Source organism: Xiphias gladius, chromosome 11 (genome assembly GCF_016859285.1).
Source record: "Xiphias gladius isolate SHS-SW01 ecotype Sanya breed wild chromosome 11, ASM1685928v1, whole genome shotgun sequence".
NCBI classification, from domain to species: domain Eukaryota; kingdom Metazoa; phylum Chordata; class Actinopteri; order Istiophoriformes; family Xiphiidae; genus Xiphias; species Xiphias gladius.
The window spans coordinates 25723112-25858057 of NC_053410.1; the positions used below are offsets into that span (position 1 = coordinate 25723112).

The 134946-nt window shown below is 39.8% G+C and overlaps 8 protein-coding genes across 20 annotated transcripts in view; 6 read left to right on the plus strand and 2 right to left on the minus strand.

Annotated features, from left to right (window-relative positions):
• Positions 1–9589, plus strand: part of ndst2a (N-deacetylase/N-sulfotransferase (heparan glucosaminyl) 2a) — a 51515-nt gene extending 41926 nt beyond the window's left edge. The window contains exons 8-15 of the mRNA XM_040138907.1: positions 2181–2363; positions 2835–2931; positions 3020–3143; positions 4012–4186; positions 4331–4501; positions 5813–5922; positions 6021–6123; positions 7267–9589. Of these exons, the coding sequence (XP_039994841.1) occupies positions 2181–2363; positions 2835–2931; positions 3020–3143; positions 4012–4186; positions 4331–4501; positions 5813–5922; positions 6021–6123; positions 7267–7392 (1089 nt within the window). The 3' untranslated portion in view covers positions 7393–9589. The remainder of the gene's footprint in view (positions 1–2180; positions 2364–2834; positions 2932–3019; positions 3144–4011; positions 4187–4330; positions 4502–5812; positions 5923–6020; positions 6124–7266) is intronic.
• Positions 9590–27880: 18291 nt separating this feature from the next.
• polr1c (RNA polymerase I and III subunit C) lies at positions 27881–37997 on the plus strand. 2 transcript variants are annotated; one of them, XM_040139982.1, is made up of 9 exons: positions 27881–28008; positions 28432–28503; positions 29343–29450; positions 29965–30097; positions 33710–33841; positions 34070–34222; positions 34662–34811; positions 35967–36083; positions 36551–37997. In XM_040139982.1, the coding sequence occupies exons 1-9, from the start codon at positions 27937–27939 to the stop codon at positions 36667–36669; spliced, it is 1056 nt and encodes a 351-aa protein (XP_039995916.1). In that variant the 5' UTR covers positions 27881–27936; the 3' UTR covers positions 36670–37997. The 2 variants fall into 2 exon arrangements, with proteins under 2 accessions (XP_039995916.1, XP_039995917.1); XM_040139983.1 differs by lacking the exon at positions 27881–28008 and adding an exon at positions 28041–28190.
• Positions 37998–40172: 2175 nt separating this feature from the next.
• On the plus strand, positions 40173–51159 carry fbxo28 (F-box protein 28). The gene is made up of 5 exons (XM_040139618.1): positions 40173–40454; positions 42578–42687; positions 44043–44181; positions 46462–46657; positions 48132–51159. The coding sequence occupies exons 1-5, from the start codon at positions 40266–40268 to the stop codon at positions 48641–48643; spliced, it is 1146 nt and encodes a 381-aa protein (XP_039995552.1). The 5' UTR covers positions 40173–40265; the 3' UTR covers positions 48644–51159.
• Positions 51160–57009: 5850 nt separating this feature from the next.
• On the plus strand, positions 57010–70258 carry degs1 (delta(4)-desaturase, sphingolipid 1). Its single transcript, XM_040139082.1, has 3 exons — positions 57010–57408; positions 64384–65126; positions 66883–70258. The coding sequence occupies exons 1-3, from the start codon at positions 57327–57329 to the stop codon at positions 67027–67029; spliced, it is 972 nt and encodes a 323-aa protein (XP_039995016.1). The 5' UTR covers positions 57010–57326; the 3' UTR covers positions 67030–70258.
• Positions 70259–74939: 4681 nt separating this feature from the next.
• Positions 74940–107865, minus strand: nvl (nuclear VCP like). 3 transcript variants are annotated; one of them, XM_040138890.1, is made up of 25 exons: positions 107761–107852; positions 106575–106599; positions 106390–106458; positions 104914–104984; positions 103575–103627; positions 103115–103205; positions 102922–102982; positions 101842–102087; positions 92614–92719; positions 92222–92298; positions 91884–92018; positions 91291–91392; positions 90945–91062; positions 90013–90157; positions 86591–86903; positions 84907–85128; positions 84174–84278; positions 83186–83248; positions 80758–80877; positions 79951–80050; positions 78811–78917; positions 77468–77544; positions 77131–77222; positions 76764–76861; positions 74940–75304 (listed from the first exon to the last, which is right to left on the minus strand). In XM_040138890.1, exons 3-25 carry the CDS (start codon positions 106444–106446, stop codon positions 75260–75262), a joined length of 2604 nt encoding a protein of 867 aa, XP_039994824.1. In that variant the 5' UTR covers positions 106447–106458; positions 106575–106599; positions 107761–107852; the 3' UTR covers positions 74940–75259. The 3 variants fall into 3 exon arrangements, with proteins under 3 accessions (XP_039994824.1, XP_039994823.1, XP_039994825.1); XM_040138889.1 differs by lacking the exon at positions 107761–107852 and adding an exon at positions 106938–107085; XM_040138891.1 differs by lacking the exon at positions 106575–106599 and having other exon boundaries at positions 107761–107865.
• Positions 107348–121295, plus strand: LOC120796267. Of its 2 annotated transcripts, XM_040138892.1 has the most exons (6): positions 107399–108021; positions 112843–112952; positions 113483–113609; positions 114207–114332; positions 117402–117978; positions 119895–121294. In XM_040138892.1, the coding sequence occupies exons 1-6, from the start codon at positions 107683–107685 to the stop codon at positions 120392–120394; spliced, it is 1779 nt and encodes a 592-aa protein (XP_039994826.1). In that variant the 5' UTR covers positions 107399–107682; the 3' UTR covers positions 120395–121294. The 2 variants fall into 2 exon arrangements, with proteins under 2 accessions (XP_039994828.1, XP_039994826.1); XM_040138894.1 differs by lacking the exon at positions 114207–114332 and having other exon boundaries at positions 107348–108021; positions 119895–121295.
• A 1786-nt stretch (positions 121296–123081) lies between these two features.
• Positions 123082–130863, minus strand: tk2 (thymidine kinase 2). Of its 9 annotated transcripts, none has more exons than XM_040139582.1 (10): positions 130525–130789; positions 128120–128157; positions 127781–127855; positions 127370–127423; positions 126806–126895; positions 126560–126633; positions 125842–125930; positions 124772–124851; positions 124528–124608; positions 123082–124321 (listed from the first exon to the last, which is right to left on the minus strand). In XM_040139582.1, exons 1-10 carry the CDS (start codon positions 130706–130708, stop codon positions 124235–124237), a joined length of 852 nt encoding a protein of 283 aa, XP_039995516.1. In that variant the 5' UTR covers positions 130709–130789; the 3' UTR covers positions 123082–124234. The 9 variants fall into 9 exon arrangements, with proteins under 9 accessions (XP_039995516.1, XP_039995520.1, XP_039995518.1 ...); XM_040139586.1 differs by having other exon boundaries at positions 123083–124321; positions 128120–128152; positions 130739–130831; XM_040139584.1 differs by having other exon boundaries at positions 123083–124321; positions 128120–128230; positions 130739–130831.
• A 1258-nt stretch (positions 130864–132121) lies between these two features.
• Positions 132122–134946, plus strand: part of aprt (adenine phosphoribosyltransferase) — an 8667-nt gene continuing 5842 nt past the window's right edge. Inside the window, exon 1 of the mRNA XM_040139424.1 lies at positions 132122–132324. Coding sequence (XP_039995358.1) covers positions 132236–132324 — 89 coding nt within the window. The 5' untranslated portion in view covers positions 132122–132235. The remainder of the gene's footprint in view (positions 132325–134946) is intronic.

Sequence of the window (134946 nt, forward strand, 5' to 3'; positions counted from 1 at the left end):
TCCCTGGATAATAAGTTAGATGGACTGACTGCATGGAAACAACAGGGCAACATTAGAAACTGCTGTGTCTTTGCATTCACTGAGACATGGCTGGATTTGGCAGCACCGGACCCTGCCGTTACCACAGGTGGATTCTCCATTTACAGCTGGGACAGAACAGAGCATTCAGGCAAGTCTGTTTTATGGTTAACACCTTGTGGAACATGGTTGTAACTGTTCCCATATATATGGAGCTGTTGACCACTAGAGTCAGACCCCTCTAACTCCTGCTTGACTTCAGCTCAGTCATCCTTACAACTGTCTACATACTGCCACAGGCAGATAAGACCTGAGCCCAAGCTGTATGGAGTTGAGTTATTAATGGACTCAAGAATTCATATCCCAAGTCGGCTTTCGTTGTGTAGGGGACTTCTATCAACACATCACTTGTCCTACCAAGAAAAATCTGATCTGATCATCATCTTTGCACTGCATTCGAGAACAGCTACAAACCCCGCCCAGTAATGAGCCAGGTGCAACCTCCAGAAGTCCAGCTGGGTTGTTAATAATCTACTTGACGTGAGGCTACATGGGAACACAAGGGGTTTCACAATAACTCTATTTAAAGCTTATGTGAGGTGTTCATTCAAAAGGGTCAATTCCCGCAAAGCCCTACGGCCAGATGGTAGCACAGGTTGTTGTGTCCTCAGGATATGTGCTCACCAGCTAGTGGAGGTCTTCACCAGCTTGAACATGTCTCTTAGCCAGTGTCCCAAACTGTTTCAAGTGGGCCGTCATTGTCCCTATCCCCAATAAACCTGACATCACTTGCCGGAATGACTACTACCCTGTTGCACTTACATTTGCAATCAGGTAATCATCATCAGTGCTGTGCATTCAACACCATTGTGCCCTCTGAGCTTGTCTGACCTTAGACTGTACCCCTCCATCTGCAACTGGATCCATGCCTTCCTGAAGTGGGTACCCCATGTAGCGAGAATAGGCAGTCTCATTTCCTTGTCATTGACACTCCACACAGGTACACCTCAGTGCTGTGTACTCAGCCCCCTCCTGTACATAGCATGGACTCTACAACCTCACAAACTAGATGGCAGCTGCTTCACCCAAGACTACAAGGCTCTCCACACAGTCCTGAAGACAGCAGAGGTCATCCCTGGTAGTAAATTCCCTGCCATAAAGGACATGTACCGTCGGCATTGCCTTGGTAAGGCACGTAGGATCACCAAGGACTGTAGCCATAAAAAGCACAAACTGTTCCGGGTCTGCAGGAGCAGATGAGCATACTCCAGACTCAGACAGTTTCTTTGACGAGGCTATCAGCCTACTAAACTATAACACCTAAATATGCAACCCACTACAGTCGTCACTTTAAATGACCATGCCTCTGCTGGAGAGAAACAGTCATACCTCTTCTTGCCCTTGCACTCATGCTCTGCACTATTTGCATTACTGCTTCCATCTCTGTATACTCTATACTCAAAACATCTAATAACTCTACTTTATCTACCCCCTACCATTTAAAGTATTTATACACTGGTTCCTTTTATATTCCTTATCTACTGTACTTTTACTTTCTTTATCTTTATTGCTTGTCTTATTGGTATTGTCTATAACTACTTTTGTCTGCAGTCCTGTCCCAAGTCTCAGATAGTTTTTATTAATGTAAAGTATGTGTTAACAATTCCAATTCCTCATATTAATACATATTTTATATTATTATAAAATATAAATAAAAATATTTCTAGATCTGGATTTATTTATTTTTAACTATAGCTCTATTTTACCACACTGTCATTCATTAGCTGTTTATTCACCATCCTTGACTTATGGGTGGCCCCAGGAGGAGTTATAGTTTACAAATACCTTAATAAACATTTGAATCTGCTTAAAACTACATTATAATGTTTATATTAAATGTTAATATCCTGCTTATTAATGCTAAATAAAGGAACTTAAGTGTTATTAAATGTGTTTTGATGTATTGTTCTGCATGCATGGATATGTATGTCGCTATATTTTCTTGTTTGTGTGAATTAAATAGTGATCATTATTCTTCTAAATTTCTTAATCAGATCTTGATATTTTCTCAGATGTAGCTAACTGCTGGTTTGAGCCCTAGAACAACAGTTCCAGTAAATTTTAAACTAACTTGTAAAATACACTGTGTCCCCTCAATCCAGATCAGTATCTTCATGACCCATCTGTCTAATTATGGCAATGACCGGCTGGGTCTGTACACCTTTGAGTCTTTGGTGAAGTTTGTCCAGTGTTGGACTAACCTCAGGCTGCAGACATTGCCCCCCGTCCGTCTTGCTGAAAAATACTTCCAGATTTTCCCTGAGGAGAGAGACCCACTCTGGCAGGTTAGTATATAGATTTTGTTTTTGAAGACTTACAGATCATATCTTGCAGACAGTTGTTTGAGATTAATTTGAACTTTCTTTGGAGGGGAGGAAAAGACTTTCTTTGGACATTCTACTATTTTAATGTATTTTTGATAGGAATAGCTATGTAGTCCTTGTATTAATCTCCTTTGGACTGTTCTTAATATACATCATAGCCAATCAGTAAATCATTGTCAATCATTAAATCAAGCAAAAGTTTTAATATTGTTTGTCTTGGTGAAAGTAAAAGCCACAGGTGTACAACATTTTTTTTCCATTTTTTTAAAATTCCATTTTATCTTCAACTGACTTTATTTATCTTTCTTTAAGTGTTCTGGTGGAAAAAGCTGGAAATGTGACTATTGGAGTGACAGAATTCCAATATTGAAGTGCTGAATGTATTTGCTCCTTGATATCATAAAAGATTAAATTAACCACGTTATTTTTCAGAACCCTTGTCATGACAAGAGACACAAAGATATCTGGTCTAAAGAAAAAACCTGTGACAGACTACCCAAGTTCCTCGTTATTGGACCACAAAAAACAGGTAGCATGCTCTCTCCATCTGCATTTTCATCTTTATCTTTGTCTGTATATCTCTGTTCATTATGATAAATGTTTGTCTTTACTCAAAGGCACTACAGCGCTTCATTCATTCCTGAGCCTCCACCCAGCAATCACCAGTTCCTTTCCCAGCCCCACCACCTTCGAGGAAATCCAGTTCTTCGGTGGAGCAAACTATGACAATGGGATTGACTGGTAAAGACTGCCCTACCACATTCTGCACACTGCTGTCAGAAAGTCCTTAATACTCAGTCACAGTCTGAAATACAGCATGGCTTAAATTTGATTTTATTTATTTATTTTTTGTGGTGTTTTTTCTTTCTTCAGATGTCTTATTTTCTAAGATCCAGTTCAGCTGAACTGGTGTTTGCGGGGATTAAAAGATAGGTTCAGATGTTTTTCAAGTCTGTTTTAATACAATACTTACAGGACATATGTACATTTAAACGGTAAGTACAGATAGTGAGGCACATCCTACAGTGAAGTGATCTTTCTAAAACGACTAAACTGTAAAAGATGGGGGACAAATCCAGTCCAAAGTTACAGATATTTTAGTATAAAATTACCTTTTTGTGTGTCTTCATACAGTGTTTCCTTGCTGAGCTGCAGGTTAGGGACACTACACCAGGAATAAACCTACATGAGACTGCCAGGACAAAGATAACCAGACACTAAATGAATAACTGATTAACTGAAAAAACAACAACCACCCTGAAACTAAAACCAAAGCTTCTAAACAACATTGTGAAAGTCCTGGAGTAAAGAGTCAGAGTTCTGTGACTTCTGTTCACTCACAGAGCCTGAGCAAATTAATAAAGAAGAATGGGCTGTAAATGTTGACTAAGGTCTCTCTTACGTGCCGAATACTTATGCATTCATATATTTGTACTTTGGTTTGTAGAGATCTGTTTCCACTTTGACATTAAAGATTCTTTTCTGTTGACCAATGTCACAAATTACTGTGATTAAAATGATAACGCAATTAATAATGAAATGGTTTGGGGATCTTAAGACTTTTTAAGGCATGAGCTAACTCGTACTTGTTTTATTTGTGTTCTCTCAGGTACATGGACTTCTTCCCATTCCCTTCTAATGTCAGCACAGATTACATGTTTGAAAAAAGTGCCAACTACTTTGACACAGAGGTAGCTCCTAAGAGAGCTGCTGCGCTGCTACCTAGAGCCAAAATTCTGGCAGTGCTCATCAACCCATCTGACAGGGCTTATTCCTGGTACCAGGTAAGAAACCATCACACGCTCTGCAACATTATCCACTCCGCTGGTAAAACTGCACACACATCCAGCACTGTGTCAGACTGTACAGGTTCCTTGTGGCCTCTTTACTGTTAAACTTGATTGTTGTGTGTGTATTAATGACCACAGCACCAGAGGGCCCACCAGGACCCTGCAGCCCTCAACAACACTTTCCATTTAGTGATGACGGCAGGCCCCTCGGCTCCCAAGGATCTGCTGGCCCTTCAGAGACGCTGCCTTAATCCTGGGGCCTATGCTCTTCACCTGGAGCGCTGGCTGCAATACTACCAGCCAAGCCAGGTAACACACACCAGCTGATAACCTACCCTGCAGCAGGTGGACATTGCTATGGTTCACTATGATAGTCAACAGCTGGTGTCCATCCAGGTATTTTTACAACATGTCCTATAGAAAAGATGGATGAAAATGGTATTATTAATGCTTCCCTTCACAAGGCATTTTATGCTCAGTTGAAGTCAATATGTGTGTTATTATTTTGGCAGGTAAATGGAAATACTTCATCCAGATGACACTTATGTACTATAGGCTTGGTTTGATGAATGGTTCGCTTCTTTGCAAAATGGTCTCAAACTGTCTAATTGACCTCATTGTAACACCTGGAATAACAGTATCAGCATTAGTGAAATAAGTTAGATAAAGATAAATCTGCATAGGAATGGTAATGCATTAGGTTAGCCTGTTTCCCAGAAAAGTTTCAACTAATAGTAAAACATAAAACTTAGCATCTCTGCTTACCAGTTTCCTGTGGAGGAGCTGGTGATAATACTGGTAGAGATGTGACATTTGTAATTATACTGGAAATAGTAGCTGTTAATAAAGTTACAGTGAACTTCAGAAGCACAACATAAAACATGAAGCTTGGGGAACAACATAATAAACCAACAGCAGCAACTTCAAGGATTTGTGAAAGATACAAGCTTTCTGAAAAGGGATCATAACAAGTCATTTAGTATTGACCCCTCCTCTCTTACTATCCCTCTGAGGTGTTGTGAACAAGGAAAACCCTAAAATTGTGCAGTCATTATCCAGCCAAGATTAAATCAGCGTGTTCTGTTTACATGTTTAAACTTAACAATTAACCGACTGTGACTCTGACATTTTGAAGAGCTGTAATATGCAGGCTTAACTTAGTGACATGATGTCCCTGGTTATAACTTACATAGCATATTGTACATGGATAACTGCTTTGATGTCTCTAACGTGCACTTGAGTCTTTTGCCCCCTAGTGTCCCAGTTATAGATGTAACACTTCAGATTAAACATATGGATAGAATATTAAGGTGCTTTTCTGAGGAACCAAATGGGTTTTGTTGCTACAGATACCATTCAGCACACTAAGCAACACATCATATGCCAGTTAAGGATATATTAAATGGACTCAAAGCAGGTTTCAGAACTAAACTTACAGATATCCTCCTAGCTAGTTTTAGGGTTCAGGTTAGAATTAGGTTTAGGTTTAGGTTTAGGTTTAGGTTAGGGTGAGGTTTGGGGTTGGGCATAGTTGTGATGGTTAAGTTTAGGGAATGCTTTATGTCAATGAAGGGTCCCCACAAATATAGTTAAACAAGGGTGTGTGTGTTTGTGTTTTAGTTGCACATCGTGGACGGAGCTTTGCTGCGGTCCAACCCAGCGCTGGTGATGGATGGAATCCAGAGATTCCTCGGTGTCACTCCCATCTTCAACTACACCCAGGCTCTAATGTAGAGTAACACAGCAATGTTTCCATATTTTTTTTCCATAAGGTTTCCAGATACCACGTGTATGAAGGGTTTTACTCTAACATATTATGTGTCTGCAGGTATGATGACAGCAAAGGTTTCTGGTGTCAGCGGGTGGAAGGAGGTCGAGCAAAATGTCTGGGGAAGAGTAAAGGCAGGAAGTACCCAGAGATGAGTCCTGAGGTATATCTAAACTTCATACTGTCATCACTGTCACTCATTGACTGGCATGTGCAGGCTCTTTAAAGGATCATTTTATTTTACTAAAACTTGGATCTTATTTTTTTATAGTTTAGACCATCAGTTCTCTCAGTAATAATAACATCACGGCCACCAAATTAATAGCTGAGATTCAGGAATACAATGACATCACTAGCTTACAGAGATATGATGTTGGGATCGGCAGCAGCACACTGATTGTGAACTTGGATAGTGACGACTATCTGTGTTCCACAAGCAGCCACAACCTCTCCATTAAGATGTTAACCCAGTAGCTTTCGCTGTGCTGTCTGACTAGCATATCTTTGAGCTCTATTTACAGTGATCAATCTTTACGATGCTCACTCTGAAGCAGTCACTGCTTTTAAATCACTGTGACAGCACTGGCAGCAGTGCTGTCATCTCATTAGCCATGGCATAACTAGAGTTTTTAATAAGGTTATTCTGATATTTTTTTTCTCATTTCTTTAGTTTTTATATATTTGAAGTCATCAGATAAAAATGTGGTTCAAATAGGTGTAGCTTCATATTTAAAGTAATAAAACACCATTCAAATTTAAAATTAAAAATGGAAATGATCAAATCTTGGCCTGTTCTAGGGCACACTAGGGGGGTGCAGCATCTACTTGAAGAAGCACTGTAGTAGAGCACCAAATGTGTATTAATCTGCTTAGTTTCCTCCTGCTTGAGTCACTATTTGTTAAAAACTACATTGTTCAGCTTTTTAAGTAAAAGTCTTTTTTTAATGAAACTATAAATTTTATACTTTTGAGGTGTTTTTAAGGGTTTTGCCTCCTCAGTAGGAAACTAGTGGATTTGGAGTTGAGAGCTACAGACAAAGTAGGACTAACTCATTGCATCTGTATATTGTATCAGAATATTTTTCTTCTACTTCCCCTGATCTCTGACCTTTCCTTGTGTGTGTGTGTGTGTGTGTGTGTGTGTGTGTGTGCGTGTGTGTGTGTGTGTGTGCGTGCGTGCGTGCGTGTGTGTGTGTGTGTGTGTGTGTGTGTGTGTGTGTGTGTGTGTGCGTGCGCATGCTGGTGTGTATGTGCGCGTGCCGGTGTGTGTGCGCGTGCCGGTGTGTTGGTGTGTGTGCACGCACAGTCACGTGCCTTTCTAGCTGAGTACTACCGTGAGCACAACATGGAGCTGCTGCGTCTGCTGAATCGGTTGGGCCAACCGCTGCCGTCCTGGCTACGCCAAGAACTCCAGAGCACCAGCTGGAGCTGAGGCCACAAGGTCACAGACAGACACACCACAGAGAAGCGTGGACTGGAGTCTGTGGATGAGCCAACACTCGGCTCTGGATTAGACTGGACTACCTAATCTGAAATCGACAGCAGCACACGCTAAAAGAGCTACAAGGTTTTAGCTGATGTTACTGGTGCTCCTGTTCCATGGCAAAAAGAAAACAACACGAGATCTTTCTGAAAGAGTTGGTCCCTGTTGGAGAAGGACCCCAGTGGACTCTCCCTCCAGCTCCTGATTTGTTGCCAACCTCCTACGAGCACCAGGCAGCCGTCAGCCTCCTTTGGTGTGTGTGGGACGAGGAGGGGTGGGGGCTAACACTGCAAACACCAGTTTACAGTGGCTCCAAAAGACTGGGTGCCCAGCAGGTTTGAGGCATAAAGAACAGATCAGACCGCCTTAATGTGAGGAGAGAAACTCACAGGATGAGACCATGCAGATATGGGGTGTATGACTGGACACATGACTAACATGCACACCCACACATACACACACACAGAGAGACACACACGTCTCATCCCTCCACAAGAATGATTGTAAAGCAGTCCATTTTCAAAAGCAATTGTATATGTTGGGTTTGGGGGATAGGTGGGAAACAGAATGGCCAGCAGCCTGAAGCAGACAGTACAGACAGACAGTCCATATCCTGCCCCAGAGTTCTCTGTTACACACACATCTACTTGCAGGTAGGGCCAGCAGTCAGGGTGCCGCGTTCCCTTTTATCCTCACAGGTTTTCAGTCGGTTTACTGTAGGAACAGATGTTTCAAAATGGATTTAGCTAATATGACAGGTCAATGTAAATATCATGTTTAGATTTGGTACACGACTAAAGCCCAGGGTTGGTCCAGGCTGTGCCCACACTAACATCCTGTCAGGGAAACAGCTGTCAGTGAGCATCTTATTATACTTAGTTTCTTCACTAACATAAGGATGGCTTTTGAATGATGACAGACTGTTCTCCACAGTAGCTAAAGTCTCCCTCCATTCTACAGCTTTAACTTAAGATCACTTACATTCTTGTTTTTAACCTACAAACAACATACTGTCAAGTAATGGTTCTGTTGTTATTTGAGTTGATAGAAATGTCAATGTGATTCTGACTGAAGTTTCCATACTTCTGGATCAGAGTGTGAAAGTCCAGGTTTCACGTCAGCTCTTTATAATGTAGTGAGTGGTATTGGTTACATTAAGTATCCAGTGTCGAAGTGTCAACATTTAGCAGTGTTTTGTTCTCTGATTACATGGCTCTGGCAGAAGACTCCCTTGAAATAGCTGCTGATGCTCATGGGAACTGTAGTATTGAGAGTCATTATACTGTACATACCAAGCTGTAGGCCACAGCAAATTTACAAAATAAATTTGTCTATAAAGACCAGGGTTACCCTTAAGGGGTATTCTAGTGATCCAGTATTGCACTTCTATAAAGTGGTGCAACTCAGAAGAGACAGATGGTTAAAAACTGGTCAAAATGGAAGCAGCAAAGGCTGAGTTATCCTGACATTTAGTCACTAGCGTGGGTCAAGCTCCAAAAAAACAAAAGTGCTACATTGCCCATAAGGCAACTGGACTGCATCTTGTCATTAGACCCTTCCTGCCTAATCTCCAAGCCACAGTTGAGATATCATCATGACACCATCAGAGTTATTTTCTCAGACATGACGATGCTCCCCAAGAACAACAGAAAACATAATTCAACTGACACAGAACTAACCATAACTAGTGCGTTGACTTGGATATGTGGGGGAAAGTGTTTTTACCTTTTTAATATTGATAAATAGTTAAGCAGCTGTTAACACGGATTCTGACATGATGTGATCATGAGGCACAGCCTTGGGCCAGAGCTTTTTAAAACCTAGTGTAGGTTGTGCTTTGACTGTGAGAGGGCGATAAGTACCTCAGTCAGTAAGAGCTACGCCCTTAGTAAGGAAAGAAAACCCCATCACCTCATCATCAGACACCTTCTGAAAAACCAAACAGAATGCTAAACACAAATCACCAATCACACACTCATGCTCTCCATCCGAGGACAGTAACCCAGAAATGTCACATGACAAGAAAACAGACGTCAGAACCAGTATGGAGACGAAGCTGCTGTCTTGTTGTTTTCTGTTTGTTTTGTATACATGTCAAAAAGGCCAACACTGTATCATCTCTAATAAACACATAGAGAGGTTGGAAGTGATGGCTGCAGCCTCTTTTTAACCTCACTCACCCTCACGTTAGGCGTGTGAATGTAGAAAGATTCAACCATAAGGCCAGCAGACTGCTGGTTCTCTATCGGAAAGCCTTATTCATGATACATCAAAACCACACGCATGATAGAAAAGACAGATCCCTTTGAGTTTTTTTAAGAAGGCTCAGCACTGTCAGCAGGTACAGTAATACTGAAAGTGATCATGAAAATAAGGTCTTACTTTCAAGAAAAGAACATTAATCCTCCCAGCCTTCCCCTCTCTCTGCTGTCAAGGTGTCAAAGGGGACGACTGGGTGGCCTCATCATTCACACGGGGCCCCTATTTATCACCATTTCTATTAAGTTCCGTATGTGTCATTATATAATCCATTGTGGAGGGTTTGTGCACACTTACCCCTGAATACCACTTCAAAGCAATATTAGTATTTTTCATATGAGGGACACACTACCTACTGTCTGGTGGTTCCAGTTCGTGAGCGTGGGTATGGGGCCAGACCCCCTGAACAGGATCAGCCCACTACAGAAAATGTTGGTGGGTGTAAAGGTTACACTGGACAAGTGCCTGAGAAAACTCAATTCTGTGGCCAGTTCATTGATGATCAGAAAGGGATATCACATTGTGTGCTCTGCAGCCGCATGCCAAGTCCAAGAACGGGATGACGTTCTCGACAGGTGGTACAAATATTCATGTAAAGCCCAACACACACAGACAAATTGAGGGCTGTAAAAAGAGTAAGCTTCACTTGTGGTGCTCATCCATTATGTCGTCATCTGCAGTTTTACGCTGCGGCTGTTACTTTCTGCCTAACAGTTGTTCAGGTTGGCATGTGTAAAACTGATCTGGTGACAGCTAGACAGTTCCCCCTTGTGGACAGTCTGTAGCCTACTAAATGTGAATGTGGGGGCCTGTGAGGTTATAAGGCTCAGTTCCATGAGGTCTTTTGCATCGAACGGGAAGCAGAAGGATGGTCCTCCCGTGGGCTGTATGGGTGGTCCGTCAAGCCGTCGCAGCGTGCGTGAACAGCCTAAAGTGCGTAAATAGCACGTAGAACTACACAGTGACATAGGAATCGAAACACAAACAGCGTTGATCACACAGCAGTGCAGAGACTGAGACCTAATGGAAGAAACAATGTAAGGACTAACAGTCCTAAACAGCTACGCATATGCACTGCAAACACACAGAAACATGCGTTAATACTTCAGGAATTTCAGGCAAGTAACATCGTACAGAAACACACACACACAGATGCTCTGAGAAAATCTTGGCCTTAATCTGTTCGCAGCTGTCAGCCAGCCCACCCAACACACACTCTCTTACCTAGACAATAAGATGGAAACACACATACTTGGATATACAACTCTAATCTCCATTGGTGTCACTGGGGTCATGACTAGTGTTTCAGAGATAATTCGCAGTGACAACTGTTTTAAACATTAGTGTAATCTGCATAGTAAAGTCTACAAAATTATAATAACTGGTAGATGAAGTCGGTGGGTACAATCCCACTGAGGGCTTCAAATGATTGTGTGTGGAAAGCCAGAGACAAAGGCTGTTAGGATGATAGAACCATGCTTAGCACCACTTACTCTGCCATGTTCAAAGTCACTATTATCACTCACATGGACCAGTGTTAGAAATTCCAGCCCTCCTGATGTTGTTATGCAGTCGCCTACACGTCGAAATGGCCCTCTTAGAGACGAAGATCTCCTGGCAGTGTTTATGCAAAGAATGTGTCTGAGAGACATACTGACGATTTAAAAAAAAAAACTTCCTATTCTGGATTGCACTGGTAATGAATGAAATGGTGTTTTATATATAGCCAGAAGAGAAGCTGTTGATGTTCCAGGTTGTAAATTTTCATCTGAACAGGATCCCAAGTAGCCTGATAACAAGGCTTCATTTTAATTTCTTAATTTTCTTCTAAATCAATGAAACAAACCTGAGATGTGGCCAGTGATTTACAGGTCTAAAACTAGATGAGAGTCCATTGCTTCCTATGCAAACATCTGACACAATTGGAATATAGTAAACCCAGAAAGCAGGGGTCTATCCAAGTCTGCACTCTTAGAGGAACAAAAAGGAAAATGGGGCACCCAAGGTTTGGCTTATGTTTAGGCTCAGGTTTATGTTTCTGTCAAGGTTAATTTCTTCCCTCTTAATACTCCACTGTCCACCCTCAGGCCAAAATGTTAAACATGCACAAGACATTTTTCCTCTAATGTAATGGGAATGCCAATGCCATGGAATTTACTGAGCAAAGCCCTGCTACTCAGAGGATGAAGCTTTGTGATTTTAATAACTGCGTGTCCTTTACCCCAAGCACAAGCCACAGGACAAACTACATTTGTATTTCTAATAATGGGTAGGCTGTAGAATATTTATCAGTATAAACAGCCCTGCCTACAGGGGCCACTGTTGGATATCCTGACTTACACTTCTGTGTAAGAAGTTGTTGTTACTGATTAGTGTGAATATTCAACAGTAGTTGGGCAGAGCAAGGTTGATGTGGTTTATGTAGTCTGGGAATCAGTGACCATGGCATTAAAAAAACATACTCATCTTAGGTTTTTATTGATTTTCATCATAAGAAAACATAATAATGAGAGATTATAATAATTTATGAGAAAACAAAAGAAATACAAATGTTCAAACTGATTTTCTCATCACATGCTTTCAAAAAGCTGTAGTATTTCCTGCTGTCCAGCACAGTAAAAGGAGTCCTTTGACGCCAGTCTGACCCCTCCATGTATATATTGAAACTTCTGAAAATGAGATGCAAATCGTGTGGGTATGTGGTGGGTGAGAGGCTCTAAAAACAAGGTGAGTCACGACTCACTTTGTTTAAGGAGTGGATGCTCAAACAAAAGAATTCATTTGTAAATGTGCTGGTGCTGGTGCTTGTGGTGAGGAGGTACAAAAAAAACCCCCCAACTTCCTACAGCTTACTTCCCCGACTAGGTTATAGTTTTTTCTCTGCTCTGTAGTGTCTTGGAAGAGGAGTGAAAGGCTACGTGGATGTAACTCCATTATCCTCCAGCTGGCCAAGTGGCTCTGTCCCAGTCAGGTTCTCTCAAGGTTTCCTCCAACAGCTGCACTCTCCAGCTCCCTCTCCTCCTGGTCACCTTTCATCCTCTTTAAAGGACTCTCTCACCAGCCGGGTAACCGGGCTCAGCTTTGTTCTCTCTAACCTGAAGAGCTACATGTTGTAATGCTGTTGCCTGACCAACACTCGGATCTGTGCATGTTGGATTCCTTTTGTGGGAGTGATAACACACTAGTATCCCATTGGTGATTCATTTATTTATTTTTTGGAGTAATTTTGACAGGGAGCGTAATAACCAGGTTTCTCATGTACTTGTCACATCCTGAATATGATCAAAACCAGGATAACTCAAAGCTGAAATACAAGTGTGAAGTAAACATACTCAACAGTCATTTTAAAACCTGATTTTTATCAGGATTTCTGCATTATGTTTTTTTAAACCATGCAGTCCAGAAGTAACTCTGGAGTGTGATTGAAATCAAACTGTGAGTCCTGCAGTCAGTTAAGATAATTAAGCGGTTTGACAGCTGATGTGAGTCACAGTGCCATTATCGGCGCTCTCTGTGACCCTCACAGCACATCTTCCACTGAGAGGAAAACCAAACGACAGCTTCCCCCAGAAATCTCTCCCCCATTAATCTCTCAGCTGCTGTCAAATGACCCCTCTGTTCTAACATCTAATATGATGGATAGAAGCAAATAGGGTTCATTATAAACGGTCTACCTTTTGAGATCTTGAACTGTATTTATGTCGAATTTGAAAAATCTTTCCTTTAATTTGGTTGCAGATCAGTGTGTCAAAATGTAAAATTGTTTGTGAATGTAATAAGGTCTCCGTCCTAACACTTAAAGGGGGTGAGAGATAGAACATGCTATACATGCTACAATATATTTTGTATCACTGTGTTACCTGATGATGTTGCGTTGCACTGCCAAAACTATTGAACATCTGTCCAAACACTGTCAGATAAAAGAGAACTGTGTTCAACATTTAGTTTTTATAACATACTTTATGTGACAATTTCACAAGCCAGAGCTCCCTGCTATATTTTTGTGTAATGGAACAGAGCGATCCAGTAAAAATATGTCACCTGAAAAATGTAATTTTGTCCACTGGGTATGTCTGTATTAGAAGGTTACAAGAATCAGGAATAAAGCTGAAGCCACCGTCAAAACCGGAAATTTCCTGGAAGTATTATGTAGGCTATGGGGAAAATAAGAATTTCCTTGACAGAACTGCTCCATTTAAACTTTATTCTTCATATACTGTATTTTGGATTGAATTGCCTTTAGAGAGATTTGACCTGCTGTGCACTGACTCAAAGGCTCTCTCCGTAATGAATAATCAGTATCAAATTATTGATTTGTGCAAGGGCATCACATGAGCGGAACCACCCCATCAAACCAAATACAGGCAATAAATGTTTTAACCATTTACTGATGTGATGTGAGTGACCAGCGGAGGTAAGAGTGCCACTGAGCAAATCACAGAACCACACCACCCACTTCCCCACTCCACTCTAGGCCTCCTGCACACTTTACAAATGTGTACAGGAGGCCGGAACTTCCATTGCTATCTAAAGACCAGGAACAGACCAAAATCCACCGGCTGAAATGTAGTGTGGCGTGTGGATAAAAGCACAGGCTACAGGACCTAGCACGGCTAGCAGGCTAACAACAGCAGTCCACACATTTGTCAATTAAACAGCATTTTCTCAAATATCCTACTGTCATTCTGTGAACTGTTCTTACACTCATTGCAGCCAAACAAGATCCTTTCTGCCGCATGTGTTCGTTCACCTGCAGATATACCACGAGAATGTAAATATATACTATTTCCTGAATGAGAGGGCAGTCCCACCCCACCTCTCTCTAGCCGACTGAGGAGCCTTGAGATTTCACCTGTCAAAGTTCACACATATCGAACTCCGTGTGAAGTGAAGGAGATGGGTCAGTTTGTAACCAGAAGGGAGTGTGTCTTGCCCTGTTCCGTGGCAGGTGAATTTCAGTCTGACTATGGCACAAGGCTTAAAGACAAGCATGTTTTAGGGTACATTTGCATGGTTGACAAGTATCTTGGCCACGGCAGTTACCACTAGCCGATCCCAGACCAGCTCCAGGATTCCAGGGTTCCTCCCATTTGACCAAATTGAGATTCTCCTGCTCCAGAAAAGCAGCTGGTGGTAAAACTAAACTCCAAGCCCTGTCACAAACGTGTGGGGGACATCAAAGAAACCACGTCCCTGTTCTCTACAGGCGGTGCTTGTGCCAGCCATCTGTTAACATCATCATGGTCCTTTGTGTCCTCCATGTTTTCGGACATATAATGAATTGAGAAGCAATGAGTTGCTGTGTGAAAGCACAAACACGAGCAGTTCCCAGCTGATTTGTTTTGGCTGTCTGTTGTTTCACTGTCGCCTGAAAAAAAAAAAACAAACGCACACACAGGCCCACTGAGTATTGCAGTTTCCATAGAAACAGTAATAGTGATGAAGAGTGGGTTGCTGTTGGTGGGAGGGCGGCAAGGAGGTTGAGTGAGAGAATGACAGAGAGTGTGAAACTAAAGCAGTAACTGAGGTAAGAGTGGAACTGAGTGTGTTTGTGAGTGAAGGTAAATAAGACAGAATGGAGATCAGAGCCAAAGAAAGAGAAATAAGGGGATGTTTTCTTTATTTTCTCCTTAATAATCTCTAGCGCACACATTCATTCATGCATCAACCCTGCTCCCCTCTTCCCAGGTGGAGGGATAATGACGCTGGCCGCCTGACTATCTCCTCCCATTATCATTCTCCCTCCCCCTCCATCCGTCTCCTACTACAGCCGGATAAGCCAACCAGTAACCAGCTCGATTCTCCGCTACAGAGCAGGGATTTGAAGATTGCATCCTCACATTTGTAATCAGATGTAGGAGCGGATTATCTCAAGGTCTCCTCCATCTTGTGCACAGCTGGGGCTGCTGAGACAAAGGAGGGAGAGAAGAGGAGGCTGTGGAGGAGGACAAAGAGGGATCTCTGGCAGCTCAGTGAACAGCGTGGAGTTAAAGATAGAAAGTGAGAGAGAGGTCACCTGTGGATGTGAAGGGGGGGAGGATGACGGCTTTCTAGGGAACTGCACCCATCACCCGACTCATCTGAAAGGGAGAGGAAAGAGGGGAAGATAGAGCCTCAACGGCAAGTAGATCACTGTGAAAGGTAAGCTGGTGGGTGAAAATGTTAAAATCCTCTTTTCTCATGAGGAATACAGTGACCTTGTATGTGTGTGTATGTATGCAATTCTTAATGTATATGTTTGTGGAGGTATACTGTGTTCTGTCTGTTTTGTGTTCATAGGTGTGAATCTGAGTGTGAGAACGGTGTGCCAAAGGGGTGTGATGTAAAAGCCTTTGGTTCTGGTTCAAGGGGGTTCAGCCCACCTCCTGGGGTAAATTTAGCAACAAAAGACACTGCACGTCCTTGAATGAGTAAGAACCTGAACAGTTCCCAAGCCTTTTATTTGTGTGTATCAGAATTTGGTAAATCTAAATTACACGGTTGAAATCAGGCAACACCAGGTTTTGGAGTTGAATCTAATCAAACTAGCATATGAAACAGCATCTGACAAAAAAAAATATATATATATACAAAATTCAGGTTTAAATTATGATGGCCCAATAACTTTTAAATTAAGTTCCTAAAATTCCGATTCAAATATCTGAGACACTACATGCAGGGATGTAACACACCTTCGGACTTAACGCTGTTAACAAGCAAAGACGTCTGAATCCTGTGACTTGCTGATGAACACATTCTCATGACATAATCTGGACCCGGTCAGCTATTCACATCATCCAAATCACTCTGCAGCCATTTTCAGTATAATAGTTAAATATTCTGGAAAGTACACGTAGTCACCGTCTTTCTGAGAGTGAGATGAGAAGAACAATACCAACCTCATATCTGTGTGTTCAGGACAGAGCTGGAGTCAGGATGTGGTTAGCCTAACCTAGCATAAAGACTGGAAACAGAGGGAGACAGCTAGCCTGGCTCTGTCCAAAATTCAAATATACACCTTCCAACACCTCTAAAGCTCGCTGGTGAAAACCTTTCGTCTCATTTGTTTCATCTATACACAGACAGAAATGTAAAAAAGAAATGTGCAGGGTCTTGTAGTGACAGTGAGGTTGCCGAGTTTGGTACCATTGTGCCTGTGCAAATACCAAAATCTCTGCTCGTCAACCATGTCTAGTTACCTGCGCTATAGCCAGCAGTGCTGAACAGAAGTGCTGGGTGGATGGAAAAGTGTTGTTTGTCAGCATGTGACTCCACGTTTCTGTTAATGTACTGACTTTCTAAATGAAATACAATATGTTCAGCGGTGAGCTTTAGAGGTGTTGTGTGTTTCTGAGCTTTGAACAGAGCCGCGCTAGCCGTTTCCCCTTGTTTCCAGTCTTTACGCTATCCTAGGGTAACCACTTCAAAGGACTGATATACAATATTTTCCAAAAAACTAATTAACTATCCTTTTTAAATTTCATCAAAACCCAGTAGATAGAGCCAGTGAGTTGGAGGAAATAAACCAATAAAGCTAAAATTGTCATTGTTGTTTGTTGGCTATAACTGAAATGGCGATGCTTGAATGTGTTTAATCTGTTCCTTTTTGCTTTCCTTATCTCAATCAGGGTTGAAGGTTTTCCTGTCTTTATAAAATCAATAATTTGCATGTTACTCTTAGACCAGGGATTCTCACCATAACTGAGATTTGATGGGCAAAGACAGGCAGCAAAGGTCCCCAGCTGCTCTCAGAATCTTTTTTCCCCAAACCAGTTTTAATACGTCTGAGAGGTCCTATAGCTGATCAGATGTCATTACTATGTGAGAAGATTTTGTCCAGTTGTTTGAATGGTTTGAGGTATGGGAGTGTTGCTCCATGTAGTTTTAGGGCCTTCTTTTGTGATTCTCTCCTGTCTATGCTGCTCTGTGCTTTTATCCTAGGGATCTGATCAAGCAACTTGTTGAACCCCCTGCGCTTCTTGTCTTGTGTTTATAGATTTTGGTACAATACGTTAACATGATTCTAACAAAATTTTGTACAAGAGTTGAACTGTTAAACAGTTGCAGCAACATTAATGAGGTTTCGAGAAGGCAGCTTTGGTTTGAGTGCATATGACAGTCCTCAGCATTAAAACACACCATCGTTGAGGACATATGCTTAAAATTGTGCTTTCCCACAGTTATTTTGGTCGTCAGATAAAACAGATCTTGCCAAGAAAGCCCAGTAAATGTAATGATCTTGATACTCATTCAGGCTTCAATCCTAATCTTAAATTGAAGAACTGACTGAAGTGTGCATTCATGCAACCATAAATCTAACCTATTAATTAATTAACTCATCTTTTATCATTAAGGCAATGTTTTTGGATCAGTTTGTTAGTTTAAATCAGGTCAAATTAAATTGTCTACTGCTCACATTCAGAACCATTTATGAGCTCATGTTCATGAACTGACTGCAACTTATTTTTCATTTAACTTATCAAATTAATGTAAAGGCATTTGCTAGAATATTAGCATACTTTGAAGCATTGTATCAGGGTTAAAACTTTGCAGAAAGCCTAATTTTTTCTAATTTCTCTTCAAATATAATGTGTCTTACATGTGTCCCAATTCCATTTTACATACTAATTCATGCTGTACACTGTTTACTTTAAGCAAACTGCATCTACCCCAATTAAACTTTTCAGAAAGAAGGCAAACTGTTGCTCCAAAGATGTAATTGTTTTTTTTTCTGAGTTGTTCCGGGAACTGTTTCACCACCATTCACAAATGGTTTTAATGTTTTGCAGCTATGATTAGCTTCTCCATTTTTGTTTTTCATTGCACTGTGGGACAATAGTGTACCTGTTTTTTTATTTTGCATTATGCATTATCATTACTTTTTTGACTACACTTAATTTGGTCAGGTTTCCATTGTGAGCACATGCACTACAGAGTACAGAATATAGAGTGGACTGTAAGTGGCACTGACATCTCAGTCGCATTTGGTACAGATTTGACTAGAGCTGTTACCAGGCAAGTTTTCAATATTTTGTATTTCTTTTCTTATTTACATATTTATTGTCATTATTATTATTATTATGAAATTACTTAAGTGATTGCAAACTTATCATTGCTTAAAAAAAAGGCAGAAAAAGCTTTATTTGTAACCTGGCTGGCCATATAACTTCAGTAATATATTTTTTCATTGGGGGATGCTGTAATGAGTGTACACTAGACACTTAAAGAACCTCCCAAGAGATGACATAAAAAGAATTGTATATTTACTACAAATACATTTTTTAACTAAATACAAAAATTAGGAAGTATCTTAAAGTAGCTAAGGGATTGTGACAAAAAGCAGATACATGCCATTACAAAAAGGCTGTAGTGGAGGCCATAATGGCAAGAAAAAAAAGGAACCAAGTAACTATACCCCAAACTTTAATCTGTCATAACCCTGACATTTATTAGTGAAAAAAAAGGGACTGAACTGCTCGTTACCCATTCACTGTCATGGTATCATCATCTGTCAAGGACCAGTCAGCAATAGATGCACAGTTCAGTATCTGTTCTCAACTGTGGATGCCAGGAGTCCTCACACAGATTTGTGTATAAGGTTTGGTTACAGGATTTAAAGAGTAACTTCACCGAGTCTAGTAATCTGTCCTGACCGCACTTTGTGCCATGGTGTTGTACTGTGGCACTGGAGTACCATGCCATTTCAGCTGATACTGTTTTACTTGGGACATCATTAGACAACATCAGACACACATCAGTAAAATTTGTTTAATCAAACTACCACACAGCAAGCCTGAGGCTGTATAATATTACAGCACAGGACAGCTGTATATGCTACACAGGAAAGTCGAGGAATGGGGGCCAGTCACTCATTTTTGCCCTGAGGCCCCCATCAGGTTTATCCGGCCATGTTCTAAAGGACCCGAGTTTACAGAAGAGCAGCCTTCTGTGAGTGGGGTGCATGCGATGACGTTAAAATTTTTGGTGTTAAGATAGATAACTGTGCATTTCTTTAAACGGTTTGTGATTATCTGATCTGGCCTGGATGGACAGCCAGGTAAGGATTAGTGTTAGCCTAACTTTAGTGTTATTTAGGAGTGGAACTGCCGTTAAAATCGCCAGTACATAGGATTTTCTGTGTTCTGGCTATGTTGTATCTGAGCTGATCAAGTGTGAAACATCCACATACTGTGTTTTTTTCTTCTTAAAGGACTTCCATGGCAGAGGCCAGGCATCCTGTGTTGGAGCTGTACCAACAGGGGGGAACTGTTTCCTTGGAATCAACCCTCTCTTGTCAGTCCCACTTTAATGCCTCCAAGAGCTCCACACAGGTAATAAAACCCTCCACACTGACTGCAAGACCAGGTTACACCTGCCAGGAGGAGCCAAAGGAGGCTGTCAGTGAGATCTGCACAGCAACTCCTCCTACCAGAGAAATTAACTGCTGCAATCTTTCTTTCATGAATGCAACCAGTGACACCCCTCAGGCTGGCAGGACACTACAGATTATAAAGCCAGCCTCTCTGCCTGTTCACAGGAGTCACTCAGACACTTTACCTCTGGTTAAACAAGCAGTGTCCCGCCAGGATCCAGACAGCGAGACTTCTGGACTTACTTGCCATGGAGGAGATAAGAGTGTCCAAAAGGTTGAGAGACACTGCATGTTAGCCTGCAAGCAACCCACGCAGCTGCAACAGTGCAACATTGTCACCACTATTTGCCAGGAGAACAACATTGGAGAAAGTGGTGTACAACACCCTCAGAACAGGTGTGTCTGTATCTCTGCCCCCAAGGCAGCAGTTAAAGTGGAGGGTTTTGAAGAAAAGGGCCATCTTCTCCCCAAATGTGACAAGGCACTCTGTTATGGCTCCTACATCCATCATGCTAATTTTGAAGACACATTTGCTGCCTACTGCCATCCCCAGCCAATCCCAGCTCCTTCCCAGCTGCTGCCACACCTGGCAGGCACAGAGCCAGGCTGCAACATCCAGCGTGCAATGGTGCCTCCTTCAGTGACGAACAACCTCACCCTGCCTCGCCTCATCTCCTCTGTTAGTGAGACAGGCCTGGATGCCAAACATCTGCTGCGGTGCTGCAACCTCAACTGCTCTTGGATCAGCTCACTGCCTCCTGCTCCTGGGCCACAATCCCAAAAACACTTCAGTGGAGAGGAGTGCTGCAGCAGTCCCATTGGCCTGACCCGTGACATTGGGACTATGACAGCCCACAGAGAGCTGAGGAATGTTGGGGTGCAGACAGGACAGACTGTCACACCTCATGTATTCCCCCAGATCTGTCTGGCAGAAGAGAGTAGAAGCGGGACCTCCTGCAGCCAGACTCCATCACTGACCAACACTGACAGTGATGGAGACAAGACACTGGGTGGTGCTCCCAGGTCCCCAGTGAAGGAGGTGAAGTGGGATGCAGAGGGGATGACATGGGAGGTGTATGGGGCCTCTGTGGACCCTGAGGAGCTGGGTCTGGCCATCCAGAGACACCTGGAGCTACAGATCAAGGAGACAGCAAGCCGTGCGGCCAAGCTGTCACGCCAGAATACTAACACCTCTTGGCAGAGTGGGAACACCAACTGTCAGAGAAAGAGGAGCAAAATGATCGGCTCCATCCGAACCTGCTGCACTCGCACTACTACAGCTGTCGACTGACTTACTAGCTGACTGATGGACATGACAGTACCTGAACACTGTGTTCAGTAGCCAGTATGGCTACTCATAGCCTCAACTTCAAATGTCACCCATCTGATCAGAAGGTCTATTGAAGATAGAATAATCTGCATACTTGCAAGAATTGCTTGCAATAGTGGAAAAGCGTCACATGAAATGATGTCTTATATGTCTTTGCTGAAAAGGAAACTAATGATAAACTAACAAAAACTTTATATTCCATTATTTGTTGTTTATGGTTCAATATTTCAACAATGCCAGTGTTTTCAGAGGGCCATTCCATACAGGTGGGTCTTCACAATAAACTACTTACAGGGCATTTACACTTATACAGTGTAAAGCAATCTGATCTAACAATCCTGCAATAAATACTACTCTTGTAAAGCTTATAATGAATGTGTGAGGTGGGGAATAAAATGTAATACAGTGAATAAATGTAAATGTAAAATGTCAATACAGTGTTGTCTCAACTTACCCCTAACCCAACATAACACTAACCCTAACTCTTGATCAGTGGTTGGGCCTATCCCTAACTGTTTCAGTTTAACCCCCCCACTGCATCCTTGCTTCTCCCTCTCCTCCTTCTCCCCCCATGGCTGTTTTAGTTTTGGTGTACCTCCTCCCAGCTGAGTGGGGCTCCACATAGCATTTGGGGTCTTGGGTTGACAGGCACTGTCACAACAAAAACTGAAAATTATAAGCACACATATAAACATACAACGAAAAAGGAAATGAGTACCATAATAACCCTATAAGAAAAGTAAAAGTAGCAGACAAATGAACTTACCCTTTTCTGCCAATGGAAATAGATTGATCATGTCCTTTGGAAGGGAGTTCCATACCTTGTGGCCTCCAAAATAAATTAATACTGTATGTACTGCATGTTTTTGGCACTATGAAGCAAGATGGTAGTCTTTTATTAAGTGAGTGATGGACAAAATTAGGTACTTACATGCGATTGTATTCATAAACATGATTTAAAATCTTTTTAAGACTTCCCTAACTCTTCACGAATCTACTGTACGTATATCGCCTGGATTCTTGTGGGAATAAAACATACAAATACTGTTGTATGCAAACAAATGTGCACCAGCTCTGCAGCATGTGGTAAATCACTGTTATAAACAAGAACACTTTGTCTATGAACAGATCCCAGTGGAATGCTAAAGCAAAAGGATAACACTTTGTATGATAAAAAGAAAACCAAGTTTTGGTTACACATAACTGGCAAACCACAGCTAAAGTAAGCTAAACTAAGCTAAGCTTCATCTACCCTAGTAGATAATGAAGTATCCCATGCTGCATTCTTTCTTGTCTTCTTTATTTTGTTTTTATCTAACATTAAGTAAGTTATGGGATTAGGAAGGTATGGTAATATCAGCTGTGCTGAAATTTGAATGATATATAATTTTCTTCAAGTTAAGTTACTTAATGTGTTTAAATCGACTCAAGCCAACTTCCACATATTTTATGCTTACTGGCTCCTCAAAAACCAAGAAAAAGACTGAACTTTGAATGAATTTGCCTGGAAATTAAAATTAATTTGTATTCATTCAAGCTTTTTAAAGACATCAGAAAAATTGAGTACATTGGAAACATTTCAGGATCACCTTCTTTGAAAATGAGAATTACTTTGTTTGCATAGTTTCTGTGCTACAATAAAAAAAACAAAAACAGTGGTTAAACAGTTGTATGGATATCAGTGAGTTATACTTGATGCAGAGTGTGATGAAAAAGACTTATATTTGTTCCTCTTACCAACAAAAGATTAATCAAATACGTTGACAATTAATTTTCTTTGCACACATTTTCCTCTTTTTATTTTTCTCCTACATACTTCTCCCCAAATCTATTCCCTCTTTTCCTTTGCAGCCTTCCCAACTTTCCTTGTTGCTTATAAGTAAATATAAATGATATTTAAGCTCGTTTAACTCATTGTATAGTAATATATTAATATAATTTCATCTTTGTCTTATTTGATCGCTCATTAGTGCCATTTGTCATTTTCAAGACTCAGAAAGGGCAGATGTTTTAAACTGAACACTTTCAAATACTGGGTATTTCTCCCCGTTAATGGCACAGCTGTGTTTTCCATGTTACAGTCAGAGGCAGATGTGATTAGAATGGGAAAATGGTCTAAATGGAGGACATATGGTTTCATCTCACCTGAGTGTCATTATTAAATTTAACCTGTGTATATTTTGTTACCGAGGGTGGGTGGGTGGTGATTTTTGTCCCTGTGGTTGCCATATAAATCAGAAGCTGAAAGCATTATACAGTAAGTAGGTTAAATGAAGAATGACTGTATAAGATAGCTTTTCACCCAGTCTATAATGTTAATATTGAATTATCCCATGAAGTTCCTTTTTCTTTCACTAGCATAATGATAAATATATATCTTAGCAACAACTGGGGAGATTATCATGAACTCTGCTGTGGATATCCATGGTTTCCAGGGGATGATTCCTATTGATTTTGGTGACCTGCTTTCCTTATGTCTAATACCACCATTAGGACATCATTTCACATTTTGGCACAAGAAATATCAAAATCTAATCAATAGATTGCCATGAAATTAGCGGATCACACCCATGCTCGTAAGGGGATAAAAAACTATCTATTTGAACAATGACATTGAGGTTGAAAAGCGGCTGATGCTATGCTATTCTTGTTTTAATATGCGAATGACAGTGGTATCCCACTGCTGACTCTGCCGTGTGCCATGTAAGAAGAGCATGCCATTTGTGCTCCACTGACAGTTGCTAATTTCACCAACAGGTACAGTGTAAAACTGGTAGTTGATGCTAAAGGATAGACATTTCTTGTAAGCAACGATCACTGATGTGACAAACAGTATTTTGTTTCTGGTAGCTAAGCAATAGCTAAAGTATTAGCTCTGGATGGCTGGCAGAGCAAGCAAAGCCTTGGACAAAGTTTTGCCATTAATACAAGCTATGTGCCCACAGGCATTATATCAAAAGGCTTTTTTCAATGTAAAAAACAGTATATGTCAGTTATGTACATTGCATTTGGCAGTGGTGTCTGTCTGCTTCCATGTGCCAAATGCAAGCTGAACAGCAGTGACATATCAATAGTCAAAGTGGTTTATCACAAAGACACAGAAACAAGAGTGGCATCCTCAGCCCACTGTTGGTATGACGGTGGAGAGTTGTGTCTGTGGAACATGGATGACATGACCTTTTCGATGTGGCACACATAATCAGTAGTGGCATATATCAGTAGGAACTGGTATGTGTCCGTTTTGAGTGATATCTGCTAGAAGAACACGAGTGTTATATGCCAGTAGAGCAGCATACCATTAGACACTTTTCACTCTCAATGCTGCAGTGCTTTTTTTTGACCCCCTGGTCTTTCCTCTAGCATCACTCTCAGGAAAAACCTTAACCACACCGGTGGCAAGGCTATCGCTCTAAGACTAGCCACATCATGATCTGGTACAGTGTCAGTCCAACACTTTAGTATTTATTGTGGTGTCAAAAGAACATTGCAGCCTCTAAGGGGCACTAGCAGGGCTTTAGTGTTGTTAATCTTGGATAAAATAGTTACACGAGTGAAATTTGTTTATGCTGATACTATAAGTGCTGAAACTATAGTTGATACACCCAATAATAGTGTTATTGCATGCTTCGTTGAAAACATAAAAGATTACTCATTATCACACATTTATAGTCCAGATATCAATCAGCTCCACTGCCCACTTTATTCTCACATCTGTATATATGATGTTAATGTCATACCATAAAAAACTAGTAATGGAAAATGCATAATTTATGTGTTATAAAACAAGGAAATTGAACTTTTTGGTATGCTTTGGACATTTAAGTGCAGAAAGGGATTAATTCATGCTTTTTTTCTTATCTTTACATCAGGGGGTAATAGAGGTGACAGATTCATACAGCAAAGACAACAGAGATCCTGTTCAGAGATGAAGAATGAAACAAGATTGTTCATTTTTCCCCACTGCCAAACACAAGCTGATAGTTTAATGCAGAATTAGAAAGCAGATTGTCCAGCATTCCTGCTACTGGGTGAAAATCCAATTTTAGAGACTTTATGTTTCATCGTCAGTTATTAATGATGATTCCACGACTTTTTAATTAAAAAAAAACATACAACCCACAAATTAATTCAGAATGTGGAAGTTATCAGGTTATTTCTTGAGAACGTCCATTTAATTCATGTGAAACATAAACATTTTTTTGTTCACTATATATATTACTACATTATATATCAATAATTTACATATATTGCCTTTTAAGACTGACTTTAAGTTGTGAAAAGCCTACATTATTCATATTTTTTCTCTGTCTGTTTCAACATGTGTGGTGTTAAATTCATTGTCAGAGAATATCTGAAATCATCAAACCTGATGTTGTGTTAGTTTGTTTGTAAGGCCGTTTAAAACTGAGTGGACTAACAGGCAGATTGTTCCCCTCAAGTTCAAATGGGCAGTGAAACATTTTGCAAAATCTTACGCTGTCTTCACCAGAGTTGAATGAGGAGACTGATATCAACTTCATCTCTGTATGTCCAAGTATAGAATTAGATAGGACGAGGATGTGTTCAGCATAGCTTAGTATAATGACCTTAGTTGGTGGATCTGTTTGTTGGCTATACAGAGATAAAAGTGATATTGCTCTACTTATCTGACATTGTATATTTATTCTCCGAATACAAGATAACAAAATTTATCATTACAGTTCATATAACAATGTTATAGTAGAGAGACACTGACATATAGTATTTTTGATTTTGTGCAAACTGAAATTCTTGTCATATAACTGTATGAGTTCTTATGTTATATTATGTTATGAGAAACTATACTCTGTGTCCACCAGCTGAAATGAAGAATGTCTGTGAAAATGAACAGCTATGTGGCAATAAGCAAGAAGGGCGTTTTTACTCTGTATCCTCTTTTCTTTTTCTGTTTTTCCTGTATTCCACTTTATACATGATGGCTGGTTGTGGAAACAACTGCATCAGTAATCATTGTTTTTGTAGAGGCCCTCGATACTCATATTTCAGGTTCCGCACACGAATTAATGCAGAATGTCCACTGAGTATTAGTCAGTTGAAAGTGTAGTTAAAATTTGTTTTTAATTGTGTATATCCAAGAGGAATGTGCCCCCAAGTTATCTAGTTGAACTGTTTCATTATGTATCTGGAATCTAGTAGAGTATATTTAAAATCACTGAGGTGTTAACACAAGCCAGTTGCTAATAATACTGACTATAATGATATCCTAATGATCCATAAATGGGTTCCTCTGGGATCTGTTTGCTGCTGCTCTGTCTGTATATCAATGATATATCTTCATCTGCATAACAATCTTATTATAAGCTCTTCTTTGAAATTGGAAGCAGTTATTTAGAAAACAATCTCAACTCAAGGTCCACTTAATAGCTGTTCTGGAATTTCAATCATGTCACATGATCTTCCTCAGCAGATTAAGTTTTCCTCGTTGTCATGGAATTAAAGATGTTCAAATTTCCAAGGTTTTTTTGGACAACTTTAGAATTAAAAACCACAGCAATCATTGTTGCTGTATTGATGACCGATTAGATGTACAGCTCTTAACTTTAGTGCAGTTCTTTGAAAACTATGTCCCAGCTAGTTGCTACAGTTGATGTAATCCTTTGTTGTCTGGTTATTAACAGTATGAACACAGTACATACACTGAAATAATGGAGGATGAACAGTATAACCATAATAAATACACAGTGATGATGCGGGGTGAACAGTATGATCACAGTAAATACACTGTGATGACTTGGATGAAGAGTAGATAAACAGTGGTGATACAGTATGAACAGTTTATACATTTTGATGGTACAGGATGAACAGTATGAAACCAGTAAATACACTGTGATGATGCAGGACAGATTAAACATCATACTAAATACACTGTGATTGTCCTCTTGGAAATTCTCTTCGTCTGTGGCACATCCCTCATATCTACAAGATTTGTATAACCCAGCTATATACTGGAAGCTATCTGGGCAGGTGAAGTCGTGAAAAAGGCGGTACCCTTTACCTAAATCCTGATTTAACAACTCGTGTTCTGCATAGAGAGGGTGTGAGACATCACTGAGGATTGCCCGCGCTTCCCCCGCCATTCGGGACTCACAAAGCAGTTTCGTACTTTGTTGTTCTTGCTAGACATATTAACAATCTTGTTGAGCTTGTTCTCAGTAACTACAGACGGTGAGAAATACCACGCAACAAGGAGGATATATATACAAATGAACGATAAGAGACCCATTATATGAAAGTAAAGTTATTGTAAAGGATTTGCTGTAAATGACACCTGTGTTTGAATCCCACGAGTTTTTCATCAATTACCGTCCCCTGATATTTATACTCATTTACAGCTTGAATACAGTCACCATTAATGGCTACTTCTTGGCGTGTCCTGGTTGGTGGTAACAACAAAAGTAAAATCAGTAAACACGCTGCGATGACGCAGGATGAAAAGCATAAACAGTAAACACCCGGCGATGACGCAGGATGAACTCCGGAAGTGTAGGCGGAGCAAGGGAAACTACATGACAAAATGGCTGCGACCATGAAGAACGTGGATGAGATTCGAAATCGAGTAATACTCGGGGAATTCGGTGTGAAGAATGTAAGTCCGTTTCTAGCAGTGTTTGGTTTTCCTGCCCCTTGTGATGTTTAGGTTCGTCGTCGCTCCTGGCCCGGCCCGCACGGGACCGTCGGCTCCTGTGTAAAGGGCCGAACAGTTACCGCTGCTCGCTGGAACGTTAGCAGTGTTTGACATGAGCCCACTCTACCTCCGGACAGTCGGGTTTATGTATGAATAACGTCCATATTTCTCAAGGAAATACTCCATGATGAAAGTATGACAGTTTGAGCCATGTCAGCGTGACTATGATACAGTCTTGGTGCGACGTGTATGGTACAAGTGCATAAATACACTTACCAGTTAAAGTAACGTTAATAAGATCAGAATGTTTGCTGCCAAGTACCTTTTTATAATTAAAATTATCTTTATTATCGATTGATTGGTTGATTATTTGTCTTTTTTTAGGTTCATACAACAGATTTCCCTGGAAATTACCCTGGCTATGATGATACCTGGGATATGGAAAAATTTCAAAAGGTAAGTTTTTGTGATTTTAGGCCTAAAAATTGGAGGCTGGTGATGAGTGAGCTTTGTCAGATCTGCCTGTAAGTCAAGTGTTTTATCTTGGGGTATGCCGCCTCAGACTTCTTGTCGACAGTGCCCCCCATGCACTTTTAAGAATGATGTATTTGCTTTTCCTGGGATGACCAAACAGACTACTTTTCTAAATCTCAAAGGATTCCAGTCTCTCTTACTTCCCTCTTCGCCCTCTCGTTACTGCTCCTCTCTCTGTGTGAGCAGCAGCATTCACACCCCTTTGGAAAACTGGGGGTTTGTGACCAAATACATAATTTGGAGAATCTTAGTCCAACCAAGTTCAAACATTTATTCTCTACCTTCATGAGGAAATTCTTAAACAGTAAATATTTATTCCTCAGACATTAATTTTATGGCGATAGGGATCTGGTTGTAAAACCAGCTAATTTATTTATTAATTTAGGAGTCTTTTGCGCATTTTGCAGAGAAACCTTTACAAACTGGAGGAGGATGACTGGCAAAGACTTGATTCCTAATCATACTAATTCTTAATTAACAAGTGCAGAGGAAAATGTATAAGAAATGTATATGTATAGCTATAAAATCTGTATCCATAAGTATCTATAAGAAGAGAAAAATGGCCAAACTGAAACATTTTTTCATTATTTAGTTTTTATGCCCAAGACAAATAAAGAATTTACTCCTTTCATATATTTTCAGTCAAACTTTGTTAAAAGTATCATGAGTGATTTGAACCAGTTATCACTGAATAAAACTGATGTATGATTTGACTGCATGATAACACTCCCATTAAATGCAGATCTCCTGTCTGTTTGCAGAACTTCAGAATTGACATAGTGCATCTAGATGAGAGCAGTATGGAATTTGACATGGTGGGCATGGATGCAGCCATTGCCAATGCCTTCAGAAGGATCCTACTAGCAGAGGTGGGATTCCTACTCAGTCATGTTTTGTTATCTGTGTCATTCCGTGGCCCCTGAGGACACACATACAACAGAGAACACACAGAAATTAGGGGGAAAGCGTTCCAAATCCAGAAATGTAGCAAATAAGAAAAAACCTATACAAACAGGGAAAATTTCTAGTCCGCAAGTGCTTCTGGATGCTTGGGGGAGTGATAGGCTTGATGCGGTTGCTATATTTTCCCTGTCTGTATGTGTTTCCATATTTGGAGTGTAGTTGTAGTTGGAGTGCATTTCCCCTTAATGTTTGTGCCTTTTCTCTTGTATGTGCTAGTGTCATTAGTGTTTCATCCATAAAACTACATGATGTTTAAAGTTTTTTGCCTGTGAAAGGTCAATATATCACTTTTCTACCCAGTTTCCTTTGACGAAACCGAAATTTTGTGCATCTGGGTTTATAAAAGAAAGGATTCTTGAAGCTTTTTGCAAGTTTTATAAAAATATATTGTGAAAGTTTTGCATTGTTTTTTACTTGTAGGTGCCTACCATGGCTATAGAGAAGGTGTTTATCTATAACAACACATCCATCGTCCAGGATGAAGTCCTGGCACACAGATTAGGCCTCATCCCCATCAAAGCTGACCCCCGGCTGTTTGAGTACAGGAACACTGGTAAAACGACACTGTGAACGACTCACACAAATGCCAGTAGACCACAGTGCACCCATTTTGCTCTGCTGCAATGTGTCACTAAAGGCATTTTCATATATGAACTCCAGACAATGTCTAGAGAATCAGGTCTGGACATTGTACAGAGATGCCCTTTCACACAAGTAGCACATGACAGGAGATTGTCCTTGTCAGACGTGTTCTCTTCTACTGGAATTCCACCATTTGCTGTAGGTGAGGGGTGTCTCCCGGGTCGACTGTGCAGGAGCCAGGACATGACACAAAAGTACGCTGAGGAAATCGCAGTGTTTTGTTTACTTCATAAACAACAGAGTTTCTTGCCGTTCCTTAAATTTGTCTGACGATTTCTGCTAAGGCCCCTACTGACAGAAGTTCCTGAATCTAGTTGTCTCTCCAGTTAGGCATTTCCGTTGGCATCTACATGTTAACTGACCCTTCTTCTTCACCCCCGGATGTTGATATTCTTCCGTTTTCACACCAGTCGTATGATAGAAAAGTCATCAACGTGCCCACTCGCAGTGAATTCACTGGACAATGACCGCCTCTATTCACACATGTGCTCAATTGAACATTACACAGACTTTGTATTAGGGAGCTGGCAGGGTAAAGTCTGTTTAATGTCTGGTCCACTGATTCGGACATGTACATTCTCACATACAGCTCCTCTTGGGTAATGTCCAGATAAGTTCAGGGTTGTAGTGCAGGTGTGAAAGCAACTTAAAAGGCATATGAATAGGTTTGGGGTTGGATAACATTTTTTTTCAGTCATTATCCATGATTGAATCTGCTTTTCAAATCCAAATCCCTTTTAATTCCTCATTGAATCTACAGTTTGGTACACAAGTATTTGGACAGTGACACAATGTAATTTTCCCTCTGTGCACCACCACAATGGATTTGAAGCGAAGCCATCGGGGGGGTGTAGACTTTCAGCTTTAATTCAAGGGGTTTACCATTTTTATACATAGTCGCTCATTTTCAGAGGCTCAAAAGTAATTGGACAAACCAATATGATTTATAAGTATAGGAATTATTTTTAATACTTAGATGAAAATCCTTTTCAGTTAAAGACTGCCTGAGGTCTTGAACACATGGACATCACCAAATGCTGAGTTTCCTTCCTTGAGATGCTTTGCCAGTCCTTTACTGCAGCCACCTTCAGTTGCTGCTTGTTTGTGGATCTTTCTGCTCTCAGTTTTGTCTTCAGTAAGTGAAAAGCATGCTCAATTGGGTTGAGGTCAGGTGATCAACTTGGCCAATGAAGAACATTCCTTTTCTTTGCTTTTAGGAGCCCTCCAGTCATTGACTGCAAAGGATTTTCAGCCAAGTATTAAAAATAATCCTCATATTTATAATTATGGTGGTTTGTCTAATAACTTTTAAGCATTAGAAAAGGAGGGCCTATGTATAGAAATGGCTGTTATTCCTAAACTATTGATGCAATAAATTTGTTGAACTTCCTCCCCCTGTGAAATAAAGCTGAAAGGCTACACCTCAGCAATATCTTGATGGCTATGTTTCACACCCATATGATTGTGTACAGAGGCAAAATAACAAAAAATGCGTCCACTGTCCAAAGTATATGTACCTAACTGTAATTAGGTTTAGCTTTTAACATAGGCATGTAAATCAAGTTGTAAAGACCTAAATCTCAGAGATTCAGTTTAAATCTGTTGATTTGAGAATTGATGAGATGATAAGTTGATAAGGTTAACGAATATTGATATGATATGCATTAAAATTTGTGATTAGCTGATTGTGTAATCATCCCCCTCATTGCAGTAGATAATACATGTACAAATACAGTATACCTCGGATCATACAGTGATGTTAGAGTAGTAGTAGTAGAGTGCTTGCATGTTCCTCTAGCAAATGATGTTTAGTCAGTACAGACAACAGCTCACAGAGAGCACATTAAAATTGCACAGATATGTTGAATTTTTGCTTTTGGTCATGATACACGCACAGTTAATGTTAATGAGCTACAGCTGATTTTACCTGGTGTGCTTAGTAAATCTGTGTTTGCCAACCAGGAACTGGATCTAAAATGGAACTGACTATCAAAGCCCAAACCAATATATGTTGGACATTATACTAATATTTTATACCAAGTTCTCCGCTGTTGATGTTTTATTTCAGGGCTGTCTAAATATCTATATTGACATCACCATTTTTTCCAACCTCCCCCAGCCAACAAAAACAGAAAAATGACTAAAAAGCCAGACAGCAGTCAAATTCTTAACATATTCACCTATGACATTAGTGATCCTTATAGAAAAAAGTAAGATGCAGGAAAGTCAAAATACTTTTACTGCCCCTCTTTAGATCTAGAGTCCATATATTTGTCCAAACCACTTGAAAATGGTCCCCAAATCTTATTAAACATTTTACCAAAGCCAGTTCTATCAAAGCAAATTCTTTTTTCCAGGTGTAGTGAGGAACCCATTTTTGACAGCCACTGTTATAAACAGGCAGACAAGCAATTATTCAGGATGAGTCCTTTGGCCGTGACTGACCCAAATATGAAAGTTTTCTATAAATCGAAAAGTAGCAATAGAGCATTTTCGGAGGCTTCGAAAAGAACCTTTGGTTGACCCTTTTTTAGGTATATTTGTAATATCTGCAATTAATTCGCTTGTTAAGGCTATGGCTTGCTCACAGTCATTGTTAGGAAAGGTTGATGCAAATCTCAAAGCTTTATAAATACCTTGGCACCCCAAACCTTGTCCTAACAATCAGCATCCATCAATTCCTCTAAGCAGCTGCCTAGCACTCTGAAAATTAAAACAATTGATGCCCAGCAGAAGGCTATAAGAAGATAGCAAAGTGTTTTCAGGTAGCTGTTTCCTCAGTTTGTAAAGTAATTAAGAAATGGCAGTTAACAGGAATTGTGGAAGTCAAGTTCAGGTCTGGAAGACCAAGAAGAGAGAACTGCTAGTAGGATTGCTAGAAAGTAAAATCAAAACCCCCCATTTGACTGCAAAAGACCTTCGGGAAGATTTAGCAGACTCTGGAGTGGTGGTGCACTGTTCTACTGTGCAGCGACACCTTCACAAATATGATGGTCATTAAAGAGTCATGAGAAGAAAACCTTTCCTGCGTCGTCACCACAAAACTCAGTGTCAGAATTTTGCAAAGGAACATCTAAACAAGCCTGATGCATTTTGGAAACAAGTCCTGATAAAGTTAAAATAGAACTTTTTGGCCGCAATGAGCAAACGTATGGAGGAACATTTCAATGGTAGAGGGAAGAATGGATTCAATGAAATACCAGCAAATTCTGGAATCAAACATCACACCGTCTGTATTAAAAAAAAAAAAAAAAAGCTGAAAATCAATATTTATTGCCAGTCTGCATGTTTCAAGACTTACACTGAAAACTCCAAACCATAGATATAACCTTTCGTGTGCATCGTTCCATATAATAGAAAAATATTAATGTCTTGTGAATCAATCTATACATTTTTTTTTTTTTTTTTTTTTTTCCCCCAAACCTGGGCTCACAGCACTATGGTGTAACATGAGTTTGTAAGATGGACCCACCAGTGAACACGGTAGAGATGAACATATTCTGTTATGCTTTGTTTCTTGCAGGTGAAGATTTGGCAGAGGAAGAAGGATCAGAAATAGACACAATTCAACTGCAGCTGAAGGTTAAATGCAGCAGGAACCCCAGAGCCAGCAAAGACTCCTCTGACCCACGAGAGCTGTATCTGAACCACATCGGTAGGTTTCTGGTGACACCAAAATGATTTTAAAAAAATGCTCATACTATTTGCAGATACAGATGTTTAAATAGCAGTTGTAACCATGGCACACAAATGAGTGATTGTTGAAAATAATTTGTTAGATGAAGGGAGTTTTCCAAGGTCCTGATATAAGAAGATCCCTGGGTAAGATGAAACATTAATTGAATAATTTTTTCTTTTCCTGCCCCATGCTGTCTTGTCTCAGTTTATTCCAGGGACATAAAGTGGGTCCCCATTGGGAACCAAGCAGACGTGTTTGCAGAGTCCACCATTGGACCCGTACATGACGACATCCTGGTAGCTCAGCTACGACCAGGACAGGAGCTGGACATTATTATGCACTGTGTCAAAGGAATTGGTAAGAGCTTTAGTGTGTCTGGATGAAACACAGCTCAGTGCAAAAAAAAAAAACATATGGGAAAGGAACAAGCATTTTTTTTTTAATTTTTTATAAATGGATATTAATTAGTATGAAGTGTGTTGTACTGGCCTATGTGTGTTTCAAAATCTAAAAAAGTACTTGAGTATGGAAGTTCATTCTTGACCTGAGATCTGAAAAATATGTACACGTAATATTTTGGTGGAATAAACCAATGACAGAATTTAACCTTAATGTTTCTATAGTTAAAATATCTGTGAAAGTTATACAACTCATCTCAGTGGGAAACCTGACACTTTCATAGATTGCACAGCTTGCATACTGCAAGACCTTTGTCATCAGTCCAGACACGCTGATATTTAATAGTCGGGGTTTTCTACTGCCTGATACGGAAGTGTGTTCTCTGTTCTGTGTTCAGGTAAGGACCATGCGAAGTTCTCTCCAGTGGCCACAGCCAGTTACCGCCTTCTGCCAGAGATCACCCTCCTGGAGCTGGTGGAGGGGGAAAAGGCAGAACGCTTACAACGCTGCTTCTCACGAGGAGTTATTGACCTGGAAGATGTTGATGGTTAGAAAGAACTAACCTGACTAATCTTTAATCAAATAGAAACCCACACTCTATGACCCACGCTATGATGTAGCCGTTAGTCTGAGGAAAGACTGCTGCTGACCTGTGCTATGTGGTAATCCAGTAGCATTATGGAGTTGTTTTTTCTATGACTGGATCCCTGTTTTGTTTGTCTTGCGCAGTAGGACACAAGTGAACGTGGTTGACACGATGCTCGCACTATTCCACTGATCTACAGGTGGCGCCAAGATCTGTCACAATGTGCCAGTCAAGGCAGAAAAGAAGATGACCCTTACTAGTAAACATGGATGTAAACAATGCAGTTTGCAAACTGTGAAAAAAAATAATCCTGCAAACATTTTAAGAGAAAGGAAATGCATTTATTACATTTATTAGGCCTCAAAGATACACACAACGCAATGTATTGAGTAACAATGAATGTGAACATAAACTTTGTTTATAAAAGAACTCCAAAGGGCACCTTTTAATATAATAGATGACAGGAATGCAGTATATTAAGGAAAGGTTGGTGTCTTGGGATTAGCAGAAAAATCTGGATAACCTTCCAGTTACGATAACATATTCTCACCATTTCATCATTTTTAGGATGTAGATTTCTGCTGTCTGTTTTATATAGACTAGCTGTGCCCAAGCAAGAATTGAATTTTTGTAATTTTGCCTCTGTACACCACCACAGATAATTTGAATCAAAGCCATCGATATGTGATTGAAGTGTAGACTTTTAGCTTTAATTCAAGGGGATTTAAAAAAAATTACATTAACCATTTAGGAATTACGGCCATTTTTATGCACAGTCCCTTTACTACAGCCGCCTTCAGCTGCTGTCTGTTTGTGGGTCTCTATTATCTGCTTAGATTCAGCCAGATGCCCCAAATTTGATAGGCTGGTGCTTCACAGTACAGATGGATAATAACCCAAACCATGCTGCGAAAGCGACCCGGGAAGATTCTCAAGGCAAAGAAATGGAATATTCTTCAATGGCCAAGTGAATAAACTGACCTCAAAATTACAAAAATTGCAAAAATTGTGCCAATGTCCAAATACTTCTGTACCTAACTGTAATACCATCAGTTTGCAGTTAGTCCCTAAATTGTGTAAATGTAATCATCTGTCTCCTTGTGTTTTTCACCTCAGGGAAAAAGGTTGCTAAAGTAGTGAACAGTCGCCTGGATACATGCAGCAGGGAAGTCCTCCGACATGATGACCTGAAGAACGTGGTGAAACTCGGAAGAGTGCGAGACCATTTCATTTGTACGTTCATCAACAGTACATAGTTTATGTATACAGTGCAAACTGCTGTAAAGACAGTGTTCAGACTGTGCAGCACAAAAATATTAAGAAGCACACTTCTTGTTATATTAAGAAGCACACTTACTTTTCCTCTGCCAAAAGTGAAATGAGAAGATCAACCCACTTTCATGTCTGTATGACAATTTGAAGGTAGCGCCAGGAGACAGTGTAGTATAAATAGTAGAAACAGAGGGAAGAAGTTGGCTGGTTCTGTCTGAAAGTAAAATCTGACTCCCAGTACCTCTAAAGCTCAGCCAGAAGGATGAGAGGAAATCAATTTGTGTTTTTATGTGACTCTAGATTGCTCCTTTTTAAAATCTGTTGTGGTGAAATGAGGTGAATGTCTTAAATGCGTGTCCATACAGCAGTTTGTATTACCTTAGTTGTACTGTATAACAGTTCATGGATCTCTTTTTTTCCCCACGCAGTTACTGTGGAGTCCACTGGCATCCTGCCTCCAGATGTCCTGGTCACAGAGGCTGTCAAAGTCCTCTCGGCCAAGTGTCAGAGGTTTCTCAGTGATCTGGACTCTACTGAAATGGAGTGAAATCATGACTATGCATGCTCAGACCCACCACAGAGGCTCTGGTTTTGAAATATGCCCCAACCTACCAGGGCTTGGATTTTTGATGCGGTGCACTCAGTGGAATGGCTCTGTTGAATCTTGGCCGTATTGATAAAAACTACTGTATTTTCAAAAAGCAGATATTGCCATGGTTGGTACACTTGCTTGTAAGTATGTATATACTGCTGTCTCTAGTTTTTATACCACTCTCGATTTATAGAGGAGCTCAGTTTTCGTTAAATAAACATGCTGAATTTAATAAAAACATCACCAATAATATCTAAAAGTTCAGACATACTTTACAATTTCCTGTGTGGATCTGTGTATAACATAATATAATAAAGCAAAATAGAAACAAAAAATATGATATAATTGAAAGCACAGATGTTATTACAGGATGAGTGTAGTATAAATAGTATATACAGTCCTGGGTGAAAACTAATTAATTGCCATAGGCCACCATTATCTGCCCACTAATTAGTTTATCACGAATATATCAATGTATAAGTTGGTGGAAAAAGCAGCACAGATACACCAAAGATGTTCGACATAATTTACAGACTGTCTCAATTTCATATTTTGTCCACTGGCAAGTTTATTTTTCAACTGTAAAATGTTCCACCAAGCACATTATGGATCATAACCAGGAACTAAGAAATACTAAGAGTCTACGTCCCACACCCCACCCACCAGACACACAATGAAAGTCTGTCAAATATTCAAATTTTTCAGGTTTCCATATTTTATTTTATTCAGTTCATCTGTAAATGGTTATTTTGAAATGGAAATGTAAAGCTTTTAGATTTAGTTTCAAAGCATTCATGTGCAAATATTGTCCACTCAAATGATCCATACCTTCTGAAAAAGATTTTTTTAAAATCTTACAGAACTTTACAGGTGCTGTAGAATCTTTTGTTTTTGTTGGCCTAAAACTACTCACTTAAAAACACCGAATGAGCCAATGAATTATCCACTAAGTATTAGCTTTAATTTTAGAATTTAAACTCCCCCCAGTCTGCTAAAAAATACAAAGATTTACGGGCAAAAAAACTGAGGACCTGACTGCCTTGTCCTCAGTCCTCAGTGGTAGCTACATCCCTGTATATGTGTCACATTAACCAGTTTAAGGAATCCTTAATAAAAATGTGTCTATATAATGTTTTTCTGTAATGTAAAAATGAGTATCAACTGAGTACACTTTTTAATGAATATGGATATCTGTATCAGTCTCGAAAATCCAGTACTGTTAAGTCTTTACTGTCTGCACAGTGGATGTGTGTCACTACTTAAACAACTGCATCAAAAAGCAACTCCGTTTCCACAAATGCTTTCATGTGAATAGATGACCGTAAAAGGGCATCAAGTGTGATCTCAGAGACGACTTAGAAGACCAGATTCTGGGTGTCAGAAGGGCAGGTGTAGCATCACCTGCACTGTAGAGTTGCCAGGCTTTCTTAAGGTAGGAATCTCGAAGATGAACAATGAACGTGTGTCCTTAAATTCAGGAGTGGTCCAAAGAAAGTCAGGGTATAAAATTAAAACATTTGGATTACTTGGAGATGCAAATCACACCTGTTTCAATAGAGATATGGAAATATGTAATTCTTGGGTTCAAAAAAATACAAAAAAAGTGAGAAATGCACTGCTGCAATGCTTTATACAGTGCCAACTAGAAAATCGACCAAGAAGATGTTTTCAGTCAGTTATGAAAACATTTCTCCTACTAACCCCTTACGCTTCAATAAAGAAACAGAAAAGACAGCCAAGTCTTTATTTACTGGCACAGATCAAAAATAATAAAGCGTAATACTTTATTGGATTAAAACTTTAACTGATTAAAAACAGCCAAAATGGGTTGATGAAGGCTGTAATAAGGAAAAACACATCCGAGAGCCACAATTATGCATTTCATGCTTGGTAACAGGAATAGGCCCACATCTCAAGTTAAAACACATTTGGCAACATGAGCAATTAAAGGTTGACAGTGAGAGTCTTGCATGTTTCGCAAAGAAAGCTATGGAACATTGTGTAGATTTGTAGATATATAGGTGAATAGGACACAATATGAGTGAGAAGAAGTAGTAGGTATGATCATTTCTAGTTTCCTGTGGTTTCTTTGAGGGTTGGGGTAGGACAGCGCATTTGTCATACTGCAGAAATGCATCATTCTCCCATTCCAAACCTACTTTTAATGGCTGGTAGATGTGTCTTCAGTTTTTTATAGAAAGACCCTGGGAAATCTCCACGAGTGAAACCATTGGAGTCTTTCAGGGATTTCGGGGATTTTGCTTTACTAAATACTGTATATCCAGTCTTACCTACAGAACAGATCTCATGGTAATAGGCCTGGGCCTGATAGCAAATGGTGAAAATCTCTGATCTCCATCTCAGCTCAATTTTCCACCAATCAATTAGTAGCTTTTCAAGACAGCCGCTTTCCCACTGTGACTTCTGTATTAGACCAGTTTTCATTGACAGTGCTAGATGCCACCAGTAATCGTGGTACCAATGAGTAATGACTCAGCCCTTACTGTGTGTTTAAAGGTTGTAACGTATGGCTTTATCAATGTTAATAAATAATTCACTAATACTTTAAAAATCAGTTATAAGCTATTAAAAATAACATCCTTTGGGGTGCCAGGTGGGGGACCATTTCTCTGGCTGCTGGGTCGTTAATAAAGTCAAGTCATTAGTAGTCACTGATATAGGGTCATGTGTTTCTCATTTTTTAATAAACTATCTAGTAAATAGTTATATATAAATGTTAGTAAGTTGTTAATAAAGAGTGACAGTCCATCAGCAAAAGGTGGTCAGTTATTTGCAGATATAACGTAAGTGTGTTGTAACTGTCAATAAGTTGTTCGTAAGTGGATTCTGGCCCAGCTACCCTGCCCCACCAGGAGGCGCTTCACGATTGACCGCTAACAATACGAAGTTAGTTTGATGCTAGAGGACTTTCCACAGCCTGGCCACCAAAAAGTCACTTAAACAAACGATTATTAACTGGCCTTATTCGTTACATCTTATAAAACCTTTGTCAACGGTGATTTAGAGAGTGGCTCCATGATCACACTGATGGGTCTCAACTGGCCTTCTAAGTGTTTCACTGTGGGGGACAAAACTTCCACAGATTGTTTCAACGTTCCTTCGATATCAACCGTTTTGCTATGAGTTTTAAAATCATCCAGTTCCCTTTGGGTGAACGCCACATTGGCTCTGATCATTTGCTCTGTTCATGAGAGCAACTTTGAAAACACCTGAGAATACAGTCTATTCTAATTTTCATACTACATTTTTGAAGACTTAAATACAGATTCTCAAAAACAGCTGAATAAACTGACGTCGAAATCTTTTTTATTAAACAGTCCCATATATGTATTGCTCCCATCAGTTCAGTTATATTTTACGTTTTTGTTTTACATATCTTTCCTCCATCAGAAGCTGACCTCCTCTCCTTGTGCGTAGCCTATACGCCGTGTTTTCCTCCCTAATGTGAGCATTTTCTGTATCACTTGGGGAAAATGGCTCGCTAGCTTCCTTTTTGGACGTCACTTCCGCCTCCTCCTCAGCAAAGCAAGATGGCGGCCGTTGTAGAGCGAGTTGATGGATGTGTTGGGTCCTTGGACTCAGACACGGTGTCACCGAGACAGTCTACACCTCCACCGGACCAGCCGCACCAGAACAACCCGCTGTTGGGACTGCCCATTGTGGCCATTGAGACTATTCTCAATTTTCTGTCTTACGATGAAATCAGCCTGCTTCGCTCGGTAAGGAGAACAAAAACAAGCCAGCTCAGAAGGGGAACAAAGCTACAGCTAGCCACATGCACTGTTTATTTGTGCATACTAGTTCTGTGAAATCGTGGCTAAAAACACTTTAAAAAACAGGTTTGAACTGAAAGCCTTTGTTTAGTGTCTGTACGGGCGGTCTAATTGCAGCCGAGGCCCGCAGTGCTAATTGTGCTGTTATTTAATTAGCAGGACAGCCTAGCTGAGGAGAGACAGCAATACACAACACAGCACAAAACACACCGGCAGAAACATGTTGAGACGAGAAAAGATGAGCCGAGCTGTCTAAAATCCGACTGTGGGTGTGTTTTACTCCTCTGCACTGCAGACACTGCCTGGCCCTTTGGGATATGAAATTTAGTGAGGTTAGCTGCAAATCGCTCACTGCTCTGTTGGCACACTGGCTGTGTTCTTTTCACTGCAGCTTCTCCAGCAGTTTCTTCACTTAGTTGTGCTACATGTACAGTTTGGAGGTTTTGATAAATCTTCCTGCAAGCTCACATGCACTTTGTTGGAGCAGTTGAGTTCCTGATTAGAGCTTTCTGCTATGCAGAACTCTGTCTGTGCCTTGTTTTTGCACAGCAGAAATGAAGAGCAAATGGGCGGATTAAGAGCAAATGGGCCCTGTGCACAGACAGGTAATAGGCCCCTTCCTAACTAAGAGAGCACCCCTTCGCATTGTTCACAGCTGTTTGCATGTTTTTGCCTGGCGTTTTGCAGATGAATTTAAACTCTTAAATCCTGTTGTTGGTTGAAACGGTTTTATTCCCACAGGAGATGAAGAGGGGTAGCTGAGCTCCAACTGTTGCCATAGCCACTGGCTGTGAGTGCAGCCCGAGAGGGCGCACCCAGTGCTGTAGCTATAGCTCTGGCTGTGTTTGTGACTGGCTCACTATTCTTGCAGCCCATACATTTTAATAGTAACATTGGTTAAGACAGCATTGTAAAGCCAGACAACCAGGATTTGAAGTAGGTATTTCTATCAGATATGACAGATGTGTTACTAGTAAACCCCAAGAGTTTATGTTGCACATTAAAAGCACAGCCTAATCGAAACAACCAGTAGCTACAACCATAGTCATAATCGCAACAGACGAAATGCCTATAGTTACATCTGTGTCCATAGTAATCACAGCTACAGCTGAAGCCTTTCAGGATCAGCCTCATGATGACTAAAGTGTAACAAAACTTACCTGATACATGAGAAGCTATGAATTAACTTGTATTCCAGCACTTAACCTGCACCCACCCCCACAGCCAGGTGCAGCCAGCCACAATACTGGGTGTACCCACTCACCCTTTCTCACAGCCAGTGGCTATAGCTGCAGTTGAGGCTTAACCCTGCTGGATGAAGAGAGGTTGTCTACATCCTCTCCTGCCACAGCAGATCCATATTGACACTCATCTTCATTGACATCATGCAAAATACTGTATCAAGTGATTGAGAATATTAAAGGAAACCTGTGATGCAGGATGCATGTGAGAATTTTGCATTTAGTTTTGATTCACAGAAATAATTGACTTGTGACAAAAAGGAAAGCTTTTTTTGAAATTTTTTTTTTAAAGACTGGTACATAATCCTCAATGTGTTTTTTTTTTTAAATCATCCTGCAAAAGAAAACGTTTCCTCTGGTATAAACTAAATTGGACTCAGTCAGTACTTCTCAAATTGTCTCTGTTATTTGAACTTATTAAATATGGTAAGTTAGTGGGTCAAGGAATGTACATGCACCTTGTGAAGTGGGGTAATCTCCCTCTTCAGTGCAAACTGGAGGGAATCGTTTTGCAGTGGGATGTTAGAAGAGAATAGTGGACATGGTTTGTTAAAACAATGACCTCCAAATGTAATAATAAATTCCAAGGTGTTGATTGTAAAAATGATGAAACTAGTAAGTCAAGGCACTCCATCCTTTATTCAAACTACTGGGATAAGAACCATATGTAGGCAAAGGCCCTCCTGTTTAAGTGACCTCAAAAACTCCAGCAGCTCCACAGGAGGTTCTCTCTCACTGGATCCAGAAGGACAGGACTGTTTTTGCTCATGTACATCTGAAACAGATGACCTCTTATTTACCTGTTTTTCTCTTGTCCGTCTTCTCCAGGTGTGTAAGCGCATGGACATGATCTGCCAGCGGGTCCTGAATCAGGGCTTCCTGAAGGTGGAGCGTTACCACAGTCTGTGCCAGAGGCAAGTTAAAGCCCAGCTGCCCAGGTCAGTGTCATGCCACAAACAAGCTCTGCAGTCACGCAGATATGGTCACTGCTGTTGATGTTTAGCGACACACTATGAAATAACATTTCTGTTGTGACATCCCATATATGTTTTGAAGGGACATTTTGAAGACAGGATTGGAGTCAGTGTCTTGCACTTTGTCAATGACGGGTCTTTGGACCCCTAGTGGTCGGTGAGGGTATCTCAGGGATCAGTGGAAGATTTTTGAAGCAAATAGGTAAATAATTTAAATGAGATGTACACGAATATATTTATTCCCTTATTAAAAGGATCATTATTAGATTATGAAATGAATTCAACAACACAGTCTGACAGCAGTTAAACAAGCCTGGCGCTGAGTTTTTAATTTGTCCGCACTGGCTGTGTAGTAAGAGCGCATGTCAGCAATAAAACAGCAGCCGCTTCAGTCCTCTCTACACTGGATGTATTCAGCCACTGTACTGCTGTGAGCTCAGAGCATAGACTATTAGCACTTACAGCCCAATACACTAGTCAGAAAAAAATTGACTTGAAGACTGAAAAACTGCTTTTAGTTGCAGATAGTTGAGTAAAGCAAATGCTTAAATGCGGCCTGTGTACACAGCTGTGCTGATTAAAACGAAAACGTACGGTACCTGCTCCATCAGACACACACGGGACAGACGACTGAAAGATGCAGCTGAGATGCGTCTGTTGTCCACTGGACACGGAGAGGAGGTGTCCGTCCTCCCTGAACTCTTCAGTCTCCTACAGCAGAAGTGAAGTGCCACTACTGGCTGGCTGCTTAGTCTATATTCCAGATGTTTTCAACAGACTATGTGTCTTGAATGTGTTTCTTGACTGACGACAATAATAATTGCCGAATCATTCAGAAATAAGATTTTTAATATCAGTTGTCTACATTACTAGGCCACAGAAAACTGTACTTAGACACTTTTAAAACTCGTTGACAATACAAATAGTGCGTCTCACTTTTTGCTTATGTCACGTCAATAACTTTGTTATATTAGACTCCTTAGACAACTACTGATTCAACTGAGAACATTTTTGGAACCCTATTAATTCTGACTGACATGTTCTGTGAATTGGCTCTTAATTATTAGAGCAAGAGAGAACAAGAGACAATCACAATGAATCTATTTATTTTCCCGTGACTAATTAAACCTGATAGAAAGCCTGGTTTGTGACCGTCTTTTTATTGGTAGAATATGGACTAATCCCTTTCAGGAACAAGATTCAGTTTCTCAAAACTAAAGTTATTAGTGAAGTTATGGTGCACAGGTAGAAAAACTATGAATCATGACTTTATAATAAAAGCTCTCTTCACCAGTGTGTTTATCATGAATTGTCTCCAGGCGAGAGTCAGAGAGGAGAAACCATTCACTGGCCCGTCACGCTGATATCCTGGCTGCTGTGGAAACACGCCTCTCTCTGCTCAACATGACCTTCATGAAATATGTCGACTCTAACCTCTGCTGCTTCATCCCTGGAAAGGTTAGCTCAGCTGACTATTGTCCACAAAACAGCAGCAGTAAAGTCAGAGGACCAGTGAAAATCATTAAAATGCCTTTTTTCAGTGCAGAAGCAAGCTCACATTAATCAGAGTTTAAATTTATGCCATGATATGATGTCTTAGTTATACTCACAGATTCTACCCAAGGTTTTGACCCTATCTAGAGGACAGTAATAATTCTTTTCCCATCCTGTCCACAGTCAACACCAGAAGTATTTGGACAGATACACTTTTTTTTTTCTTTAGGCTCTGAGCTTCAGCACATTCAATTTGAAATAAAATAAACGGATACCATATTAAAGTGTAAAGTATCAGCTTTAATTTGAGTAGGTTTACATCAACACAGAAAGAACTATGTGGGAGATATACCCCTTTTAACACATAGCGCCCAAATTACATTTAGGACATTTTTTTTCTTAATGTTTTGTTTGTTGTGCTGTGTGTTGTTGTTTGTGTTGTTAATAAAAAAACAAAAAGTGAAACAGAGTTGCGTTAGAGTTTGAGTTTAGAAGAGTCAAGTGGCTCATTGTGCGTGAAAGGTCTGTCAATATGAGGGGTGAAGATAAGAATGAAAGAAAAATCAAAAAAAAAAAAAAAAAAAATAAATCAAAGAGTCAAATCAAAAAAAAGTTGTTGGCCAAAAAGCAAAAGCAACTCTAAAAAAAAAAAAAAATAAATAAAAAGGAAAACTAGAAAAGACCTGGTAGACCAAAAAGAAGAGGAGCAAAAAAAAGGGGATGGGATGAACAGAAAAAAATTTGCATGGTGAAAAAAAGCAAGTCAAGAAAAGAACAAGTCAAGAATGCTCTCCAGGAAATGATTCCTAAGAATTTGTGTCTCAGAAGATTCAAAACCCGATAAAAAAAAAAAAAAAAAACAAAAACAACAAAAGCAAAAAACAAAAAAAAAAAAAACACAAAGTCCCAGGTATACCACAACAAAAGCAAGAAATGAAGAGGTGGTGAAGCTCTGAGAGGATCAGAGGGAAGATAGGAGGTGTTTAAGGATGTCACTGGGTCAAAAAGGTCAATCAGATGTTCAGTCATTAAAATTAAAAAAAAAAAAAATAAAAAATTGAATTTCCAATTTTTTTTGAATTCTGAACTGAAACTTTGGCCACTTATATCTTGCTATATGTCCCACACGGTTCTTTGTACATAGATGTGTAATAATAAAAAATAAAGCTGCTTAAGCTGGCGCTTTTAACATTTTTTCATTTTTATTTCATATATTGAATGTTCTGAAGCTCAGCTGGAAAGAAAAAAAAAAAAAAATAATAAATATATAGTACTTACAGTCTGGAGTCTGGACTGAGGATATGTTGTGAAGAAAGAAGAAGTTTATTAAACAACAGATTGATTTTTTATTTTGCCTTGAAAGTGATGATGTGGATATTCAAATTTTTTTTTTTTTTTTATCTGACTCAAGAGAAGGTGATATTTTTCATTTTTGTTCTGTTCAGAACAATTTCAGTTAGTTGTGAAAACGATGCAAGATTTATTTTTATTCATTTAATAGTCTCATCTGAATTTTTGTTTTGTTTTTTTTCTAAAGCAAAATTAATATTTTTCTTTTTTATATCTATATATGTTTTAGTTATGTATTTTGCCCAGTTTTTAAATGTTGTTAAAAATGGAAATATTGAATACACGAGTGCTATAACATTTTTCTAAAATGTTAGAGTATTGTTGCATCCCTGTGAACTGCAGAACACACTACTGAGTGAAATTTTAGTTATTTAAGTTTCAGTGGGATTTTAAATGAAGTTTTCTTGCTCCTGCAATTCCTGCACCTTGAAGTTCAGGTTTACCTTCAGCTATCCATAGTAATCTTATTATTTATTATAGAAACCAGTGTCCATCTTTAGTTAAACACAGGGTGAAGTTGTGTTGTCCTGCTTTGTTTATCAAAGTGACTTGAGGGGCCCCTGTTCAACAGACTAACAGACCAACAGACCTTAGTAAAGAAGGGTTCAACTTAAAATCTGTCTTGTGGTGAGGAAGAATAACTATCCTCCTTGCGATATTCAGTCAGCACTATGGTATTTTGACATCAGTTCTTCAGATGTACATGTTGTTTCCCTGCTGTCTCCACTGTTTCTGTGCTAGCTAACCTTAACATGTCCCCTAAGTTACAAATTTTAAATTCTTCATGTGTTGACTCTAACATAGACAAGACCCCAGCTTTTCAGCTGCCCATACATTTTGTAGAAAAAGTTGGACTTTTGTGATGTCCTGATCATGTGTGTTGTGTGTCATTAGGTGATAGATGAGATTTATCGTGTGCTGCGCTACGTGAACTCTACTCGAGCCCCCCAGCGAGCTCATGAGGTTCTGCAGGAGCTAAGGGATATCTCCTCAATGGCCATGGAGTACTTTGATGAGAAGATCGTCCCCATCCTGAAGAAGAAGCTGCCAGGGGCCGACCTGTCCGGCCGCCTCATTGGTTCTGCACCAGGTATAGGACGTGTATCTCCTAGCTCATACATAGAGTTCAAAAGAAAAATTCACCCAAAGTAGCTCTCGATGATTGTTACGACAATGATGGTAAGTGGAAAAAAATGGCAGTTTCAAAGTTTAAATTAAAAAAACAATTACTGTGGCAGAACATTGTCAAACATGGATGGTCAAAAGCTTCCCAGTAGGATGAAAATGTTAAAATAATTACACATTAACTGTCGATTAAGCCCAGGCTTCTTATTTTCACATTTGAAAATTTTATATCTCATAATTGACTGCATGTTTTTGTCTGAAACTAAGAAGAAATCATCTCTGGTCCTATCTCAGTCAGGGGCTTTATAAGCAAGTAATCCAAAATTTAGCAATACAGCACTCAAAACTTCAAAAAAATGTCAACAATCACCAGAACGTCATAGAAACTTCATTCTTTGCGTCACATGTTGTAATATGTGATGGAACTTCGCTTCATTGCAGCCAATGATCAATTACAACATCCCTCATGTTACTTTTTTCAAAATTTGCATAATAAAATCTCCTTCATCCCAAGACTTCTGTTGCCGCTGACTGGGTTTTAAAGGTTTAAGAGGCTACAATAAGTTACGGTAGCATGTGAAATGCTGCTGCTTCTTCAGCATTCATTTTATAATTTGAACACATCAGCATGACACAGCCTGTGTATTCTCTTCCTTTAGTAGATGCTCATGCACCATATCCACACATACACAACACAACAGAATAGACTCATATCCAATGCTGAAACAGGATCACAGAATGACGTCTGTGATTTAGTTATATACTTAACTATGCTTCTAGACATACATGGAATACTGGATTCATTCTAGACCGATTCCATCTAATCTCACAATCCATGCATTTGAGTTTTATTTGTATATGACCAAATCTGTTGGTTTCTGCGTTATATAAATCATTATCATTATTGCCCATCATGGATAGCAAAAAATGTACCACGGGCAGACGCTTCCATGACGGTTCCACGCAGGTAAATAAATCGGTTAGTTGATCAAAAGAAAACAATCAATTATTTTGGTCATTTATCGATTAAAAAATACTAGACATTCTGTTTTCGCTTCCCCAGTGTGAGGTCTCAGTTTTCTTCCTCTGTTTTATATCATGGTTCATGGAGTATTTTGGTTTTTACGGTTGGACAAACAAGACATTTGAAGCTGTTTCCTTTTGGCCCTGGGGAATTGTGATGGGCATTTATCACTGATAAATTGATAAATATTAATTTAAAATTGATGACAGTTAGGGCATATTCTTGGTATGGTTTAGGTCTTCTTCCAAACTGAGATCATTTAGGCTCTATAAGCCAAAATAAAACATCTTGTCCTAATGGATTTTTACCTTTGTTCAGCAGGCTCTATTCTTGTTTTGTGTGTGTTTTTTTTTTTTTTTTTTTTGTGCATTAGTAAAATTCTGAAGACACTTGATGCTCTGTTCTCTTCTCTCAGTGGCAGGTCCATCTACCTCCCTGACCACCATGTCCCTGCTGGCCAAGAACACGCCATCGCGCTCTGAGATGACCAAGGTGCAGCAGCAGGTAAAGGTGAATGGGGCGTCGATGACAGTACTGCGGAGGGAGATGCAAGAGATTCGCGTCAAGCAGCTGGAGCAGCAGAAGCAGCTGCAGGACCAGGAGCAGAAGCTGCTGGAACAGACCCAGGTGATTGGTGAGCAGAATGCCCGCCTTGCGGAGCTGGAGCACAAGCTCCGTGAACTGATGGACAGTAGTGCTGCTGCTATGGGAGGACCCAGGCCCAGCACAGCTGTCCCCTCCACATCAAACAGCGCTGCCGTGTCTTCCACTGTTGCCAGCACGTCTGGTACTGTGTTGGCAAGTGGCAGTGTGGCTGCAGCCTCCATACCCATAGAGCCAGAGGGTGAGGGAGGGTCATCGCTCAAACGCACCAGAAAGAGCCCAGACCTTCCACGACAGTCCAAACGGCTGCGCAGCAAGAAATAAGAGACTAAGTGTGTTATTTAGTTAAAGTTTTGTTTTTGGTTTCAAGGTCTAACTGATCACACCATCACCCCAATCCACCGTGTCACCCCCCACCCCACCAACACTCATCACCTGTACTGTCTGTCAGATGAGTCAGGAGTATCCCTGTATGCTTTAACAGTGTTCTCCCACCCCCCATCTCCCCAAAAGCCCCCCTTGGACAGCTAAAACACTGAACCCAGAACATCAACAGGACTCTGCACAACGTTGACAGGGTCAACATTTGATTGTCACAGACTGTTAAAGTCTTTTGTTATTCTATATTAACTTATTATCAACAAATCCCATGAAAAAACCCAGACCAACAATGTGGTAGTGCACCTCTCAATACTTTCTGACTACCAAACTCTGTCTGTGGCTCTCAGCTCCAAGCCCATTGGTTCCAACTGAAGACGTAAATCTTTAAAAACACCTAACAAATGGATTCCTTAAACAGTTGGTACTGTATGTGTTGGAAACTGTTGCCAATGGCGGATTAATGCACAAGTTGGTGCTCTAGTGAGTATTTGGGGCAGCAAGATGATGTGTGTGGGATTGAGTCAAGAGAAACTACTGTGTGTGTGTGTGTTCATGGTAATGAAGGAACATGTCATCCAGTGCAACTGGCTCATAGATGTTTTTAATAATTTTTGGGCAACAATGGAGCTCTATGGCACAGAATAATAAAAATCAGGCTTTGGACACACAATAGTTGTAAGTAGGATCAGTTCATCGTTGGTTTGGGTCCTCACATGGGATTTGTCAACAACAAGGAAAATATAGGATATCTCCACTTACAAGGCTTCTTAGTTCCTTAACTAAATCAGAGTGTAGGCATGCGGTCAGCCTTTTGAAGGTAAGAAGACTGTTCATTGAAGGTTACATTAAAATGACTGTACAGCTTTTTAATATAGATGCTTTTCTAAGAGGCTCATAAATGAAAAATGAAAAATTCAGACGGTCGGTGAATTTAGTTAACAAAAGTGATTAATACAGCTCTTCTTATTTCTGAAATAAACGCTTCCAAGATATTTTATTTTTGAAATGTACACAGCTAAAATGATATCAAAATAAAAATACAGAGTAATGATCATCCTTAAATTATAAATTAAAATAATCAAATGTAATTGAAGTTGCATGTTATTGGTAATCAGTGATTTCTTTCCATTTTCACATGGGTAGGAGGTCTAAATCCATAAACATTCATTTCATTCACACTTGCTTCTTCCTAACTCGGCTATGTGCAATAAAACTCATCTAAAAAGTAATAAGTCATTTATATTCCTTGCTAGTAGCTTGTTTGTTCTATTCAAAATTGCTGCTCAGATCTGTCCAGATCAATCTAATCAGTTCTTGAATCACCATAAAAAGGATAGATGAGATCTTAAAGAAGAAAAAAGGCAGTGTCAGATAGCATTAGACCACCTGTCACCTGTTGACTCTTGCCCTCTCTGCCTGACAGAGGGCCTAACATGGAGGTAGATGTTGTTGATAAAGGGTTTACATTTCCACAGATATCATTGTCCTCTGATCCCCAGAAAAGCAGCAGTGATGATGGAACCCCCGGCTCTGCTCTGTGTGAAAAGAATCATTTCTTTAACGGGTTTCCAGCAACGGCAGACCCTTCATAGCTCTGATGTGCCTGAAAGCACCTGATGTTCATGCCACACTTTTACATTACAAGTTACTGTATATGCTGTGCTAAGGAGGACAAAGAAATTATATAACTGTTCTCCTCTGGCAAAACAGTGTTTGGCATCTGTCGTTTAAGCATTATACCAGTGTTTTTACATATTTCATCCTGTGTACTACAAATAAATGTACAGCTCAATACAGCTGAACATTTTACAAAGTACACTGAGTGTTACTGTTTTTTGAACGTGTTGTTTCTACTTTCTAGACAGCCATTGATTTCTATTCATTTCACTGCAGACACTTGCATGTTATGAGTTACCTTGATTTTCTGTGAACAAGCATGGCAGCTGTTTCTTGACACATGTTCAAATTTCTCCTCTTCTCTCCGTCGAAGAGAAATTGACCATGCAGTTGCACAATCATGCTCCATTTTATACCAGCAATTCTTATTTGAAATGAAATTTGTTCTTGAGACTTCAAAAAATATCTTAGCTCAAAGTCCACTTACTAGCTTGTTGTAGAGCTTTCAGATACATTCCACAGTCTTCATCACTGGAGAAACTAGTTTGAAGATTGTGAGTCATTGTCAGTTAAGCGGTTTTGTCAAATTGTAAATAGTTTGACAAAATAATTTTTGTCAGTTGCTAGCTTTTTCTGCTAGCTTTTTCTGACATGTTCAACCACATCTCAGTCTTCATCAGCGCATGACATGACAACTGAGCGACCTCTTCCGCTGATGAAGACCTTAAGATGTTGATAAAGCTGTATATAAAGGCTAGTAAGCGGATCTTGAGTCAAGAGCATTTTGTCAGATTGGAATCAGTAGTTTGAAGTTTGAAAATGGGGATGAAAGCTCTGGGGGGGGAAAGCTAGTACATAGGCCTTGTTTTATAGTTTGACAGAGCTATCAGCTAACAGCCTTCAGTGGTTAGAGTTTGGTCTGTCTTCAAGGTCAACAACGAACTTTGACGCTGTGTTGTTCTTGAGGTTTTGGAGTTTCTAGAAACGGAGTCAGATCATCATGTCCAACGAATACCTGACACTTTAATATAGTGTTTCCCAGGCTAATTATTTGTAGTAGCTCAGTAAAAACGCAGAATAACACTTGTATGGTCCTTAGGTCAAAGTAGAAATTATGTAATAATAAAAAAAAAAGTATATAGTAAATGTACTGACATTTAAAGGAGCTATTCACCCAATTACAAATGTTCTCACTTCCTTTCTAGTGCCATGCAGATAGTTCTGTTTTTTCTTGTACATTTTAGTGATATTTGTCTGACTTCTGCATCCACTCCAGAATAAGGGAAGTGAATGGCATTTAGCCTACATGCATGGATAGATGCCACCAAAGGAAAGTGAGAAAATATATATAAGTGGTGTTTTTTTTTTTTTTTTTTTTACATTTTTATGTTTTAACCCAAACTTTGAAATTGAAGGTTAGAATCACCCGTTTGTGGTCAGTGTAAATGAGCTACCAGACCTCTGACTGGTTTGTAGTGACAGTGGAAGTTTGCTGGAAATATCCTAAGTTTGTGCTCAACAGAGCAGAGTTTCCCAGCTGTTGTTAAAAAGCATTATCTCAGCTCCCTTGTGCAGTGGCACTCTTACCCTCCCCTGTACAAATCCGTCTCTTGCCTTGTAAGGCTAGGTTAGCTGTGAGCCCATATTGTGGCTGCGCATTTGTTTTCTTCGTTTGAAGCTTTTCTGTTTTTTGGATGACCTGAACCGCTCATGGCATGAACATTTGGGAAAGAAACTTTGGAAATGCAGTTCATATCTGGGTGAACACAAGGGTGTATTATGATGACAACTGGCAGCAAAACACAAGATGTAATCTAGTGGCTTAATTTGAGACTGCGTCTCAGTTTAGAGAATTGTACTGTAATCTTCATGTACTTTAAAGTGTAGATTGTGAATTATTTCATGTATGTATACCAAGAAAACTATCTTTTGAGTTAGCCAACTTGGGGCTAACTGTATGGTTTTGTTGCACACATTACTGTTACAAATGTACAAATCAAACCTATTAAAACTCAACTTATCCACATATGTCTCTGTGTTTACACCCAATTACAAGCTTTATTTTTACAGGTAATGTTCTGAATCCTCAATAACATCACGGTTTAATTCATACTGTATCACGTCATTTAACTTCAGTAGACCAAATGCGTTTTGAACATTTTTGGTTTTAAATGGGTACTCCAATGATTCCATAAAGTTGGTGGACCTGGGAGCAACATGTTAAAACAAGACTAACATTCTAAAGGCATGCCAACAGCTCAGTGAGGCTGATGGTGCTTTGAGCTAAATGCTGTGTGATGCAAAACAGGTGTAATTAAACATAATTAATTTTGACCAGATGATGGAGCTAGCTGAAGAGGCTCACCAGAGCTTTTCTAATTCAACTTGTGGGGAACATGAGTGTCTTTTCCACATTATGGTAATCCATCCAATAGTTGCCGAGACATTTCAGTTTGGACCGAAGTGGTGGACCAACAGATGACGACAACTTCCGCAACAGAGGGTGAGCTATCCTGACTTTTTCCTGCTATGGCTCAATCTCCAAAACACTGGAACCTACATTTCCCATAAAGCAATGCATTAGGATCTTTGGTTATGCCTTATTCTTGTCATATGAGAATAACTAACCATTTTCTACCTTTCACATCAATATCTGAGTTGTAATTGTAACTTGAAAATTGTTCTAGGCAATTAAACTCAAATTTCACGGACAGTGTTATATTGTCACTGTCCGTGAAATTTGACGGTGGGGTTAAAAATACTGTAGTATTTTTAATAAATACTGTAGTGTTTTTAACTCTCTCACAACCAGCTCTGCAATAATACAAATGTTTTGAGGTGTCCTGTCAAATGAATGCTCACAAGTCATAAGCATGGTAAACTTTCCCGTGTCTACCATCCATCCCATGTGATGCCAGTGCAGCAATAGACTCTCACTGACTAGTAACCGCTCAGATCTTCTAAGCTCCATGCACTGAGTTTGTAACACAAGGCTTTCTATAGAAAAGAAATGAAGAAAAAAAGTCTCAAACCTAATTTGATGAAATCAACGGTCCTTTTGTCAGACCTGCCTAAAGCTCTTCCAGAGCCACAGAAAACATAAAGCTGTTTTCACTGAGCTGTACTTTTCTGAATATTACTCTTCATTATGAGTAAGATTATCTTCATTTTTGAACCTGCATTAACTGATTTTTTTCAGACACTTCTGAGTTAGCGCAACCAGCTATAAACACAACACTGTAATATTATCAACTTATAAAGTTGTTATTGCAAAAACTAGACACAGAGCTGAGAGTAGGAGAACTGCAAATTTTGTGATTTGGTGCTAAGTGTCCTTGATCATCCCACTATCTATAACTGTGCTTAACTCTTACTGGGTTTTAGGCAGCTAAGACAAAGTGGAACACAGACACTGAATTAAACTCTTGTATCGGTTAAAGGCACAATTGACAAATGTATAGCAATCTTTCCACCCCAACCGTTCACTGAGTTCACATTGTCTGCATTCCAGGAAGAGGTCACATAGCACAATGTTCCACAACATAAATTCAGTCTTCCAGGAACAGCGATGCTGGTTGAAAGACATTTGCTGCATTTTGATGTTAGAGACCCTGTATCTATTGTCATACCATCACTTTCTCGTGCCCTCAACTTCCTTTGGAACAAAACAGGAAATGTTCCATTGTTTTTATGTTCAGAAGCTGCAGCAGCCCTGCACCTAGATAAGCTGAAGAGGAACAGCAGCATTATTTAGTGGCAGTCCAGCCAGAGGTGTGTGTGTGTGTGTGTGTGTGTGTGTGTGTGTGTGTGTGTGTGTGCGTGTGTGTTGTAAACAGTTATATAAATTCATTCAAATGTAAACTGCATTAATTTCTCCTAAATGTTTCTCATATCAAAGTCAGTGCTTTTGGCCAGTATCCATAAAACATTTTTAAAGATCCAACACCCTTGGTTCATTGTTGACGAGTTGCATCTTTACATGTTTCTTTCCTCTTTATTTTTGCCCACACGGTCAATTTACATTTTCACATAAGAGTTTTTGTTGTTTTATTGTTTAGCTAGTGAAGAGTGTCCAACCCATTCTACAGACTTGGTTTTAAAAAAATAAAAGCTAAACAATGAGAGCCTAAGAAATGAAAGTAATAGAATAAATGAAAGTTGCAAACAAACAGTAAATGTTTCATCATTATGCTTTGTCTTAACATAATTCAACCACTGTCTGTCTTTTTCATACTCACACAGGTTCATCTATTATTTCATCTGTTATTTGGATTTGCATTCATCTGTTCTCTCTATTTTGGAATTGGTGGACTTGTTTATGCATGTTTCTTTGCAATTAATTTCAGAACGGTGATTCTTTTTATTGTCAACAGATTATAATTTCTTTATTTCTTAACATACTCTGTTGTCTACAATCCCACCAACATTTTGAAGAGATTTGGAAGACGTGTCTTGTTTACCTTGCTGTATTTACTATCCCTGTGTAAATGACATATTTTGTTAATTTTTGAAGTGAAAATAAGTAAGCAAACATACATTAAAATGAGCCTTTCTTAAATCATTAATGCACTGTTACTTTTTATTTCACGAGCTTAAAAAATAAAAAAAAATTACACAGTAGTTGTGGCATGTGCAAAAGATTGGGCACCCTACTAAGTCAGTACTTAGTGGCCCCCCTTTTGGGAGATAACACAACTTGCAAACAGTTTTGTAGCAGCTTAGAGTGTTTCTGTCCTTGATTGATGAATCTTCAGCTGCTCTTCCAATTTGCTTTGGATCATTGTCTTGTTGTAGAAGCCAGTCCTGACTGACTGCAAGACATTTTCATTCAGAATTTGCTGATATTATATAAATAGTATAGTCCATTATTTCCTCTCTCTGTGTGCTGTTTCCTGTGCCACTGGCTGCCACACAACACCAATGCAGAATATTTCCACCCTATGTTTTACTATCGGCAAAGTGTTCCTTTCTATCAAACGTGCTCTTTTATTTCTCCAAACACACTTCTGGTGGTTGTGTTCGAAGAACTCAGTCTGAACTTCATCTGTCCACAGCACTTGTTCCCAAACCATTCAGGCTAATCCAGTAGTTGCTTTGCTCGTATCAGATGTTGACTCCCGTGATATGGTTGCAGGTAAGGTTTCCTTCTGATGACTCTTCCATATAGACTCTGTTTGTGCATTGATACTGCACAGTGGAACAATGCACCGCCTCTCCTGTGTCAGATAAACCTTCAGCTGCAACTTCCTGGAATAAAACTACGGATGTTGCTATTACATGGACTACTAGTCCACATGCACAACTTTAAAGTTATATTCTGACATTGATAGTGAACTATTTTGTAGAATTCTGTCCCCCTTTACTAGGGTTTAGCTTTATAGAGTATAAAAATAAATGTGATCCTAATGTCCTGTCAGGTTATAGTGCTAAAAATAACACCTACATCTTCTGGGACCCCCTCAATACCACAGGATGTCACCTCAAGAGGTGAGAGGAATATGAATATCTGTAACTGGAGAATAATAGTGAATTCCTTGGACAGTAATTCTCTTTGCTTTCCACATGCTTACACACTCTCAGTTGTGCCAGTTAGGCCTGATGAGATCCCTCTGGGCCTTATTTGGAGAGACAGTATACTCCTTTGTTGAACATACAGCTCGGGTGTTGTTGGTGAGGACTATTCTCAGGCTGTTGTAGATCACTCTCACTCTGGTCTGTGGGGGCCTTTGACTGACACTTTTGGCCTCTGTGTATTAACGAGCATGCACATTAGTGTAACTGTCACTTTTGAAATGCACCTAAAAATTATGTTTAGGGATTGACGTTGTGCTGTGTAGATCTTTACACAAATTATGTATGTAAGGGTTTACATGCATACATATTGCTACACCCAGGGCTGTAGCTACCACTGGGGACACTGAGGTCATGTCGTCTATGTTGTCCCTTGACATTTGGGGATGTTAACAACCTTAATGAGGAGTTTACATTCTGTTCCTATGTGGTGGGTTTTGATAGCTGATTAGCATATTTTCAAATACCCCTAAATGTGAGTGCTTGAAGGCAACAAATGTAACATTTAATGAGAATTAAAGGGGTTTGGTTTTTCTCCAACTGAACGATACCAAGGTGTGGAAGCGTGGAGACAATAATTTAGCGTAATTTACAGGAAATATAATTTAACTGTTAAAAATGTGTTTTAAAATGGGAAGAAAATAATATAATCACAACATTTCACAGGCTTTTTGCTCACTAGTCAGATTTGTAGCTGGTTGGGGTTGCACTGGGCGATTCTGCAGCCATAAGCTCACTATTTCTAAAAATCTGGATATGGGTCTGTTATCAGTTTCAGTTGGAGCTTATAATGCCAGTAGTTTCATCCTCAGAGCTGAGAAGGAGGCATAGGTAAACAAAGCCGCATCTTAGGTTAATGTATTGCGGTATTTTCAGTCCAAGTTAAGTAGTTTTCAAGTTTTTGTGTAACACGTTCTTAAGAAAAACTAAAGGAAGATACAGAAAACATAGCATCGGTAAGCAAGAACACCAAACATACAAATATGCACGTATTAAGATATGATACAGAATAATATGATAAAAGTAATTATTTTGAACGATTAAATTGCCATTAAAAGCAAATCTTCAATAAAGCTCTTATTTGTTGAAGAGGACCAGGAACTGGATGACATCTGGAGCAACTGCATTAACCCGTACGGGTAATGTTAAAAAGAGGACGAGGTGAGGATGGACGCTGTTGTGTAACCGTAATTCAACACGTTGGATGAATCGGCCTGCTGGGAGGAGCTGCACGCCGTCGACTGAGTTGGCTGAGGTCCGGGCAGGTCAACCAGGCGGGCCCGGTCTGAGAACAGAGGAGAGAGGAGAGAGGGGAGGAGGAAGATCACTGAGGAGGGGAGAACAATCGGAAGAGTTGTTTTTTTTTTTAACGACCTTGAGATTTTTTTAGATACTTGTTTCTCTAAGTAAGTTGTTGAAAACTGTTGAAAACCAAAAGATGGGGAACTGGGTCGCCCGTGAGGACTACGAATGGGTGTATACGGACCAGCCGCATGCCGACAGGAGAAAAGCTATCCTGGGTGAGCTAGCTTATCCTTTAGCAAGTTTCGGATCAACCTATAATTAATTTGGATATAGCGGTGCTAACTTATCTGGGTGGCTACTTTAGCAGCATTAACTTTAGGTAAACGTGTAATGGGTTGTATATATACCACCATCAAAGTGGTAAGCTGACCCAGTTTGCTAATGTAACTAAGCTAACGGTTCCCTATCCGCCTGTCTATTTGCCACAAGTCCCCGCTAACTGACCTAGTTTGGGCCTAACTTTGGCGACTCATTTAAGATCTTTTTGATAAATGACATCCAGCACCTTGGCTGTTTTTTATAAATATTTATGCGCAAGCTCGTCTAGGCTAGTTAGCTTAATGTAACATATTAACATTAGCAGTGCACAGCCACTCCCTGAAATGACATAACCGCCTGCCGAGTTACTCCAAGGAAAGTTGCAGTAACGGCCCAGATCCGGCCAGAGATGGACTCACACTAACACAAGTCTCTTGACTGTTGAACCACGAGTTTAAATTTGCTCTCAGCAGGCGCTTTGTCGTCTTGTGAGATATATTATAAGTGGCCAGCGTTAAATAACCACATTAGGAGAAAATTGACATGTATGGTGTATTTCATAATAAAGCGATACCAGTATGTATAAACATTTCATTTATATACGTATATTTACGCAAGCAAGCTTAGCTAGGTAAATACTGTTAGCAAATTTTGAAAATGTGGAACGGAGACGGGTGTAGTCTTCTAATTTACGCTCATATTGTCAGAGAGTATTCAAAGTTGGTATGTTCTGGACCTGCCCCTTCTAATACTTCATTAAAATAACATAATGCAGTATTTTGTATGAAATATTCAAAGTAAAGATCCCGTGTTTTTTTGTTTTTTTTTTTATGGCTGCGCCATAGATTGGAGATAAAGTTGCATAAAGTTATTAGAGTCGCAGCATTAGGCGATTATTCATTTAGTTGCTAAGGAATGAATCACCAGCTCTTACAAGCAGCTAATGATTATTTTCATTATCAGTTAACATACTGATTTAGTTTCTGGATCAAGCGATACATTTTTTTGGTTTATAAAATGTTAGAAAAGGGCCAAAAAAGTCCCCATCACAGTTTCCTTAATTCCAAGGTGACGTTTTAAAAAATTTCTTGTTTTGTCCAACCAACAGTCCAAAACCTAAAGGCGTTTGAAGATGTCCCCTGGCTCTACATTAAATTGTGATGGGCATTTTTTACTGTATTTTGATGTTTTGTAGACTAAAGTATTACTTGATTAATCAAGAAAATTCAATAATGATTAATTAGCAGATTAATTGATATAGAAATTGATCCTTAGTTGCAGCACTAAAATTTACCCCGCTTTCTGTAATATTCAATAACATTCAGTATCTTTGCTATCTTTGGAAACCTTGGGATCTCCACGAGACGCCACTGTAAGCTGGTATTGTGGATTGTTGTATGAACATTAACAAAGAAGAAACTAAAAAATTTGGGCACTTAACGATTGAGCCTAGACACTGTCGATTTGACTGAGGGATCTGTGACAGATAATTCACATCACTGAATTTAAGCGGCAGCCCCATATAAGGTGCTCCTTCTATTGAGGCAAATGCAAAAAGGCCTCCTTTGTGTCAAAGTCCCCTTTTGTGAAAATGGTGGTCTGCCTTAGTCCCCTGGGTCCAGGACTTCTTTCCACTCTTATCATAACAGACACTTTAATGTCAAGTTAATTAGTCAACACAAAGTACTGCCGAGAATGAGACCAGAGCCATGGGTAAAGATACTCATTGAGAGCAGAGCTGTGTCCTGTGTTGAATTATTCATATTACTACATATTGAAGGCAGCAGTATCAGGAGACTCTCAGGCACTGCTGCATCACTGATTAGTAATGGTGCTGTGCATGCGTTTCCACAAATGTAGGGGAGGTAGACTCTGAAGAGCATGTTTATTTTGTGCAAGGTATGAAACCTCCAAATTTAACTTGTTCATAGATTTAATATGTTCTCATTAAATATCAGAAATCTGTTCTTTTTACTCTTATTTTGTTAGTTCAAAATAATGTATTTTGTAGAAAACATTATGTTAGTATAGTTAAACAAAAAATTTAATTAAAACGTAGCTTTGGTATCTCTGCTGAAATTCAGGTACTCTAACAAGATATTGTACTGGCACCAGGAACCAATAAATGTCTGTACACTACTCATCTTTAACTTTATTATGAAAGCTTATCAGAGGACTATTTTATTTTACTGGTATAATAGATTTCTTGTTAAAGAAAACAGACAACACCACCCCAGCATTGTAAAAAAAATACTCTCTCCTCTCTGAGGATCTGTAAATAAAATTGACCACAAAACAACAATAATATTTTGATTTAGCAGGAGGTGTTTTTATCAGCTTCTGAAATATGGGGTAATCCATGGTTTCTGCTCATTTTGGCGTTATGAGCTTCTGTGTATCTATAAGTAATGCAGTTTTTGATCGTATTAGGACCTTGCCATTGCTTGTAAAGAGCTTAGTTGTATACAGTCACATGCCTCAGACCTCTCCCACTGAGGGCCAGCTCAGCCTTGTAAAAGGGGGGGGGGCCTGACACAGGATGTGGTGATTGCTGAGACTTGTCTCTCCGCTGTAACCTCCCAGTTCGTAGGCAGATAGAACCCGGTTATGTAGCCTGGAGGTCTTCTTTGTTTTTCTTTGCATTTCTTTGAAAGCCAATTAATTTTAAATGGATGAGCAGCTAAAGCTTTGCGTGACTTGGGATTTTATCACGAACAGATATATTCATTATTCAGCATTATGTTTCATTGTATCATATTTGGCCTTTTTGTTGTTACCCTTAGAGAACTAAGTGAGTGGAGTCTGAGCAATAAGACATATGAGGGAATGGACTGAATCAATGGTTTCTAGATAAACTCATTGCCGGGAATGCAAGTAAGACAATGCTACTTTATTTTCACAGATATTTACCGGCAGCAAAAAAAGATTTATACATTTCCCAGTAGCATCAGGTTGTGCAGGTTTCATTTCATTAGCGTCTATTTGATACTGGTTCCTACTGCAGTTTGGCAGTTGTTCAGCAGTTTCAAGTCGAATAAAGGAGTTCATAATATCAGAATGAACCTCGTGCCTCCCGTCCCTACTTCTTCAGCTTGATGTTCATGATAGATTAACTTTAGTCCCGTGTAAAGGTCAGTAATGTGGCCATGTTCAGTGACTTGTTAAACACATCAGCTGGTTTATCAACAATGGGCTGTTTGCACAGCCAGCCACAGTTCCACACAATGAACTTAACATAAATGGAAGTCTAGCTGGATTCCTCCTGGACCCAAGAATACCTTTCACTAACCAGTCTTTGTCTTTGAAGTTAGAATAATTTAAGCATTCTGGCAAAGGAATGCACATGTAAATGAGTCAATCCTATCTTAATCCCAGACAGTTATGTTATTGTTGATTAATGTATAGATGGATATATAAGAATTTAAAAAGAGGTGGAGCAGATTGATGACATAATTACAAGATACATTGGTTTACATTCAGATTTTCTCTTGACAGGTTTTATTGTGAAAATATTTTTTGAAAGATTCAAATGGAAATACAGAATTATCAAACAAGTGTTGTGAGTTCATTGTTGACCTTGGAAATAGTATTTGATAAAAAAATCTCAACACAAGGTCAATTTAGTAGCTGTTTGATCCCATCACACAATCTATTAAATCTCCACCTCCAGAAAAACTGGGCAAACTCCATCTGCTGTGAAAGATAATTCAACATGATCAAAAGCTTCAGAACTACTACTAAGTGGACCTTGTGGTAAGATTTTGTCACCTATCACATAATTGGATTAAATGAGTGGGCTAAGAAGGTCAAATTGATAAAAGTGTATACATCACAGTCAGTTAAGACTGAACAATGACAGAGTAACAAATATACAGTTAGGTCCATAACTATTTGGACAGTGCCACAATTTACGCATGTTTGCCTCTGTACACCACCACAATGGATTTGAAACCAGGCCATCAAGACGTGATTGAAGTGTAGACTTTCAGCTTTAATTCAAGGGGTTTAATGAAGTATTTCACCAACCGTTTAGGAATTACAGACATTTTTATACATAGTCCCGCATTTTCAGAGGCTCAAAAGTAGTTGGAAAAACTAACATAATTATAATTATAAATATAGGAATTATCTTTTATACTTGGATGAAAATCTTTTGCTGTCAATGACTATCTGAAGTCTGGAACCCATGGACATCATCAAAGGCTGAGTTTCCTCCCTTATGATGCTTTACCAAGTCTTTACTGCAGCCACCTTCAGTTGCTACTTGCTTGTGGGTCTTTCTACCCTAAGTTTTGTTTTCAGTAAGTGAAAAGCATGCTCAATTGGGCAGAGGTCAGGTGGCTGATTTGGTCATTGAGGAAAATTCCATTTCTTTGCCTTGAGAAGCTGAGAGCAGAGAGTATAGCCCTATACGCTTTTTTAGACGTTTTCTGGCAAAGTCTAATCTGGCCTTTCTGTTCTTGAGTATTACCAGTGGTTTGCACCCTCTGTATTTACATTCATAAAGGTGTCTCTTGATTGTAGACTTTGATAATGATACTCCTACCTCCTCAAAAGTGTTCTTGCCCTGGCTAGCTGTTGTGAAGGGGTTTTTCTTTACCGAGGAAAGAATTCTGCGATCATCTAATTAGTTGTCTGATCATCAGATTAGCGATTAGTTGTCTTTCATGGTTTTGCAGGCTTTTTGGTGTTGCTGAGTCCATTTCTTTGTTTTGTTTTAAGAATGTACAAAATTGTTGATTTGACCACTCTTAAAGTTTCTGCCATCTGTCTGATAGGTTTGTTTTGTTTTTTTCAGTCTAATGACGGCTTCCTTCATTTGCATCAACACCTCTTTGGACCATATATTGAGAGTTCCCATGAGCAGCTAACAAATGTAAATTCAACACTTGAAATCAACTCCAGACCTTTTAGGCCACACCTGGCCATGATTGCCAGTCAATTTGATTGACAAATTGATTGCCAGACAATTATCCAATTACTTTTGAGCCTCTGATTGGTAGTATGTATAAAAATGTCTGTAATTCCTAAATGGTTAATGCAGTGTTTTTTGTTGAACTCCTTGAATAAATATTCAATCATATCTTGAAGGCTTTGTTTCAAATCCATTGTACAGAGGCAAAATTACAAAAATTGTGTCACAGTCTAAATACTTATGGGGTAGCTGTGGCTCAGGAGGTAGAGCAGGTCGTCCACTAACCAACAGGTCGGTGGTTCGATCGCTGGCTCATCCAGTCCACGTGTGTGTGTGCGTGCGTGCGTGTGTTCGTGCGTGTGTGTTTGTGCGTTTAAAGCGCAGTATGTATAGAAAAGAGTGCTGCATGAATGTGTGTGAATGGGTGAATGTGGCAGTAAAAAGCCAAGATAAATGGATGGGTTTCAGGGTCATGTTAAAAGGTTCCAGTGACGATTAGTGCTCTGGTAAGTTTCGCAACAGCTGCTTAGTTTCCTCTGGATTTCAGGTTGGAGCAAGGGACAGTCAGCACATACGTTCCCTGTTCTGTAACCCTGCTGTAAGTGGCTTTGCAGTGTGTAGAGGATGTCAAAATCACTAATCCAGCTTGGACTGGTGCAGAGAGGCTAACACACGCGCGATGTGGAAGGTATGTGAGAAGTCAGTAGTTTACTCCCAACATCTGAGTTGTGTCTGCTTCCACAAAGACTTGTCATTAAACAAACACACCAGCTCACACCTTGCTTGGTTTGACTGGTATATGAGAGCAAGGCATTGCAACAGCATGTCTTGCAAGAGGGAAGAGATAAAACATGGCTGTTACTGGTGGAAATGTTTGACAAAATTCTCGTATTTGACAAATCAAGACTGAACCAGTGACATGTCAACCAGTTTGAGCAAAGTTTTTCCTCCTAATATAATATAACCTGCCATATTAAAACATTCAAACTATAACCACCTGGCTACCAGTTACACACAGGCATTTGAGAATTTTTGACCCCCTCTGCCTACATCATGATGTAGGGACAAGGTACATGCCTGAATACTGGGATGGTAATAATTTGCACTCGCTAATAAAAATTTTACCACACCAGTCTGATGGATTACTGCTCAAAATCTTAAAGTGTATACCTCAACATGTGGAAGAAGACTGAAGCTGAATGAGTTCTTCATCAAGTCACCTGGAATGCCCTTACATGTATACAGTCTCCCATCAGTGGTTAAGATGTCTCACTAACAGTGTTCACTCGTGATATAGTAAAGTGTGACCTACTTCACTTCATATAATAATTAAATATTGATTAAATAAATCTTCATATTAACTCTTAAAAAATTTAGCAAATTTATGATTTGTCAACTATTAATTCACCATAAAAAAATGATCTAATAGCATAAAGGTCATCAAAATATCAACTCATTGAGAGGGAGTTTTGGCATTCGAGAGAGCAGTTAGGCTCTATAGCAAAATATGGAATGTGCATCTTTAACAGTAATAACATACTGACTGGATGACTAAGTAATGTAGTAACACCATTGGTCGTTGCTCTTTCAAAACAAAATGGCACCAACAGTTTCTATTGCATCATCAGAGGGGCATTTACAGGTAGTGTTGCCAACTTAGCACCTTTGTCGCTAGATTTACCAACTTTTCACACTGATTTTGGGACTTTTTTCACAAAAACACGTAGCAATAAATCTAGCAACTTTTTCGACAAACCTTAACTATTTTCCGTAGAAGACAGTTGCCAGTGTTGCCCTGTGAGTGCGAAATCAGGCTTTCCCTACACAGGCACACCTCTTTATGCCTCAAATTCAATTGACCACATGGCAGCTGACTGTTGTTTTTACATTGACATTCTTGAATGGAAACATTAGGTGAACTCCTTCATGTAAATGTTTGTAACTAGATACTAAGTTTTATTTTCATTATATGAATCTTCACTGATTTTCACTGTAGTCTGTTGTTTTGCTTCTACAGCCAAATATCCAGAAATCAAGTCGCTGATGGGTCCTGACCCGAGGCTGAAATGGATTGTGTGCATGATGGTGGTGATACAGTTTTTAGCTTTCTACCTGGTCAAAGACTTGGACTGGAAATGGGTTTTGTTTTGGACCTATGCCTTTGGCAGCTGTATCAACCACTCAATGACCCTTGCTATTCATGAGATCTCCCACAACACGGCCTTCGGAAACAACAAGGCCATGTGGAACCGCTACTTTGCCATGTTTGCCAACCTACCCATCGGCCTGCCCTACTCTGCCTCCTTCAAACGCTATCACCTGGACCATCATCGCTACCTGGGTGGAGATGGTGTAGATGTAGACATCCCTACTGAGTTTGAAGGCTGGTTCTTCTGCACACGCTTCCGTAAATTCATCTGGATTATTCTGCAGCCGCTGTTCTATGCCATTCGGCCCCTCTGCATCAACCCCAAACCCATCACTCAGCTGGAGGTGACCAACGTGGCCTTCCAGCTCACCTTTGACATCCTGCTCTACTGGCTGTGGGGGGCCAAGCCTGTGGTCTACATGCTGGCTGGCTCCATGCTGGGGATGGGCTTGCATCCCATCTCTGGTCACTTCATAGCTGAGCACTACATGTTCCTCAAGGGCCATGAGACCTACTCCTACTATGGCTCCCTCAACCTGCTCACCTTCAACGTGGGCTACCACAATGAGCACCATGACTTCCCCAGCATCCCAGGACGCAGGCTTCCCATGGTTAGTACACCTGGGTGACTATGGAGATCACTGTTAGCCACAGGTGGCAAACTTTTCAATCAGACTGCACTGTCAGCTGCATTTCCTTGAGGTTAGAAGGAAGAAATCATTTGGGTGGAGAAAAGTCTATCTAGGCAGGCAGCTTAACTAAATCCTATGTCAAACACAGTATGTGCAACCATGTTACTGTGTGAGAATGGTGTTTCACAGTAACTGTCATTCTGTGATAACTTTAGTGATATCTCTATCTTGCAGTCAAAAATGGTGGTCATACTATATCCTGTCATTTTTTCCCTAATCTCTTTGACTTCCTCTAGGGTAACTTCATGATCAAACCCACTTTTATAGTTATTTACAATACTTGGTTCTTAAAATCTGCTTCTTTTAATATGTGGGTAAGGACTGTCAAGGTACACGCCTCGATTATTAGATTAGATTCAACCATTGTTAACATTCTAAATTGTTCATACTAAAGGTTAACATGGTAAATGTTAAATGTGTGAATGTTTATATTCTTACCCACACAGATTAATAAGGATTTGATTTGAATAAGCATTCAGTAAATTCAGTAAGTTCAGTAAGAATAAGATTCAGTTAAATAAATTATTATTTAATAAATTCAATTCAATTAATAAACCCCCAAGTCATGGCTGAGAAACTTTTGGGCCTGATTTGATTTAATTTTTTTTCTCACATTTTCCTGGCACCTGTCTTGCAGAATAAGAGCAGAATAATAGACTAATGTCTTCAGCAGTAAGTAAAGATGGGACAGGCTATAAAACAACAATTAGAAATGATTAACAAGACCTGTAAAAGCAACATCCAGTGTGTGAGGCACATCAGAAAAAGGGTCAAAATCAGGTACTGTAGTTTATTCACTACAGACCCAAGACCAGTCTAAAAGTGCACAAGGCTTTGTCGGTAGGAGTTATGTACAAACTCACAATATGTGCATTTAGTAATACTTTATCTAAATGGTCTGTAATTTTCTGGAAAGAACTATGTAATGTGGTTGTAATCATTGGAAGAACTGGATTCTCCTTGAGAGAACGGCTCCTTTTGAACCCAAGCAGATATTGATCCATCATTCATTTAGTATTGGAAATGTTATTTTCCATATACAGTGTTTTGAAGGCTATACTTGCCTGTCCACAGATTGCACATTTTTCCTTTTTCAGCTCAGGTACCGTGCACTTACTAAAAGACTAAACGTTACACCAGCAATTGGAAGGGGGCAAATTGATCACTGTCTCTATTTTCCCATTTCATAGTCCTTTGTCAAAACACTTAGAGGATATTATGAGGAACTAACAGACCAGTAAGAAAATTGTTATGTGTTTTTATATTGATTTATTTACTATTTAAAGCTTTAAAGCATATGACACACTCTCCTGAAATTGATACATTTGGACAGACAAACCATACAACCACTACACAGAGTTCTGACAAGGGTTTTGCAGTAGCAGCATCATAAATTTGATTTGATTTCTTTATGAAGTGTTTACTATCCACAGGCTCTATCAACTCTGTCCACCCACAGTTAATCACATTAGTCACAGGTCAGTCAGAGCCACATCAGAAGCACCCAATCCCTCCGTTTCAGTTGTGTAGAAACGAAAGTGAAAGTTTTCACCACAAAAATGATCAGTATGTTTCAGACATGAAAACATTCACAGGCTGTGTAAACTTTTAAATTGAAACTGTAATCTAAAGGCAGCATTCAGCAGTGTTTGGTCTGTGTTTTCTTGGTTTCCAGGTGAAGAAAATAGCAGCAGAGTATTATGATGATCTGCCTCAGTACACGTCGTGGGTGAAAGTCCTGTATGACTTCATCATGGATGATACACTGAGCCCGTACTCTCGAGTCAAGAGGAAGCTGAAGGGAGATGTCAAACAGGAGTAACTTCACTGAAAGCTTCACTGGAACAAAGTTGCAGTATCCACCATGACAGCAGCCGGGCTCACCGTCCTATAAACTTACCAGCTTCTGCAGATTAATACATTCAACATGTGCAATAATGGTGGAGATTGTGTACATGAGTCTTGTATGTTTTTTTTTTTTTTTTTCTCCACAGGAAGAGAAAATAGTTTCAGATATTTGTTATCCAGGTCAGAAAAACCAAGACAAGAGGTGTGAGATTAAAAATAAAAGAGTTTGGAGTTTGTTCGTGTGATTATAGGCAGTTCCTGTGACTGGCTGCACCAAGACCTTGGTTTAGATCAAACAAGTAGTTCATCTCGGACACTTAATTTGCCATGTATTCTGAATGAAATAAGACTGTTGGCTAGAGTGCCATGAAATTTGGTGTAAACATTTCCGTCCCCCACAGGATGAATAGTAATTATTTTGGTGAACTCTCCCAATTCCTAGGTTTAAAAGTAACTCCAAAATGTCCAATTTAGGTTGCTGTGTTGTGTTCAGGCTCTTTCATGCCAGTTAGAGATGATCCGTTGCCATACTAGCTGCTGTGTGCTGTAAACATGAGTGCTCTTTACATGTTGGGTCTATTTTCAAGGTCTCTGAGGCCACAGTGTCTGTTACCACGCTAATCTGAAATGAGTAAAACAACAACTATTAGTAAAACAACTCTATAAACAACATTCAGATATGAACAGACTGCTGGAAGTCACCTTTTCTTAGATACTTAAATTGGACTTTTGAACCATGCTGGAGACTCAGAAACTTTGCAGAACCAGAATATGATGCCGCCATAACCGGTGGACATGAGAGGTTATGACATATCCATCAGCTTCACCTGTACTTAGCATGCTAACACATTAAATTAGGATGCTGACCATAGTACACATTTTACCTGCTAAACATTATGAACGTTAGCATGTTGATATTAATGTTTAGTTCAGAGTATAGCCTCACAGCGCTGCTTGCATGGTTGTAGACTTAAAATGCTTAAAAGATGAAACTCAAGAGGGGGGGCGAGAATCTGTTGTGCTCATGACTGTCATTGAAATAATTATAATCCGTCAGTGCTGCAGCCCGTGGGAGAACAGGAAAGTCTTCTTTTTTGATCATATCATATTTTGATCTCCCCATGGTTCTCGCCCTCGCGAGCTGACACACACTCCCTCTCTGAAAGGGCTTTGGTCCTGCTCAGAATGCTGCTGCTAAGCAGTTTTTATCAGAAGTAACAAGAACCTGTTACCAGAAGCCTTATTGAGGCAGTAGCAAAAAAGTTTTCCCAAGGTGTTAATGGATCCTAAAACGTTTGGATCGGTGAGAACAAAACAAGACTGGCCTGACTATAGACCAGTCTAAGACGTCTTTGTGCAACCAGCCCCAGAAATGATTAAGATAGCTCGACAGCCAACTATAATGAAACCTCTCACAGGTCGTTGTACCATTTACTCCTGTATGGTGACCGAGTGCAAACCGTATCAAAGGTGTTCTGTGTTGAAGTTTGTGTACTGCCACAGAGATTAATTGTATACAACTGAATGAACCTAGATACCTTCCTCCATGATGGACTTGTTGTTGGTCAACAGCATTGCTCTGTGTGTGTGTGTGTGTGTGTTTGTGTGTGTGCGTGCGCGCGTGCGTGCGCCGAAGTGGACCAAAGTTAAACTCTCAGTGAATCCACTCATTAAGATCCCCCCAACATGAACTGATTTGTTGTCATGTCTGTTTGATATCACATGTATTTAGTTTATGGGGAGGCTTGCATTGGTTGCTTTATATGTCAAATGTAGAGGCTGCCGTTCCTGGCCCATGACCCTTTCTCCAAATGCTTTGCTTTTTAACATGTGACTCTTTAACATATCATGACATTATACAGCCTATTGTCACGCCTCCATTCAACCTGTGGGAGTCAGTTTGAAGATGTGTTGCATGTGAGATGAAAGTGTGTTACTCATCAGTGCCTAAGCTTTTTTTTTTTTCACTTCCGCCTTTGTGGTCTTAATTTAAATTTTATGAAATTATTCACTTTGATGAGAAACCGTATGACAAGAAGTGAAAAAGTGTTTAATACTGAAATCACTAGGCTTTATTGTTTTTCTTCCACTTCCTCCAGCTTTAGATTGTGAGGCAGGCTTCCAGCTACACCTGAATAGATGTCCTCTGTCTTATGTTTCTTGAAATTGGTAGATTTAGCAGCCTGGAACTGAATTACATGTGGTTGCTATTGAATTGGCTGATTCCACAATTTTTATATTCCCGGCAGTGCAGAGAGGGGGCGTTGATCAACATTTGGACCAGGGCTTCAAACTCTAATTACCTGGGGACACGTGTAGAGTCAGCGAATAAAAACACTGCTGCTAATCAGTGGTCCACCTCTCTTGAAATCGTGTGTCCTCCAAGTCAACTTCTCGGTTTAAAAAGACCATTTGGCGTCTTGTTGCTGCAGTAAATCAGACCTTCGTGTCGGAAGATAAAATTTACAGAGATACAGGCCAACACAACACGAAGACCTCCCCTCTGGTGCAAGTTTAGGTGGAACCAAACACTTTTTCATCTATCAGAGAGGAGGAAGAGGAGGGTGTGATGTGTGCAGAGGCCCCTGATGTAGACCCTCAAATACTACATTTCTGTCCACATTTATACGTGTACATTATACACATCACTGTTGATTCTGATGGGTTTTCCTTTTTCAACATATTCATAGAATTTTAAAAACCCCATTTGAACTATAAGATAGACACCATATTAAATACTGCAAGTGAACCTGAAGGTTGTCGTGGAACCGTAGTTAAAATTTCTAAATTTTTCAAAAGATTTTCTGAGTACTTGAAGGATTTGAGCTGAGATCAGAAGATTATTCTTATTTTAAATGTTTTTAATTGTGAAGCACCATTACGTTAGTCACATTTAACAATTTAATATAATAATTGAATAACACCCCTTATTGTTAAAAAAATCAAAATATAGAAAATAGAACAAATACAACATAATACCACTGGTATAAAACTTAAAATAAGCCCTCCCTCCCTTTAGTTGACTGTTTTAGTTCACCCGTCTTTTCCAAATGCAAAAGTAATTTTTGAGGAATTTTTAAATATTTTTTTAAGCTTGTCCTTGAGGATACAGTACAGTACCTTATCCTACGCCTGTGAATATATGTTGTGTGCCCTCTATAAAATCTGAAATTGTAATAAATACGGTCTAGCATTGATGGAAACAGCGTTAACTCCAATGCCTCGTTCCAAACGGCATCCTGTCCCAACCTTTTTTAAAAACTGGATCGTATGTCGTATGGCAAATATCTTGTAACACATCGTACAAAGCATCTCATAAGCAGTTTTCTAATTAATCAGGTCCTGCCTTTTCAAAACTGGGGAGGTGTGGTGTTACCTGAAGATAGCTAAAAAAAAGTGACCCTTTGGCAGGCTGAGTTTCTCCTGGAGCTGTTGAAACACCACAAATTTGTCGTACGTACAGACCCCCTCTGCTGCGGATCCTTAATTCTCTCCATGTGTTCAAGGCCCCATCCACATACTGTATGAAGGAATGGTTTGATTTGATCACATGGGTAAGATAAAAGTTAATGCTCTGAATTTCAAGTGTTGCCCAATCACTAGTCTTACTCCTGCAGATATGGTCTTTTTTTTTTTTAAGTCTATGAAGTTAAAAATTCCCTATGAACAGAATTAGAGTACAGTCTTTGAAAAAAACAAAACAAATTTCAGTAAGGTAGATGTTCAGAAAGAAAGCAGTAGCAGAAAAAAAAAATCATCTCAGCTGCATGTACTTTATACCCTGATAATGTTCAAAATAAGTCAGGTTTCCAACAAAATTGGGATAGTTGTCTGTGTCAAACAACAAAGGTCTGTATAAGGAATTGTCATCAAAAGTTCATTCATGACTTTGAAAGAGTAATTGATGAAATAATCTCAGTTTAATTAAAATAATTCTAAATTCTATTTTTAGTTGGACCCTTGACATTTATAATGGGAAACCACACTCAGTAATGACAAATATTAGAACCCCGCTTCTGCATGAATGTGTCCATCCATAAATAATGATTCTTTTTCACAACACGTTTCACACTCCTGCCTGTTTAGGGTGTTGCAGCCAATCTGACAAAGCTCGTCTCCTGTTCATGGTATCCTGCTGAGAGAAACTGCACTGGGCTGAAACACACGCGAAAGGTTGCCAGGGCCTGGATGAAGGCGGTCTGGTCTGATGAATCCAAATTCAACAGTACCACCATGATGGTAGACTGTGTGGCTGTTCCAGGAGATCTTTACATTACAGCAGACCAGGGGGATGATGGGTAGCTGTAACGACATAATCCCTGTCATGGTAAAAATCGATGAGGGATGGATCAAGTATCATTCATGTAAAATGACATTACTGAGTGGCCTGCTATAGTCCCAGTGAACAACTCTGGAATCAACTCAAATGCAGCATCTGAAGAGAGCATCCACCTGTGAACATGGTCACTTAACAGACCTTTCTATTGGTCACTGAGCTCACACACTGGCTTTCTTATGGGTTTCTCCACCTACAGTTTTTCAAAATTACTGTAAGTGAGAGGACAAGCAGAAACACCTGCACATGTAATGCAATGTCTCACAGTCACCCTGCGATCAATGCTACTCAAACTTTTTTTTTTTTAGCTTGGCAGTTCATCCTTGGCCATGGAAATGGTTTTTAACCAGACAGTCTCCAACTTAACAGAACAGTTCCATGACAACAGAGCAAAGTTATTCTGATGATGAAGACAGTGTGGTATGGTCAAATGCTGCAGAGCAAGCAGGCAAAGTGGGCCTTGTGTGGAGATTTCATCACTTTATTTTTTGCTGCGAGTGCTACTTTAGATGATGTGGTGCATTTCTTGCCTGAACATTGTTTTGTTTTTGTACCGGACTGACTTTTATTTTATATATGTGTTTCTAATATTTTATCCGCCTAATTCAAACACACACACTGTGAAGGACCAAGAACGCCTTCTATGTAATGCATTCCAATACAGCACCATTGCAAACTACAGCCTTAAAAAAATTGCCATGGAGATTAATCAACTACAACTAACAAAGGTAGCATTAATACAGGACTGTTGAACTTCATCACCATCTACAGGCATACATCTTCCTGGTCACTTAGGGTGCATCAGTATTGGTACTCATACTGGGGGTTTGTCTATGATTACACTGTAATACTAAAAAGAAATCCCCATTAATAATTATTCTAACGCAGAGGTAACTAAATCGTCTTAGTTATAGTGGTTGTATTCAGCGGGGTTTCAAAGCTTCTATATACTATACTGTAAACAGCATCTCTGTTGGTCATGTTTCTCTAGACTCTCATTGCTGACACTGCAAATGAGTGCTGCTTTTATGTTGTACACCCAAGTGACCAAATGTGCTGAGCTGGCCTTTTATCGTGCTCATAGTGCACAGGGCAGACCTTTTCCACAGACATTCTAACAGCCAATGTCTGCATGCAGTTTAAATGTCTTTACATTACCAAGGTCCAATTGTTGTGCATACTGGGTCACTGGCTTGTATGTCATAAATGTCATCAGTAACACCTGTACTTTTTCTGCAGTGTGAAGTCAACCTGTGTCAAATTGTTGCGATAGAGGCTTGTAGGTTCCAGACACCGGCCCATTCGGACAGACACACATTACCTGCAAAAGGGACGCATCAGTCACAATTAACATGTTTGTTTTTTACTCCGCTGAAAGAGTTAAGTCACATTCAGAAAGCTACTGTACTTGGACAGATCACACTGAAGCTTGCACAGTGGATGTGTTTTGATAAATAACCAACTCAAGTTGATGCCATCGTAACTGACTGGCTTACTGTAGGATGTAAGATTATGTATGTACTGCTGTTTGTTACACAACACACACATTGTTTTTTAAGAACGTTTGTTACTAAAGAGAACATTTTTAGGAATGCTTACTCTGGAGCGGTAATACCTGTAATACAGTAATTTCATACCTTATAATGGAACGGTTTCTGTCTTACGATGAATGCAGCATATGATTGGTCAAGTTGAATGTCTCAGGACAGGTTTAAAATGCATACAGATGTGATACCAAAACATCTAGCTGCACCTGCATTAGGGCAATAAAGAAATAATATCTGTAGGTTTTGTGCAACCTAAGAATACTCTCCTCTTTGTGTCAGCAGTTTCATGAAGTATCAGATGCCTTCTTTTACTGCAGCAAGCTGTGAGGGACTGGTCATATTGTCTTACCAGTGAGCTTTGAGAGACGCATGTGGGATGTTGACGATGACAAACTGAACAGTAACAGTCTGCCAAGTGTCTAATAAAGAATAGCAATGAAATGCAGCGTGTATATACGCCACAGCTATCAGTAGCGTGTGTGCAGTCAGTGGTTGGATGGAGAAGAGTTTACTGAGCTCAGGGTGAGGTCAGACAGAGCCCTGATAGCAGAACAACAGCTGATCTGTACAGTTGATAAGAACTTAATCTTTTATCAGAGTACATGCCAGATGTGTTTGTAGTTGGTTTCCATACACACTTTTTATTATAAAAGCAGGAAGCAGTATCATGATTCAACCTTACTACAATGTGTATAAATACAGAATTACAGAATTTTTGTATTTTTGCCTCTGTCCACCACCACGATGGATTGAAAACAAAGTCATCAAGATGTGACTGAATTGTAGACTTTCAGTTTTAATTCAAGGGGTTTAACAAAAAATACTGCATTAATGGTTTAGGAATTACAGCCATTTGTATACATAGTCCCTCACTTTCAGAGGCTCAAAAGTAATTGGACAAACCAGTACCAAGAGTTTTTTTTAATGCTTAGATGAAAATCCTTTGCAATCAATGACTGCCTGACGTCTAGAACCCATGGACATCACCAAATGCAGAGATTCCTCCCTTGAGATTCTTTGCCAGGCCTTTATTGCAGCAACCTTCAGTTACTGCTTGTTTGTGGGTCTCTCTGCCCTCAGTTTAGTCTTCAGTAAGTAAAAAACATGCTCAATTGGGTTGAGGTCAGGCGACTTACTTGACCATTGAAGAATATTCAATTTCTTTGTCTTGAGAAGCTCTTGGGTTTCTTTCTCAGTATATTTTGGGTCATTATCCATCTGTACTGTGAAGCCCTGTCCTATCAGTTTTGCAGCATTTGGCTGAATCTGAGCAGATAGTATAGCTTTATAAACTTCAGAATCCATCCTGATACTTTTATCAGCAGTCAAATCATCAATAAACACTGCTCACCATACGTGCCCATGCTACAACACTACCTCCACAACGTTTGACAGATGATGTGGTATGCTTTAGATCGTGAGATGTTCCTTTCCTTCTCCATACTCTTCTCTTCCCATCATTCTGGTACAAGTTAGTCTCGGTTTCATCTGTCTAAAGAATCTTGTTCCAGAACTGGGCAGCATTTTTTTTAGATGTTTTCTGGCAAAGTCTAATCTGGCCTTGCTGTTCTTGAGTGATACCAGTGGTTTGCACCTTGTGGTAAACCCTCTGTATTTACACTCATGAAGGTTACTCTTGATTATAGATTCTGACAAGGATACGCCTATCTCCTTGAGAGTTTTCTTGACCTGGCTAGATTTTGTGAAAGGTTCTTCTTCACCAAGGAAATAATTCTAGGATCATCCACTTGATTTGTCTTTCTTGGTCTTCCAGGCCTTTTGGTGTTGCTGAGCTTGCCGGTACATTACTTCTTTTTAAGAATGTACCAGATTTTTGATTTAGCAACTCCTACAGTTTCTGCTATCTGTCTGATAGGTTTGCTTTGTACTTTTAGCCTCATGTTGGCCACCTTCATTTGCATCGACATCTTTGGACCACATATTGAGAATTCCCATGAACAATTACCAAATGCAAATTCAATACTTGGAATCCATTCCAGACTTTTTATCTGCTTAATCTGTCTTGAAATAACAAGGGAACAGGCCACACCTGGTTATGAAACTGATCAATTGTCAATTGTCCAGTTACTTTTGAGCCTCTGGAGAAGAGGGACTATAAAAGTGGCTGCAATTCTGAAACAGTAAATGCAATATTTTTGTGAAACCCCTTGAATTAAAAGTGAAAGTCTACACTTCAATCACATCTAGATGGCTTCATTTAACATCCAAATAGTTATGGACCTTTCTGTATAGTACATTTAATTATTGAATAGTAAAAAGCTGAACTGTTGCTGGTGAGGTCGGTGGTCCTGGTCTTGCAGTTATCTGCTGAGGGATTCTCGGAGCTGCTCATATATCCTCTGGTCCTGCACATAGAACACAGATGTACAGTCACTGCATGTTTGTGATTTTCACACATAAGCTGAGCAGCTTCAAAAAGGCTCTAAAGAAGGACGTCAGTCCTGCCTCTCCTATCACCCTTACAACACACAACAGGTGACTGACTGAGTGTTACAAGTGAGGAAGCACAGAGGTCTGTAACTTTATCAGCAGTCCACACTCATAATAGCTGCTGGTGTTTAAGTTGTATTCCTGCAGCTTAAATTATTATTTTCTGACTGTGTGAAGTAATTCTCAGTAGAGAAGCCCACGGTTTATTGTCACAGTGTTCAGTATGGGACAAGTCGGACTGGTTTTCCTGGCTACTTAGTAGCAGGGAGGTTATGGGACATTGATCTGATAGACAGTATAGCACAGAGCTGTTTGCCCGGACACAAACGGTGACAGAAATGATCTGCAGCATCTGGAAAACTGCCATCGTAATGGACACGTAATGAGGCACTTCATTCCACTGTGAGGTGTTCCTGTACAAACAAATAACCACAAAACTGTTCTATAAACAACTTGTTCCATCATAGTGAGGTCTGAGAGGAGAATGGAATGGTGGACGTACACTTAAGATTAGAGCTGGGTATTAAACCTCAATAGTTTTTAGGTACTGACTAAAATGTGTCTGTGCTACAGTGTGTCAAAACCTGTCAAGTTCCCAAATCTGGCATCAAATGTCTGGTCAGGTTCATAATCTTGTTGATTTAAACTTTAATCAGATCCTGATTTCAATGAATAAAACAGTTCCAGTTTTAAACTTTATTCTATTTGGACAAAGTAGTTTTTCTGTTTGTGTTGAAACAGTTTTTGGAGGAACACATTTATATTTTTCAAAGTAGTGAAAAAAAGTATAATTTTGGTGTAATTCATGTATTATGTTGATACTAGTATCTAAAATATCAAATAATGTGGAGCCTTAGTAAAGGCCTAGGTGGCCCATTTAATTGTCCATGACCTGAAAACTTATTTACCAGTGGCTTTTGCACACCATCAATCAGACGTCTGAGTCAGCGCTCATATCTCCAATTTGTTTAGTGCTTCAAATAGGAATTAATGAAATGATAAAAGTAAAGTCAAACAAAACAACTATTGAGTCTTAACTGTTAACAGTCATGCAAACACAATTTTGTTTGCCCCTTTGGCTTCATTATGACAGTCAGAGGCCACTGGACCGAAATGTAAATTGGGTTGTGTTAGTAGCAGCATTGTGTCCAAGAAAGGAGCAATGCTTCCAAAAACCTGACAATTCTGTTGGAGCTCACAGATCAGAATGAGGTACACTTAAGGTACAAGAAACAGATTGGATACAAAAACCTAAACACAACAAATACAATTCTGTTGGATATTTTCCATTTTCCTTATTGTAAATTTGTTCAGGTGTTACGTCCATACAGGAATCACTGCATTGTTTACACTTTTTTTTTTTTTTTTTTTTACCTTTTTGGACACAGATGGACGAACTTTCTCGAAGGCATCCTCAAAGTTCTGTTTGCTGACTCTGATGTCACTGACAGAGCCAGACGAGTATACGTGACCTTTATGTAACAATGAACAAACACACCTTTAAATCAACAAACAGAATTATGTCAACTCAACATGAAACACCGTCCTGTAAGGTTTATGATGCATTCATGTCATTTTTACTCCTACATGTCAAACTCGCCCTATACCATCACAAGAGCTCAACAGTAAAGTGAAACCATGGGAATCTTTGCAATTGCTACTTCCAGTCCCATATGACATTACAGTTTCATCTTTGAATACTAAATACTGTACAGGTATGCAGAGGTAGGTGTCAAGTTACCAAAAGACGAAGCTGGGGAATTCGGGGACTTAATGTAGGCCCTCAGGGCATTAACAGATGCTTCCCTCACTAATGCAGTCAGGTCAGCTCCACTGGAACAAGCACACACATAAACACATGTTTAGACAAAGTCTGGATCAGATTCCATTCTGTTCATCAAATTTATGGTTCAGTATTTCTACATTTAATCAGTTTCGTAGTCAGCAAGGAAACTGACATTGCAACTTAAGAAAATACATGTCACAGCCAGTTCATATTTCAGACTAAAAGCAGGACAGACAGTATGAATATCATCATAAGTGTCTGAGGACAGCTGCTGTTTAAAGCCGGGACTTACGTGAAGCAATCACAGCGCTTGTCAAAAGCGATCTCTTCAAGACTGACATCCTGCTCCATCTGAGGTTTGGTTCCGCCCTGCAACAATCATCAATATCTATCAATTTTTTACTCACTTGATTAGATCTACAGCTATTTCATCTTTCTGCATTCAAAAGGTGGTCTGAGATGTGGTTAGCCTAGCTTAGCACAAAGACTGGAGGCAAGGGGAAACTGCTATCCTAGTCCCTTTAAGATCTAAAAAACACTACTTTTACACATCACAGTGGCACAAGCCTGTTGTATTTTGAGTTGTTCATCTGGCAGCACTGTTTCAGAACTGACTTGTGCATGACATGCCACAGCAACAGTTTGTGGCTGGACATTCTGAATGTCAATAAAAAAAAATGTAGTTATGGAATCAGGAATTACACTTCTCAGTTACTCAAACAGTAAGGTATTTTCCTTCCTAGTATAACAAAACTATTTCAGGTGGCAGGTAAAAGCCTGTAGTAAGCATTTGTACACACACACACACACACACACACACACACACACACACACACACACACACACACACACACACAGACACAGACAGACACAGACACACACACACACACACACACACACACACCCCTACTACCTTTCCTTGAGAGGGATTCTGTGAAACTGCACTTTCAGACATATATTGGGTTATTGTTGGGGCTGGAGCCAACGGCCTGAATTGATATGGCTCGGGACCACCATGGTCTTTCTCCACACTAAAATCTGCTTCAGAGGATTCTGGAGAGGAAAAGACCTCCACCTCAAAAGAGCCCTCTAGCATAGGGGCCTTGAGGTCGCTGCCCCCTGGGGGTGAAGTTACACTTTAATTACATTATTATACCTCTTAAGTATCACTGTTATTATTATCATTGTAACAACCAGTCTAATAGTGCCTGAATACAAGAGTATATTCAGCTGTTTGTCGTCTCTCCTTCCCCCCCTCCCCAATTTCTCTCCTATCAATTATAAACCCCTCCCTTTTTCCCTATTTTTTTCTTTTTTATGCCTATTTATCTGTCTTATTTATCTGCCTGTTTCTCCTTTATGTTTAGCATTTGTGGGCTGTGTATGTTGTTTTATGTTAAATGTTCAATAAAAAGTTGATCACAAGAAATAAAAGCGACTGAGAAGGCCTAAATTTACAGAAAAATTTAATACTAAATGGTAAAAATTGGAATGTGATGGGACTAACCTGCTATGTTGAATGTCATGTATACCTGGTTCCAAAAAAAAAAAAAAAAATTCTAGCTAAATAAGATTACATTATTTTACTTTTATCCTACTGTGAGGCCCTTTCCGGTATCTCTGGTTAACACATACCTTTGTAATAGTGAGCAGGATGACATGGCGATCTGCTGGAGGTGGCAGACCCACATACAAGGTTTTATCTAGACGACCTGGCCTCAGTATGGCAGGGTCAATGATATCTTACAAGACACAAGACAATGACAATGACAATTAGTGTATAGAAGAACACCAAATAATGAATCTGGTTAAAAATATTTGATATAGGTTGAAAAATAGGGCTGGAAAAGGTTTTTAGATCCTGTCCTTCATAAAAGTACTAATACAACAATGTAAAATGCACCATCACAAGTAAAAGTCCTGCATTTAATCTACATCAACTTAATTACATTAGCATTTTCAGCATAATCCACTCAAAGAATCAAAAGTTAAAGTCCTCCACAGAAAAACATCCCCAGTGATTGATATTATATATTGTATGTGACATACATATGTAAATTGTTAATACTGATGCATCCCTGTGTAAACACCATTTTACTGGTGTAGCTGCTCAATGGTAGAGCTAGTTTTAACTTATTTATATACAGTTAGCTAATTTAGTCCAGTGGTTACCAACCAAGGGGTCAGGTCCCTCCAAAGAGTCACCAGATAAATCTGAGGGGTTGTAAGATGATTAATGGTAGAGGAAAGAATATGTTGTTTTTGTTTTGCTTTCATATTTGCTTTGGGTGACATTGGATAATTTGACCCCGATGGGTCAAGTAAACATTATTGTAGGATCAACTACACACTACTTTTTAAAGAGGTCACAACCCAAAAAGGTTTGGAACCACTGGTTTGATCTTTAATGTTTAAAAATGCATTGTATTTTATAAATTATTATATTGTTTATCATATACAATATAGTTTTTTTTATGTAAAATCATAATCTGAAAAGTAAAAAGTAAGATATTTTCTTCTGAAATATAGTGGATAAAAGTATAAAGTAGCATAAAATGGAAGTACATCAAAATTGTACCTAAGCGAAATACTTGAGTAAATGTACTTAGTTACTTTCCACCACTGTTGAAAAGGGTCCTAAAAACATAATTCTTCCAATTTTTCTTCCTTTCTGAAGAACCCTTGAACCTGGAACCATTTCAACCTGGTTCAGGCTTCACAGCAGGTCTCTGGTTACCCTGAGGGGTTCAGGTCTGACTAAAGGTAGATCTGTACCTGGTCTGTTGGTTGCAGCCATAATGAAGACCTGTCGTCGAGTCTCTAAGCCGTCCATCTCTGTGAGCAGCTGGTTGACCACTCGCACACTGGCTCCTGACTGAACACACACAAACACTGTTCATATACACATACAGTATATCACCGGGTCCCCAAAAAAAAAAAAAAAAATCAAGCAGTTTGAATAGTGGAAGATATGTAATTATACAGTAGATCACATGTAGAAATCAGTGAGTGGGTTGCTCTCAAAGCTACTGGAAATGTGATCTAAAAATACGTCTTGTTAATTTAGAAGATATCCAGTCTTTTTTTATCTTTAAAAGCAATCTTCTAGTTTGACATGGAAAGAGAATCAAGACTGGAGATTTGGTACTTGTTGAAATAATTTAAAAAATACTTTTGATCCCATTTTTTTTATAATACTGTATTCTGCTGTAGAGTATAAAAATAGTTTCACATTGATACAGTGGTTTGTTTGGGAAAATTCTGAAAACTTAAATGAATGAATGAATAACTAAATAAATAAATAAAATAGAATAATGTCTGAAAAAGAATTGTCAACTTGAAGAATCCATTTAAAGTTTAGCCAGTGATTTACACACCTAAAACAAATGTCTTTTCAACAGACAGTAAACAAGTGATCACTCTTTTGTTTTAAACTCTTGCTGTCTGTATCGTGCATCTAGAGTGTGCTACAAGCGTCATGGGACAGTACGCTCCAAGACACAGCTGGAATGTGTTGCACTGTGAAATCTGATGTCTTGGACAAGGATTCCTTTTGCAAGTTATGAAGTCCATCCCTCTCACCTCATGGCCTGAGCGGCGAGGACACAGAGCATCAATCTCATCAAAGAAAATGACACAAGGAGCTGAGTTGCGCCCTCTCTGGAAGACTTGTCTGACAGCTCGCTCACTCTCTCCCACATACTGCACAGACAAACACAGAGATTCATCAGTTAGTGCAACAAACTGATTCTAACATAAGCCCGCTCTGATTCATGGTGTGGTGAATAAGGACAACAGCGGGGACTTATTGCTCCAAGTTTTTTTTACAATATTTAGTGCAAGGTGTAGTGGTTTGACCAAGTGAAAGTCTGAGTAAAAGTAGTCTTACTATCAAACCCCACAAAGGATACATGCATTCAGTATACACATGACCCCCGGGTATCTTTCACCTGCAATTAGTCATGTCATTTTTAGCAAAAAATACAAAACTCACAAGTCATCATTACAACCATCGTTTCAAAATATCTTTAATGTAACCCATCAATAGTTAAAATTTGGATGACCACCACACTCTCCTCCTCTTGGAGAAGAAAAAAAAAAAAAAGCACAGCCTTGAGAGTAAGGCAGTTATCAATGTCAGTCTTCCTCAATTCATTTATAGGTCTAACAGGCTTCTATCCTCCTCCACAGAGTCGTACTCATTAAACTGTGAGATTTTTTGATAAGTTAAGGAATCAGGCAGAGCATTTTGGGCTGCAGCAGTATATCCAGCAGTCCCCTTTGTGGCCAGTAGAGGTTAAGTTCAGCTGGGGTAACTCCTGTGGAAGGTGTTTATCCCAGTGTTTATGTTTGGAGCCATCATGGAGGCTATCATGGTCTTTAAGGTCCGGTTTATTCGCTCTGCCAATTTGTCTGAGGATGGAAAGACCATATTTTGTATGACAGATTCCATGTTTTGCAGGTAGCTTGGAAGATGGGGGAAATAAGGTGGGAGCCTCTGTCAGCCTCTTAATGTAGTCCAGTATTCACCCATCAAGTGAGGATTCGAGAGACAGACTCACCCACCTTGAGAAATAATCTACAAAAACAAGTAAGTAGAGATTCCTGCTAGAGCTCTGGGGGAAGGGACCCATCAAATCAATCCCCAACATTTCCCAAGGGTTGACATACCACTGTCTGCTGAAATTTTCCTGCTGGCCTGTGGATTTCAGGTTCGTGAAGTTGGCAGACTTGGCAACTTTTCATGACTGTACATCCTTCGGTAGGTTTTGTATCTACCAGGATGGCTGGCAAGAGGGTCTTGATGGAATGTTGTCAAAAGCTGTGATCAAAGGCTCTCAGGTATGCATACCTGGTACATGGTTTTATAAGCCAACCTTAAATACTCAAAGATGGAAAAGGTGATACTGTGGTTCTCCTGTATTTCAGCCTTCTCTACAATGGTTTGGAAAAGGGTTTGACATTCAGGGTCTTTTTGCCGGGCATTCCACACGGCTTCGATGGGGATGGTTAGGTCCTCTAAGGAATCCGGCATGGCAGACACAATGGTGGCACAAATGGGAATGAGAGTAGACTCATTACAATCACTTGGATGTCTACAGGTCATCTGGAACTGTGATATGTCTGCCTTTTCTGTACTACACAGTGAAGTTGAGCTCAGGAGCCAAAAACTCCACTTTGGATTTTCCCAGTTATCAGTTCAGTGCACTCTCACTCGCCAAGTCACGGATACTGTGGAGGTGGAGACATTTTTATTGTCAAATCCCCAACAGTTTCCTTGGGAAGGATGAGAAGTGTGGGGTTACTTTTCCAGGTTCACAAGGAAAACAAACAATGCCAATATTGGTCGAACGCGGACTTTAACACAGCGCAAAATGTCTGCCATATGCCGAGGTGGAGGATGAACATCTCCCTACTCCTTACTTGCTGGCATCAGACTCTTTGAGAGCTGGAAAGACAGAGCCATATCACTGGCTGACTGGACTGGTGGGGTGTTGAAGTGCATGGAAACATAATATGGGTGATCACGTATCATAACTTGACATGAGATAATCCAGAATGTGAGTTCTGATTTTGAGATCATACACAGAACAAGGTGTGAGTCATTGCAATCTTCCGAGCAATTGGTCATGTAATTTTACTAAAAACAACAAAAAAAACCCCCAAAAACCTCACAAGACATCTTTACAACCAATGCTTCAAAATATCATTGACATAAACCATCGATAGTTATTATTCAGGTGATCACCACAAAGGGTGTGAAAAGAACAAGACAATACTGTGAGGAGTTCATGAAACAGGCTGGAAAAAAAATAATGACAGGGAGCAGAGTCTGACCAAATTATCAAGAAACATCAGCTACTAACACAATGATATGACGCTAGCAGAACAAACTGAATGACCCTCTCAGAGAGGTGGTTAAAGTTAATGAGTGAAAATCTGTTGTCCACAACAATGCAACAATGCACAGGCAGCCTCCACATCATGTTCCTGCAGCTCAGTGACTCACCATGTTGAGCAGCTCTGGTCCTTTGACAGAGATGAAGTTGAGGCCTGACTCATTGGCCACTGCCTGTCAGGAGATGACACAATGAGACACAGTGACGTAATGAGGAGATTCACTCTCTTTGTAGAGACAGCCAGGTGACATGTGGGCCTATACTTATCAATTGCCTATGAGAAGAAAATCTGGCCTCTTATCACTTTTATCAAGATACTCCTGATTTCAGGCAAAAAGGAACAAAAATATTTCATCAAATTTCTTAACCTGGAAAGTTATTCTGTCTCATGCAGTAGTGAGAGAGTACAGAGTTGTCCGAACATGGACAATGACAGGACATTGTTTTTTTTTTATAATGCTGTACAGAGCCAGGCTAGCCGTTTTCCTCCTGCTTCCAGTTTTTATACTAAGCTAGGCTAACCACATCCTGACTTCAGCTCTGTCCTTGACACAATGACATTATGTTGATATTGATCATCTCATCTCACTTTCATAAAGAAAGCAAATAAGTGTATTTCCCGAAACATTAAACTATGCATTTAATAAACTGGTTTTGCATAAATGATACTTGATTTTATGTCAGAATGCTTAATATTCATCGTCAGAGAACTTACAGGTGCAGGAAGCTTCATGAATAATTTAAGTCCTCTTCTCAGCTTTCAGAAGAGCTTTTCTAGTCTCGGTCTTATTTTCAGGGACGTTGCTATGACTTATTTTGAGATGCTTGATAGATATAGGACTCAGCTCTGTGGATTTAAATCCAACATAAAAACAGACTAAATTGATCAATTAGGATCTATTTTCATTATCAATCATTCATGAAAATTTTTAGTAAGCTGATTGATAATTATAGAACCCTAGATATAGTAAAACATTTTAAATGGCATTAAAACTGTTCAAATAGGGGCATCAAAGGAAGAGGAACTGTTCAAAGAAATGACACTGTTGTGTTATTCAGCTAGCTATCAAGTATGATTGTGTTGGTGCGGTGGGGAACCTTGGCAAGCAGTGTTTTTCCACATCCTGGAGGTCCAGCGAGCAGTACTCCAGATGGAGCATTTAGCCCGAGAGCTCTGAACTGCTCTGGAGAACGCACAGGAGCCTGTAGGACACAAACACACGCACACACACAGCTGTGTTAAATTTGCGCTAACACTCAGAATAAGCACAGTGTAAGCGAACCAGGTCAAGCATAGGCTAGATAAAAGCAGGGCCTGTCCACTACTGTAATCCGAAGAACCCAGTCTGTTCATCTTATACCTGTGGATATCTCACAGTCAGTACATGTATGTGATTTGTGTCCATAACCTGTGAAGAACAAATATTGAAACAATCTATAGATACACTAACAAGGTTTACCACCTAAAAACCTATTACTGATCCTGAATAACGTGGCCAGATAGGAGAGAGCTCTCTACCCTGTACTTCGGCCTGCAGGACTCAATGGTCCCTGCAGGGGCTCAGCTGAGCCTCTTATGTGACAAAGAATGGGTCATACTAAGCACAAAGTGACTGACTCAAGGTTAACAAGATAAAAGGGTGACAACCGTCACCTCCACACCTGTGACTACGGTCTATAAAGCAGGTGAGAGGGCCATTGTATGACAAAATATATGAAAATTAGAAGGTTCATCTCAGGGAATTAAAAAGGTAATGATCCCAGCGATTAAAATGAAGCTCTTTCTCAGTCTGGGTCATGGATGTTAAATGTGAAGAAGCCTGCTGTTTACCAGTATGGCCATGGTGAGCTCCTCTCTGATATCCTGCAGGGCTCCCACATTCTCCCAGGTGACATCAGGCACAGTGGCGAAGCCCTCCCTCTTGGCTGAGGGCTGTACACTGGCCAGGGAGGCCTGGAAGTCTGACATGAGGATGGACAGACTGGCCATCTCTTCCTCTGACAGGGTCTCACTGTTCTTCAGAAGGTGCAGGAAGTGCCAAAGCTCCCCTTCCTGGACACAGCACACAATTAATCAGGACAACACAGGGAACCAGAAGATAAAAGTAAGTGTAATTTAAAGGCCCCACCAACACAATTTAAAACACAGAACTGGAAACTGCTGTCATTCTAAGACGAACTGACTGGTACTAAAATTAAATTATTAATTTTTTGATGTGAATAAAACTTCAGTAGTGTTTAGAAACACAACAGGACATCAGAACTACATTATCATCTATGATCAAATGAGCAATGTACAAAAATGTACATACACGACCTATTACACACACACACACACACACACACACACACGACCTATTACACACACACACACACACACACACACACACACACACACACACACACACACACACACACACACACACACACACACACACACACACACACACACACACACACACACGTCTAACTTATTTCACTTTTACTGAAAATATACTGGGAATCAACTCCAAACTGTTGACACAATGTCACAGAAGTCTTCGGTGTGGCTGCATTTTGTTAAAGCACATGACAAAAAATTCAAGTGTGACCTTTGCAAACAACAGTTTGTATAGCACAGCTCAACAACCACATGGCATATCATCTAAAAATGGTATGCCAATAGGTAGAGTGCAGTTAATCTAGAGATAACATCCAGATATTTTTTTCCCCGTGACCAATCAATTGGTTGACGAGTAGGTACAATTTCAGTCAACAAGATTTTCTTTTGTTGACTACAGCCTTAGAATTTCAGGACAACTTTGGCTCAAAGTCATCTTTAAAGATGGATTTGTTGACTAAACTGAAGAGTATGTGATGTTACCTCTTTCAGGGCATCAAAAGAAGAAGAGGAAAGCTGAAACGTATTCATGCAGCGTAGTGAAAAAAGCTGTTATAGCGGTCAGGGAAAGGTTCCGTCCATTGCTTGTAAACACAACCTTGAAAAACTTTATCAGGTGTCTGCACTGTCTACCAAGGAGTTAACCAAGAAAAAACCAAATGTTTTATTCCACAACGGATAAAGTAGAAAAGGATGCCACTCTGTTGTCTTACATGGATATCACGCCAGTTAAATGGCGAAGACCTAAATTGGACAATCCAGCAAAACACAAAACAAGAGATCTGACAGTAAATACTTTGTTATAAATGAGACAAAATACCTGTCTGTAAAGCATCATTTATGAGCAATTTTTGTAAGTACTGAATTTTGCTAAATGTCTATAATTTCATTTCATTTTATTTGCTTTTTATTTCTTTACATTCTTATGTCAACAAGGTAGACATTGCCCAACCCTAATAGCAAAACACGTTTCTATGAAAAGTTACAAACATAGTTTCATAGTTTCCTGATCTGTTCAGGAATGAACATCAGGTTTCATTCGACTGATTGTTAAATGATTAACTGAACAAAAAGTCATCTGTTGCCAGGTGTACAGTATGATACTGAGTGGAGATCTATCTGGAGCTCCTCATACCTGCAGGTGACTTTGTCCCGACTCGTCCTGAGATACTGGGTTAATGTCTGTTGTCTGTTGTTCTCTGACCTCTCCGTCTGTCACAGCAGCCTCAGTCTGAACTCTGCTTGTTATCAGTTCTTCAGTGCAGCTTCGGCTTTGGCTGTGTGAACATCCTCTTATTTCCAGCAGAACCCTGTTTACAGCACTCATGGCAGCTTCGCGGCACAGAGCCATGAGGTCAGCGCCCACATAGCCTGGGGTGAGACGGGCCAGCTGCTGGTAGTCAAAGTCCTCTGACAGCTTTAGCTTTCGACACAACGTTTTCAAGATCCTGACAAAGCACAAAGCATTCTGTTTAAACACTCCTTCCCAGTCATCCAAGAATTATATGACTTCTCAGTAATTCTTCTGGCTAGAGACTGAACCTCAATAGGAGTGCACTAGTCCTGATATATAAAGAAGTGCCTTAGTTCCATTGCACAGATCTCCCATTAAATGTTGGTAAAACAGTTTTAAAGATCTTGGTGTCTTGGTCATTAGGGAGTTAAAAAACCTTTTCCTTGCCAAATGGTGACCACTCTCACCATGTCTCATTGGAAAAATAAATTCCCTCCGAAGTTTCTGCATCTCTTCAATGTCTCTCGGTTTTCATTCCCAAATCTTTCTATAAGAACATTGATACTATTATTTCATATATTTGGAATGGTAAACATTGTGGGAAACTTTCCTTCAGCAACCTAAACCTATAGGGGTTTTATCTATCTTTCCAATTTTACTTCTGGCGAAAACATCTGCTGCTTGTCTTACTAGATGAATTTCTATCTAGAACCTTCATGCCCAGCTTGTGTCGCTATAGAGGATAGCCTGTGCAGTCCAATCTCATTACCTGCCATTTTGAATGCAACGCTTACCCTTGCTTCAGACACACCAAAAGGCTACCAAGTTATTAGTCCCTCCTTACGAATTTGGACCCAGTTTTAGAGTTGCAGCCAATCATTTCTTTTTTCCTTCTACTGTTGATTGGCCATTGCAGCATAATAAGGGCTTGAAATATTAATTATTGTTTTGCATCTTCCTCCCAACTGAGAGATAAATTTGGTGTATCTAGGAGCCATTTTTTCAAAGTCAGACATTTTGTGCAACACGTTGTACCCCAGTTTCTGAAGAACACCCATAATAACCCTATAGATACATTTTTGTCATTAGACCCAGCTCTAAAAGGATCAATGTCAGCTCTGTATTATTCCATCTCAATTAAAATGCTCCCTCATGAAATGTATTGGACATGCATGAACACGAAGAAGAGTTAAATCTTTCTGTTTACATTTGGGACCTGGCCCTTAGGAAGATACACTCTTCTATGTGTACATGCCACAGACTTGCGCGGCACGTTTAGAGTGGCATGAAAAAGTTTGGGCACCCTTGGTCAAAATTTCTGTTACTGTGAATAGTTAAGTGAGTAGAAGATGAACTGATCTCCAAAAAGCAAAAAGTTAAAGATGAAACAGGTTATTCAATATTTTAAGTTAGATTAGTGTATTACTTTTGTTTTGTCCAAGTTTAGAGTGAACAAGAAGGAAGGAGCACTATACAAAAGTTTGGGCACCCAAAGAGATTTGAGCCAGATCTTAAACAGCTTGTTAGCGGTATGGCTTGTTCAAAATCGTCGTTAGGAAAGGTCAAGCGATGCAAATTTAAATGATTTATAAATACTCTAACCCCTTAAACCTTGTCCCAACAATCAGCAGGCATTGGCTTCTCTAAGCAGCTGCCTAGCTCTATGAAAATTAAAATAATTAATACCCACAAAGCAGGAGGAGGCTATAAGAAGATAGCAAAGTGTTTTTCAAGGAAGACATTACCCCAGTTCACAATGTAATTAAGAAATGGCAGTTATTAGGAATGTCGGAGGTCAGGTTGAGGTCTGGATGACCAAAAAACTTGGCCGAGAGAACTGCTGTTTGCTAGAAAGGCAAATCAAAATTTCTGTTCGACTGCAAAACACCTTCAGGAAGATTTAGCTGACTCTGGAGTGGTGGTGCACTGTTCTACTGTGCAGTGAAACTTGCACATATATGAACCGGAACAGTCATCAGGAGAAAACCTTTCCTGCATCCCCACCACAAAATTCTGTGTCAGAAGTTGGCAAAGGAACATCTGAACAAGCCTGACGCATTTTGGAAACAAATCCTTTGGACTGATGAAGTTTAAAATAGAGTTTTTTGGCCGCAATGAGGAAATGTATGTTTGGAGAAAAAAGTATGCAGAATTTTATGAAAAGAACAACTCCAACTGTAAGCACAGGGGTGGATCGATAATGCTTTGGGCTTGTGTTGCAGCCAGTAGCACAGGGAGAATTTCACTAATAGAGGCAAGAATGGATTCAAATAAATACCAGCAAATTCTGGTATCAAACATCACACCATCTGTTAAAAAGCTGAAGATGAACATAGCTTCTACAACAAGACAATGATCCTAAACACACCTCAAAATCCACAATGGACTACTTTAAGAGGCACAAGCTGAAGGTTTTGCCATTGCCCTTACAGTCTCCTGACACAAAAATAATCAAAAATCTGTGGATAGACCTCAAAAGGGCAGTGCAGGCAAGACGGCCCCTAATGAAGAACTGAAAGACTCTTAGCTGGCTACAAAATGCGTTTACAAGCTGTGATAAGGGGCCAAAGGGGGTGTTACTAAGCACTGATCATGCAGGGGGCCCAAACTTTTGTTTCGGGCCCTTTTCTTTGTTATTTTGAAACTGTAAAAGATGGAAATAAAGTAATCTTGCTTAAACGATTAAAGAAATGTATCATCTTGAACTTTTATGCCATCTTTTATTCTCTTAACTAATCACAGTAACAGAAATTTTGACCAGGAATGCCCAAACTTTTTCATGCCTCTGTATGTTGTAGTCATGCCCTTCCCTTGCTGATTTTTGGAAAATTGGTATTCAAAACCCTATCTGAACTCTTAAAATGTCCCATTGAGCCTAACCCTTCGACTGTTGTATTTGGCATTTCCCCATAAAAATAGATTTTGCCCAAAGCCAAACAAGATACGCAAGCCTTTACCTACTCAGTAGCTCAACAAGCTACTCAAATAGAGAGATACTGCTTCATTGTCATTTATGGTTTAATTTGTGATTGTGTGTGGAGCATTCAGTTGTATGCATGTGTTTATCTTTAACTGTATCTTGTGGAAGATGTTAATTTGTACTGTTCCAACTTAAGACTGAAAAATAGAAGAAGAAAACAAACTGACTTTGTCATAGCTTTCCTTTCAGCTCACTGTTGTGTTTGAAACTGTTCATGGTTCAATGGGATAATGATATTAACTAATAGATTAATAGACTAATAACCTATTAATTAATTCTCATTTGTACAATGTTTAGATTAATAATGCGGTTTATTATTTCTCTATAATCATATATGGCTGACCTGAGACGAGCTGCTTCATCAGGGATACCCAGGCAGATCTCTCTGTCAAAGCGTCCAGCTCTACGGAGGGCAGGGTCCAGGGAGTCTGGCCTGTTGGTGGCACCAATGACCAGGACCTGAGCTGTCACTGTCAGACTGTTCAAGTCTGCCAGGAGGTAAGCAACAGAAAAACATGTAAAAAATGCCATTTCCCCTGCCGAAGTCCAGAGAAGTGATGCTCACTTTAGGCATGTTTCTTTATTTTCATTTCACCGTTTTCTTAATATGTCATATCCACCAGCTCCTCAATCAGTCCATTTAGTGGTATCAGACTTGGGTTGAGTGAGAGTGAGGCTATGACGGTACCTATATCTGATTCTGTGTTTGGAGAATTCACATCTGCATGGGGGAAAGACCTGCAGTGGATGTTTGTGTTAGCAGAGTTGTTTTCAGAATGGCACATTAGCGTGACATACACTCACGGTACGGATTTGATGGCATTGTGTTTGCATCTGTTTTACACATGTGCTAATCTGCAAGTGTGTTTTTTATCACTTATAGTTGATGAGACGAAGAAACAGAATTTGTAGGAAGATTTTATAGAATCAATTGTTAAAATCCCAGGGAGACCTATTTTGCCAAAACTGCAATCTGCACTTGTCGCTCTTAATCACCCAAGCTCAATATGTTTAACTAATTCCATGTAAAAGGTATCTAAAATGTCCAAAAGGAAATTTAGACCAACTTATAACCTACATTCAGCTACAATTCAGTAACTATTAAAAACTTCCTTTGACTGCTTCATGTGAAGAAGAAATCTGTGATATAAAGACTTAAATGTAATGATAGATGTTGGTTCAGATAAAAATCAGAAACTGAGAATTTAATGTTCCTGTAAGCGTAACATTTCCTCAGGGGAAACTACATGTCACTCTGAAGGCAGTGTATTGTACCATCCATGCAGGTTAGCAACTGGGCAACAATCCTCCTCTCCATGTCTTTAGAGGCCACCTCTCTTTTAGGGGTGATGGCATCTATCTCATCTATGAACAGGATGCATGGGGCAGAGCTCTGGAAGGGGAGAAAAGAACAAATGATGTTCAGAGAGCAAGACATGGTCAACATTATTTATCATATATCAGTAATACCAGTGATACTGTATCAGCAGTACCAGAGGAACATCATCTGGTATCTGGTATCTTGAGTATTTGGTTTCCTGTGCCTGTTATACCTGCTCTAATCTCTAGTCCTTTTGTGAGACCTTTAGAATGACATAAAAGAAAAAAATGCACTACTGACCACAGCCAAGTCAAACAGCTCTCTGAGCTTCTGTTCAGACTCCCCGGACACTCCAGACACCAGCTCCGGAGCAGATATCTTCAACAAAGGCAGTTGCAGCTCCTGAAACACAGAATCACATCATTTTATTTAACAAGCACACAAGATACACACAACTTTTATTGATGTCCCTCTTACTCTGACCTAAATGGAGAAGTGGCAGTTTTAGTGACTGCTGTTGCTTCGACAAAAATGGTGTCAAAAATACAAAATTCACAATAAACATGAACATAACAGCAGAACCAAAATTTGACTTTAAAATTTTAATCCTCAGTTAATGTGCAACACATCTCCCCACTTGTCTCCTTTGGCTCAAGATCATGAGGTTAGTGACTTAATTTGACATGATGCTAACTGTGTGGTAACTGTGCTCTTCATACTACAGATATAACACAACACTTCCAACAGTAGAAGAAAACGAATATTAACCAATCAAGTCTCAGTAACAAAAAAACGATCCATTTTCACATGTTCATGGCCACTCATTGTACTGCTAAATAAGGCCTTACTAAGGAACACAAAATACTATTTTCCAGATGTTGTCCAGTACTTACACCAGCCACAGCCTGGGCCAGCAGGGTCTTTCCGCAGCCAGGAGGTCCATGGAGGAGGAAGCCCCTTGGAGGAACCATTCCCAGATGCTGGTACACCTCTGGGTGACGCATGTGAATCAGCAGCTTACACACTTCCTGCAGCATAATAGAGTGAAAATTACAATACCAATGGATAATATATCCTGAACACCCATTGTGTAGGCTTTAAAACCTTCTGCCTTTGGTGACGCTTAGACAACACTATGACTGACAGCAAAGCACCACAGCCATCCCCATTTTACAATAAAACAAAATTTGCTACAGCAACAAACAAAGCAGCAAAGTTACAAGGTACTCACCGTTAATGTGTCTTCATTACCTCCAAAATCTTCAAACTTCAGATTGGTATACCGCAGCTCTGTTGACTTTGATTTTGCTGAGAAATAATTCATCAGAAAAAACTGACTAAGTAATGCAACACAGGAGAGTGTTATAGACATCACAGTGGATTGTGATAACTTGGTACAGATAACTGTAGTTATTTTTGAGAACTTAACCTAAATAACCCCTTAATATAATAAACAAAGTAACAAATACATTTAACAATAATTAAAATAATTGTTAGTTGCCTTCCCTACAGGCAATTTTTTTCTGTTCAAAGCTCAGTCAGGATTAAATAATTGTGCGGTGTTCATAATAAGTTAAGAATCTATATTTTACAGTTTGACTGAAAAACTAGACAATGGTGTACCTTTCTTGATCAGGGTGCGGGACTCAGTTGTTTCAGGTGAGCTCTTTGTTCTTTTTTTAGACTTTCTGTGAGATTTCTCAGGCTCCAGCATGGACACATCTGTCGGCTGGAGACAAAAATACATGGCATTTAGTGCATGAGTTTAGCCACCCCAGCTGAACACTCAGTACAACGTTAAAGTCAATCAGAGGGCCAGATTATCAAGTGACCACACTAACCTCAATGTGTTAATTTCTCACTTGGTTTATTGTGGTATTAAGGCACACATGCTTTTTGTGGCAATAGAAAAAAACAAAAACAAAAAAAAAAACTCTTCCTCCACAGCTTGAGGAGTCATGACAGAGTAAGAGGTAGTAAACTTTTATGAAGATAGAATTCCAGTGATTATTGGTTTGTTAATTAGTCAGAATCATTTATAACTACAGGAAACATGACTTCAAATCCAAATAATTTGTATACCCACATGTAATTTACAGTATACAAGTTAATCAAGAGGTTCAGAAATGATTTAAATACACTCGAGATGTTACACAACAACAACTCTATTTAGATGAGGTTGCTATGGCAACAAAGGAATCGTGGCATACACTGGTGATGGTAAAAGAAAAATCTCGCAGACAAAAACAATGTTTGAGTGAGATGAGCTTTACAATCATTAACGTCAAATATAGCAATGAACCTATCTATGTGGATCTCAACCAAACAACATTTGTTTATGCCAAAGGCTGACAGAGTATCAGTACACTGAGGTGTGGATTCACCTGGAGGATCATTGTGGAGTCTGGAGTTCGTGCTGCTGTGTTGGCAGCTGTCTCTGTTATTATTATTAGTCTGTCCATATTGATATAAACAGGGTGGACAGAATAACAGAAACACGGTAAATGCAGCACTTTTCAGGTTCTTTGGAAATTTACCTGATTGTTTTATATTTTTTTAGCTGTACTGCAACAGTGGGGCCAGCCGTATGAGGGCGAATGTCCATGACTGAGTGAGTGATTGAGGGAGTCAGTGTGTGCTGACGTTATATCAATGGTCAGCCAGCCGAGTGCTGAAGTTTCCCCATTTTCTGTTGCTCTTTTCAAAATGAATTGGCGCCAACAGATTCTATACGTCATCAGGGGGTGTTTACAGGCAGTGTTGCCAATTTGCATCTTTGTCATTAGATTTACTGACTTTTCACATCCTTTGATTGAGTTTTCTTCACAAAAGCAACTAGCAACAAATCCAGCATCTTCTTGCACAAACCTTAGCTACTTTCCATAGAGGACAGTAGCCGGTATTGCCCCTCAATTGTGATGTTAGGCTTTCCCTACGCAGGCACACTTCCCTTTGCGTCTCATTCAATTGACCACATGGCAGCTGACATAAACATGAATGAGCTTCAAACTTTACCTATGAGTGATCATTTTACATTACAGCTGAAATCACAGCACAGCCACATTTCTCTAACTTGTGTGTATGGTGAAGTTGTCAGACGTAGTGATTATAAAATGAGGATTTTAACAGCGCAGAGCAGCAGCTTGGAAATGGCTTGGAAGGGACTGCTGCTTAATATGTAGTCTTTATGGGCCGCGTTTCAGTCACTATTTCATACTTGTTCTGTTGTCTGACAACAGAAACAGTTAAAAATGTAAATGAAAACAGCTATATTGGGATTTTGACTGTATTAAAGTACTGTATATGCAAGCAAACAGATAAAAGGCAGTGCAGGTGTACAGTCCTGGTTTAAATTATTAGCACCCCTGAATTTTAAGGGCAGAATTTAGAAAATCTTCAGAAATAAATCCAAATTAACCAATTTTGTTTAATTAAATTTTTTTAATAAAATGTCCAAGGTTACTGAAAACACAAAATTTAACCCAGCTACAATTATTGGCACCCTTCACTAATATTTGGTTGCAGAACTTGAGCAACAATGAAAGCCTCTAAGCGTTTCCTGTAGCTATCTAGAAGCTTCTTGCACCTGTCTGTTGGTAGTTTCTGCCACTATTTCATTGCTAGGCATTCAAGCTGTTAAGTTTGCAGGAGTCCTTTTTGCAATGGCAAATTTCAGCTCTCTGCAAAGGTTTCCAATGGGATTTAAGTCCACACTCATTTCTGGCCTGTTTTAAACAGTCCATCTTTTCCTTTTCAACCATCCTTTTGTGCTGCTGGATATGCACTTTGTGTCATTGTCCTGCTGAAAGACCAAAGACCTTCGCCTCAAACCTAGTTTTCTGACACTGGGTAACACATTTTGCTCTATGATTGCCAATGCCTTGGTAATCTTCTGATGTCATCATTCCTTTGATACGTTCTGTGCCTCCAGTACCAGAGGCAATAAAGCAGCCCCACAGCATGATAGAACCTCCACAATGTTTTACTGCAGGTTGCGTGTTCTTTTCCTTATGGGCTCCAATTCGTTGCCTATAAACAAACTGAAGCACTGCATTCCCAAAGAGCTATACTTTGGTTTCATCTGTCCATAGAACATTATCTCAGAAACTGTGGCTTATCTGTGAAAGTTTTTGCAAACATTAATCTTTGCCTTTTTGTGCCTTTCTTTCGATAGTGCTGTCCTCCTTGGCCTTCACCCATGGAGCCCTTCCTGGTTTACTGTGCAGCATCTGGTACAGGCTGTAACCACCACTCCATATTGCTCCAGGTCAGCCAGAAGCTCTTTAGATGTCTTGTGTGGTGTTTTTTCCACAATTCGCATCACCCTTCACAGACTTCTCTCATTGAGTTTCTTCTTAAGACACTACTGGAAGTGTCTTAACAGTTTAATGACTTTGAAACTTCTTGATAACATTATGAATTGTTGAAACAGGGATTTTAAGATCTGTGGCTATTGCCTTGTAGCCTTTGGAATTGTTTTTTCATCTAAAAAAAAAAAAAAAAAAAACCATATCCAATGCTCTCAGACAGCTCTCATCTTTGCCATTGAGAAAGAGAAACTGGAAACAATCGGCCCCTTTTTGTGCAGTAAAACGATCATTCATTGATTAATTTAGTTCATGTGAACCCTGAAAATTAAGCACAGGTGATTGTTTATTTTGTTTGAGGAACTAATTTAAATTAATCAAAAGGGTGCCAATAATTGTGTCAAGTGCACATTTTTGTCTTTATTTTTTACTTCACTATATGCAAGCATTGTTTGTTGTTGTTATTCAGTAACTTTGGACATTTTATTAAATATTTTGATTATAAAAAACTGGTTAATTTGCATTTATTTCTAAAGATATTCTAAATTCTGTACCTAAAATTCAGGGGTGCCATAATTTCAACCAGGACTGTATACTTGGTTTTGAATCTTTCGTCATTATTGTTTCTCAATCTTTAAACATGAAAGCACAATTTAAACTTGAAACATGAAACACATCGATGCTGGTGTTGATATTGACATTTCTTTCTAAAGTTATAAAACTCAGCATTTTATGGGTTGAAAATGGCTCAACACGCCATTTACTGTTTTAAATCATTCGGAACCTTGCAAGACCAGTGCTGACATAGAGTAAACCGTTTGGGACTTATTTATTTCATGAAATTTATGTATTAAAAATTTTTTTTAATGCCCTCTAATCAGAGGTGGGCAGCCCATCTTCCGGCCTTACTGGGACTAGAGCCAACAGCTCGAATTTATACGGCTCGGGACCACCACTGTCCTCCACCACACTACTGTCCGCTTCAGGGGATTCTGGAGGGGGAGACCTCCAGCTTGAAAGAGCCCTCTAGCATAGGTGCTTTGCTGTCACTGAGCAACTCCTGCCTCACACGTCCATCTCCTCCACTTAACAACCAGTCTGACAGTGTTTGAATACAACAGTATACATTTAGGTCCATAGGTATTTGGACAGTGACACAATTTTGGTAATTTTGCCTCTGTACACCACAAGAATGGATTTGAAACAAAAACATCAAGATGTGATGTGATGTGATGTGATGTGATGTGATGTGATCCTCGTTGGCTGAGAGATTGATATGATCTGCCGTGCTGAGGTAAGCGTATTGTGTCATTTCCAGTTGCTGGCGTCTGTGTGACTGGCTGCAAGTTTAGCAGCTCTGCCTCTACCCAGTTAATTTTGCTATTTTCTTCATTACAGCGGCTAGTTACCCGCTGTACATTTAAACCTTGATTAAGCACTCTTAGCTCTCTCCTTCTGTTCTGTTCGCTACCTCACAGTTGATTACACGCTATTCAGTTATATACATGCCAGTTACTTTAGCTTAGCAGGTAGCGATGGCCTCTCTCTCTATCTTGAGAAACGGAGGTTGGCGACACAAGCGACCATAGTATAATGTATTCCCGGGGCCGGATCGGGTGACATAGAATCCTATTTGAAACTTGCCGGCTAAGGATAAACGTAAAAACAGTAAGATTGTAATTCACGTCAGCAGTAATGACACCCGATTATCGGAGGTCACTAAAATTAATGTTGAGTCGGTGTGTACATATGCAAAGACAATGCGGACTCCAAAGTTTTCTCTGAGCCCCTGCCTAATGTGACAGCAATGACATTGATAGCCACATGCCATCATTCAGACGCTGGCTGTCGTGGTGGTGTCCAGCAAACGACGTGGGCTTTGTAGATAATTGGCAGACTTTCTGGTGAAGACCTGGTCTGGTTAGGAGAGACAGCGTACATCCCACTTTGGATGGAGTAGCTCTCATATTTAGAAATCTGAGTTTATTAGTAGGCCAAAACCATGACAACTCAGAGTTGAGACCAGGAGGCAAAGTTGAGGTCTCACACGCTTCTCTGTGCTTCCATTACAGCCCACCCACCCAAAACCCCATAGAGACTAGGTCTGCGTCCCGACCACCTAAACTAATTAGCTCAAAAACAAGCAGAAGAGGAGTTGTACACAAAAAGCTAAAAAAAAAATTAAGACCACCTCTGCAGAAATACAACAAAATAGAATAATTTAATGCAGGCTCTTACACATTAGATTGCTCTCATCTAAAGCTGAATTAGTAGACAATCTAATATCAGCTGGCTGTGTCGTGATGAATATGTTAGCCCAAATGAATCCACTCCCCCCAGTCATATTAATAAATTACATTCCTTGAGGCACCGGCCCAGGAGGTCGAGTTGCAGCCATTTTCAACTCAAGCCTAATAATCAACCCTAAACCTAAACTCGATTATAATTCATTCGAAAGCCTGGTTCTTAATCTTATACATCCAAACTGGAAAACATTAAACGCCTATTCTATTTGTTAAACATTCAGAAATGTTATTCAAGTTTAGTCCTTAGTACAGATAAAGTAATAATAGGAGGTGATTTCATTATTCATGTGGATGTCGACAATGATAGCCTTAGAACTGCTTTTATCACATTATTGGACTCAATTGGCTTTGCTCAGAGTGTAAATATACCCAGTCACTGTTTTAACCACACCCTCTATCTTGTTCTGATTTATGGCACTGAAACTGGCACCCCTAACATTTAAAAGTCTTTCCACAGAATCCTCTTTTATTGGACCATTGTTTGGTAACTTTTGAATTCCTATTTCTGGACTACACACCATTAGGCTGAAATGTCTTTTCTAGATGTCTATCTGACAGTGCTGTAGCCACATTTAAGGAAGTGATTCCATCAGCACTTAATTCACTGTCATGTTACAATATAACAGAGAACTCTTATGTTAACTTTAGTCCCTCCCAAATTGACCATCTTGTTGATAGTACTGCAGCCTCAATGAGAATGACACTCGATTCTATGACCCCTCTAAAAAAGAAGATAATAAAATAAAGGAGGTTAGCTCCATGGTTTAACTCCCGAACCCGCATATTAACGCAAACTATGCAAAAACTTGAAAGGATATGGTGTTCTACCAAACTGGAAGAATCCTGCTCAGCCTGGCATGATAATCTTAAAACATATAGGAAGGCCCTCTGTAATTTAAGAGCCGCCTGTTACTCGTCTTTAATATAGGAAAATAAAAACAACCCTAGGTTTCCACTGTAGCCAGGCAGACAAAGTCGTAGCTCTATTGATCCATGTACTCCTAATACCTCTCACTACTCTCGCTTCTTTAATCATAAAATTCAATTACAGAAAAAATTCACCATCTCCTGCCCTCAACAGGCACTGATTTATCTTCAAACACAGGAACCTTAGAAAAAGCTGTAAAACCCGATATATACTTAGACAGTTTTTCTCTCATCGACCTTCGCCAGCTAACTTCAATAATGTCTTCTAAACCATCAACCTGTCTCTTAGACCCCATCCCAACTAGGCTTTTTAAGTTTTACCCTTAGTTAGCACCTCTTTGTTAGATATAATCAGTCTGTCTTTATTAACAGGCTATGTACCACAGTCCTTTAAAATAGGTGTAATTCAACCTTGTCTTAAAAAGCCTACTCTTGATCTAGATGTTTTAGCCAACTATAGACCTGTATCTAACCTTTCCTTTCTCTCTAAGTTTCTTGAGAAGGCTGTCGCCAACTAGTTGTGTGACTTTCTACATAATAATAGTTTATTTGAGGATTTTCAGTCAGGATTTAGGGTGCGTCATAGAGACAGCACTGGTGAAAGTTACAAATGATCTCGTAATATCATCGGACAAAGCACTTGTCTGCGTACTTGTCTTGATAGATCTTAGTGCTGCATTTAACACTATTGACCATCACATCCTATTACAAAGACTGGAAAATTTAATTGGCTTTAAAAGGTCCGTTCTAAGTCCTATTTATCAAATCAATTTCAGTTTTTGCACATTAATGATAAATCTTTCATATACTGAAAAGTTAGTCATGGAGTTGTTACCACAAGGTTCTGTGCCTGGACCAGTTCTATTCACCCTATATATGCTTCCTTTGGGCAATATTATAAGAAAAAACTCCATAAACTTTCATTGTAACACAGATGATACCCAACTGTACCTGTCAAAGCCTGATGAAACCAATCACTTATCTAAACTTCAAGAATGCCTTAAGGACATAAAGACCTGGAAGACCAGCAACTCTTTCCTTTTAAACTGAGACAAAACTGAAGTTATTTCACTTGGCCCACAACACCTCAGAAACACAGTATCTAATAATATACTTACTCTAGATGGCATTGCCCTCTCATCCAGCACACTGTTAGGAATCTTGGAATTCTCTTTGATCAGGATATGTCCTCTAACTCCCACATAAAACTAACTTCAAGGACTGCCTTTTTTCAACATTGTGAAAATCAGGCACATACTGTCTCAAAAAGATGCAGAAAAACAAGTCCAACAAATCTCTAAATACTCTCCAGTTGATCATGAATCCTGCAGTGCAAATACTGACATTAACTAGGAAAAGAAATCATATTTCTCCTGTGTTAGCTTCTCTGCATTAGGTCCCTGTAAAGTCCAGAAAAGAATTTAAAATCTACAATCTACAAAGCCCTTAATGATCAGGCGCCATCATATCTTGAAGAGCATAGTACCCTATTACCCCACTAGAACACTGCGCTCCCAGAACGCAGGCTTACTTGTGGTTCCTAGAGTTTCCAAAAGTAGAACGAGAGGCAGCACCTTCAGCTATCAGTTATCTATTGTGGAACCATCTTCAGGTTTGGGTCAGAGAGGCAGACACCCTCTCTACGTTTAAGAGCAGGCTTAAAACTTTCCTTTTAAAAAGCTTATAGTCAGGACTGGCTCAGGCTTGGCTTGAATCACCCCCTAGTTATGCTGCTACAGGCCTAGACTGCCGGGGGACTTCCCATGATGCTCTCTCCTCCTCTCCCTCTCCATCTGTACGCACTCATATCCCATCAATGCTTGTTACTAATTTGGCTTCTCCCCTGTCCCGTAGTTTTGTGCTTTCTCGTCTCCCTTGTCTCTCCTGTCACTTTCTGCAGGTATTTCAGCCCCTGGTGCTGCAGAGTCTGGATCTGTGACTGCAAACCACCTACTGTCCCCATGATCCTGCTCAACACCCACTGCTTCAATCATTATGATTATCATTATTATCATTATTAGCCCTATTATTATAATTATTGGTTTTATTATTAGTCTCAGTATTATTATACATCTTTATGTGGTATCTGTATAGTGCTATGTTCTCTTTTCTCCCTCCTGAGCATGCTTTTTCACTTACTGAAGACATAACTGAGGACCAAAAGACCCACAGAAAAGCAGCAACTGAAGGCGGTTGCAGTAAAGCCTGGCAAAGCATCATAAGGGAGGAAACTCAGCATTTGATGATGTACATGGGTTCCAGACTTCAGGTAGTCGTTGACTGCAAAGGATTTTAATCCAAGTATTAAAAATGATCCTTACTTTTATAATTATGTTGGTTTGTCCAATTACTTTTGAGCCTCTGAAAATGTAGGACTACATATAAAAATGTCTTTAATTCCTAAACCGTTAATGGGATATTTGTATTAAATGCCTTGAATTAAAGCTGAAAGTCTACACTTCAATCACATCTTGAAGGCTTGATTTCAGATCTATTCTGGTGGTGTACAGAGGTTAAATTACGAAAATTGTGTGTCTGTTCAAATAGTTATGAACCTAACTGTTAACTGCTCTCTTCTCTTCTCTCTCCCCCTCTCCACCTTCTTTCTCATCTCTCCCTCATTTCTCTCCTCTCGACCCAACCGGTCAAGGCAGACAGGCACGGGCTCGGTGTCTACACGTCCATCTGAAGCTACAGTTGTAACAGTAAAACAGCACCACTGCCAATTCATTGTTAATTCTATTTAGTTTCCAAAAATTCTCCTGTTGTTTAATATTTACTACACTGAATATAACTATCCTCCCTTCAATCAGATGTATAGGTTTTCCCTGTAATAGTCCTTGCACTGTTAAGCGTAGTGTTTGGCAAGTCAGCTTTTCTCAGGACTGAATGGCTTATTAATGACCTGTCAATCATGCATCACAGGCACTGCCCAGGAAAGGGCAACAACGCCCGACCTAAACATCAGCTAGGCATGGTATTATTGTCAGGGTGATATGTTTTGTTTTTGTTTTTTCAAACTGCTGTTATCTGTATCGCCCTCAAAAATCTGTTATGGGTGGGGATCTAACAGGCAATATTCCATACTCTAATCTTTCTTCCCTTGTGTAAAAACAGCTTGCAACTATTTAGATTCAGATGTTGAAACAAGTAAATAGTTCATAAAAATGGAGGAAAGGCACCAGTGTTATTTGTGACATTTCTAAGAGCTGATGACAAGACCACCAACACAGTTAACACCTACTCAGTAATGTCAGAACGTTACCTGTCCTGCATCTAAGTACACAGACATGCTCTCCACAGGTACATACATTGGTTGCTGTATTAGTTGGCTCTTCGTCACACAGGTCGATAAGGATGTTGCTCTTCTCAGGGCCTCTCCCTCTATCAATGAACCAGCCTCCTGTGGAAACCAGCGTCCCTGCACTGGGGAGGGGGGGGGCTGTGCTGAGAGGACTGCTGGCAGCTAGCTCATCTCTCCTGGGTGAGCATGTGCCGGAGTAAGGGTTTCCCTTCCGATACAGAGATGTAAGAGAGCTGTTCATGTGGTTGGTGGGCTGTGGATGGCAAAAAGCAGCAGTGAAAAATGGTTAGAGTTCACTTTCAAAAAGGGCTGTGCCAATAATTTTAAATAACATTCTAACATAACGTGCTTGTTTGCTATCTATCCCAGAGTCTAGGCTATCTCTATCAAGAGACTGAATTTTATATTTAAGAGTATGTTTTTTTTAAAATACTACAATGTATTTCTATAATTCCTTGCCAAATTCTTCTAAGTGTAATCTATTTGTCAAACTGCTATTTCTATTTTACATTAAACTATATTAATTTGGCAACCTCTTGCATTCAAAGCCACTTCACACGCAGTGGAAAAAAAAGCTTTTAGGTTTAATGTCTTGATCACAGACGCCTTAATATGTGAACAAGAGGAGCTGGATGAAACCACAAACCCTATGTTTGACCCAAAACCTTGTGCTACAGGGTTAGCCACACTTGAGCTAAAGCTGTCCTTTTAAAAGCACTGTTCAAATGCAACCGACTTTGGATGACTGATGCACACATGTACTCTGAGCAATCCTGCAAAATATGAGGCAAAATTCATCCTTACAGTTTTATTATTGACAGACAGAATCAGAATGGTCTATCATTGTGTGTATTTTAACAAAGATCTAAAACCAGATACAGATTAAAAAACATTATTCTTATTTAAAAGCATCGGTGGAGCTAAGTGCTCTCAGAGTGCTAAATAAGTGATAATGCTTAATTAGCATAGTGTGGGTGTTCAATGAAATAATAATATACACGTCCACAAGTCAAAATTCTATGACCAGCATGCTTTTACCATAATCCCTCATATTGCCAACAGATTTAATCTTCACATTTTTTCTTACAGTGTTCTCTGGGATGTGGTCATCAGTGTCAGAGGACTCTTCTGAGTTGCTGCTGCCTTCACTGTGAACACACACATTTTTATGGCATTAGTTGTGCATTTAAAAGATCATATGAGCAGAGCAGAGGGGAAAACTAGTTTGAGCCTTGGGGTGAGAGACATAGTCTTGCTGGTAAGCAAAGAGTGTCCTTTACCCATCTTCATTGTGGCTGTGCTTGGCTCTCTTAGCAAAGTTTTTGTTCTCCAGATGATTCAGCCCAGACTCCTTCACGATTGCTTCATACACTAGGAGTGGCAGATTGAAAAGACAAATCAGACCTCCTCACAGTAAATGCTCCAAAAGAAGTGTTTGATCATGAAAACTGGAATTGACTGGTTGGTACGCAAAGCAGTAGAGGCCGTTAATTCTCAGAATAACAGAATATTTCTTTTATAATGACATAAGGTCTTTTTACTTGTCATCACATGATAATAATTACACTATCATTGGAAAAAAAAAAAAAAAAACTAAATCCAAACAATCTTCTTCACCCTTGTCTTGTCTGCCCTTCCATTCCCTCAAGTGTGAATTTACAGTTTAAAATGATCACACTGAAAACACACGTAACCCAACCCGTCACAGTATAATAAGGCATCAATACAGTTGCCTCTTACCTTTCTCTACTTGAATCCTGAAAGCTGTCTTGTTTCTTCTGCCATACTCCATTCTAAAGAGAAAATATAATCTTTAGCACTAAAATCACATAAATACAGTTAGATCTACAAGTATTTGGACAGTGACACAATTTTCGTAATTTTGCCTCAAAAGAGGCTCAAAAGTCATTGGAAAAACTAACATAATTATAAATATAAGGATTATTTTTAATACTTGTCTGAAAATCCTTTGCAGTCAATGACTGCCTGAAGTCTGGAACCCATGGATATCACATAATGCTGAGTGTCCTCCCTTGAGATGCTTTGCCAGGCCTTTAACTGGTGCTTCTTCATGGGTCTTTTTGCCCTCAATTTTGTCTTCAGTAAGTGAATAGTAGGATCAGTTGGGTTGAGGTCAGGTGACTGACTGTGCCATTGAATTTTTTTGCCTTGAGAAGCTCTTGGGATGCTTTCCTAGTATGTTTTGGGTCATTATCCATTTGTGCTGTGAAGCACCATCCTATCATTTTGGCGGGATTTGGCTGAATCTGAGCAGATAGTATAGAACTATACACTTCAGAATTCATCCTGCTACTTCTATCAGCAGTCACATCATCCGTAAACACCAGTGACCCTGTTCCATTGGCAGCAATACATGCCCATGCCATAATACTACCTTCACCATGTTTGACCGATAATGCGGTATGCTTTGGATCATGAGCTTTTCATTTACTCCTCCATGCTGTTCTCTTCCCATCATTCTGGTACAAGTCTATCTGGTTTCATCCGTCCAAAGAATCTTGTTCCAGAACTGGGCAGGATTTTTTTTTTTAGATGTTTTCTGGCAAGGTCTAATCTGGCCTTTCTGCTCTTGAGTATTACCAGTGGTTTGCACCTTGTGGTGAATCCTCTGTATTTACATTCATGAAGGCGTCTCTTGATTGTAGACTTTGACAATGATACATCTGCCTGCTTGAGAGTGCTCTTGACCTGGCTAGATGTTGAAAGGTTTTTTCCTCACCATTGAAAGAATTCTGTGATTATCCATTTTAGTTGTCTCCCGTGGTCTTCCAGGCCTTTTGGTGTCGCTGAGTGCACCAGTGCATTCTTTCTTTTTAAGAATGTACCAAATTGTTCATTTGGCCTCTCCTAAAGTTTCTTCTATCTGTCTGATAGGTTTGTTTTGTTTTTCACCCCTTTAATTAAAACTGAAAATCTACACTTCAATCAATCTTGATGGCTTTGTTTCGAATCCATTGTGGCTTTGTTCTGGTTTTGGGGGCTGTGGTTTGTGCTTTTGTTTAACTCTATTCTTTTATACTGAGAGGTGTTTCACCTTATGCGAAAGGGAAAAACTTGCCTGTATAGTTTTTGAAGTTCCAGGGCCATGGCTGAAAGGTCCACATAGTCGCTGTTGCAGGATGTCAGATACTGAAAACACAATTCACCATGAAACAGGGTCAAGATAACTTACACTGATAAATATTCAGACCCAGTCTCTGATGACTCTGATCAACTTAAAGGACCATTCCAGTGGCTTTACACCAGAAAATCCTGTGCTCTTACAATGTACATTACTTACAGCCATAACACAATTATTGAAGTGATGTGGTAATTTTTAAATGACTTTTTCCTCCCCTCCAGGATTTCATCGGTTTCAGTTGATTTTAGTACAACCAATTCACAAAGACTTGAAACTTGCTCAATATAGCTGACGCATCATAATGAAACACGTCTGTACTGGTTTATGTTAAAGTTACTTAATTTTAGAGTTTTAACAGTGTTAAAATGACAGAGTGATCTTTGAATCCTTCTTGTTGGTGCATTCACGTTTTGATGTGAAGGTCTGACAACAAAACTTTTCCAGCTGCCAAATACCACTGCATTCAGTAGCTATGATGTAAGGGAACTCAACAGGGAATACAAATACTTAGTCTTATTATAATTGTGACAATTAGTTGTACAGAATGATGTATGAAAGTTACTGTTGAGCTCAGAGTGGAGGACAGTTTTAGATACAAAAATAGCATATAAACACACCATTCCCCTACCTCAATCTTAGCTGTTCACCCTAGCTAGATGATCAGAGTGGGAAAGTGTGCATACTAGATAGTAAACAAACAGCAGTTAGGAAAGAAGAAATTCTGCAAAGTTGTGACACTTTCAAAAGAAAAGGCTAAAAGAGAATATGGTAGTGAGGATCTCAGACAAGAGGAAGATTACCCCTTCTACACAACGACTGTTGTACTGTATCAGTTTGAGCCAGAGTACACTGAGGAGGAAGTGGTGCTGTGGGGAGCAGATAGCCAAGGAAAAGGCAAGAAGAGGAGACACTGCTGCTACATCATTGTATCAACCAGACCACTGGACTCTGGATGGCAGTGGTGGAGTTGTAACACATGCCACACTATGCAGTCCACAACACTGTTTTTCATCACCACGTTTGTCTCCCTCATGATGTCCTCTGAAGGCAGGGTGGTTTCCACACTGTTCCATGATTTAAGACATTAATCCTTGTCTCTTGTTAAGAGCAGGCCTTTTTGATTGACATTAATGCTAAACAAATTTATTAATGCTATTACTGCCTTCCTAGGAGAGTGACTGATAAAAGTAAAATTGTCACATTTGTCATATTTTCCATGTCTTGACTGGCACCACTTTTTGTATTTTATGGAGGGTACGTTCTAAAAATTGACAATCAAGTGTGTGCATAAGACATGATGCAATGCAGTATGGGAAAACTGCCTATTTGCTTTTACTGAATTGTGAGATAACATAAACATTTCCATTTATGCTTGACACAAAGCCCTGGGAGAATGAGGATAGAGATCTGTACCTGCTCCACTCTCTGTCTGAGCCGACTGTCCAGCCAGCCACCACCTCTGTTCTTCATACTTCTTTGAGCCTGCAGTGGGACATACATTTAGAACAAGCGACAGTCAACATTGACTCATGTTTGACTACAGTCAAACATGAGGGAAATCATTAAGAAGCAAACAACATAAAACGAGGTTGAACTACCTGCGTCACTGTACCCCAAAATGTCCTGTAAGAAAAAGACAGGGTCAGTACTGGTTCTAAATCTTATAGCAACTGGAGTGGGGAAACAGTAAGGACTACACACACACACACACACACACACACACACACACACACACACACACACACCTACACACACCTACACACCTACACACACACCTACACACACCTACACACACACACACACACACACACACACACACACACACACACACACACACACACACACACACACACACACACACACACACACACACACACACACACACACACACACGAGTTTAAGTCACAGAAAGACTGCTAGCTTTAACGTGACATAGCGCCGTTTGCTGTGTGGCTGCTTACCTCAGCACCAGCACATCGCCAAATGTCAGCGACTCTTTTGTTACACCGCCTGGAACCTCTGTTCAGCCTCCGGCAACGTGATTGCGAGATACACTACTCAACACACTGCTCGACCCAGAAGCGAAAATGAATATATCCGGGTGAGGGTTTTCAAAATAAAACGTGGCCTCTCTCACTCTTTGGAAATGGTATATTTTTCAGATGTTGTTTGAAAACATCCCAACATTTGGTTTCTAATGAGGAAATATTTCAGCATCTTTCTTCACCTTGTTTAACACAATTCCTGACAAGTCTTCTACAAGTTCCTAAAATGTTTGAAAAATCAGGAAAAACAATCTAAAAGAACACGCACTGTGCTGTTACACTGCGACACTGTAACTTTACAGCATAATGTAATTTAGGTGCAGTGGTACAGTTTTGTTCTGATGCACTTGAAACATAGTTGATAATACTTGTTATACTGTATAAAGTTTATTTTACTTTTTTTGTTATATTTCTTGTAACTGGTGTTTTTAATGTCATGTTTCCTGAACGAATTTCTGATGTTTAAGAAAACGTTTAAAGGCTCATATTTGTACACATTCTGCGGAGGGTCGAGACACAACAGATAAGTAGAAGCAGAGCTCCTCTCACTTTCACTTCCTTTTCAGGTTGTTTAACAGCTGTACTTCCTCATTATAGTTTGCCAGAGATTAGCTGTGTGTGTGTGTGTGTATGTCTGTGTGTGTGAGTCGGTGTGACGGTCATGAAGGACGGTTTCGGTGCAGGCGAACAGGCGGAGGTTTCCCGCCAGGACCTTTATGAGGATTATGTAAACTGTTACCTTCAGTCGTATACGGAGGTCCGGCCGTGCCGCGATGCCCGGCTGCTGAAGAAAGCGGCTCGGTATTTGCTGAGGGATACCGAACCCGGCGACACTTTTACCGTGTTCCCATTCTACCAGGTTGTGGGCGAGGACCGCGAACCCCTTAGCACAGACTGCAGGAAACACCTGTGTGCCTTCATTAAAGCCACCGAGCTGTTGGAAACTCTCTGCATCAATCTGTTCCTTCAACCCTGGAAAAAGGAATTCAGGACACTTAAGGTGGCACTCTTTCTTTATATCTTTCTCTCTTTCTGTCTGTCTGTCTGTCTTTCTTTCTTCTAGCCACTCCCACCCACCAGGTAACGTTAATGACCTCCTGACTGGAGTTCAAAAGATGTGTGCTCCTCTGGGTCAAATTTTATAAAAACCCTACCTTACCTCAGCTACTTTATCAGGGGGCCACAAGGGCCGCAGTGATGGAAAGATGGAGCTGTCGGTCTCTATCTCAAAAACAGTCTTGAATCAAACTGGTTCTCAAAATAGATCAGTGTTTGGAATATAGCAGAAAAATAAAACTGAACGTTGTGAATTTATTTGTAAACTTAAATAAGAGAACAGTTTGACTTATAGATGGGGTATAGTAAATGTCAGTTATGGTAAAGTCACAACACACAGAATGCTTGGTAAAGTCAGCATTTTGTGTTTCTCAGCTGATCAGAAGTGAAACTGTCTGCTGTCTACAAACATTACTAAAGGTAAACAGCCCTTACACAGCATCAGGAAATAATAAATGAATAAAGTTGCTGTATTGTTAATCCACTGTATTTTATCTGTCAATCAATTTATGACGGCTTTCAGTCTGGCTGAATTTACATAATGTCTTAAAAAATCATAAGCAAACTGTTTCTCTGCCACTCAGAGTTTTTAGCCACATGTCTCTCTATCACCTCACTCTCAGGCTGGTTCTGAATCAGTTTCTGTCTCTTTTCCTCCTTCATCTTTTTGTTTTAATCTTAAATCAGTTGCACCTTCTTACTTTCTCCATGTTTCCACTGTTGCATTCTAAATGTCTCCCTTTCTTCTGTCTCCGCTCCTCCCATCCCTTCATTCACTCTCTGGAAATATAAAAATCCTCCGTTGTAAAAACAGTTCATCAAGCAGTACTCAAAGTGGTCATGGATTATCAATTTATTGTTGAGGGACTACAGGTTATTGAGCTGTGTGGAGTTACAAACTAACTAAAACTATAAAGCAGCAAAGCAAAACAAAGCTGTGTGTTTTCATGCTTTTAGCCTCCACTACAGCCCTGCTGTCACAATACTGGTGGCCCCACAGAGAAGGTTGAAATCATGTCCGGATTAACTTGCTAGGGGGCTCAGGAGCGAAAATGAGCTCCTCATTAATCCCATATCCCTCCCTCTCGCTGTGCAGCAGGTACAACTTTTCTACACTAGGAAACCTGGCCCACGGTTTTGCCAGTGGTAATTTGATTAATGACAGATAAACTCAGGAATGTGCAACATGTAAATAGAGCATCAATTAAATGATAAAGTTATCCAAGATAGATTTAGAAACAAGTCTTCAAGAACTGAAGAACAGTTGGTAAAGCAGGACCCACCCAAAATGCCCTTATCATGTCAGGTGATACTGTGCTTTAAAGGTGCATATTTCCACCTAGAGCCAGTTGGTAATCCAGTCTCACATTGAATCTCAAAGGTCACTGATAATCAACCTATTATTATCCGATAAATTGTATCAAAGTTGACATTTTTACCACAAGGGTTAAATTAGAACCCATTACCATACATCCAAGACTTCATTTTGTATTAAAAAATGGTAGTGGTAGAAATTATGCTCACCAGGCTGGTAACTCAACCTAAGGATGGTGCTTAACGAGAGGTCATCTGAAAACCAAAATGAACAGGGATCCTCTTGGATCCCGATACTATTAATTTAATCATAATCAGTAATCATTACATTTTGAGATGCATATACACATGGAAATGTTTGTCCTGAGGGTGGCTCTACAGAAGTCTTTATAGAGTGACAGAAGTATTAAGGGATTTTTCACTGGGGTGAAAAAATATACTCAATGTTAACAGCAATATGCCCTTTAGGTTTATCTAAACCTAAAGAGCATATTGCTGTCATCAATGTCAACAGCAATATGCCCTTTCGGTTTAGATAAAACTGGTATACATGTGAAGGATTCTTAGGCCTTATGGTAATGCTTGCATTGTCATGGACCAAACTGTTGGTCAGAGAGAAATTCTAACTCGTCAGTGGCATCAGGTGAAAAGCTGTTTAAGTCTTTGGACAGTGACACAATTTTCATAAATTTGCCTCTGTACACCACTACAATGGATTTGAAACAACGCTATCAAAGATGTGATTGAAGTGTAGTATTTAGGAATTTCAGCCATTTTTATAGATAGTCCCTCATTTTCAGAGGCTCAAAAGTAATTGGACAGATGACTGCCAATTACTTTCATGGCCAGGTGTGGCCTGTGCCCTCATTATTTCAAGACAAATTAAGCAGATAAAAGTTCTAGAGTTGTTTCCCAGTGTTGAATTTGCATTTGGTAGCTGTTCCTGGGAACATTTGTTTTATACGTATTCCCTCATTTTCAGAGGCTCAAAAGTAATTGAACAAACTAACATTATTATAAATATAAGGATTATTTTTAATACTTGTCTAAAATCCTTTGCAGCCAATGACTGCCTGAAGTCTAGAACCCATGGACATCACATAATGCTGGGTTTCCTCCCTTGAGATGTTTTGCCAGGTCTTTACTGCAGCTGCCTTCAGTTACTGCTTGTTCGTGGGTGTTTCTGCCCTCAGTTATGTCTTCAGTATGTGAAATGCATGATCAGTTGGGTTGAGGTCAGGTGACTGACTTGGCTTGACTTGACTTCTGGTACAAGTTAATCTAGATTTCATCTGTCTAAAGAATCTTGTTCCAGAACTGGACAGGCTTTTTTTTTTTAGATATTTTCTGGCAAAGTCCAATCAGCCTAATGATGGCCTCCTTCATTTGTATTGACACCTCTTTGGACCGCATATTTAGTGTTCCCATGAACAGCTACCAAATGCAAATTCAACACTTGGAATCAACTCTAGACTTTTTATCTGCTTAATTTGTCATTAAATAATGAGGGAACAGGCCACACCTGGCAACTCAACTGATTGTCAGTCAATTTTGGAGTTACTCTTGAGCCTCTACAAATGAGGGACTATGTATAACAACACTAAGTCTAAACCTTCTACATCGCTGGACTGCCCTTTATCTGTTTGCTTCTCTCTTACTGTATATGTGAGGACAGAGAATAATTTAATACAGCTAAATTCCCAATAAAGCTATTTTCATTTACGTTTTTCTGTTTCTGTGTCAGACAACAGTGCAAGTATGAAATAGTGCCTGAAACACGGCCCATTAAGACTACATGTTAATGAGCAGTCACTTCCAAGCCATTTCCAAGCTGCTGCTCTTCACAGCTAAAAACCTGATTTGATAACCCCGTTGTATAAAAAATTACCATACACATAAGTTTAATACAATGGCTGTGCTGTGATTTTGGCTATATTTACTTATAAATGATCATTCTGAGAGGACGTTAGCATGTCATCCACGTCTATGCAGCTGCCGTCTGGTAAATTTAATGAGACACCTTTCGAAAGCTTGACCTAATGCTAGAAGGGTGTTTCCCTTCTATGGAAAGTAGCTATGGTTTATCTAAAAAGTTGCTAGACTTGTAGCTAAGTGCTTTTGTGAAGAAAAGCCACTAAAGGGGTTTAAAAAGATGGTAAATTCATCGACAAAGCTGCTAAGTTGGCAGCACTGCCTGTAAACTCACCCCCTGATGATACAATAGAAAAACTGTTGCACCAATTCATTATGAAAGAGCAACAGCCGAAGGGGAAACTCCAACAATTGGCTGGCCAACTAATGGTGTAACTTTATCACTCAGTCACTCACTCACTCATGTACATTCGCATTTATAGGGCTAGCCTCACTGTTGCGATCCAGACAAAAATAAACAGTAAATGGAATATTTTTATTAAACCCCTTGAATTAAATCTTAAAGTCTACATATCAATCACACCTTGATGGCTTTGTTTCAAATCCATTGTGGTGGTGTACAGAGGCAAAATTACAAAAACTGTGTCACTGTCCAAATACTTATGACCTAACTGTATATAGATCTTAATAGTTTAATATATTTTATATTAATGGATATATGCTCCCAAATTGTCAGTAACTTGGGGAACAACAATTAAATAATTTCCAGAATGATAAACCAGAATTTCATTAAGTCTCCTTTTGCACAAAGTTATTTTATTTTGTAATGAAAATTCAATGGTTCCAGATGGTTTTATGCGTTTTCCCAGTTCCTGTTTCTCTGCAGGATGTGGTAGATAGAGGAAACACCTGAAAGAACAGAGTGATTTAACAATGAGACAATGAGATGAAGACACAGTGAGCAGGTAATGAAACATTTAGGAGCTTAGAATATTCATCTCTAACAGTGTTATAAAACCCTATTCATTTTTGTAACAGTTAGGCCTGTAACAGGTGGGACCCGTTTTCAAGGCTTCATCATTAATTCATGTTTTTACTGTACTGCAGAAGCTTTTCTCGAGCATACGTCTTTGATAGTTGGACCATTAAATGTTTTTGATATAGAAAAAAGGCAGAATTAAGGACAGGGTTCAGTTATGGTGTATGTTTAGGTTAGCATTACACAGATATTATAAAAATAATAAAGAATATGATCATCACGGTACAGTAAGTGTATACACACACTCATACAAGTTAATTCAGATTCAGAAAAAATATAACTATGAAAATAAAAAATAAAAAGTCATAACATCTCGTGTCATCTGATATGGAAGAAGATATTGCAGTACAGAAAGACCGAAGATGTGTTACAGGTCATTTAGCAACAGCCCCATGTCCCTATGCTATACTCTATATAATTCTATACTATTAATTCAGTGTCATTGCATAATTCTTTGATGACCAACTGTAAGAGGTCCTTGATAAATTACAATTTCTTTATTTAGTAATAGATGTATTTCTGTTTCCTTGTCTCTTTTAGACTTTTACAGGTCCATTTGTTTACTGTCTTCTGCCAGTTCTCAACAATTCTACAATTCAGTCAGTCCTGGCTTCTATTGGCTACCTGCCCCACACTGACGGCCCACAAAGGTACAGAACAAGGAGAAGAACCAGAACAGGATTAGCAATTAATACTGTAGACATCACACCACATGGCCTGTTCTTACAGCTACTATGGTGTCTCCATGCATGGAGAAACATACACCATACATACACATCCACTTGTACACAGTGTAATAGGCCTGACCTTCAATCAATTGAGCTAGACTTAAAATGTCTAGGTATAGAATTTCAAGAAAATGGCACCTAAGAGACAAGTGTTTTCTTATCTTTGCTCCTAAATTTGTTTGTGAAAATGTAAGGGACAAACCTCCATCTGATTTTGAAATGTGTGTAAACACTTAACTGCAAACTGCATTGACTTTAAAAATGTCAACAGTGAGCTGGGAGGAAATTTGGGGGGCTTGGTGCTGCTCTAACAAAATGAAGGAGTGCATCTTGAAGCACATCAGGAAAGTCACTAACACGCTGGATTCAACCCAGCTTCTTTCATCTGTGAAGGCATTGGGTCCATTTTTGGTGTCATCCGTTGTCATCTTTACTGTTTGATGAATTTCCAGTGAGTTCAGACTCAGTGAGGATGCTACCCCAGACAGAGCCATACTGGTGGGCTTTGAGCTGCTACTGGCCAGGGTGGAATGTTACCACCTCCTGGAGAGCCTGGAGAAAGATCAGCTGGGACCACAGGTAAAATCAAAAATCATCCAACCTTGTTTCACATTTGCCATATCATAGTCTAATCAAAGACAAGCTACTTATACTTCAATCAATTGCATAGAGTTCTGTTTTATTTAAAGTCACTGCGGGAATTTCTGTGTAATTAAAGTGTCTTTAAAATGATTATGATGGGTCCGATCCGAAGGCCATGCATTTCTGTCTGTTGCATTTTCGGCTTGAAAAGGGATGAAAAGAAAGAAAGTAACACTCATAATGTGGAGACAAACCAGAATCAATAAATGAATGCAAAAAAAGAAAATTAAGGAATTTAGTTCCAGGCTGCGATGAGTGGAATCCAGCTATGACAGAAGTTGACTTTTAGAAAAGTAATATGTGGGAAAAAAAGAAACATTTAAACTTAATGCTCATAATACTGAATGACGTTTTGCTTTGAACAATGATTGAGCACAAGTGTAAGTGAGTGGACCTCATTACCATGAAATATAAACATACTATACTTTTCATCTCCCTGCTTTCTCCCCGATACATGTATATAAATGAATGGCAGCCATAGGACATGGTCATAAGTCCCAGTAACTTGGTCTCATTTCATGGCTTACACTGCAGGAGTGGCTGGAAGTTCTCCAGAGGAGATTTGGGCCTACAAAACTAGAAGGACCCACAGAAAGGAACACAACAATAGGGCAACAGGAGGAGGAGGACAAGAGGAAGGAAGAGGCAGACAGAAAAGAGGTAGGACAGAGTGCAGAGGGCTGGTTGACTGAGTGGAGAAGGAGGGGAAAAGGAAACAAAAGGAGCTGACAGCAAAGCAGTGGGACCAAAGAGAAATAAATATCAGATATCCATGTGTTTTCATGCTGTGTTCAAAAGATATTTCAACATCTTCCATAATCCATTACGATTCAGGTTTATGATTTAGATATGAAACGATAATACAATAGAATAAAATAATAAAATGATCATGTTTCAAGTTGCTATCAGTGACATCTTAAGTGCTTTTGAGAAAAATTTTTTGCAGCTCAATCATGTGATACTAAATGCACTCTATGTGATTGCTTGTTTTCAAATTTGATAAAATTGCATACATCAGTTACCAAATTAAACTCCCCATTATTTCACAAACAAGGACCCACTATAATTTGCATTCAGTTTTTTAGATAAAGTATACAGATATACACCACTTAGCCACAACATTAAAACTGGTAAATGGTTTTATGTTGGCTGATCTGTGTGTACAAAACAGTGGCATCAGCTAATAATAATGGCCCCCAGTGCAAGATTTTTTCAAGTAAACACACAAACATACAGATGTACAGAGGGATAACAGAATAAGGGAAAAACCAACATAATGTGTCTTAGTAAGGTGTTGGGCCACCATGAGCCGCCAGAACAGATTCAGTGCGCCTTGTCCTTGATTCTACAAGTCTCTGGAACTCCAATGGAGGGATGGAACACCATTCTTCCAAAAGATTTTCCCTCATTTGGTGTTTTGAGGATGGTGGTGGAGAGGGGTGTCTAACATGTCGGTCGAAAAATCACCCATAGGTACTCAGACTGCAAAGGCCATCCCTCGTGCCCCCTGTGGAGGCAACTGCATTTCCTATGTTTCTCCACTTATTTATTCAGGTTTTTCCTATAATTTTTCACCCATCTGTATGTGGATTTTAACACACAGTAACACAGACAACTTGGATTTTCTGTCAGACTTTCATGATTTTCAGGCTATGTGGCAGGAAAAGAAAACAATGTTAAAATAACAGGACACACTTACCTAATGCATCTTTGTCAGTACTGTTGGCCTAGTTCATCAGCCTGGAGCCATCCCTCTCTAGTGTTTCACCTGTCCTTTTATCCTAGAAATTATCATGGTGGTGGGCCAGTGTTGCAGCGACCATCTCCCTGCCTCCCCCTGCAGCTGGCCCTAGGTTCCTTTCTTTCCCTATAGCTTGTCCCTTCTTCTGAGCCACAGCCAGAATCTTTCCTTTTCTGCTGCCTTGCCCAGATATTTCAAGGTCTTCCTTGGTTTTGGACTCCAGAATTCAGTCTTGGTCAAAAAATATCGGAAAGATTTTCCCCACAAACCTTTGCATCCCATCTCCACGGGGAAGTTACTCCAATCTGCCTAGAGGTGCATACTTCTCTTTTTTGTGTTCATAACCTTAGCCAACACTGCTGTTCTAGAGGATGCAAACCACACCTCAGTGTCTGGCTGGAGTGAGGTTATGGTGATATCTGTTGGGAACTGGCTTCTGGTTTATGTTTGCAGAGATGGTGAGAACTTGGTCATTTCTTCACCTATAGAAACCTTGCGCTACAGACACTTTGCAGCTGTAGGAAACTGTGCCTGGCCTGTGCTATCTGCCACATATCAGTCCAGCTCACACCTTAGTTTACTGTACCATCCCAGGTTGTCCAGCTGCTTTGCTGTTAACGTCTGCTTTGCTTTGTACTTATCACCAGTCCTGATCACCTGTTCTCTCCTCTGCTTTCTGGTGGATGAGGACTGCAGCTTTCTTGCCCAGTTTCACCCAAATTGCTGATGGTGTCATTGAATGCTTCTCCAGCCTTCCACATATTTCCTGTGTGGACTTGGGCATGGACGATTTTCATAAGCTGATAATTGACTACCTGAGCTCTAAGAATGGTCTTGCTTTCTCCTGCTTGTATTCCAAGCTAATTAATTTCAATAATAATTGAAAGGCATTTCTTATTGCATCAGGAAGGGGGGCCCAACCGCTTTCAGATATACAGATGGGTGACAAATTAAAGGAAAAACCTGAATAAATGAGTGGAGAAACATAGCAAATTCTGTTGCCACCACACGGGGCACAAGGGGTCACTGAATGGTTTGATGAGTATGACAATGATGCAAATAATATGCTATGGCCTTTGCAGTCACCAAATCTCAACTAAATCGAATACCTATTGGAGATTTTAGACCAACATGCTCTCCACCACCATCATCAAAACACCAAATGAGGGAATATGTAGGAGACTTGTATCATCATGGTGCATTGAAGCTGCTCTGGCAGCACATCGTGGCCCAACACCTTACTAAGACACTTAATGTTGGTTTTTCCTTCAATTTGTCACCCTTGTGATATATAGTTGGTGGCTTTCGAGTCTTAGAACTGTAGATGAGATGAACTCAATTCTTTCAAGGCCCTGCAAAACTTAAAGTGCCACATGCTTGGTAGAAGGAAATGTGGATGTGTATGATTCCTTTGTGAATATTATAATAATATTATATGCTATAATGGAACCATATTGAACTGCTGAAAAAACAATAATAAAACACAAACACTATGAAAATAATATATTATTTCTCATTACCTTTGGTACGAACCAATCAAACATAACAATTTCCACTTGACTTGAGTCGTGTAATAAAGAAATTTTAACATGTTGGCATGGAATCATATAAGAATTGAGGGTATACAGTATAACCTGCTTTGGTCTAACTACATATTAGACCAATCATACACACTGTCAGGGGTACAGCACCTGCAATACTGTGACCACAGGCCCTAGTGCAGCTCCACTGACTGTATGTCTGTATTTCTGCCACTGATGAGCAGGTGTATAAAAAGTATGCAAGGGGGACAACATTCTGGCTGACATCATTAGAAGTTACTAAAATGAAAAAGAATTTATACATTTTTCTGTCAAATGTATGACAAAATACATAATCAACACACACAAAACACAGCATGGCATGACGGACTACAGAGCCTTATCATACCCAGCCTTAACAAGCCAGCTGCATTCTGCACTGAATTCATCTCTGTTTTATTTCTCCAGGTACCTTTGTATTTAGACACCAGGCTTGCAGTGACCCCCCAGCCCAAGCCTCGACACTGTCACCTTATCAGTGCAGACCAGTCCATTATGGAGATGCAGAGAACCTACCCTGACCTGTCCTTCAGGGGCCGGCTTCTGGTACCAGACAAACCTCACCAAGCAAACACTAGCAGATGCAGCAGCAAAGCTGTCCATACTGCCATTGAAAATTACAGTGATGATAATAAAGTTTCTGAGCTCCCCAAAAGAAACTGTATTAAAGGCACCAAAGTTGCTTCTACAAGTATCTGCAGTAAAAATGATGGGAGCAAAGCTGATGAAGTGTTGGGTGGTAATGGCAGAAGTAGTGTTTGTAATGACAGGAACAGTGGTGGGTCCATGTCCCCACAAAACACAACTAGCAGCAGCTTCAGTAACAATGATGGAAGCAGAGTTGATGATGAGCTCAGTGGTCCTCAGGCCATTTCCCTTCATATCACACTGAGAGCTGGATCCAAAGCAGAGAAGGGCCCGAAGTCTGGAGAGTCTCAGCTCACAGCAGGGCCTCCTGCCTCGATGCAGCAGCAGGCTGCAGCAGGTAACACACACACACACACACACACACACACACACACACACACTGTGACAGCATAATAATTATAATTACTATTATTAGAATGAAAACACTTCTTAACTCAAGGTCACAGCAGGTGCTGTGTGATGATGTTCTGAAGACTTTGTCATAAGCTAATATAATAATATTTCTACAGAAGTATACATAAATCTTCCCTGTCACTCACCAACTGCTATATTGGACATGATTATTTTCATGCCCAGTGCATTTTATTTGTAGACTAAAATCCACTGTGAAAAACATCAATCAGAACATTACATACGTATCTAAACTACATCATAAAATACACTAATCAGCCACAACGTTAAAACCAGTTACCAGTTTTAATGTTATGGCTATACATTGAAGCATGATCAGTGTATTATTTTTGTACAATTTTAGAGTGAAAAAAGGAAAGGAGCACCATACAAAAGTTTGGGCACCCCAAGAGATTTGGGCTCTCAAATACCTTTTACCATTATCTCAGACCTTAACTAGCTTGTTAGGGCTTTGGCTTGTTCCCAATCATTGTTAGGAAAGGCCAGGTGATGCAAATTTCAAAGCTTTATAAATACTCTGACTTCTCAAACCTTTTCCCAATCAGCAGCCTTGGGCTCCTCTAAGCAGCTGCCAAGCACTCTGAAAATTAAAAAAATTGATGCCCGCAAAGCAGGGGAAGGCTATAAGAAGATAGCAAAGTGTTTTCAGGTAGCTGTTTAACTCAGTTTGTAATGTAATTAAGAAATGGCAGTTAACAGGAACGGTGGAGGTCAAGGTGAGGTCTGGAAGACCAAAAAAACTTTTAGAGAGAATAAAAGTTTTAGAGAGGCAAACCAAAACCCGTTTGACTACAAATGAACTTTAGGAAGATTTAGCAGACTCTGAAGTGGAGGTGCAGTGTTGTACTGTGCAGCAACACCTGCGCAAATATGACCTTCATGGAAGAATCCTCACCACAAAATTCAGCGTCAGAAGTCCGGAAGCATTTTGGAAAAAATGCGCTGTGGACTGATGAAGTTAAAATAGAACTTTTTGGACACAATGAGCAAAGCTATGTTTGGAGGAAACCCTTGTTTGACTAATGGCAGTGAATCGATCATGCTTTGGGCTTGTGTTGCAGCCAGTGGTACGGGGAGCATTTCACTGGTAGAGGGAAGAATGGATTCAGTTAAATACCAGCAAATTCTGGGAGCAAATATCCCACCATCTAAAAAAGCTGACGATGAAAAGAGGATGGCTTCTACAACAGGATAATGATCCTGTACACACCTCAAAATCTATAAAGATCTGTTAGTCTGTGGAAAGACCTCAAAGGAGCAGTGCATGTAAGACGGCCAAAGAATCTTGCAGAACGAGAAGCCTTACAAGGAAGAATGGGCAAAAAACAAAGGACTGAAAAACAGGCTGTGATACTTGCCAAAGGGGGTGTTACTAAGTACTGACCATTCAGGGTGCCCAAACTATTGTTCCGGGCCCTTTTCCTCTTTGTAATTTTAAAACTTTAAAAGATGGAAATAAAAAAGTCAACTTAAAAATCTATTGACAAACAGTTTATGAATACCTGACCAACCAAGGTTCATCCTTCCACAATGGTCTATTAGAACCAGTGATATTCAAAGGACAGATACCACAGAGTAAACTGTGGCTAAATGTCTAATGGTTGACAAACGTATTGGGTTGAATTGTAAAGAGTGTTGTTTTATTGCCCACCCATAATTTTCATAATGTTGTTACATTACTGGCCCTCTTTCTAACTTTCTATAAGTAAACTCTGCCTCTTTACTTTGTATGATGAACATACCTTTCATGTCTTGATGTTTTTTTGCCTTGGAAAACAAAGGTTTTGTTACTTGCTGTACTGAAAATAATTACACCCCACACTATAAATGTGATTTTCACAGGCATACAAAACAAGAGGCTGGCCAAACCAGAACTTCCTTCTCTTAGCTCTCTGGATGAGGAGCAGGAGCTGAGAGAGCTGGCAGTGAGGATGGGCCAGGAGATCAAAGACGAGGTGAAGACAAAAGGAGAAAACAAGAGAGGAGAGGAGAACACAAATAAAGAGAGGAGGAAGAAAGAAAAAAAGGCAAGCACAGAGGGAGAGGTAGAGGAGAAAATTCCCAGGAAGCCAGTAATGGAGACAGGTCCAGCTTTTAGCCATGATACCAGTAGATGCGACATATCCTCTCAGCCTTATCCTGCAGTAATGAAAGAGCAGAAGCAGCCCACATTGTGTCACCCCTCACCCCTGACCGTCAGTGCAGCAGACTGTCAGAGCTGTAAAATAGGAGGCAGCACAGGGCAGCAGGAAGGAGAAGATACTGAAAGAGCAGGAACAGGCCAAGGAGAGGAGGAGCAGCTGGCACAGAGCTTTGTTATTGTCAAGCATCACAAGAAATAACATATTCTCAAGGTTCATTTAGATGTACGGAAATTATTAATAACAAAACTAATGAGCAAGCCCAGAAGCAATTCAAGCTGTAGTCAGTCTATAAATCAAGATTTAACAGTACACAAGTACAGATGTGAAAGAGCAGAACAAGATTTTAAAAAACCTATTGCAATTTTGTGCCGACCCAGTTTGAAATCTGCTCTACCTGCTCTCAGGAAAATCTCTCAGCTGCTTCGGGTGCATATTGACAAGTTTTGGATAAGAGGCTTCAACTGGCTGTTAAGTTACATTCAAACCTTCTGTTTACATGGCGTTTACACAGTATTCCAAGGTGGTTCTCCGAACTGGTAGCCCTGTAGTCTCTCCTGATAAATAGTCTCTGAAAACAGATACAGTGTATTGATCTAACTTTATTAGACATTTTGCTATCATGGATCAAAGGATTAAAATGAAGGGGAACTTTAAGTGTGACATTTACACCACTTTCACAATTTGAAACCTCTTCATGAAAAGGGTGTGTCAGTCCACTTTGGAAAACTTGCGAGATATGTATATACGTAGAACATCAATATTTGGGGTGCCCTGGTTGCCTACTGCTTAGGGTGCAAACTACTTCAACTGCAACGTCAAATGTTCAAATCCTGGATTTGGGTGGGGGTTGTTGCGTGTGATCTCTCTCTCAATACTTTCTGGTAGTAGTTCTTCATAAAGTAAACTTTCAATGGCACATTCTATGTAACCTTAAATTTTGTCTGTTATATCCATTCCATATCTCATCAAATGTTCATGAAATAACAACAGACTAGCTTCTTTTAAATATTGTTCTAAAAAGTTGGGCTTTGTCATTGTGTTATTGCATGTATCATGAAGAGTCTAATAAAATATAAGACTGTCAGTGATTGTTGTGCCTATACAATACTTTTGTTACCAATGCCAAAGCAATACACTTTTGGTATGTTAGTTTATAAGCAGGTTTTCTAGACAAACTTCTTCTATACATATATATATATATATATACACACTGTATGCACTATTAGGCAGGTTGTATTTTTGGGGATTAATTTTGTTTTTGTACAACTACAGTGCCCTTGGTCAATCCAAAGTGTTAACAAACCCTCAAACCTGAACATTTAAGTAGTAAAAGTGAAGTTTTGGCTTTCTTAAGAGAATATCTATATGTACACCATTATTAGGCAACTATTAGTGTGCAAAATTATTATGCAACTAAATGAAAAACAAGATTTTCCCCATCTCACTTGTTTATTTTCACCTGTTAAAGTGAAAATAATAAACTCAAAATGTACGAATAAACATTTCTGAACTAAAAAAAAAAAAAACCCTCAGTGACCAATATAGCCACCCTTCTTTTCGATAACAGTCAAAAGCCTTCCATTCATGGAGTTGGTCAGGTTCTTGATCTGGTCAGAATCAACTTTTTGTGCAGCCGCAATCACAGCCTCCCAGACACTGTTCAGAGAGGTGTACTGTTTACCTTCACCCAACAGTTCTCAATAGGGTTTAAGACAGGTGAAGAAGGGGGCCATGTCATTAGTTTTTCATCTTTAAGACCTTTACTGGCCAGCCACGTAGTGGAGTACTTTGATGCATGTGATGGAGCGTTGTCTTGCATAAAAATCAAAGTCTTCTTGAAAGATGCAGACTTTTTCCTGTACCACTGCTTGAAGAAAGTGTCTTCTAAAAAATTGGCAGTAGGTCTGAGAGTTGATTCTGAGTCCATTTTCAACCTGAAAAGGTCCAACTAGCTCATCTTTAATAATACCTGCCCATACCAGTACCCCACCTCGCTGGCATCGAGTCGAAGTGGATCTCTGTGTCCGTTACTGATCAAAACCACGGGCCCATCCATCTGGTCCATCAAGAGTCACTCATCTCATCAGTCCACAAAACCCTTGAAAAATCTGTCTTCAGATATTTCTTGGCCCATTCTTGACGTTTCAACTTATGTGTCTTGTTCAGTGGTGGTCAGGTTTCAGCCTCTCTTACCTTGGCCATGTCTCTGAGAACTGAACACCTCGTACTTCTTGAGACTCAAGGTAGGTTGCAGTTGTGGAATATGGCAGCACTGGAGGATAATGGGTTCCTGGTAGCTTCATGTTCGATTCTTCTCAAATCTTTGGCGGTTAATTTGCGTCTTTTCTTTTCGACACGTTTCTTGCGACCCTGTTGACTATTTGCAACAAAACGTTTGATGGTTTTGTGATCGCGCCCTAATATCTTAGATATTTCAAGAGTGCTGCATCCCTCTGAAAGACTTTTTAAAAGTTTTGACTTTTCAGAGTCAGTTAAATCTCTTTTTTGGCCCATTTTTCCAGAGGAGAAGAATCAGCCTAATAATTATGCACACCTTGATATAGGGTGTTGATCTCCTTAGGCCACACCCTCCCTCCTTACAGAAATACACATCACCTGATATGCATTAAATCCAATAAGCATTCGAGTTTATACAGCTTGGAGTTGGAAATTATGGATAAAATGATGATATGGTCAAAATAATCACTTGCCTAATAATGGTGCAGAGTGTATACACATTTACACACATTTACACACATTTTCACACACACACACACACACACTACCAAAAACGCCGATCCCAGGGTCACTTTAGAAATCCAATTCCTCGTATGACAAAGAAATAAGTGATTTTTATGGTGACTAATCACTGTTGGTTTCCATATATTCTTTTTATATCAGGTCCTGTAAGCGGTTGAGAACAATAGGGTTTGTTTAAACAATGTGTGAACAATATGACTATTTGTCATGTTACATTGCTTAACGATCATGAATCATGAGTGGTAACTTACCCCAAGATTACTAAACTGTTTGATGAGAAGCACTAAATATCTCACATTTTCTTCCTTATCGACTCCCTAAACTAACATATCTGACGAACATAAAGAGCAAAAATATTTAAAATCACAATCAAAATTAGGATTGAAGATTTACATAATAATATGACAAAACATGTTAAACAAAAAGCAAAGGTTCCTTCATTAAAATTAAATACAGAGAAACAGTTCAACCCTAAATAGTCTTCATCAGGTCCCAAAATCAGTGAAATCACTTTACAGTATATGGGCTTGTGTATTCTGTAACTGTAGGAGGTGCAGTGGTGGTTGTTACTCATGCAGTTTTCATTTTACAATTCAAATACTCATGCACCTGAGGTCCCCTCATGAACCAGTGCAACCTGCTTTGACCACATCCATTAAATTTTAAAATCCAAACACATTACAGATATCTGGGTGACGGCAAGATTTAAGATCTCGGGATAAACTTCAAGTGCATTACATTGGATAGGGATATAACAAGCGAACTAAGAAATGGCAACTGAAGAAGAAACTGCAAACAAAACAGAATGAATCAGTGAAATGTCGCAATTTGAAGTGACAGTCAGAGGAGCTCTAAGAACATTCTTTGACACTCGGAAGTTTTTCAAGTTCCCTTAAGAAAAAAGTATTTTAATGAGAAACTGAGGGTCAGTGGAATGTTTTACTTGCAATGAAGTCAGTTCTGTTTGTGAAGCTTTTCCACCCTGTGGGTGAGAATAGTTTTAATAAAGGATTTGATAAGAACATTTTGTAATTAAAAACTACTTTATATGAGTATTAGTTTATATTAACACATACAGGCTGAAATGCAGTTGGGTACAAGTTGTCACATATACAGAGATGACTTGTCAAAATCAGAATCTTAAAGACGAAGCTATAGTTGGTAGTGAAAAACTTAAATGTAACAGATCAATTGTATAACTATGGTTTCTAAACAGCTTTCTGGGATCTCCTGTCTCCTGTTTGTGCGTGTGCTTGTGTATAATTGTATGTTTGGGTATCAGTCGTAGCTAGCTGCGAGGATCTTGTCACGGTTTTCTTCGTACTGGCACAGCATCTTCTTGAGGTCATGGTCAGCACGAATCACCTGCACACACAGGTCGCTATGGTCATTATGACATCTGGACATGCAATATTGTTACATGAAAGGCAGGAGAGCGGAAGCACACCATCGTGCAGCTTAAATGTGCCGAGTCAGTGGAAAAGGGGAATCTGTGTGGCTCCCTAAAGCTACGTGAACATGCTGAATGTAAAATATCTACACAGTCCAAAGCCAAGAGAACAGTCACTCACCAAAACAGGAGCAGGAAGAGGGAAGGAGGTGCGCTTGATGAGCCAATCCTCATACAGCTGGTGGACAGACTCCAGATACTCCTGGTGGACGGACACACGCACCCACGCACGCACAGGCAGATTGGTGACCAATTCACAGAATGTTAATCTCAAAATTCTCTAAAAACCCTTCATTTCCCTAGAAGTTGATTGACAGTTTGTGTGTTCTGTGAATTGAAACAATGTTTGGAGTTTGCCTCCTCACCAATGGAATGACTTTCTCCTCCTCTCTGCATCTCTGCTTTAACCTCTCATGGCAGATCTGAGGAGACGTTTGCAGGTAAACTACAGCCAGAGTAGAAAGTCATAGAACATTTAACACATCAACACAATGTTGCAGCTTCTAATGTGATTATCAAACAGAGTAAAGAGAGTTTATCATGCTTTCATGCCTGAATGGTGGGATATCTGGTTTTCTGGTACTGATGGGAGATGGCTCAAGTTCATCAAAAATGTTTTGCTAATGACGACTTGTTCTGTGCTATATCTGTGGATTATGTCCTGCTGTATGTTTTGCAGAGCTAAAAGACTTGCAACTTCTGTCCCTGGAATGTATTCAGAGACCATAGATTCAGTCTATGTAGTGTTACAGTATGTGTAAAATATTCTGGATGGAATCCGGCTACTGTCCTGGACACGCCTGTTCACACTTGTTCATCTTCTAACTTGCTGATAAAAGGTGGATTGTGAGGAGAAAAATATTTCTCTGCATATGCAGACAAACATTTGCACATACATTTTTCACTATTTACAAGAAAAACTAATATCATGGTCTACCAATGAAGGCAGCATAAAATAGACTAGTTGTTAAACGAGTGTTCATTGTTTTTCCCCACGCTATAGTGTAAAGCATGTTTTTAAAGCTACAAACTTTCCATACATTCAAACAGAAGACAGACTGTGTAGTGTGATGTATCACCTCACTGTTGGTGATAATCAATGAAAATGTGATTTACGTAATTTTTTACGTTAAAATTATACGTGAAGATAATAGCTGATGATGTACGAAGGCATTGTGAACCAGACAGATGTAACAAAACAAACCTGACTGACATTTCTCAGAGTTTGAAAACACCTCCGCTCTCTACCATACGTAGATACTAATTATCATCATTTCAGTTTCCAGTCAGTCTTCATAGTATATTTAAATATATTCTCGATGTTTCTGAGTGTCTGTCAGCGATTAAAAAAAACAAAAACACTACAACCACTGTATTTTGTTCTCTTTATCATAATCTTTATTAGATATGTGTTTGTGTCTTGTGTTATTCTCACCAATCAGATCAACAGGAATGGAAATGTTTGTTGTGATCCAATCAAACCACTCGCTGAGAACAGCATAGTCCACCTCTGGCATTTTCCCACTGGAAAAAAAAAAAGTCGAACAACGGCACATCAGCATTTAGCAATCATGATGCTAATGGGGTAGGCAATATGACAATATAAGCCATGAGATGATAAAAATTTGACAACCACCACAGATTTTTCTTTACTGTTTATGGTTCCTTTAGTATGTCTGGCTGTATTTCGTCATTTTGGGAAGTACTGCAGATCTGCCAGGACTGTTTTATGCTAATTTTGGATTAACTACACTGTTGCATCATTGTCATAAAGTACCTTGATTTGTCCGGTATTTAATTCACTGTATCAGCCATTCAATCTGGTTATTTTTATCTATAAACAGTTTCTCTACTGAGGTTCAAGAAAATGTAACATATTGTGATAAATATCTATACGGTGATATAAAATTAGTAAATCATGACAGAAGATTTTATCCGGATCACCCACTCTGTTTCCTAGGGTAAATGGTCTCATTCTTACAGAGAACATCGCTGCTCCAAGAGGTATTAAATGTAGACTAAGAGCCTCGAACTGTTATGCAACAGAATCCCTCAAAGTAGCATGGGAGTGTGGCTGAAACTGTGTGTTGTATGGATTTATTTATTTTGGTCCAATCTGGCGCTGAAGTTTCTCAGATCACAGATAACAGTACCTTCTGAAGAGATTCTCCACAAATATGTACTTGGCACTGAAGATGGACCTCTCCATCATCTTGACAGGAGCCGCCTGGAACCAACAAGAAACTTTCAGCACATACAGCTGATTTCCTGACAAGGTTCTTTTGTTTGCAACACCAGTCCACAGCTACCAACATGTTTGTTAGCATTGTAGGTTGACACAGCCTATATTAGCCACTATACAATAAGATGGGTGCATTTCTAGCTAACAGTACACTTACTTTGGATGACAAGTGACTATCCAGCATGGTGAGTTGAACGTAGGTCTGCAGTGTAATGCCCCAGCGCTCAGGATCCTGGTACATCAGAGCCTGCACGGAAAGAAACAAACAACTGACACAACCAGCATGGCAGACATGCAGGGAATCTATTCATCTGCTACTGCGACTGCTGGACAAACCACTGAACACATTTCCACAAGGTTTGATCTAGATAATCACGGTCCCCAGAGGATGGAGCCTTCTGAACTTAGTGTCAACATTGGTCTAAAATTCACTTATAAACACATTGCACAGGCTACATCCAAATCATCTGGGCAGAGTGTCATGAAATTGAAGGGTCACTTCACTCAAATTCTGAAAACAAACTCTGCAGCGCCCCTAGAGGGCTCTAGTGGGTATATATGTCTTTCGTTTTGTTTCATTAAAACCTTAACTTTAAAAGTACCATTACATTTGCTCTCAAAACCTATCCTGCAAGTAGTTTTAGGTCCTGACCTGATTACAGAAGTTTGATATTAGGTCAGTATGATCACACAGTGAAAACAACAGGGCCATGCACAGTACCAGAGGGTTGTGTCCCTGGACGTTCCTCCATTTAGAGACTGGTTCTGTAAGGATCTGGAGCAAAAAAGAGAGGAGAAATACGTTAATGAAGACTTCTGACGTCCAGGGTTGCCCCTTTTCTTTAAATTTTCATCTTTTTTGAAGACCCTAATTTCAAAGGAAGGAATGGGACTGGAAGTATTCAGACAGAGGGATGCACACAGGGTGTAAAAAGTTAAAACAGTTCCTATCTTTTATTTTAAAACCTTTAATCCAAAGTCCAGCCTTTTCCCCTCATGGTCCCTCATTTCAAACAGCAGCTACTCAAGCCAATTTGTGTAACACCTAGAGTGGCACTTCCTGGCGGGAGGACATGCACACAAATCTTCAGTAAGCACAACTTTGCTGTAGAGGGACTTTGCTTTGGTGTACCTCTATATTGCTGGTTTTGCTGAAATACTCCAAACACGTCGTCTTCCCACTGGCAATGTTCCCCTCAACACAGATCTAAAAACAGTGATAGAGAGACAGATGTTAACCGGAGAAAGGACATTACCATGATACCCGGTATGAGCTTGTATTATAGTTTTTGAAATGTGATGATTAGTATTTAGTCACTGTAAAATATGTAATAATCGAAAACAAATCCTACACTATAAAAACGCAGCCAACATAATGAGTGTAGATTATCTTGTGGTATGTACTGTGCTGTGAGGAATGAATGGAGGGAAAATGAAGTCTCAGATTGCAGATCATATGGTGGAGACTCACCACTGCTTTCTTATCCTCTCCATTCCGCACAAGCTTCCCTTGGAAGGAAGACAACATAGTGAGACAAGACTTCCCACAACTCCCAGTGCTGGCCTCTCTCAGGTCAGCAGGCTACAGCAAGGTCAGAGGGACTGAAAGATGTTAAAATGCACAACAGGTACGGTACAGTGTGTAAGTAGGTGTTTAGGTTTGTTCTTACTCTGTATTCAAGGCAATTGGATTGGTAATGAAACAACGGTAGGTTCTACCACAAGGTGCAAACCACTGGTAACACGCAAGAACAGAGAGGCCAGATTCGACTAAAGTGTATTATCGCAGAATTCTTTCCTTGGTGAAAGAAAACCCTTTTACATCTATCCAGTGCTTCACAGTACAGATGGGTATATTAAAAAAAACATACTGTGAAAGCAACACAAGAGCTTCTCAGAAAAAAGGAATGGAATATTCTTCAATGGCCAACTCAGTCACCTGACCTCAACCCAATTGTACATGCTTTCCACTTACTGAAGACAAAACTGAAGCAGAAACACCCACCAACAAGCAGCAACTGAAGGTGGCTGCAGTAAAAGGCTGGCAAAGCATCTCAAGGGAGGAAATTTAGCATGTTGGGATATCCATGGGTTCCAGACTTCAGGCAGACATAGACATGTCATTACAACATGTCACTTACTGGGTTGGTTACTTTCGAGCGCTGGGGCTGGTCTGAATATCTTTATTGGGAGAGGCCACACAAACAATGAAGTGAGAAACAAACCAGAACAGAAACTAAAACCACTCAAGTCAGATTAGGGGAACTAGCTTATGTAAATACGAAATGAGGTTTTAAAGACTGTAAAAACAAGGAGGTGAGTAGAATAAAAAAAATAAAGCTGGATTGAGTGTTAGGGCCAGCCATGAAGTCAGCTGGTATAAAGTATCTATGGGCTCTACAGAGGCTGTTTAATCACTAAAACTATGCTACTCTATGCAGTATACCCCAAAACTGAGTACACCCCTGTGCAATTTCACTAAAGCATTAAATGATTCTAAGCTGTACCATCTTACAGTAACTGTATTATTTTTAAATTAAATTAAATAGACTACACTGAAAATACTCGCCCCAAAGTACAATGTTACACACAACACAAAAACACACACAAACACACAATTTGCTATTTATGCAACGTTGTCTTGAAAAACAGATGAGCAAGTGCTTCTGGCTTTGCCAAAGAACGCAAAAAGAAGCCTAATGAACATTAGTAGCACATTCTTTGATGAAACCAAAATAAATTTGCTCTGGATCGGATCTGGTCCAGCAGGTTTGGTGTGGACCTTGCCAGGACTTCCACAATGACTGCATAGTGCCGACTGTGAACCATTAAGGCGTGAGTGCAAAAGGTGTAGGGGGGGGTGACATTTATAGATGGCACAACGACTGCAAGTTTGTATACCGGAATACTGAATTAAACATATGTGCCTGACTTGAATGCAGTAGGTCACCTTTGGAGTATTTTAGAGCAGAAGGTAGAGCAACAAAACCATCCAGAATAGAGCAAATGAAAAGAAACATCCCTCCACAGATTTATGCAAAACTTAACAGTCATGTCCAGGAAGATTGAATCTCTCATCAAAAATAGAGGCGCACATACAAAATATTTAATAAAATAAAATAATGGAATATCAATATTGAAGGGTGAACTGACTTTCCCGCAGTTGGTTAGTCAAACATTTCTATTTTTCAAATTAACTGGCTTCATTCTTCTTGGGCTTTGGCTAAAAATTGTATTAAATGGAAAGGATTTGGGACGACTCAACGTTTTTAAGAGATGTTGACCATGGGGGTGTCCAGTTTTGTTTTATGTTGTGAGTGAGCTTGCAATGTCGGACAGCCGGAGTTTTCTGCAGGTTCACCGAGTCGAACTTCAGAGAAAACGTTTACAAGACAATGCCTGAAGCCTTTTTCAGAGTCATACTGACCAAACTGTGAAGCATATCAATAAAAACCGGTGGGGTCAATCTGCCTTAGAATTACCGACATATAAAGTTCTTCCCAAATGCATAATTCCTTAGAATATCTTCAGTCATGACTCGGATGAGCCAAAGAAAACCGATGAATGGATTAACCAATTTAACACACATTTTACATAGGGTCAGAGATCCGGAACAAAAATATTTGAGGAATTTCTTTCAGCCTGTTTTCCCCAAAAATCACACGCAAAAACATTTTGTAACTAACGTTACGACCTGCGGCAAGGTGGACGAAATACTTCCGACCTTTCTAAAATCAATATGACCTATGCGTTAATACCGTCTACGGCCTTTTAACAGGACACTTTTTAAAAATACTTTTCAGTCTCTTCAAATAGGATTTGGAGGGGCACTGTCCTCCCGAGGGGCCGTGTCCACCGTCTTCCAGCACAACTGACCTGGGGTGACATGTTGCGCGCCGCGGCCCGCTGCTCTGCTCCGCCCCGGGCCGACGCCCCCCGCGCCGGGCCTTGAGCTGCTTTTCCATCCGGCGGCGCGGAGAGGCGAGGGAAACATGGCGCCGAGAGGCGACAGGAGTCTAACATGCCTCAACGACGACACGCCACCTCCAGCTAGCCACATCTCGCCTGGCACACACACACACACACTCACCTGCAGACGTTCTATGTAACATGCCGTCTCAGACAGGAAGAAACCAGGTTTTCTTCTTCGAGGGACGTTAGGCGACATCGCAGGCGCATACCGCCACCTGCTGTAAAGGAGTGTGCGCGGGCGGGGCACGAATCCGCTGTCTACTTCTAAGAGTCTTTAAAAATACTGTATTACACCACTGACCACGATGTGAAGGTCTCTTCCGATTGAATACAAGGTTGAATTAAAATCTGCGTGGTCTATATTAACTCTGTTCTAGAATAATCCTGTTATATTCTGAATCCGTAGCCCAGGCCTACTGCCAGATGTTAGTCATGCAGGCGATTCATTCCGGAGCCCTGTTGTTGGCCTCGATGGTGAACAGCCGAGATTTGAGTTCACCTTTCTGATCACAGACCGACAGAGAAAACCGGCCATATATTTTCAAGAAGCTTCGATATTTGAAAACTAACAGCAAAGTTTGGGTGGGATTTGCTGATCAAATAGTTCAAGGATGAATGCTAATGTTTAGTCCCCTGGTGCAATCACCAGGCCAAATATTTTACTTGCAGACCATGAAATATGGTTAAAGGAACCTCAGAAATGTGTAGAAAAAAGAAATAAACTACAGATACAAAACACAAAATTTCCCCCCTTCTCTACTTTCTTCCTTCCTGTAATTATTTCCTTCATTCAGTGTCTCTACACTGCCCTCATCTCTCCACTGTTCTCTTCCTCCCGTCCGTTGTCCCTTATTGGATAGTGGTCAACCTCTGCAAGTGCTCGTACGAAGGCAGCTGGACTTTGCCTGAAGTTCTTGAAGACGTTTCGCCTCCCTCAGTTCCAACGGACCAGTGGGGAGACAGGCTGTTCTGTTGCCGATTCGGTAGGGTATCGGGAAGGTGGGTGTCTCCTCTCTACTGCGCGGGACTAGCCTCCCTAACAGAGGGGAATGCCAGTATTTACCTAAGTGTGCATGTTTATAATGGATAAAACGCGCAAAGCCATCATTGAGTGTCTTATGTTCAGATTACAGTCCACATGTTGCACTGTCGTACTTGAACTGATTCTTGTGGGACACTGATGGAAAAGCCTTTAGCAGCCTCTCTAAAGCGTGGACGCATTATATGATCCATGCTCTCTGAATAGAATCATGGTGCAAAGAAGGGCAGCCCATCGAGAAACCGGACACTAAGTGGGACACATATTATTCGGTTTCAGCACTTAGCACAAAGAGGCGACGTGGCCATCGCATAAGGAGTAAACATTGTTACTGTGGGTTCAGGGATATTTAAAGAAAAGATAGAAGGTGGTCTGGAAGGTAGAGGTCTTCTCACTTTCTCTGTTGGATTCCTGTGGACGTCAGTAAAGCGGCCCCACAAGAATATGCGCCCTTCAGTCCGGAGGAGGGCGGTAATGCGTCTTAATGCCATGTGTCAGGCGGAAGAAAAAGAAGTGGACGGGAAATTTTAGAGCCCAACAACAAAACGACCAGATGAAAGCCTGCAGCCCGCCAGAATGGCAACGGGCTCCGAATCCAAACTCCAGCTGGTTCACAGACACGTCCGTCTGTTCCCGGACTTTCCCAAGAAGGGCATCCTGTTCAGGTGAGATGCTGATCGCTGCCGTTCAAACCGCATGCCCAAGTCAGGATTGAACTCGCGTCTGCGTTAAGGGGTTCCCACATGGTCCGGGTCCTCCAGCTCGACGCGCGGGTGGGGTCTGGAAGCAGGGACTTTGGTCAAAGAACATTCCGAAGTGGTGTCTTATAAAGTCCTGCGGGTTTTCCCTCTGCTCTGCTCTTTCTCTGCCGCTCCACCTGTGCGTGTTGGTCGTAGCCAAACGATGGAGAGTGTTCGGCCAGTTGGCGCATTGATTTCGGCTTTCTGCTGTACTGCTTGTAAAGTCCAGGCTGGTTGCGGCCAGTCAGCCTTGGGCGAGGTAAAGAACCGCAGTCGTGATGAGTAAAAGCGCCGCAAATTGGGGTGAAAAGCTGGAGGAGCAGGATGTAATGTCTGAAGGGGGCTGCAGGGGCTGCTGACTGACCAGCAGGTAGACAAGGCTGGGGGCTCTATAAGCTGAAAAAACAGTAATGCAGCACCCCCCCCTTCCCCTTCTGCTGACTGTACTATTTCACCATGCCGTTAACAAGGTTAGAAACGAGAGAGAGAGAGAGAGAGAGAATGATTTTGCAGATCAAAATTCAATGAGATCAAACTCCTCATGAGGTGAGATGCAAGGTGGGATCAGTTCGTCAGGGGAAGCAAAGTTACCCCTCCACGCTGTTGTAACCACATATTTAAACATGGGAACCCCGGGGGGTCATTTGTTCCACATCGCATTTTAAATCCAGTTAGTGTTGCTCACATTGTGCACGGAATCAGCCTTTTTTCCTTTTTTTTTTTTCAAGCTGCCCGTTTCTTGCACCTGCACTGATAACATGCTGCACCGTGAACTACATGCATGCACTTTGATTGGATCGGAAGACAAGACAGAAGCAATGGAGACTGACTTCCGTCTCTTTTGGATTAATGTGATCCTGACTGTATACTCTGATCAATTTACACTGAGTTGATAGCAACCCCATGTCAAACATTTAATCAGTGCAACAAATATGCTTTACAGACAGAATCCTCAAACCAGCTATGAAGCTGCCCCCCCACAGTATAACTGCTTATATAACAGCTTATACACAACAAGCAGCTGCTCAGGTCTCAGAGGAACAGTCTCAGAGATGGTTCTAACCTTAGTCTGGACTCCTGCTATCATTGTCATTTAACATAGTGTATGTGGTGCTGGGACTTTGTGAAAACATGTTCTGTAAAACACTGTGTGTGGAGTTTCTGGCACAAAGTCCCCTTTCTGGAAAATGTTCGGAGCGTTTAGCCTCAAGTCTTAGCCGTCGTGAGTGGATGGAGTTTGCTCCAAGGTCATGGCAATGGTTACATTTTCACCTGACATAAGCAAAATTCCAATCAGGTTATGTGATAATAATAATTGAACCATCATGTGATAATAATTGAACCATCTCCATGACTGGTGACGTGACCGGTGACAGCCAAAGCATCTGGCTCAAAGTTAATGTAAATAATGAACCATCAAGCTCAGATGGGAAATATTGTACAATGTTCTTACAGGTTTACAAGCTGGGTCTTTTTCAGTTAAAACACTTAACTCAGTAGCTCTACTGCAGACGCATGTGAATGTGCTGACTCAGGTAAACTTTACAGCGTGAGTTAACCAAGAGTCAAGGATCACACAGTCCATAGTCTTACCACATTATCTGAGGTTTGGATAATCATGTTAGACTGTGGGCTGTAGTTGAAAGTTATGTAGACTCTAAACTACTTTTTATTAAAAAAAGAAACAATAAAGATGAATGTTATGCAGTACTTATTGTCAAAACTACTCCATCCACTTAATTCTTGCAAAGCTCCTTCCCACTATAAACTACTATATTTTATGCACATACACGATTTTACACTGCAGATCTGATATTGCCAGTGGAGGAAATGTCACCAGTGGGTGTCCCATATTTGTTATTCATGTGCACACTTTCTAAAGTGAAGCATGGAGGAATATTACTCAAACATTTATTCAGAGAAGGATTTCAGTGGCAAGTTTAAGTGCAACATTTCCAGAGCAGCAAAAGGGGAAGCCCAGAGAGTGGTCAGTCATCCAGTCAGGTGCAGGAAGGAGCTGGCAGAGCTAAGGGTTGAACAGTATTTCTCATACATTTAATGTACAATGTACAGGAAGGATCCCTGAGCTTTGTGTCAAAATATTTACAATCCTGGTTGAAATAATTGGCATCCCTGAATTTTAAGTACAGGATTTAGAATATCTTGAGAAATAAATGCAAATTAACCAATTTTGTATAATTGGAATATTTAATAAAATGTCCAAAGCTATTGAACAATTATTGGTATCCTTTTGATGAAGTAGTTCCTGGAAAAAAAAAAAAAAAACAAATAAGATTCACGCGTACGTAATTTTCAGTGTTCACGTGACCTGAATTAACCAATGAATGATGGTTTTACTGTATAAAAAGGGACTGATTGTTTCCAGTTTCTTTTTCACAATGGTGAAGACAGTTCTGCACCCAAATATTAGTGAAAGCTACCAATAATTGTGTCTGGAGTTCATTTTGTGTTGGTATTACTTCACTATTATGCAAGTTTTTTTTTTTTTGTTTTTGTTTTTTTGGAAATATATTCTTTTGTTCAGTA

Coding starts and splice junctions, on each gene's coding strand:
- tk2 (XM_040139583.1), bottom strand. CDS start 130,671: ATGTTAGACTCCTGTCGCCTCTCGGCGCCATGTTTCCCTCGCCTCTCC. Junction 125,931..126,559: donor GTGGAGAATCTCTTCAGAAG/GTACTGTTATCT, acceptor TTTTTTTTCCAG/TGGGAAAATGCCAGAGGTGG. Junction 124,609..124,771: donor AGGAGAAAGTCATTCCATTG/GTGAGGAGGCAA, acceptor TCCGTCCACCAG/GAGTATCTGGAGTCTGTCCA.
- polr1c (XM_040139982.1), top strand. CDS start 27,937: ATGGCTGCGACCATGAAGAACGTGGATGAGATTCGAAATCGAGTAATA. Junction 28,504..29,342: donor ATATGGAAAAATTTCAAAAG/GTAAGTTTTTGT, acceptor GTCTGTTTGCAG/AACTTCAGAATTGACATAGT. Junction 29,451..29,964: donor GAAGGATCCTACTAGCAGAG/GTGGGATTCCTA, acceptor TTTTACTTGTAG/GTGCCTACCATGGCTATAGA.
- fbxo28 (XM_040139618.1), top strand. CDS start 40,266: ATGGCGGCCGTTGTAGAGCGAGTTGATGGATGTGTTGGGTCCTTGGAC. Junction 42,688..44,042: donor GTTAAAGCCCAGCTGCCCAG/GTCAGTGTCATG, acceptor AATTGTCTCCAG/GCGAGAGTCAGAGAGGAGAA. Junction 44,182..46,461: donor GCTGCTTCATCCCTGGAAAG/GTTAGCTCAGCT, acceptor GTGTGTCATTAG/GTGATAGATGAGATTTATCG.
- nvl (XM_040138891.1), bottom strand. CDS start 106,446: ATGAAGAACAGAGGTGGTGGCTGGCTGGACAGTCGGCTCAGACAGAGA. Junction 83,249..84,173: donor GAAAAACACTGCTTGCCAAG/GTTCCCCACCGC, acceptor ATCTCCTGACAG/GCAGTGGCCAATGAGTCAGG. Junction 75,305..76,763: donor GTCCATCTGTGTCCAAAAAG/GTAAAAAAAAAA, acceptor TTCTATGTGCAG/GACCAGAGGATATATGAGCA.
- degs1 (XM_040139082.1), top strand. CDS start 57,327: ATGGGGAACTGGGTCGCCCGTGAGGACTACGAATGGGTGTATACGGAC. Junction 57,409..64,383: donor CAGGAGAAAAGCTATCCTGG/GTGAGCTAGCTT, acceptor TTGCTTCTACAG/CCAAATATCCAGAAATCAAG. Junction 65,127..66,882: donor CAGGACGCAGGCTTCCCATG/GTTAGTACACCT, acceptor CTTGGTTTCCAG/GTGAAGAAAATAGCAGCAGA.
- LOC120796267 (XM_040138892.1), top strand. CDS start 107,683: ATGAAGGACGGTTTCGGTGCAGGCGAACAGGCGGAGGTTTCCCGCCAG. Junction 108,022..112,842: donor AGGAATTCAGGACACTTAAG/GTGGCACTCTTT, acceptor TGTCTCTTTTAG/ACTTTTACAGGTCCATTTGT. Junction 113,610..114,206: donor AAGATCAGCTGGGACCACAG/GTAAAATCAAAA, acceptor CTTACACTGCAG/GAGTGGCTGGAAGTTCTCCA.